This window comes from Xiphophorus couchianus, chromosome 12 (assembly GCF_001444195.1).
Source record: "Xiphophorus couchianus chromosome 12, X_couchianus-1.0, whole genome shotgun sequence".
In the NCBI taxonomy this organism is placed as follows: domain Eukaryota; kingdom Metazoa; phylum Chordata; class Actinopteri; order Cyprinodontiformes; family Poeciliidae; genus Xiphophorus; species Xiphophorus couchianus.
The window spans coordinates 17,868,978-18,010,484 of NC_040239.1; the positions used below are offsets into that span (position 1 = coordinate 17,868,978).

Below are 141,507 nucleotides of genomic sequence, written 5' to 3' on the forward strand. Positions count from 1 at the left end.
ACACAGAACTGAGAGTTATGAATTCAACATCACAGAGAACAAAACACACACCTTTCTAATGATCACACAGACATAAATCGAATATAACAAGACCTGAAGAACACAAATGAAAACTAAACCCCAAACACTAAATGATCATAACAGTTAAGCACTATACAGTGTGTTGGCCTATCACATAAAATCCTCTAAAGATACCCGTGACAAAATATGAAGGTGTTTAAATACTAGAGTAAATCATTTTCCCGACATACAAGCAAGGGCTGCATTTCAAGCATTTCAAGCTTCAAACAAAAATACCTTCGTATGAGCTAATGATCAATACTATATTTCTGCATGGCTCTGTCTGGTTTTAGATGATACAAATCACCACATAATGCACTATATTCTGCAGCATCTTTACAGTGTATGTTTCAGGGTGTGAATTCAGCTACAATGACAAAGCATTATCCCAAAAAGTGAGCTGCTGATGTGAAGAGCTCTCTGCTCTGAGAATAGAGCTCACCCAGAAGAGCATGTACAGCACCTATTGATTGACTGAGGGTGAACGAGTTTACACGGCACACCTCAACAGAGTCACGAGAACTGTGAATTCACTGATCTGATGAGATCTAAGATGAAGAGCAGACAAATCAGCACTTTGCTGTTTCCTTCTCTCTGCCGTTCGTCTGTCTGATGACATGTTTTTATAGCACTGACTCTCTAGACAGCATGGGATAAATCAGCATTTTATGCCTTCCACTAATATTCTTTAAATTTCCTGTGACGCTACTCTAATAATTACTCACACAGTCATTTCCTGTTTTCCCCACCATCACTCATGTTTGGGTGGCTGAAGGACAGACAAGACATGTGTCTCTCTCAGGGCTACATGGTTTATAAATAGAAAAGAATTGGCTGAAAGCGGATGTGATGTAAAACGATCTCATAATAGCATGTAGTTGTATTCAAACCACTTTAACGGCTAAATGTATTTACTCCACAAATCTGGAAACTACAAAAGAGGTGGCAAGAGGAAATAAATTTTTAAAAGATAGCATAAGATGTGCACATCATCCTGAACTTACCATCCTTACTGAAGTATGGTGGTGGCAGTGTCATGCTGTGGGGATGCCTGGCTTCAGCAGGGACAAGGAGAACGGCAAGAGGGATGAAGCTGGATACAAGAAATCCTGGATGAAAAGGAAGACGTTAAACTCCTGGGAAGGTTTACTTTCCAGCAGTTCTAACCAATGTAATTTTGCATGTTAGAATGAACCAAAGTCCAGACATAAATTTAAATGACAAGAACTGAAAACTGTATCTCTTAGATGCTTTTCATTTAATCTGGATGAATGTGAGCTGATTTGCAAAGAGGAATGGGCAGAAATGTCAATCAAAAGTACAAAGCTAGTAGATAAGTTATTTCTTTCAATTATATACAGCAATGTAGGCAAGGAGGATGTGCTGAGGATCATAGCTGTCAGGAGTGCCCCTCCATACATTTAGACTGTCCAGTTATTTGAGTCTATGAAGGAATGTGGGGGATGCTCAGGGTTGAAGAAACAGCAACAAATTGAGCCATTTGCGCTCATCCCTGTTGTCATCCCTGCGCTGATGCAGGGATGACAACAAACACACAAAATGATCTAAGACAGATGCATCTGGGCGAGAGGACAGAGGGTCACCTTGTGCAGGGACATTTAGAAAAATGGCTGTCCCAGCAGGCTCAAATATGACTCAGCCATAATGCAATTAAAATCTGGGTCTGTGTGCAACCAGATTTCTACATTTGATTAAAGTTTCATTTTGTGGGAATCCATCATTCTGAATAAAGCTACAAATTTAATGAAACTTGTAAATGGCGTTAATTTTTTGGAAGATTGCAAGCGAACAGCGGCTCTTAACAGTTTGAGGGCTGTTGCAGATAGACTGAAGTTTCTAGAAGAGTAGCTGGGTCTGGCTTCCTCACAGCACCACCTACTGGACAGTCAACAGAACCGCTTGTGTCATTCACAGATGTACCCACCTGGGGCAGCAGAACCGCGCAGCTACTAACAGATCTTACACCAAAACAAACCCATCAGCTGCTTTACGGGTGGAGGTGAGTGAACTGTCCATGGAACTGAAAAGATTACATTTCTGAGTTAATTTATAGAGTCATCCAACACAGACAGGGTTAAAATATGACATTGGAAAGAAATGGGAAATAAGAGGTACATAATTCAAACAAAGTTTGGAGAATTCAGGAGTTTGATAAGTTAAAGAATTGCAGAAGGGGTAATAACAAGCCTTTGGCTAAGACATGCTGGACTAAGTGCTAGACAGGATGGGCAAAACCTAAAGGAAGGTGTAGGTCTTTTAAACAAATAAAAAATAATTGAACTTGTAATGATTCAGTGTAGAAGGAAAAAGGAGAAAATGGGAAAATTAGGGAAAATTAAAAGAAAAGTTAACCTCTATTACATGGAGGTTAACTTGTAACCTCAATGGTTACAAGTTAATCGTGAAAAATAATCATATTATTCATCAGCTACTAAATGAAAAAATAGTACAATTATTTTTAAATTTGTGGCTGTGGTTTGATTTCTTGTTTCTTTTGACCCACACTCTTTACAGGCTGATAGCGGTAATGCAGTTACCTTATTTGCCAACTTGACCTGACAACCTGACATTACATGATTTTTCCTTTCTGTCTTGATTAGCAGCATGTGGTTCTGTGTCCCACACGCCAGGCTGGACGGTGGCGCTAGTGCACCTCTCGGGCTAGTGCCAGAAGAAGAAGTCTTCACGGTAGTGAGGTTTTGGACTTCCGGTTATGAACGAGGGAAAGTTAAACAACCACCAGTAACTTTATTTATTTTACCACAAACAGTGACGTAATTTCTGACCAAATGATTCAGTCAACAAGTTTATTGGAAAGCTGGACTCAGGAAAATAACCAGCTAGCTTCTAGCTGTAAGGTAAATCCCTGTTAAATATTTAATTTAACTGCTAAATGTTAGTAATATTGAGTTTTAGCTATAGTGTTCCTAATTTTTTTCTAAGTTGCGGTGGACTAAGAATGTAAAGTGGCATGTCTGCAGGTAGAAAGCTAAGATACATCCTTATAAAGTTTGTCGTTGATTGTTTCAGCAGCAGGATGGACAAGACGCACCGAACCGAGAGCACAACCTGTTCAGGCAGAGACGATGGTCTTCTGACTTTCACAAACTTCTCAGAAAAATACAAGGTGATTCACAATCCTCTATTTTTTTTTTTATCCCACCCCACCAATTACAATTTAAAATAAAAATCCTCTTTCGTTCAACTTAGTTCGTGTCAACGGAGTGTCTTTCTTACAGCGTTTTGACATCAGGATTTTGAAAACCAACAAACCCCCATACTCAATATCAGCATTTTTTAATACCACATTGATCATTATAAAATGCACTTTAAAGCTTTTTTGTATTTGTTAGATATAACTGTTAATCGGAATAAAATAAACGGCAAAAAAATAAATAAAAATACCTTAAGCAAATTAAATAAAGTGATCAAAGTTCACAATTTTGTTTGAATAATGCAATGATTGTTGCCAACTCCAGAGCTCATTTTGCAAGCACAAAAATAGCAGATTTTAAAATAGAGGCTAAGTTAGTTCTGATGCAAAAAAGAAAAACAGCAGGAAAAATGCAACATACCCCACTAGGAAAGATAAGACTTCAAATTTAAGTCGCTCAAGGTTATTGTTTTCCACTTGAGTGTACAGAATGTTACAAAAACCGCAGAAACAATTGAGAAATTTGACTCCAGGAAAGTATAGAATCTTGAAATGGAAAATCTTAAGGAAATCTGTATATTGCTCCTCAAAAGAAGTTTACATCTATAGCTTTAATCTCATGGGTTTCTTGTTTATCTCTCTCAGGCATTCCTCCTCATTTGGATCGTGCACAGCTGGAGCTTTCTGTCGCTTATAACACTTGTGTGTGCTTTACTGCTCAGTCTCAGTTTGATGAGGCTGAGCTGCTCCTCACACAGAGCGCCCAGAGATGTAAGTTTCTGTCTGAAAGCACGGGAACCTTTACTGTACTATAGATCACACCAGCTAGTGCCATAAAGGTAATCTTACTCAATCTTACGTTTGTTCCTGGTAGTGCTTCAGATAGCAGGAGATGATCCTGGTACTTCTGACCCTTCTGTGCTTTGGAGAGCAGCTCTTAAATCAGTGACTGGGACAGCTTTGCGTCGTTATGTCCTGAACCTCCTCTGTGTGCAGTGGGGAGTATGGCTGGCCAAGAGCCGCCTGAACGCCATGCAAGACTTTCAGGTAGGTTTTGAATATATTTTAATAAGTTATTTCCACCACTTTATATTGTTTAGAATAATTGAATCTAGTTTGTGATCTGCAGACAAATAAATTATATTTTTTGTAATGTGAGCATGTGCTATGAGCAATGTTAGATCTCACATGCTTTATTTCAACTTACTGTTTATATAAGGGAACAACAGAAAAAAATCCCTAAGGAGTTTAGGTGGCAGGTTATTTGGTGTTTTTTTCCCCTTCATTATTCCATCACATATGTCCAGCCTTTCAATATTAATGAATGAATAACTTGAAATGAGTAAACTTTCATTCAACAAATGTCTTTATCCAGACTTTGTTGACATGATCCATTTGTATCAAAAAAGCTAAACAATCCTAAGTCAACAGGACTGCTATTAGTTTTTTTTAATCTAACTACTAAAATTTCATTTTTGTTCTGTCTTTTTTGCATACAACATGATATAACATAAGTTTTATGCCTCACTCTTCATTCTGGTCTATCATTTGTTTTCTCAAACTCTGCAGTGTTTTATCTCTGTGAAGGTTTGGTTGTTATCAATAAAAAAAACTACAGAACACTCATTTTCTTTGCTGTAGGAGGAGATGTCTCTTTTGGAGGCACAAAGTGGAGCAGTTGGGAATGATTGTATGGCTGAAACAAAGGAAAAGATCCCAAATATTCCCATACTTGTTCTGGACCCAAGAAGGCTTGTTGATCTGTTGAAGATCTGCACTACAATTGTCCAAGGTCAGCAACATTTATACTGGTTGAGTTTTACAATGCTGATTCCAGTATTTGTGACTAAACAACATTTAGCATTTAATAATATTTTAGCTCTATGCTCTCTAACACATGCATTTAATTTTTCCATAATTGTATCACTTTTTTTGTCTGCAGTGCCAAAGCTATCAGATGGGTTTCTTGTAGAGAATTATTAACTATTTCCTTTTATAATGACCTCAAGTGAACTTTGTAACTGGGAATAACAGTTAGTGGTTAGTAGCAAAGTGAAACCAAATGAAAATAGTGCAGCATGTTGGAAGAGTCGAGCTGTAAAAAGACAAAAACTAGAACAGAAAGAAGGACATTTTTCTTGAAAATATAAGTCAGTAACTAAAGCTATTAGCCTCACACAAATAATCATATATTTCTGTAATCTAGGTTGTTGGGAAATTTAAAGCCCCAAATTTATGTTTCAGTGTACAGTAAAAGTTATGTTTTTCACATAACTTTAAGGAAAGAAATTATATTTACCCAGCTCCTTCCTTACAAGGAAAGAAATTGTGAATTTTGCATCTTTCCTTATAAGGAAAGAAATTGTGAAAAACATAACTTTTATTGTACACTGAAACATAAATCCTTTTCGATCAATGCTATTCCCCTCTCCTGTTAGCGACTGTTGATGAATAACAATCCAAGTGGTTTTGCTCTTTCTTTGTTTTAATAAGGTGCAGAAAGGCTGACTGAGGGTTGGAGTGTGCTTTCTGCTCTGCAGGCTGCTTCTGCCTCACCTGCTCCCAGAGCTCTCATCGCTTACACACACCTCCTCTCAGGTTCCTGCCTCGCCCATATGGTACACAAAGCCACTCATACAAGCCATTGATAATAGAAAACGTAAAGTACTAGATTGTTTCATTGCCGAGGGCATGTGTGTGTTTGCACTTGACTCTAGAACCGCCCTCAGATGGCACTGCAGTGTTACCGAAAGGCTCTGGAGGCGGACCCCCGCTGTGTTTGTGCTCTCTATCAGAGCGCACTCATTTACAGGCGGTTAGAAAACTTGCAGGCCGAGGTACAGGCTCTTCGCATACTGCACTCGGTGAGTAACCTAAATAAAAATAATAGGATGTTTTTTGTTGTGTCTTATGTTAATGGATACACATAAATTGTTTTTGTAATAAGTAGTGGGCGGCTTCCAAAAGTATTAATATCCTTAAATAGTTCCATGTTTTGTCACTTTATGACCAAAATATCTAAATGTCTTTTATTAGGATTTTGTTTAATAGCCCAACACAAAGTAGAAAGGACAATTAAATGTTCTCATTTTTAACCAATGTAAAGGTTTTATAAAATCACCCTTTTATAGCGACAGGGACTAAAATTTAGGTCTAGATCTTTGACTGGGTCAGTCCATGAATTCATGCATAAACTTTGATCTAAACCACAATCTGATTCTATGATTAGCATCATTTTCCTCCTGGTTTCTTATTTGTTGCAGCCTCTAACAGGTTTTCTTCCAAGATTGTTCTGAATTTATCTACAACTATTTTCACTGTCCCATCTGATGGAACACATCCCCACAGCATGATGCTGACTCCACCGTGTTTCTCTGTGGGGCTGGTATGTTCAGGATGATGTGCAGTGTAGGATTTTTTTGCATCATACATTGCTGCTCAGGCCAAAACGTTCAACTTTGGGTTACAGAAAAACAGTCTATAATGACATTAAATTACACACAGGTTGATTCTAGATCCTAATCAGGTGTTTATTTAAGGGTTTCAGTGTAAACGGGGCTGAACGCAAGCCTTCATCTTCCTTCTGAGATCTTTAAGTTGGAAAACAGTCCTGGATTTCCTTCCACCTATTAAATATCCACTACTATAAAACGCATTGAAGGTTGTGGAATGAATTGTAACAAAATTGGAAAATGCTTAAAGCATACAAATGCCTTTCCCCAAACACTGTATGTGTGTTTTGTAGTTGACTAGATGAGCAAATAAGTGAAAAACATACTTTTTATCACTGAAAAATATTAAGTGAGTTCCAAGTCTGGATACTGAAACAACAAACCTCTTTTCTTCCGTAGATTTTGCTATTACCCTCGAGTACAGAACCTGCCATGGCTGCAGGCCGTCTCCTCTCACCGTCCTTATTTCTCTGCAGCCAATCACTGAGCAGCCTGCTCTCTGTCCCGTCTGCCCTCAGTGTCCTTCACAGTCTGGCTCTCAAATGCGTGATCCACGGCAGGTGAGAGAAGCAGCATGGTGTCCATGTGAATTCCTTTCACCAGCACAGATCATGTATTTGAGAACATGTTAACTTTGTTGTTAAGAAATGAGAGTATTTCTGCTTTTTTAGGGTGTCAGAAGGCGTGGAGTGTTATCTGGACCTGCTTGCTGCTCTTCAATCAGAAGATCAGCATGGGGTAAGAGCAAGCATGTTGACAGATCATTTCCAAGAAGTCATGAATGAAGTAGTATTTCTGAAAAGTGTTATTTTGCATGTTTATGGCCTTAGGTTCATGCTGCGGTCTCCACCCTCCCCAAGTTACCTAGACTCTACCTCGAGGCTGGAGCTGCCTTAGTGATGGCCCAGCGGCCTGCAGATTGTATGGCGCTTTGTGATGAGGTCATCGGGTCGACTCTGGATCTGCTTCCAGAAAAAGTGTTGTTGGAGGATCCAGGGGATGGAAGAGTGGCTGGGAGCAGGGAGATGACAGAGGAGGCAGAAAATGGGTTGGTAAGGCTGCTCTGGACAGCAGCAGCCTACCTCCTTCAGGGCCACTGCTACTCTCAGCTGAAGGACTGGAAGCAAGCAGTAACCCACTACACAAGGTCTGTGGTTCTGGTTCTGGACTGGTTTTACTCAGACTGTTTCTGTGTGGAATTCTGAATAAACACACAACATGGTTTTCTGCACTGTAGGTGTATCAACCTGTTGGTGAAGGTTCACTATAAAGACACAGGTGGAGTATTTTTAATAAGTATTTTGAAATGGATCTCTAGTCAGTCTCTTCTTAATTACATATTTCATTACAGGTTTCTCTCTACAAACTCCTTGCACAGATAAAGATGCTGAGCAGGGTGTTGACTTGTGTGTCCTCCAAAGACTAAAGGGACTTTCATTAGCTGGTAGGGGAATCAGCTTCGCCCAGATAGACCGGCTGAAAGAGTCCCTCAGAGACCTTCACCTCAGCCAGCAGGCCCACCCAGGTATGCACACCACAGCTGTGAATAAATGAGTGCAGCTATGATTAAAGATTCATATCTCACAGTGTCCTCCGAGTTCTGATCCGTATATGATAGTATGTTAGCGCCCTAACCGCGCATTAAAACTGCTTATTTTTTCCTGTGCACCTTCAGTATGTGACAGAATAAATTAATTAAATGGATAAAATAAAATATTTGTTTTTACAAATGTGTGGGGAGATTTGTTTGCAAGTAAGTATAGCCATGTTTGAAACATAAATTAGTATCAGAAATGCCTTCACGTTTGTCATCAGATCAGGATCTCAAAACGAAGGTTTTAAATTTCTATGGTAAACTCTACTAGATCATCTCCAAGTAGTGTATTGTTTCTGTGACAACAGTTGTCGATGTTATAAATGAGTATGAGGTTAACAGGATTGTGGACACAAAAAGAAAATTATCCAAAATCATCCAAGCTGAACTTTGAGGTTAGCAGTGATTGATGCAAATAGTTCTGCGACAGAGAATCAAGTTAAGGGTGACATTTATTTTGTCGAGGCCATTTTCATTTGTTTACATATAAACTTCAACTGGCCCAGTAATCTAAAATAATGCTGTAAACAACAATGGATGTCATTTAACTTTTGCTAATTTTTAGCAATGTTTTTGTTTGTTGCAAAAAAACGCAATCATTAAGGCACTCAGGCCTGCTTCTGTTGTACAGAGGATGTGAGAATACAGATGCAAAAATAATCCGTGTCTATAAACAAGAAACCACAAAATACAGATCAAATGTCTGTGGAAATACTCAGCCCACCTGCAGGCTTTGTAAATGGAAAGTGGGCTGCTTTATAGTGGTGAACATGTCAGATTGTATATTATTGTGAGTTTATGACATCATTGTGTTGAAATAGAAGGAAATATGTTATTTAAAACCACTGTGTGTGTACTTGTATTACATTGTCCTGTTTTCAATCACATGATCGTCCAATCCTTTTGGTTTCAGAGGGTGTGAGTGCCAGGCGGTGGTATGGGGAGGTGCTGTGGAGGCTGGACAGGAAGCAGGAGGCGGCTGCTTGTTGGGAACAGACCTGGAGCCATCCCATTCCATCCGTATCAGAGTGAGATACTTTATACTCGGCTCTTACACAGGCTTTTCCTTTTTACTGAAATTCATATCAGCCAGTAACAATCTGTTAGATTGGAGTTTGGGACTTTAAAAGGAAGAAGTGAAAAAGAAATTAGAAATTGTATAATTTGAATTATTTAGGTCTGATTGAAAAACACAGATTTAAGAAACATCTAGATATAGGGAAAACCTAATTATGACCTGTTTACTCTGTTTTGTCTTATGGTGGGAACCTCAATTCTTTTGCAGGGCTCTTCCTGTGTATGCACAAGAACTTCAGTCTTTACCAGTGCTGGATTCTGCAAAGCTGCAACAAAAACTACAAGAACCTGGTCCTACCTAGTAGGGCCAGCTACTAGGTAAACTCAGTTTAGAGAATAAAAAAGTAAGCCTAATCACTTAATGAATGTTTGGGGTGGCCTGTGCAATAAAACTCAAAATACTAGCAAAAACAATATGTGGAGATAATGAAATAAAGAAACTATATTTATGAAAACTCATCATGTGATCTGTGTGTGCACATTTCTCTGTAGGTATGTTACTATCAGTTAGTCTGCAGCCTCAGAATTTGCTTTTCAGAGCAAGCACCCTGCGACTTTTAGATGCTTTCCTGCCCTGTCACGAAAGCATCGTGCCAGGGCAGGCACCAAATGAATGACTCATTACCAGGCCTCTGCAGGTTTGAATGCCAGACACCCGGCACTCTACAAGTGTCTGGTGGGAACATCACGAACAGGAGCCATGTACACTGGCAAAAAGTTTGACATTGTTCTGGATTTGGTTGATTCACAAAACTCATAAGGATCAACTGTGGCATAATGTTCTGTGTTGCTACATCCTTCAATACCTAATGTGACTGGATAAAACTGCTTATTCCTGGTATGATGTACACTAACCACTGAAAATCCAGAGTTGTAATCTCTTAAAGTTGTAAAATTATACAAACCATGGTGGAGGACAATGAACCTGGAATAAGTTCAGATGAGCTGTTGGACTACATCTCCTTAAAGTTGGAACTGGAAATGACATGTTTGTCTGTCAATCACTGTACTCAATGACTAGGTCAACTGTCTAATTTTAATTTCAGAAAGCCTTTTTTTTTCTTTCAATGTGTGTTTTGTGCCTTAGGGAAGAAATTGGTATCACAATTTGCTCAGTAGAAGTAAAGTAAATTGTATTGTTTTAAAACACAATTATTTTGAAACAAAAAGTCAGGCTTAATTTTTGAATATTTTCAGAAAAAAAAGTCAGTTCCTTACAGTTACAAATAATTTTAAAGCCCGGACTGAGGCAACACCACTGTTACTATGAGCAAAACACAAATTTACAGGATTTATATCAACGCGGTGAGCGTTAATTGGATGAATGGGGTTTGATAATAGGCCAATAGAAAATAAACTTAACGACCTCCTCTCTCTTCTTTGTAACTGGCTAAACTTCAGAAGTACCCTTGGTGACGATAGCCTCTAGACATCTGATTGGTGCCCGAATTTGACGGAGTGGTTCCAGCCAATCAGAAAGCAGATTGTGTGTAACTCATGGTATAACCGTAAAGAAGGCAAAGGAAACTGCTGCTCTTTCGTGTGAATTCACAGAGAACGTCTAGTAGCGAAACCGGTTAAGCTCCTTTAACATTTAGCTAGAATTTCTATATTTATTACCAGCAAACCAGGTGGACGACCATGGCTTCGGGAGGGGAGTAAGTATACAAAATCTTCAGATTTGCTCAAAGGCGTCTTTTTTGTTGCAATGGCAGCTAACTATTACCCTTTAAAGGTCTAACGTTCAGAATGCTAATACATGACGAATTTGCTAGCATGAGAGCTAATGGGGTCAGTTACTTCATCCTCCGCAGTATTTGCCGTAGGTTAAACACTTACTACCAGTTGTATGTTGGCTTCTTTATTTGTTATTAAACTGTTGTCACCACACACGGTTCTTCCTGGTCGGTTAACGGTATTCGCTAACTCAGTTGTATGACTTCACAAAGCGCAGTCATCGCTACTCGATTGCTAACTTTAGCTTAGCAACACTGTCAAGGCCAAAGCCATCCACGATCACATTGAAAATTGGCCTATTCATTGGTCCTGGTTACCCATTATTTAGAGTTTGTATTAAAAAGTAAAAACATTATATTTCATATGTCCAGCTTGTCAAAAGTTTACCCGAAAAGCTAATGATTCTACGGGACAAAACGGCTGATAATGTTGTGACGAACTGCTATGCTAAACGGTGAACCAACGCAGGCTAATTCAATTTAGGCGATCGGCAAGCCTTCATGGATCTACTCAGTTAGAATAAAACGCTTGAAATAAGCTATCTGATTACACCATACACGAGGTTAAGTTGGGATTTTACCAGACGCAATGTAATTTTAATGGGATTTCTTAAAAGGACGTAGCTTGCTAACAAAGTTTTTTTTCCTCAGATTCTTTTGCTGTGTCATCTGCGTTCCCCTGCTCGCCAGCCGGTTAGCTCCAGGCTAACGTTAGCATGCTGTCAACGTAAAAAGAAACTACCAAAACATTCCGCGAAGTTTCCAGAAAAGGGCGGCATTTTTAATTTAGCTTAATGCTTGGTGTGGTCTTATGACTGTAGAAAAGTATTATTGAATTTTCTGTGCGTAACGTGATTTGGTGATAGGATGTGCAAACGACCTGTTTGCTCATATCAATACAGCGTGAGCCACATAGCTTTAGTAGAATTGGCTATAGAAATGTAAACACTGCGCCACAGAGGCAAATTAACATCCCTCTTGTTGTATGTCTCTTTTATATATTTGAACAATAAGGTAAAACTGAAACCAGGCATTTGTTTAAAAAGAAAAACATCTCAATTATAAGACATTTCTTACCAGTTGGCACTGTATAATCAACAGGCTAAGATTGCTCTGCATGTAATTAGAATGGAGCATGATTGATTGGTGGTATTTTATGAGTTAAATTGCTCTGAGTGGAATTTGAACTGAATTGGATTGGGTAGAGCTGGACCTTTTTATAAAGTGGTTTGAGATTCCAGCTCAGATTTATTGTGGGTGATGCTAAATAAGTAAACTGCCCAAAATAAAACAAAATCTATACCACTTTAAAGAATTTAAATCAAAAACTACATTTAAAAGGCATTGTAGTTGGAGAAATCATGTGCTGGTCGTTTCACCATTTTGCTGTCTTGGTTTTGTACCAGGCTTTTGGGTACAAACGGAGGACTCCTGGTCAATTTTTCTTTTCTTATTGTACCTACCCACTGAAACAACTCCATGTGAATTTTATTGTTTAAATATTTTTATTAATAATAATTTGTATTGTCATAAAAATGCTTCAGTTACACAGACTAATTGTATTTTATTATAAACAGTTTTACATTATCTTCCCATTTTGTTTTATTCTAATTCCTTTTTGGAAGTTGACTTGCCTAAGATCTGGAAGATTATGACTAAATATCGAACAAAATAACACAATTCCCTCAATGTAGATTATAAAAAATAGATTTTAATTGTCAGAATGAGTATAAAACATCCCCTTGGCAGCCATACATGGTCGGTGGGAAACATTACACGATTTTCTGCCAGGTAAATGTTTGAATGCAAAATGGCCAGGACACAAAAGAAGTCGTGTACCATGAAGATTTTGGTACACACAATGTTTTAATTTGCATCTACTTTGGGGATGTTTCATACCAGTCATTGAGCCTAACTGTGATCAGAACTAGGGGTGCAGCATGTGGACTTATAGTGCTATCACAACAGTTTCACAAAATATAACAATAAAATGCTAAGAACTATTTACTTCTATTTTAGATAACTGTATGGCTGTGTCACAGCAATCATAGCCCCACAATGATGCTGCTCTTGAAAAACGTAACTATTTGTATCACTAAACTGCACACAGTACCCTGATTTAATCAATAATATTTTCACCTTTATATATGATACTATCTTAACAAATGGTAAAAATATTAATTAGAATTTATCATGACAGTTATGAATCAAAATTCTTACATCCCAAACAATACACAATAAAATAATTGCCCTGCCCAATCAGAACCGTAATCAATGATATTGTTTGAAGAAAATAAGGCAGTTAATTTTAAATTCAATATTAAATGGGATTTGAATATTTTGTCTGGATTGATGGTCAGTATTCATCAAAAATACCAGAGCACAACAATTAGCAAACCTTTGTACAATATTATTATTACTATTTTACTGGAACAAAATGGAATTAGGTTGGGACAAAAAGACCAAAAAATTATTTGACCTTGAGCCAACCAAATATGGCACTAGGCTTTGCAAATTACCATGTTTTCACACTGGAGGTATTCTGTATGAAGACGACATAAAAAAATGTCCACGTTGTTGCCATTGATTTTAAGTGCAAATTTTATTTTCTGTATAAACATCTGAGTATTTTGTTATTTAAAAAAAGGCACTTATGCTGCGGAGTAAGGTTATTTAGTTTGACCCCATCTTCTGTTTCTCCTCTGTAGATCCAAAAATGATGACCTACAAACTGCTATTCTGAAGCAAAAGAGCAGACCCAACAGACTGATTGTTGATGAATCCATCAATGAAGACAACAGCGTGGTCTCTCTTTCTCAGGTAATAATTGAGAAGCTTTCCACCCACTCCACAGCTGGAGAAACAAAGTCAGATTACGATTTGGTAATATTCAGAGTAATGCAAGTACTTTATCAACTCAATGTTTTGTATCTTAGGCCAAGATGGACGAACTGCAGCTCTTCCGTGGCGACACAGTTCTGATGAAGGGGAAGAAGAGGCGGGAGACTGTGTGCATCGTGCTCTCAGATGACACCTGCTCTGACGAGAAGGTCCGGATGAACAGGGTGGTCCGCAACAACCTGAGGGTCCGTCTTGGTGATGTCATCAGGTGAGGGAAAGCAGATTGTTGTCCAACTTTCACCTACATATATGTGTGAATGTTAAGCCATGCTAAGTATAATATCTTCCTCAGCATTCAGCCTTGTCCTGATGTGAAGTACGGAAAGAGGATTCATGTCCTCCCTATAGACGACACAGTGGAGGGCATTACTGGCAACCTGTTTGAAGTCTACCTGAAGCCATACTTTCTGGAGGCTTACAGACCGATCCGCAAAGGTGACTTCCACACCCCATTGTTGCTTTTAACTTGTACAGATATAAGTTGACATGTAGCTTTGATGTAACTTATTTTTTTTCCCCCCTTTGACTTGTAAAGGTGATATTTTCCTGGTTAGAGGCGGGATGAGAGCCGTGGAGTTCAAGGTAGTGGAGACCGATCCATCCCCCTACTGCATAGTTGCTCCTGACACAGTCATTCACTGTGAGGGTGAGCCAATCAGAAGAGAGGTATGAACACACTCGTTCATACGTTTTAAATTGTTATAAATGATGTGAAAACTAAAATGTTGAGTCTTCCACCTGCAGGATGAGGAGGAGTCCCTGAATGAAGTGGGCTATGACGACATTGGAGGAGTTAGGAAGCAGTTAGCTCAGATCAAAGAGATGGTAGAGCTGCCTCTCAGACATCCTGCACTGTTCAAGGCCATTGGAGTCAAGGTCAGGCACTTCACTTGATTTTTTCTTATTCAAATATGGAGCAAAACTTGACCTTTTTTATTATAACTGCGAACTGGAATTTGAACAGAATTCTAGTTCGCAGATTGATTACAGAGTTTATGATTGATTACAGAGTTTATTTGATCTTTCAAAAAAAAGCCTCTTAAATCTTTATATCACTAGGAGACTTGAGTTTAGTGAATTTTATTCTATTAATTTATTCTTGGAATGAAGTTAGATTTTGAGAAAGTTGTAGTCTTCAAATGTTTTTGTGCTTTCAGCCCCCACGTGGCATTCTTCTGTATGGACCACCCGGAACTGGAAAAACCTTGATTGCTAGGGCTGTGGCCAACGAAACAGGAGCTTTCTTTTTCCTAATTAACGGTGTGTACACTTGGCAACATTTCTGTTTTAAAAGCTGCTCGTATATAGTAGAATTGCTGTCTCTAAAATGGAGCCTTGATTTCATGCTTTCAGGCCCTGAGATCATGAGTAAGCTGGCTGGAGAGAGTGAGAGTAACCTGAGAAAGGCCTTTGAGGAAGCGGAGAAGAATGCTCCTGCCATCATCTTTATTGATGAACTTGATGCAATTGCTCCAAAGAGAGAGAAGGTGAGTGTAAAGTGGTACAAGGCATGCCTAATAGATTTCAAAACCTTTTTAGAGCTTGCAGTAGACTGAAAGTGCACAGTGATTAATCTGTAGAACATTCTTGTTCATTATGTATAGCTATCTTTCGCTGCTACTGTAAAATCTGTTTCTTCAACATTCCAGCATTGTGTGTTTTGTGTTTGTTTTTCCAGACTCATGGAGAGGTGGAGAGGCGCATAGTTTCCCAGCTGCTGACTCTTATGGACGGCCTGAAACAGAGAGCTCATGTGATCGTCATGGCAGCCACCAACAGACCCAACAGCATTGATCCAGCTCTCAGGAGATTTGGTAATTTTTATTTTTTTCCTCCCATGCAGATGTGTGTTAATTTGAGGCTTTTTTAAGCTGTGCTTCTGTTGGTTTACACTGATTAGAGCTGGTAACAAGTACTTATTTCCCCTTAAATCCTATGGCAAATGCTGTTGTGTATCCTGGTTGCTTATGTATATTTTCTCTATAATGAACATGAACTCAGTTTAAATAATTGCCACATCAAAATGGTCATCTTACTACCTGACAGTTTTAAGATGCACTGTGGGCCTTATTATACAGGTTATTGTCCCCTGGGACTAAGTTTCAGTTTCATTTTGTAAAAAAGATAGGGGTTTTCTTGCAAAACAAAATACTGCATAACAGCACAGGCATTTATTTTTGTTGGCTCTGGAGATCAGAGCACGCTCTGTCAGTCACGTCCATCTCTATCCCTCTAGTTCTGCATTTTTAACACATGATTTAATGTTTATGACAGGCTTTATGGAGGGCGGGATTTTGCTCAGTTTCAAATACACATCTTCTAGTACTTCGTCTGAGAAAAGGGTTTTAAATTATGTTGACATCCATCTCAAATGTTATATCATTTTCAAACCACTGAGCGCTTTGCACTGTCTTCCATTTCCAGGACGCTTTGACAGAGAAGTGGACATTGGCATTCCTGATGCGACCGGCAGGTTGGAGATTCTGCAGATTCACACCAAGAACATGAAACTAGCTGACGATGTTGATTTGGAACAGGTTTGTGCACATGACTCCCATCAGGTGATATGAGTAACAGAGAGGTGCTTTTTATGTTCATTTGTTGTTGTTTTTTCTTTTCCTTGATGACTACACCATAAGTACCACTCTGTCATTTATATCCTAACTTTTTGTTCAAATAAATTGACTTAAATAAACTCAATGCACATGGATAATTGGACTAAGCGTACTTTGGTATGTCATATTTAAATTTCCCTACATATTTTATTTGTTTTACAATTGAAATGCATCAGAAAAGGAATCAAGCTACATATTGCAGAAATGTTAGCTTTATTTTTCTTCTCACAAATCAAAACTGGCAAATATGCCATTTTCAATTCTTCTGCCAAAATCCCCACAGTGAAATGGCAAAACACATCCCAAGAAACCACATAATGTTTTTTGGGATGGCAAAATATTTCCAAGTAGACATATCCTGCTTTCTTTTTTTTGTTACCTATTTGAACACTCCAGAGTAAACTTCTAAACATGCTCGTTTTAAAATAAGCAAAACAACATTTTGCTTGTTTTAAATGAGAGAATATTTACATATGTGGCTCTAAAAGAACTCCTAAAATGAAATTTCCAGTTTTGAAAAATCTGTATTTTAGGAGCTAACAAACCGTTTACTTTTGATCTGAAAAATGAGGCCCATCAGTTCTTGTATTCAGTTTTATTAGATATGACTGCATATTCAAAAATTTCAGAAATATTTATTTTTGCTGAAATTGTCTTAACTGTGGCGACCTTTTGAACCACAAGCGCAGCGCCCTCATTGAGAATCTTGATGTTTTTATTTGCAGGTGGCCAATGAGACCCACGGCCACGTTGGTGCAGATCTGGCTGCTCTCTGCTCCGAGGCCGCCCTGCAGGCCATTAGGAAGAAGATGGACCTGATCGACCTTGAGGACGAGACTATTGATGCTGAAGTCATGAATTCTCTTGCCGTTACCATGGACGACTTCAAGGTAAACCTGTAATCTGATCGCTTCAAATGGATTTCAGGTGCCTCAGTTGGCCAGTAATGGCCGTCTTTGTCGATATTAACTCGGTCAACACTGTGTTGCAGTGGGCTCTGAGCCAGAGCAACCCATCAGCTCTGAGGGAGACGGTTGTTGAGGTTCCCAATATCACCTGGGACGATATTGGAGGTCTGGAAGATGTCAAGAGGGAGCTGCAGGAGCTGGTGCAGGTGTGAGAGAGATTATGCTAGAAAGGGGTTCTTTACTCTTTTCAAACTTGGGGTATTCTCTTACTGTAACACTGTTGTCTCTCTGTGCATAATTCAGTACCCTGTGGAGCATCCAGACAAGTTCCTGAAGTTTGGCATGACCCCATCCAAGGGTGTGCTTTTCTACGGTCCTCCTGGTTGTGGTAAGACTCTGCTGGCCAAAGCCATTGCCAATGAGTGCCAGGCAAACTTCATCTCCATCAAAGGACCTGAACTGCTCACCATGTGGTTTGGAGAATCTGAGGCTAATGTCAGAGAGATCTTCGACAAGGTATGTTTTTTTTAATTTATTTATTTTTATTTTTTCCAGGTCAGTCCATTTAAATCTAAGATATCAGAGGAACGGTCTTTAAAGTCAGTGTCCATGTCAAAATAAATGCATAAAAAATAAAACAGAGTATAAATAAAGGTTGCATTAGACTTTTTTTTTTCATATATAACAAATGTAGTGCTTCTCATGTTGACATATTTAATTCACATCTTTTTATTTGCCACATCTTAATTGGAATTTTTGTTACATGTATTAGTTTTGTTTATAGAAAATAGTTATTTAGGTAGAAAACAAATGGCTCTGAAACACAATGTGGATGTTTGCAGGGGAGCAGTTGTTCAGATGGATGAGAATCTGCAGATAAACATTAAATAACATTACATAGCTTTGATGGCATCTTGATCTTTAATCAATTTTTCAAGTGTTTTGTTACCAACTCATAGAGCTCTTTATTCATTAACCTTCACATGTTGATTAAGTGAATGAAATCCTTAGCTTTGCTCTGAATTTATTTTTAGTGTTGGATAATTTTGTTTAGATTTGACTAAATGAGGTGTCAACAATTTTCAGGAGAAGCAGACTTTGTCATAAAACATGTTCTGTTACCTTTCACCATCAGAAACCAGTGTTAGCATGGCGCTTTATGTATCGTACAACATGCAAACGACATACTCATGTTCTCAGTGTCCCTAAGTATATTAAATTTGAATATGAATACATACAGAATTTTCAAACATAAAATGTACCCTGTCAGCGACTTGCTGCTTAAAACCGTTGTCCTTGTGTCCTCAGGCTCGTCAGGCTGCTCCGTGTGTCCTCTTCTTCGACGAGTTGGACTCCATAGCTAAGGCTCGCGGCGGCAACGTTGGCGATGGCGGCGGAGCTGCCGACCGTGTGATCAACCAGATCCTGACCGAGATGGACGGCATGTCGAGCAAGAAGAACGTCTTCATCATCGGCGCCACCAACAGACCAGACATCATCGACCCGGCCATCCTGAGACCTGGCCGTCTGGATCAGCTCATCTACATCCCTCTGCCAGACGAGAAGAGCAGGATCAGCATCCTGAAGGCCAACCTGCGCAAGAGTCCCATCAGCAAGGTGACTGTGGTGTCTGCCATCATTTATGGTCTATTTACTGGCATGGTTGAGTTGAGTGTAATGATTCTGCATTGTATTCTAGTAAATACCTCTTAAATAACTTTCAGTCAAGTTTATTTGTATGGCACATTCCAATAACAAGGCAGTTCAAAGTGCTTTACATCATAAAAACATAAAATTATAAACATCACCAATAGAGAAGGCAGTAACAAACATTACATTTTGTGGGTGTCATCATCAGAATCAATACACATTAAATAATCAACACACAGCGAACTTTAACTTTTATGTGTTTAGAAGAGACTTTTAGGCTGACTGTGTGAAATCAAACCCAAAACAAGATATCAAACAATTTTTAAATTTCTTTTTTTCCCTGAAGGATGTGGACTTGGACTTCTTGGCTAAGATGACCAACGGCTTCTCCGGCGCTGATCTCACAGAGATCTGCCAGCGGGCCTGTAAGCTCGCCATCCGAGAGAGCATCGAGAACGAGATCCGCAGAGAGCGGGAGAGGCAGACGAACCCATCAGCCATGGTCAGTGCTCCGTGAGGCGGAGCGTCTGCTCTCTGCTGGTCCTCAATACTTCATGAACTCACCCAGAACTCATCCGTCTCTGTCCTTGTAGGAGGTAGAAGAGGATGACCCCGTGCCAGAGATCAGGAAGGACCACTTTGAAGAAGCAATGCGGTTTGCCCGTCGCTCTGTCAGCGACAACGACATCCGCAAATACGAGATGTTTGCTCAGACACTGCAGCAGAGCCGAGGCTTTGGCAGCTTCAGGTACACCTTCTGATAGGTTTTATCTATTTATGTCTCTCAGGAGATTTGTTCTTATTGTAGGGCATAAAGAGATTGATGACTAATTGGCACACTATTTGGAAACCATAGCTGTGATTACAAAAGATATCCTTTTCAACAAATTGCTACATTCTTAAATTCTGTTTTATTAGGATTACGATCCCAATCAGTTTACAATCTAACTCAAAGTTTATTTGAAATGATTTGATCCTGGAACTGAACATCTTTTTTCTTCTCCACCCTCCCAGGTTTCCCTCCAGCGCTGCAGGTGGCAGCGGTCCAAGTCACGGCTCTGGTGGAACTGGCAGTGGTCCAGTGTTCAACGAAGATAATGATGACGATCTCTATGGATAAATGCCTACTGCCCCATAGTGGTCGGTCATGGGATCACACCTGTACAAATTCTCACCAGATTCCACATTTTTAGGACTTTGTGCTTCTTTCATGTGTTCCCTTTTTTCTTTTTTTGTTTTCCTTTTATTTTGTATAATTTCTCTTGGAGACAGCATGTAGCCACTTGGTTTGCCCTGACTTTGATGTGGGTGGGGGACTGGGATGACGAAAATGGAAGGTGAGTGACTGCAAACAGGATCAGAGAAGGCGGGGTTGGCGTTTTTTTCATTTTTTTTTCAGTGGCTTCATTGTCAGTATATCTCAAAAAATACAGGAATGGCTATAGTGATGGGGATTTCTGCTAGACTCTGAATGAAAAACATTGCTGATGACGTTTTTTTTCTTTTTGTTTTTTTTAAATAAACAGTAGCATATAATGTATTACAAATTTGTCAAGGTTATGTTGTTGCAAATAAAATCTCACTAAATGGAGGCGTTACTAAGGTCTCTCTGCTGTTTGTTTAGATTAGTTTAAAGGTTTTTAAGGCTTGACTTAAGATTTTATTGCAATTTAAATCTATTAGGATGCCATGTCTTTTGTTTTCTTTGTTTTATCAAGTACAAAGTCGGCACAGTCATCCATCAGGAACTTTGGAGTTAAGCTTAAAAAAAGCTTAACTCTGCTTTAGAGACCCTGAGTTAATATTCCAACTTGGTTTCTCCTTACTTTCAATATGGTGTAGCAGAAAGCTGCTTGTGATGCAAGTTGAACCTTTCTAACACCTCAGCAGAACATCAGGCTAATCATCTCCATGCTACTTGCCACTGATGCAATAATTCACATAAAAGGAGAACCAACCAATACTGTGGAGGACATGGACATACTTTTATAGGTTTACATTTTGGTGCTAACATTCCTTGGTTTTAATGTGATATTCAAAGTTTTTTAGGGGAATTTAATTCACTAGAAGTCATAACCAAAAGGTACAGAAACTATCTAGAACTAGATGTATCACTGAGTAATGAACCCGAGTTGGATCGTGTAGGAATCTTTAAATAAATGGTGGCTGAGAGGCAGTTCTGTCTTTGGCCACATAGTGTCGCTCTCACCATAACCTTTTTTTTTATATATAAACGTCAAACTAAACATGTTTTCAATCAATTTTGCGAAACGTGTCACAGGGGAAGAAAGACGACACCAATTCTGATTGAGGTTCAGTTTCATTTATTTTTCCATGTCATCTATTTGAGAATCACCTTGAATGTGTTTCTTGAAGGCTCAGTAAGGATCATGGAAGGGAAAATGAGGATGTTCTCCATCCCTCCACACTTTCTTGCCGTTCTTCTGTAGAGAGAAAAATAAATATGTTCTCAGAGGTTTTTTCTCAATACATCTGCTACTTCAGTCCTGCATGGAGAGTCGTAAACATGTCATAAGGATCTATTTCTAGTAGTAATGTCTCACCTCCACTGTTGGGATAATAAAACGTGTGTTGCAGTTAAAGGAGTCAATCAGTTTCATGTAAGCCGGACACAAGGAAAAATCAAACACCCTTAAATTCTCCTGGATCCTGGAGGCCGTCACACTTTTGGGGATACACACCACCCCCCTCTGGATGTTCCACCTGCAGAGTCAGATGATAGTCACGTTGCCCACAGTAACATTAGAGGACAGTTAGCTGTGCAAAGTGACACTTTGAGGTGTCCTGCCTTACCTGAGTATCACCTGAGCAGGAGATTTCTGGTACCTCTCAGCGATGGCGCCAAGTTCCTGATCTGCCAGCAGACTAGGCTCATCAGGAGAAGCCCAGGGTCTGTCTCCGCTGCCCAGAGGACTGTAGGCTGTCACACAAACCGCTAAAGACCTGGAACGGAAGTGAGAGCATGATTTCAGCTGCTCTGAATGCCCCTTACCTAAAGTGTATTTCACTGACCGACAGTGTGACAGGAGGTCTGCTTGAGACAGATAAGGGTGGCACTCCACCTGCAGAAAAAACAGGAGATGTAGTTTATTCAAACTGACATGAAAATATTAAGTTGTGCAGAGCCAGTCTAAAATTTTATGGGGCCTCAAGCAGATTTTTGCTTTGGGAACCCATTTCCAAGTAAATCCAATATACACTAAAATAATAGCTCATTAAACTGATCAAGTGGTTGTGTTTTGAATTTGATGTGGTTTACCAGTAAGTCAACAGTAATACTATGTTACTGAAATGTTTTGCTTTGCTCTTACATTCTTCACGTCAGTGGCATTTAATGATGTGCACGAGCTGTGACCACAGCCCAGACACAAATAGTTTAACTAATGACCGAATTGTTGAATCGGAAATATTTCACATTAAGCATAAATAAGATTTTTTTTTAAATCTACTTTTTTAACTACCTTCAAAGTGATTTTAAATTTGAGTCATTCCTGACAAAAGTGATGACAGAACTTAAAGTTTTGAGATTTGTATTATAAGAAAAGTTGGGGTATCCGATTAGCTTGCTCTCTTTGGGTCAGCTCTGGATTTTTAGTTTGCAATATGATCTGTTTGAACAGCCGTACCTGGTTCACCACAGGTTTGTGCCTGGCAATGGTGATGATGTCATCTACCTGCCTTGCGTTGAAGTTGGACAGCCCGATAGCCTTGACCAGACCTTTATCTACAAGGTTCTCCATGGCCTTCCAAGTATCTCTGTAGTGAGTGTCAGACAGTGAGGTTCATAGCTGGTGAGGCACTGACGTCATCAGAATCAGATTTGCAAATAGATGCATAGATTGACAGCAGTTTACAGGTTATGTTTCACTTCTGCATCCTTACACATACAAACTGTAGCTCACAAAACACACATTTCCTTAAAAAACAAAACAAAATAAATGTTATTACTGTCTTACCTGCTTCGATTGAAAGTCCACTTGAGAAAACCTTTTTAGTGTTGTAATGTAGTCATCCATGTCGAAAGTCGGGATAAGCGAGAGGAAAAAAATCACTATCTCTATTATAATCTATCGCTGCACTTGACTTGCTTCCCGAATCGTTTAGCCTAGCTCGCTGTCACTTACTCGGCAGTTGAGGAGTGAACAAGACGAACGTCTGGGATCTTGAGCGCCCCCTGCCATGAGGCAAGAGAACTGCCTGCCTCACCTCGAACCTGTTCTCTGCCGTTTATAATCGCTCATTACACGAAACACGTTACACAAACACAGTTGGTGACAAAAAGCACTGTACATTATATACATAAGCTAAACTATTGGAAATAAGTTCACATATTAAATTTGTTTAAACCATTTTATTGACGCCGTACAGCAACATGCTCTCTCCGCTTAGCAGCCAGCGCAGAGCCAGGGGTTGCGCAATCCAAGGTGAGGCAGAGCTCGCTGCTGCCTCACCGGCATCGCTTCCAAGCATTTGAATGGGAAAATAAGAAAATTCAGCGATTTTGAACAAATAAAAATCGAAATTGGTGAAGCTACATGAAAAATAAATATTTTTTAGTGCAAACCACCGGATGAATATAACAATTTAAATTACTTTATGATTATATATTTTCTTTCTTTCCATGATGGCAGGTGAGGCAGTGCCTCACCTGCCTCCCCTGACCGCACGTCACTGGAACACATACTCCCATCGTCTCGTCGAGGCATTAGCTCCTTCCCTCTCCTGAAACATCCACATTTTGTTTCAGCATAGGAATTAATGGTTTTCACCTCAACACGCACTGGAGGAGGAAGCAATGTTTTGCAGAAAGAGCTGCTACTCCCTAAAAGGCCATGGGCCAGTGCATGAGGTAGAGATCCAGGTAGGAGAGACCCAGGTGGGTCAGACTGGACCTGCATGCCTCTTCAACATCCTCGGGATCATGTTTGGGGTTCCAGAGTTTGGAAGTCAGAAACACCTCGTCACGCGGCAGAGCCTGGGGTCAAGAGGGCAAATTAGACTTCTGGCGAAACAGGATTGGTTTTTTTAAGCTAAGCTAGTGGTTCCCAAACATTTCAGGACAAAAATTGTTTGAGTAATTACTAGCTTCAAAACATCAAAACTCTGATGAACATTGTTGCCAGTGATTGCATCAGCAATGCAACATAACTGGCATTACTCAAACTTTTAAATAACATGAAAACGTTCAACATTTTATGCCTCTCATTTCAGAAAGTGAGACTCGTATAACTTAGAATCATCACACAAAAGTAACTTGGACAATCCTAGCTGAACCAAAATGGGAAATCATGTTGAACAGTAGGAAGAAAATGGCCATGTTTGTTTTTAAGCTTTGTAAGAAAACTTCTGATTTTAATTGATACTGAATAATCTCAGTTATTTATTTTTGCTGTAAATTAAATCACAGTAGTTTGGTGCCAATTCATTATTTAATTTGAATGTAAAAACTACTCTTCTTTTTTTTCCAAACATTTTCAAAATGGTCCTGTCATCTATTATGTGTTAATTTTTAGAACCAAGGGCCAAGCTGAGTTTAGGCGACCTTGTAGACTGGGATGCAATGTCTAAAACCTGTTTCACACTGAGAAAAAGACTAACCCTCTTCCACTTAGACAAGTGATTCAGTGAGTCATGGTAGTTGAATAAACAGACATTAAACAGGGCCAATAAAATACTGATAAAGTACAAAAGGAAGAAGAAATCACAGCTCCTCACCTTCCCTGGACCCACCCGAAGAGCCAAAGCATCTCCAACCTCCTGTTCGTTGCCGTACACAGCCGCACAGTCAATATGTCTGTAGCCACAGTCTAAAGCTGCCAGCACTGCTTGCTTCACCTGGCAGTACATAGTAACACTTAAACAACATCCAAGAGCATCTTTTGGCTTAGTCTGTTAAACCTCTGTGAATATGTATTGCTCTACCTGACCTGGAGCACTCTTCCACGTGCCGAGGCCAACCAGAGGCATCCTCTGCCCTGATGAGAGAGTCACAAAAGTGCTCATGTTTCAGTGACGAGGACCAAACGGAGGACAAACGAGTGTGTGAGGGCTCCTCTTAACTCCTGTGGAAGTGGAATCAGTGATTATCCAGTCATGATGACTGTGTTAATGCTCTGTTACTGATTATCATCTGGATTCACTAACTCTGCCCTGCAGCGGTGTTGTATGATGTTTTAGTGGATTTCACATAATACAGAAACTTATAACAGAGCAGATGCCGTTTCACATGCAGGCAAACTAAATATTTACTGACCTACTTACTGTTTCGAGCTCGCTCTACCCTCAAAGTAGATCTTCTCAGAGGATTCATAAACCTTCTGTGAACCCAGCCTTACCACTAGAAATAGCTGACACAGCTATATGCCATTAGTCACAGCGCAGTGTAGCTGCAGCTGACCTCCAGGCTGAGTAATCATCAGCAACATCCTTACCTACCATGTGCTGCACACAATTTGTTCATTAACCACAACTCCAGTTTCACGTGATTTTTTGTCTTGCACAATTAAGTAGGCCTGGCTGCAGACCAGAGTGTAATTCAGTCAGTAATTAAAGTATTGACTTTTTCTGTTCCTACCTGAGATTGCTCCAAAAGATTCTCGAAGGGTCCAATGAGGCTCTTGTGTCTGAGTGAATTTTTCCAAGTTCAGGTCAAAGTGTGTGTTTACCTATCACTGATGGAAAATGTCCAAACTCCACTGTGCTCAGAGATACCAGAGACACACAGAGTGAATAAAAAAGCTGTCTTGGTTTTGTTTGTTGTATTGATAGCAGATCAACGTATCTGTATGTTTGTTTCTGGAACCAGTTTCTGCTAGAAATATTCAGTATAGAAATTTGCCTTCCTGTGAGGAGTGACAAAAAATGTCTTTTTTTTTTGTCACACGTCAAAATTTTAGATAATCAAACAAATTTTATGGATGCCATTTTTGTTCAGTTTCCTCCTTACTGTTGAATCATGAACTCTGACCTTTAGTGGGGAAAACAAGGTCTGCAGTGATTTTAGGTGTTGTTCTGAGTTTGTTGGATTTGTTGTTGATGTAAAGTTGGGGTAATTTTGGCAGCCTTGATCCTCCTTCATAAAGTTTTGATTCTGTGTTTTGTGCTTAGAAGAAAACATCCTACCCTGTTTATTGAGCCATTTCAAAACTTGCTAATATTACACTGTTATCCTTACATGACATAATCATCCAATTCAGTGTTAGCTTGAGCTAGAATAACACAATGACACAAGATTAATTTCACACATTTGGTTTATTTGTTACATTATTAAAAGTTAATAAATACCGTATTGTCAAATGCAGACAAGCAGTGATGGCGAGTTTTCAGCAGCGGTACATGTACACTCTGGTTGCAGCCACACCTCTGAGGGTTTAAGAGGCAGTACAAACAATCACACAATCAGACAGTCATGTCTCTCCCATCCTATAATTGTTTCCGCAATATTTTGAACAATATAAAAGTGCATTTTTAATGCATTTAAACATCCCAGGAAGAAAACATTTTAAATATATATATATGTAAGACCAACATGAACGTCCTGCATAACTCATGCTCATATAAACATCTCAGTGTGTTTTACATCACTGATGTAAAATACAAAATGAGGAGGAGCTCAACGGGTTTCAGCGCCCCCTGCTGTTGAGAAAAAGATCATCCGCTTCAAGGCCTGGTTCCTAAACAGGGTGTTCTACTAGCTGTACACATATAAAACACAGAAGCCTTATCAAATCACAAAGCAGTGTGGTTTATTGGTGGCACTGCTCACTTTAGCACCAAGACATGGCCTTCAAAAGCCACAAGAGAACAAAGATATAATACACAACAGAGCAGGGGGCTGTCAGAATAACTGTCATTTAGTCCCTCGGGGAAAATCCCACCTCTACTTGTTTGGCACTTTGCTTTAAATTACTTACAAAAATCCTCAGTCTCGTATCAAATTGCTCCCTAAAAACATTTTGGCTTACTTACAGTACTTTATAAACTTTACATTGCTTACTTACAGTTTTACCACCTCCAGATGGTAAAGTCTAACACAGCATAGGGCATCATCTGTTGTGCACTCATGGCTTTTTGTATATATTTCAGTGTGGCCTGTGTTATTGGTTTGACACTGGGCTAAGGCACCTGTATGTCCCTTAGAAAGTGAGCCAGCTAATCGGTGTTGAGCAGCTCAGCATGAAGGAAAGCACCCTTTGTTGCAAGCAGATTTTTATCAAAGCTCCCGCTGCAGTTGCAGGTTGTGATTGCCGTTTCAATTCAACCAAGATGGGCTAATGTGAACTAGACATGGGCCGGTGCGTAATCCTCATGGTATGACAAAATTTAGCTAAGTGGTAATTACAAAAAAGCTTAAGACCAAAATGCTTGATGTAATCTAATTGTTTTCATTTGAATCAGAATAAAAAGTACCGTTACTTCCAAAAAGCTATTACATAATGATTATTATAGGAAAAGTTATTTATTTAATTTATTTACTGGTAAATTGGTTGTCTTACATAAAATTAAACAAAATGTACAATAAAGATCTGACAAGTGTTGTAGTTTCTTTAAGTAACCTTGCTTATTTTGCAAAAAATCGCTTTCTGTTGTTCTGCTTCTTAATCAGTGGTTGATGGTTTATCTGTATGAGACGTTTTGGGATCATTTCTCTGAGCTGCAATTTTTTCACAAGCTGGTTTCATAGCCATGACAAAAACAGGTGACATGCAGGCTAAAGGTAACATCTTAGGTCAAACATATTTGTCCTAAAAGGACCAAGAACTATAGTTGCTCTCATGCTGATTCATATTGAAAAGTGCATTATGTGGATATAAACATGATGAAATGAAGGGTATTTGTGTAAAAATTGTATCCCATTCTGGGTATTGCGTGTGTTTTGGGATCAACAATGTGGAATCACAGTGATCTGAGTATGTTATTTTTCCCATAATATCACCATCTATTCTTATATTTAAGGATCGACAGACTATGTTGGAATAAAATGTGATGGTCAGAAAATATTTAACAGAATTACTCGGAAAGTAGGTCCTGTAATGAGTTTCACTTTCATTTTCAAGCATCCAGCATGCTGACATGAATGATGCATCAGTATAGCTTACAGTGTGACATAAAGTGATGTTGTTATGGCCGCTATCTGAGTCGCTGTTCTTGTCAATTCTGTAGCAAAACAGACTATGTTGGAATAAAAACAAGAAAAACATCCCGTTGGACCAAAAACATCCTCAGCAGCTCTGCTTATCTGGCAATCAAATTCCGAATGCCATAGTGTTAAATGCGAGAGTCGTCAAGAGCCAAGGTACTAAAACTTATAGACAAATCCCTGATTCAACACACCTGCATCAAATGAATGGCTCATTATTAGGCCTCTGGAAGTTGATGACATGCAGAGGAGGTCACTCAGTTATTCGATTCAGGTGTGTTGGAGAAGGGATCCATCTAGACTTTGGGACTCCTGCTCTAGATGCCATAATCATGATTATACTGCTGACTCTATGGGCAAGCAGTTGATTGCGACATGCTGAAGCTTGATACAGTTTTAAAACAGTCTAACAGCTTAATAACAATAATAAATGACACCCTTCTAGTTTTCATATAATGACATTCTGTGTTATACCAGATCTGTATCCAAATAGCTGAACTTCTCTTTCTTTTAAGCAATAAAAAACAGTAGTAGCATACTTTCAAGCAGCTGACCGGCAGTGCACAGCAACAAACGAGGGAACAGCAACTTCAAACAGCTAGAAAAAGTTGCTTTTAATGCCAGTATTTTCTCATATTCTTCTATAAAATGACATTAAACAATCAGTATGAAAGAAAGGTTTGGGGGTTTTGAAACCGTAACCTTTAAAAACCCTGGAATACCTTGAGACCAGAAACCGGCCCATGCCAAGTCTAAACTGCAGTGCAATGTGGAACTTTATGTGAAATTTGGCCTAGCAGATGTCTGTTTGGGGAAGGTCGACCACACTAACGAGTCTACAGACTTAAAATCTATGTTTCTTTAGCATGGAGTCAAAGTCAAGGTGGAGTTATGTTAAAACTAGACTATGTACTGAAAACACTCAAGCTGCTGGTACACTTGAGGTAAAAATAAGAAAACAAAAAAAATCCTAATTAAGCATTTCTTTTAAAAAAATATCTCAAACTTCATCCTTTTCACAAAAAGATAAGGATTGGAGAGGAGGAGAGCTTATAAAACCACTGATAAATTTGTAAAAAACTGTTCAGAAAAGAAGGTTGGGTAGAAACCACAGTTGTGCACAGCCCAGCCTCAGCACCGCTTCACTGTCTGGGGACTCATGTGTGTGTGTGTGGGCATGTGTGTGTGTGTGCTTGGACCAAAAGACAGCACATACAAAGCTAAATTAAATCCTGATCCTGCCAGTCTTTGTCTGTCCTTCTAAGATGTTGTGATCAACACAGGACAGTAAAACCGTAACTACCATATATGGGAGGAGTAGATGAGGTTGTATGATGGGTAGTTTTATTTGCCGGTGGAGGGCTCTGAGTGGTCCTCCTACGACTGGGGGAGGTGCTGTCTGATAATCTCTCGGGACTGCGGGGGGATCCTGTCAGGAAAACGGACAGAAAACTCCACGATGAGGTCACCGCGCTGCGACGGGTTCTTGGGGAAAGGCAGACCTTCTCCCCTGACCCGCTTCAACGTTCCTGGCTTGATGATCTCGTGGCAAGGGAGCGAGATGACGCGGTTTTCCAGCGTGGGAATACTAACAGTGCAGCCACACAGCGCCTGGAAAAGAGAGAGGAAACACAGAGGGTTAAAGTCTATAGAAAGAAATGAATTCCAGAGCCATGAATATCCTAATGACTTAATGTTTCCATGAGGTAAAACTGGAGTTTATTTCCCCTCACCCCCAAAACACAACATCATGCTGTTGTGTTTTCTGTGCTGTGTGTGTGGAAAACAGAGCGTGTTCCACTTTAAAGATCACTTAGCTTGGACTACAGCGCTGCCGGGTCTGGAGAACCGCCTCTGGAAAAGAACATTAGGAACTTGGCATCGGAAAAGTTTTCAGCTCTTTGTGTGTTGTGTGAGTGCACAAGTGTGTCAGCATTGCACTGGGGACTAATTTTAGCAGCACCCTCATACCTTGGACTAATGAAGTGAGGCAGGAATCGGCTGAGCTCGAGAATAGTTGGAGGGCTTGTCAGATCCACACAGTCACGCCTGGCGGCGCACACACACACACACGCACGCACGCACGCACGCACGCACGCACACCCCCACTCACACTCACACACATAAGCATAACCTCCTTATCACAATGTACCATGAATCCAGAGACATGTGGGTTTTAACGACTTCACAGGCTTTGTGGTGGGCATCTTTCGGGATATTAAGGCTGAACAGAAACAACTATTTTTAACTGTGTGACTGAATATCTGATTGAACAACAGACTTTATATAACACTTAGAAGCAACTGCTACAAAGAAAAGCAGTAAAATAAAAAAAGTCAGGTGTGAAGAGACACAGATGGAGATGAGCACACAGTTACAAATCCGAAAGGTTTGGGTCAGGAGAGTAAGAGTGAATAAACAAAATAGTAACTTTGAAATGTATATGTAAGTGAAACTTGTGTTTATATTCAAATATAGAATAATATATATCAAGTAGGTTACAGGTAATGACAACTCAGAGTTCAATTGATCAGAAAATTTGAATAAGACCAAAAACATCATAGTTAGCAAAGAAATGTTATGTTGTGACCTACACAATCATGGGGAAGGTTTAATAGTCGTTATAGTCAGCAGAAAGATATGAGCTATAAACGTTCGCTGATAAGGAATCAGGTGGTTCACAGATAGTCTACAAACTTTAAAATAAACAATTTCATAATGACTATAATCAATACAGAGTTGTTTTTGAGAGTGCATGTGTCCCGCAGAATCCTGAAGCAAATTCATAATGCCAAACATTAAAGAAAATAAACTAAGTTCCAAGTACCATTAACTTCCACTCCGCCAGCTTTTCATAATGTAATTGTGTCTTTGCACAGGCTTAACCTCACAGCACATCTATGTCTGTACTTGCTAAATGTTCTGTTAGGAGCGTTGCTGGGTTTTCTTGTTCTGTCTGATAGAAAGTAAATATGGACCATTGACTTTCGGGTCAAGCGGAGCAGCTGTCACAGACAGTGATTTTCCAGCCATGACATCAGCGTCCTGTCATTCAATACATACGTTGCCCTTTGACCTGGCCTTTTGGCTGCCTTAGAGACTCATCCTCCAGTTCTGAACACTTTCATTCACTAATGCAGATCTTACACACAGATACAGGTTGCCATAACACTGAGAGCACACTCCCATCTGATCAGTGATTGCATAAGGCTCTGCTCAGACAACAGCACCACAGAGACTGGCACATGCAAACAAACATTGACACTTTTTACGGAAAGCAAACTCTCAAGATATACTCAGAGAAAAAAATCCATCCTGCTTAAACCTAAAAATTCTGTTTTGTGTTTGCTTCAGGATGCAACAGATAAATATCCTCTTAATCGAAAGGGTCCTCTCAAAGATGTGGACTGACGTTGATGATGATTTGCACAGAAAATTGAAGAAGGAGGTGCAGCGCCACCTCTTTCAAATGTGTGCTGAGAACAGAACATGCCAAGTGTATCTGGTCAGAATAACTGCAGCGTAGTAAATGACAGCAAAATAGCATTCACTTAAACTGATACGGTAGTTTAATTTTATACAATGCTTTACTTTTACGGCAGGCATTCATCCTACTTTACACGTTTTGTTCTACTTGTTTTAAACAGTAAACACAGTATGTCACAAAATAGTATTAGTAAAGTAGCTCTCAGAAGCAGGAATGGATAATTGTCATATATAACTGGGTGAAGAAATATTACTTAGAACAATGATTTATTGCGATCATTTTTTTAAATTGTAGTTTGTTATCAAGACAGTAGGTTGAGATTCATACTTTAACTGTTTAAACTATGATTTTCCACTACAGGTTTAATGAAATCATTAATAAACATCAATATATTTGAAGAAGATTTAATTCATTCATTTATTTTTTGTCTAGCAATACATTACTGCTTAATGTAAATGAGGTAGTGAAGGAGCTTGTTTGATGAAAGCTGTCATTTTTCTATTTTTAGAGTAATATTTGTGTTTTCGTATCCCAGGCTTTGTGCAGTGACAGATTTATTAAAAGCACTTTTTATTACCACTTTTTCTTTCATTGCAGTAAGTAAAATATCATGGTAACAATTTAAATCCATAGCTGCAAACAACATCACTAAACCATACAGAGCTGCCCTGCAACATGACCTGAGTTCAAGCTTTCTGTGAACTGTGGGGGAAATGTCTGAAGCAGAAAGGAGCATTGAAACATCCTACAAAAGATCCCATTTTGTACATTTGACATGCGTTTTTTCGGGGAGGTAATTTCTTGGCTCAATAATATTACATGAGCAGAAAAGTGGCTCTACTGAATGACGACTACAAAAAGACTTTAAAAAGGTTTACCAAACTGAAAAGAAAAGAGAAGCCAGAGTTAAACTGAAAAGACTGTTTTTTTCTTTCACTTGCATAAAGATGGAATAAAAACTTTAATACATTATTTATGCTGTGTAATCGGTTTTTGTCCACACCTTGTAATTTGGGTCTGCATTGACGTGTGAGATTTTCTTGCAAGAGCACTTGAAATATTTTGACAATTTATCAAACCCAAGATATTTTTTTCCCCTTGACAAAAATAAGTTGTTTAATACAGATTAATTCAGAAATATCAATGACATACAGCATCATATTCATCATTTGTATGAATTGCTTTGACTATTTTGACACTAGAGTTGCTTAAAGATGGTAAAAGTTTACTTTGGTCTTGGTTCCTGTGGAACAAGCTGTTACCTTCAGCCATTGAGTCCAACTAATCTGGATTTACACTAATGGAAAAGCTATGAGAGATCTCTACTGCAGGTAGGAGTTTAACAAAATATCAATTCAAAAATACAGAACTGTCTATTCAAGCACAAAATCTACTAGAAAAGATTCATCATCCGCATCAGCGACTATTAAGTTGATGGAAGACAGGCGTCCCATTTTGACTGGAGCTGAGCCATTATCATTGCTACATTCTGGCCTCCTATGGGTGTGGAAAGAATTTGCTTCTAGAGAAATCAGAGTGTCAGATTTGAGCTACATCTCCTGTTGCTTGTGACTTTTGGAGATGCTGCAGGGATGAACATCTCCCATGAGTGTCACAGCATGGTAAAGCAGAATTGGCAGCACTAAACTAAGCTGCCTACTGAGGGATGCTTCTGGCAGAAAACAAAACTGAGCAACCTCATAGCTAGGGAAGAATCCAGCTGTCAAAATATGACATAATATTTAATACTCAAACCTCGAACATCAACACATCCAAACGGTTCTGTTTTGCTCCTTAGAAACAACAAGCTGGCTTTCATTTATGGCAGCGATTATTCCTGTGACAGAACTTGTTTTATGTGTTGCATGACATATTTTACACTTTGATAGATTGGAGTGTGTGCAGCCCGCATTTGAAACTGGGTTTTTCACTGCTGCATTCCTCGGCATTTTTGAAGAAAGCAGAGCAGAAGGAGGAGAGATATATGAGCTCATTTTTGCTTAGGAGACTAAATCATCTGACCCACTTCCCTAAAACTCCCAGGATGCAGCTCCCACCCCAGACACATTTCCCCTACTCTGCCTCATCTCATGTTTAACTCCACCAGACTTAAGTCTCTTATCTGGCTGTTGAAAGATGAGAAGGTTTTAGCTGTGGGAGTTGCAAAGTGCAAACTTAATCGCTTGCAGGTTTGATTAAACAACATCTCTAGCTTTAAATATGACTCAATAAACTCCAATGTGCTCTCGTCTGTGCAGAGTTGCTGTGTGAGGCCACTGCTCCATTACCTAGCTGGTTATTTGCAAAAGTTTGCAGAAAAACCATAAAAATTAGCTTAAGCTGAGTACAAAGAACAGCACTGACATCCCTGGTCATCTCAGCGAACCTACCATCAGGTTGACTGTCAGGACGTGGCAACCTTAATGGAAACACTAAAGCAACGGAGCACCCAGTGCCCTCCACACTGTAGGAGCGGCCAATTAAATATCCTGCCAGTTGCAATAATAGAAGCTGGGATTGTCACCACTGTAACACTACAATCCATCTTTATCTGAATGTGTTTGCAGGAGGTGGATACTTGTGTGCTGTCTTAGGTGTTTATGTATATGATTTCATGCTGATGCACATAACAAATGAGGATGGTGGTTCTATGCCTGTCACACCAGGACACCACATTCCTGCTTCCTCTCTCACACGTGGGTGGCAGAGACTCTGCTCCGACTGATCCTGTCCTCCAGCAATGACCACATGCAATGAACACATCTAGGACTGAGGAGCAGAATAAAGTGCATTGTAGGAATATTCACAAGCCTTCAGCGCTTTTACATTTTCTCACGTAGCAACCACAAATATAAAGGGTTTTATTAAAATCTTATGTGATAGACCAGGAGTTTGCAACCTAAGGAGCCATTTTGCTCTTGGATTAGCCAAATAAGACTTGTTTAGAGCATTAAATGTCACATGACTTTTTGAAAAAAGATGACTTTTTAGACAAATATGTACATATTGTTATTTTTAAAGAAGTGTTTCATTTCTATTTTTAGGATCTAAAATAAAGATAAACATAAAAGTGGATGAATTATTATTATTATTATTATTATTATTATTATTATTATTTTAAAGCACATAGGTTTCAACATATAGACAAGAAAAAGAGATCTAAAAACATATTACTTGTATTTTGTGGGAATCCAGTGCAAATATTGCAGGAAAAAATGCAATGGTTAAAAACCTGCATTTGTTATTATATCTGTATTAAAAAACAATAACTGTCTCCTTTTAATTTTCAGTCAAAGCTAGTAAGAGCCATTGTGGAAAGTCAAATGCGACTGCAGTCACAGGTTTCAGACTGCTGTGATAAACCGACATAAATTAGTGTAATTTTGAAAGGAAAGAAAGTCAAACTTGTTTTTCATACTTGCTCTCTCAAATAAATAAAATGTAAAAATTATTTTAGAAAGGTTAAAGGCTCACATTTGTATATAGAATACTCAACTCAGCAGTTAATAGAACCATCTTTCACTGCAATAACAGCTGCAGGTTTCTGGACATTGACTAGGCCATTCTAAACTACTTCTTGTAGGTGACTAATATTTTCACATCTAAGTTGTGGATCACAGCAGCTTCTTGGCTTCTTCTTTGATTAATGCTCTCCTTTCCTGGACAGTCAGTTTAGCTGGATGCTCATCTTTTGGCAGGTTTGTAGCTTTTATTGTGATTAAAATGTTTAAAGTTTGGGAATATTCTTTTTTTTTTAATCATAGATGGGAGAATCCAGTCCTTCATCTAAAACATGTCCGGCATGTTTTAGATTTTTGTTTTACTCTACATACCTGACTTAAATTAGCAAACAATTTTTCTTTGTAAAATAATATTTCTCCTTACTTCACATTTTTGCACTCCTTAATGTTGGTCTATCACATAAAATCCCAATAAGATATGCTAAATTGTGTGGTTGAAGATGATAAATGTAGAAAAGTTTTAGAAAGTTTGAGGCATTTCTGTCCCAAAGCTTCCCAGCTGTGTGACTGCAGTGAGTGTTTGAATGATTGGATCCACTGGGAATCAAAATCCCTCTAAAGAATTAGCAACTAATAGAAATGTTAGCAACTAATAGAATAGTTGTAGCTCTACAATCTCATGTTGTAGAGCTACAACATGAGATGTTGAACAGAGATAAAATAAGTTGGACGTACCTCTTTTAGGGTTATCTTGCAGTTATAAATGATATTGGAACCGTCTCTTTTGAAGTGGGCATGCCCCTTGTCTTTAAGCACAAACATTATGTCGGCAGGAATGTTCTCAGGGGTCTCGTCCCCCTCTTTTGGGAAAGTAATCTTGGTCCCCTCCTTCCAGCCCTTCTTGATGACGATGTTGAGGATCTTGTCCTCTGTTCTCATGCTCCTCCCGTCTGGATTCAGCCTGCGGCGAGTGATCTTCATGCGTTTGGTGCAGCCGTGGAAGATCTCCTCCAGTGAGACCCTCAGCTCGTGGACCACCGGCGCGTCCTGGTGCTTCCGGTGGGTCCCCAGGCGCTCTGACGGGGTTGGCCCCCTCCTCCTGCGACCCTCCCCTGGAAAGCCATTGTTCATTCCTCCAGGAAAGCCAAACTGTCTCCCAAACTGAGCAAAGGGGTCATCCTCATCCATTTCTGTGTCCTGCTCTGCGCCGTTGCTGTGGTCGTTGTGGAAGGGGAAACCGTTGGAGCGGCTGTGGCTGCGGCTGGAGCCAAAGAACATGTCAAAAGGGTTGGAGCCCCCGAAGAAAGAGGCAAAAGTGGCGTGAGGGTCTCCATGGAAAGTGTAGTGATGCGTCGAGCTGCCAGGAGCACCAGAAGAGCTGCTGCCTCCTGTCTTCAAACCTGTAACAGAACAGAGGGCTAAGAAATGACTGACCATACAAACACACGCTAAAAACCCCGTGCATCTGTGAACATCTTCTAACACACACATGGCTCTGACCCCAGCATCAAACACCCTGGAACAGTATCATATTTTTATTACCATTTCCCAGGTGTGGATAAGTATGAAAAAAATAAAGTCAAATTTAGAATGAACAAATGTTTGATTTTCTGACTTGTCTTGTCTTTAGTTTTTAAAGGCGTATTTCTTTTACATTCTTTATCTTTAATTTTACTCATCAAATGTTGATTTTATCATTTCACCCATCAGTATTTTGGTTTTTGACCTATAGACTGAATACAGATGCATTAAAAATTTTAGAAAAAGTCTTTTCATCACTTTTTGGGCTTTAGTTACCTTTAAATTCATGTTTACCTAACCTGAGCCTCTGAGCATTAACCCTTTTATGACCTGAATTACATGGAGGCCAGTTGGACTTATTTTGATTTCATGAATGAAAAAGGAATAGAAACATTCCCTCACTGCATATATTAAGTCAGTGTCAACTTTCACTATTACTGTATTGTTGACTATAAAATAAAAGTTTAGAAGTTAGTAGAAAAGCCAAAAACAGGAGTCAGTTTCAGCTTTGTGTTGTTTTGAAATTTGTGGTACCTACAGATAAGATAGGTAAATATTTTGTACCAAAATGTCCAAACTATATTAAAACTTCAGAGGAAATAAATGTAGAAAAATGACCTGAAAACATGTAAATTTTAAATAAAAAAAGTTTTGGAAGTCTGTATAAAATCAGATACCAGACAGAGGATCTCTCTCAAAAAGCAGAGAGAATAAACCATTGTGGGTGGAAAAAAATCCCACAGCATCACTGATCTTCCAGCAGTGCTGCCAGTGGAGCAACAGTGACTGAAATACGAGGTCACTGCAAGCAAAAAACTGAACACAAATACACACATGCATGCACAAAACGCCCACAAATGCAAACTACAGCAGTTGCCTCTATTCATATCGCAGCATCATCATGATCTCGAGCCATCTGTCTGTCAGGAAACTCACACACACATTCATACACAGATCACAACAGCAGCTGAGGAGGACTATGAGTTATTGGACCTGGTGAGGGTTGTTGACACTATAATAACCAACAATCACACAACGAGATAACATTATTACTTGAGTGACTAACGCATATCTGTGTGATATTAGACCTGTGCCTGAGTTATCTCAATAGAAATGCCTGCTGGCTTCTCAGACAAAATGAGCTCTGCAGGCTTCTTGCTCTCCAAACGTTTTCACAGCACCCATTTCCTCCTCACCTTCCTCTCCCAGCTGGTCGTAGATGACCCTTTTCTTCGGGTCACTGAGAACCTCATAGGCCTCTGCGATTTCCTTGAATTTCTCCTCCGCGTTTGGATCTGTGTTCTTGTCCGGATGGAAGCGCAGCGCCATCCGTCGGTAGGCCTTCTTGATCTCATCCTCGTTGGAACCTTTGGGGATCCCAAGGGTCTTGTAATAGTCCTTCCCCATACCTACGCCTCTCAGGACCCAGAAGCCCTCTCTTCAGCTCAGACTGTGCTGTATCACTGGTGAGACACTAGGACACAATAAGAGTCTCATGACAATCATCTGAGGCAGACGCTGCCAAAAATGACAAGCTAGAAGCATCTCAGTAGCTTAGAATTATGTTAAAAAGTTAGCTTATTCAATTTGAAAAGTTTAAGTCACATGAATCTATTACGCAGTTATACATTTTATACATTCGTTATGGTTTACAGCAAATGAAAACCCACGATTCAGTTTCTAGCATAATTATAACATAACATAGGACCAATAAACGTTCAATGATGGGATAAAGTGTGGTAGAAAAAGATGCAGAAATAGTAGGAATAGCCACACCTTTTAGACAATTACAAGGCAACGCATATTTAAGGGTTTGGAGGAGATTTACAATGTGAGGAATGCAGCTGGAGTTAGAATCTCAAGGGCCATCATGCCCTTTGTATGCAAGGATCGAGGATGTTGCACACAAGCTGTTACATTCCTTGTGTTAAAACTTCTAACTGGACGAAGCGAACTGTTGTTTCTTGGTTCAAATGTACTCTTGTCAGGTGAAAGTAAATTCTGTATTTGACCACATAAACACAAATGGAGAGCTTGTATCTAGATTCAGACTCTAGGTTGAATGTGTCAGGATCACAGAGTGCAGATACAGAGTGAAGAGACGAGGTTGCAATTAACTCAACCCGGACTTCCTTAACACCCACAGAACCACAAGCTGATCATCTCAAGCAAAATGAGCTCTGGTCATGAAATGACAGCAAAAAATTTAAGTAGCCCGCATTTCTGTACAAAAATACTTTTTTATTGGTTATTTGCAATTTTACAGTTTTCTAAGTAGCCAAATTTTTAATTAATAAGCTCTGAACCAATATCTATCAAAATGAGTCTGGTGTTGCAACAAGGTGGAGATGGCGAGTAGTTTTTAAATTTTAATAAAAAATGAAGAACAAAAAATACAAAAATCACAAGGAACGCAAGGAGCCAGAGCAAAACAAAACAAAAAATCACAGCAGGAACAAACAAGCCAGCCAGGTGAACGGGGACGAAATTAGATTTAACAGGAAGAACCACCAAGGAGTGACTGAGAATGAGATCTATATATACTGGGGATATTGATTAGTGAACAATGAATAGATGGATGATCAGAATGGGTTAACGGTGTGAGGGGAGAGAAAGAGAGAAAATGGCACACGGGTCAAAAATGGATAAACTTAGTAAAAATGAATCTAATACTAACAAATAACCAGACATTAGGAACATAGTTAAACTGGAGTAACTAAGAAAGGGCTGAAGCAAAGGAAAACAGAAACACGGCTGATCTAAACAAAAATTGAAACTAAGGAACACATAAATAATAAACACAAAAACAACTCAAACAACCCAAAACCCTGTCAATATCATCAAAACTGACAGAAATAAACACTTTAAATGCATGTATACATGTATCTATGCAGTGTTTCAGTTTCATTTTCTGAACTAAATTATTGAAATACAGACATTTGTCAATTATATTCAAAACTATTGAGAATCACCTTATGACCTGGCCAAACAGGCCTACTTTAAATCTGCTGATGGCCCCCTGCTGGCCTGGAGGACTTGCACCAACTCTTGAAATTACACATGGTAGATTTATGAAAAAATCTGTTGGAAAAATCCCAAGAGTTTTACATTTGTAGCAACACTTAAGTTTTAATTCCTGCAGTTACATACACAGATCAGAAGGCAAGTTGTAGTTAAGTGCCTCACCTAGCAGCACACCAACATGTGGCACAAGGAAGCTGGAATCAAACCCACAACTGTCACCACAGTCGCCACGTTACTTATTGAACTGCTGAGCAACAAGAACCAGCATTATTTGAGTGGTTGCTTATGGAACACTTTACATCATTACAAAAAGACACGTGTGGTTCTTCAGAATAAAAGCCTCACACGTTTGTTTTATGTAGTGCTGACTAATTTCTGACTTATTTCTTCTGTTATCTTTAAACTTAAATGCCTATTTCTATTTGCAAAATGGTGAATATTACACCCGGTTAAGATTCAAAATAACCCAGAGAAGTTTATTGCATTTTTATGTTAAAGTAAAAAAAAAAAAAACAGTTGGTGTTGATGTGTTAATTTAAGCATAACAATAAAATGTTATGGTTTCATACAACAGTGCAGTGATATCTGCTACCTACCTGGTATACATCTGATATAACACTTTTACTTTTAGTTACACTAAATTTGACTTGACTCATCAGACAAACCAAGAAAAAATCTGGCTTTGAAAATGTTGACCATTTTCAAAAAAACTAACTGAGCCAATAGTTTGTGGTGGAAGAGATGAAACAGCCACACTTGAAGTGTAAGTGTGCCTCTCAACGATAATGGGTTTTGCTGGAAGGGGCCCCCAAATTTAATTCTGCTCAGGACCTCAGACAACCTCAGGCCGGCCCTGGATCTGCCATGCACCCTCCAGATATCTCATTTGGAGACTTAGTGTGAGATCTATTAAGTGATATGTAGGGAACAGAGAGTACTGATTTCACCAACTGTTGCCATGGCGATATGGTGATGATGTAGTCTGAGATGGAGAGCAGAGGAATCCCCTTCATCTTACTGTAACCAAAAGGGCTTCTCCACATCAACTCTGCCTGGTAGCTCCAGAATAATTTCCCCTTAATCACCTCTTCTGGAATCACAGGAGATTTTGTGTAAAAACAGAAGGAAGAAGCCCACTGCAGACCACGGTGATACACTGCCTGAATCTATTGTGTTCAGCCTTATGGGCAGGAGAGACCCCCCTCACTGCAGTGCCTCTCAACAGGGCACAGGAGTCTCCAGAGAGCAAAAGGAGGATTTTTTTTGATTTTTTTTGCCTGTGCCCTCTGCTTAAAGAAACAGTTCCAATTTGCGATGTGATGCCAAAAATAAAGCTCAATATTTCCGCTTATTTTCCGACACATACATGCTCATATGCAGGCCCACAGACCACGTAAAAGGAGCGAAGACAAAGCCCTACCAGAATGCCCTGTCAGTGGAGAATCAGATCAGCATGGTCCGGCTTCCTTCAGCCTGTTTCTGCGCTCCTTTCTCCCCTTCAGCCCCGCTGTCTGCCCAGCCGCTCCCGTTCCGTTGCCTCCTTATAATAACCTGACGTCAGGACGCAGCACCGACCGGCGGGGATCACAGGCTCTGAAATAACCAGTGACCAAACGCTGAGGTCCGCCCGCCCACTCGCCCACCTGCCTGACGTCTCGGTGGAAAACCTCAGAGCCAAATCTGTACCAGTGCTGTGTTGATGGGGAAGCAGAGACAGACTGGTTCTAAGAATCAGGGAGAGAAATGTGTCTAAATCGATGTCTCCAACGGCGTGAATAACTTAACTCTGATGGTTGTTTGGAAAAGCAGCCCTCTTCTTAAACTTTATAATCCTTTAAAAGTAAAAACTGTATTTTAAAATCTCCTTACCGACCCTACTGCTGCGGTGTCCGTCCCTGGACTTGTGCCTGAAATATGGAGCCTGGACTGGAGACCAGACCAGACCCAGCCCCCTCAGCCGGCCTGCAGGAGTCGTTTTTTTTTTTTTTTTGCCTCCCTGGATTTCTTGAAGAACAACTAAAAAAAAATAAGTTTCCCAAAACTATCAAAAACAATGTATATGTTTCTTTCTTTTTGCTCTGATTAGACTGGACAGATGATTGCTGTAAATCAGCTGTCCACAAACGAGATAGAGTCCCGTTTGGATGTGGATCTAAAAAATGTGGGTGAGCTGTCCATGCGCAAGGTGCTACAGTCGTGCCTCGTGCCTGGTCTGAGTCATGAGATGACTCCACTCACACCCGCATCTTTACCTCCTATCTCTATAAAAACTGCAATCATCAAATCACAGCATGCAGGCTTTAAATTAACCAGGCATCTCTATCTCACTTTCCTTCTATGCATTTAATCTAAGGCTCCATTTCCCAGCACTAACTTCAAAATCAGAACAAGACACATTTTCTTACAGGACTTCGACTAAACTGTCCACAACACAGGGGCTGAAACATTTATAAAACACTGCATATGCATTTTGAGATGTAACCGACATCATTATTGCACATTTATGCCACCCCTTGATACAATGGTGCCCTGGGTGTTGAGCCATCCCACCCATATCATACACCACTGCTGTCACCAGCTGTTATAGTTACTAAGAAACACATTGGTAGTGTGAAAGTTGTGTTAAAGTCCTCATTTAGTTATTTAAGCAATTTCTGCTTTTTTTTTGTCAGACTAGAAAATATTTAATGCATTCTATATTTCTAAATATTACCAAACATCTTTACTCCTACTACTGTGTCTTTGACAAGTGACAGATTTTATCATCAAGGAACAAGTTGCCTTCTCAGTTTAGTCATTATTAGCCCACCAATTAACTGTAAAACATTGTGAGTTTAAAAGAAAATGTAAAAATGACCAAGCATGTGCAGCATATGAAGTAGATCTGTGGCACCACTGCTGTAGCTGCCGCTGGACGTTGCTGAGGGTGGACACCAAAAAAATTTCTGCTAACAACCGACCAGGAATGCTCTACACAGGCGCAACACTAAAACCTTACCCCCCACTTAAAATCTAAGTTTAGACAGCTCTGCTAAAATAACCAAGCCTTGACCCTTAGGATGGACGTTTAAAAAAAAAAGACGCTTGTGTGGGACTCTTTAATAAATATACAGTGAAAGTTACGTAAACCATTAAAAAGTGATTTTAAAAAAGCAGCTTAAGAGGGTCTGCAACAGATTGCAAAGTTTAAAAAGTTAGACTTCTTTCTTCAACAATTTGTATGTCTTCACTATATAAATGTCATGCTTTCTCTCTGACTCTTTCTCACAAAATAGTTTTCTACACAAAACATAACATAAAACAAATGATTACAAACACCCTATACACATCCTGGTAAAGATGAGCAAAGTTCCTCAAAACAAATTCACTTTGAGTGCATTTATTTAGTTAAACAGCATAGAAATGGTTTATCAGACTCAAAATCTGTTATTTTCCACGACAGTGGACTATCCAAGTCCCCACACGGAAATCCAGCAGAAAACCTCAGCGGTGAGTTGAAGAGAGGAAAACCAAGGAGAGGATCCAGAAGTCCAGATAATCCAGAGATATTGCAAAAAATAATGATCCAACATCCTTCTCTCTCAATGACTAAAGAGTAACATATCCACTATGTCAGCTGCAAGATACAAACTATGCATTTTATTAAGTGGGTTAATATTTGTGCTGTGATGATTTTATCAAAAACAAAAAACAATTTTAACATGGGAATTTCACCGATATTTCAGAACGGTTAGAAAAGATGCACTTTGTTTTATGGAGAAAATGAGCAGCACAATAATTTGTGGATGAAGATTTATATAACTCATGATAATTACAGGGTAACATCATGCAATGCATCACATAACACTAAATATCATCTTTGGATGAATCTGAACTATTTTTACTAGGTTTTTAAACATGTTTCTGTAAACTAACTACTGGAAAACAAAGCCTCAACTTGAACATGCTGCAAACCTGCTGACCTACAGAAACCAACCTGTTAGCCCGGCGGCCGTCCGAAGTGTTGGACTGCCATCAGTTCTTAGTCTGGGACTAATTTTAGCTAAATACGACACCTTACTTTTATACTGAGCTTCTGACTCATCAGCCCCATTATATAGAAATGAGTCGACACAGGGCTCAGAAAGCCCTGTTTAGGCTTTCTGAGCAAAATGTCTCCTCATCAGAGGATTTTCTTGCTTGTTTACAATCAAGAGGATTTACTGCTTGCAACAAAGTGAAACGATAAATATCTTGAGGGCGAAATATTAAAATATTTCCCTTTGGCTTCATCAGTGTTCTCAGTCCTGATATAAATAACAACCAGCCTGTCCCGTTCTCAGAGAAACATCACATTAGAGCAGCAGTCATTATTGATGACTTTTATCGTTAAGTGCCCATAAAGGTACGCTCAGCAGGACACTTCTGCTCTGAATGGTCGATGCCAGAGGAAGAGCTGGAGAGAGAAATAAAAACTAATTTAAGTTTGAGTCACCGGTGAGGCGAGGAGGTGTGAGAATGGTGGGCGTCTGAATGGAGGAGTCTGTCTGACACACGCAGATGTGCTGCGAACAAAACACACACACATTTAACATTTGAAACAATGTGAGCATGTAGAGAAGCTGCTATGCAGAGGGACATTCAGGGACATTCTTGTGGGTCCAGCTGAAGAGTCCATGTGTTTTGGCAGCAGGAAGGGACTTCTGGTCACTGCAGCTGTTATAGAGGAGCAGCTGTTTAGCAGCAGAGTTTGATTCATGCAGCCTCAGCTCAATCTGTGAGGCGGAAATGCAATGAGGGACTCATCATGAAATTTCAATTAGCCTGTATAAAGTGTCACGAACCGACTCCTGGGTCACGATGTAAAGCCACAGAGATGCAGGATTTGGTCAAAAGAGGAAGAATACTGAGACATTGCTCAGCTATGTATGCAACCAAATAGATGGTGTGTATGTGTGTGTTTGGAGCGGGGTGAGGGGTGTTAATATACAAACAAGAAGAAAAACAGATGGAGAGACTGTGTTGCAAACAAGAACCAAGGAAAGAGGGAACATACTGTAGACAGGCTCCTGGTCCTGATTGGGTCGTCCCTGTTAATCCTTCCTAAAATTACAGTCAGAAGTTTACATACAGTCACTTCATAGAAATTAGGACACCCTGATAGCGAGAACTCACCCTGACATATTTGGACATGTGGATACTTAACATAATTACAATATGGAAGGATTCAAGCAACATAAATAAATAAAACAACCTTTGTTCTGATTAGCACACACACACTAGCTAAGATCACATGCTAGGCTTGATTAGATTACTACTGCATTGTGAAGGAGCTTCACCCTGTTTAACCCTCAGGCATTTAATGTGTTGAGCTCCAGACTGTTGAAGTGAGAGCGTGCACCACAGTGAGACTCAAAAAGCTGTCTGAAAGACGACTGCAATGGCTTATGAGTCTGTTATGGATTTGAAATCAGTCATTTTTCTGTCTGGAAAACTGTCTACAATTTGAGGACATTCAAAACAACTTTCAGCTTGTCTTTATCTGGCCGTTCATGCAACTTCACCTTGAAAGCAGCCGGTAAGAAAGAAAGACTAAAAGAAAACCTAACAACAGAATCACAATAATTATATTCTCTTCATGTACACCTGCTGTGACACACCTGGGTGTTATTTTAACTGTTTTTCAGTGGGAATAAAAGTATAATTTTATTTGGACATGTCCACAGCTACAGCTCTAGAAAAAACAAAGAGACCACTTAAAATGATCAGTTTCTCGGAGTTAACTTTTTATAGGTTCATGCTTTTTTTTTAAAGGCTTTGTTGGCTCTAGTGGCCTTTATTTGAAAGTAGTTTGACAGGAAACAGGGTAATCAGAGAGGGGGAAGACATGCGGGAAACGTCGCCAGGCCGGGAATCGAACCTACGACCACCGCTACAAGGACTAAGGCCTCAACGTGGGTCATGCTTTGCCCCTGCGCCACCACAGCACCCCATAGGTTCATGTTTGAGTAAAATGGACACTGTTCTTTTATTCTATGAACTACTGACAACATGTCTCCGAAATCCCAAGCAAAAATCTAGCATTTATGCAGAAAATGAGAAATGGTCAAAATGACAAAAAGATGCAGTGCTTTCAGACCTCAAATAATGCAAAAGAAAACAAGTTCATATTGATTTAGAAACAACAATACTAATGTTTTATCAATATCTGATGGAATAACCAGGACGTTTTCAATAGGGTTCAGTGCAGTGGTCTCTTAATTTTTTTCCAGAGCTGACAAATAGTAAAGTAAATATTGAAGAAAGTTATAGATCCTTCTTTCAGTTTTAAGTAAGTTATAATACTCAAATTGTTAAAAAACATAATTGTTTCCATATGAGATCTTATCCAGCCAGTGTGTATAATTCTGACACTATGCGTGTGAAAGAAAATGTGCAATGACTTGACTCAACTTGTTTGATGTAAAATTGTTCTAAGCTGGAAATAGAGAAGCTTAAGTGCAATATTAAAACACAAAATTTATAATAACAATAATCTCTGAGTAGAAATGAAAGCAGCAGAACAAAGAAACCGAGACCCCTGGCTGTCACACCAGCCATAAGATCACCTTCTCTGACTCAATAATGGCAGATGTTTTTGCATAATTGATAAACTTTCAGAGAACGAAGTCACATTTCTCTGCTCTAATGACCAGCGACTGACGCGAGTTCATTCCCATGCGGCGCTGATGCTGAGTGTGCACTGAAACATCCTGGGAGCAGCTACTCCTGACCCAACTCCGGGTCTGCACACTGATGGAGGAACATGCCAGACATACATGTGTCTTCCAGGAATCGCAGCAATGTGTGCACACGTACACAGTGTGTGCGACACATTCTGTGAGGCTAATACTTCAGAGCAAGGTTTCTCTTGGACCTAAACTTCTTCAGAGTCCTTCACCAGCAGAGCTGTGAGACGGCAGAGCAGACGGCAGACTAAACGGCGAGAGACGCTCTGAAGCTATTTTTGAGACGCAAGAAGAGGCAGCAATGAGTGTCTGTAAGCATCTCCTCCTCTTCCTCTCCCCCGTCACTTCAGCCATTCTGTAACCATAGAGACCGCTGGTGGCTGAGCAGAGGTTTCTCTCTGGCAGACATGTTGGTGTCAAATGAGGTGGCTGGATGGAAGCATGCACACAAAAGCACAAAGCTCCATTTAGAGACCGCCCCCCTAATTTTTCTGCGTGAAAGCTCTCTTTTTAAAATTGCACTGTACCTCAGGAACATATGACAGCATGTGAAATCCAGTCACATTGATGCTTGTCAGCGAACGAAGCTGTAATGGCTTTATAAACACCAGAAAGGTTGGGAGCAGAAAATTAAGATTTTAGGACTTATTAAAACACCGGTGCACAAACTGTGAGCTGTGAAAAGAGCAACAAGGGTGAGGAGGAAGTAAAGAAAAAATGTTAGCATACAAGCAGCACCCTCCACATTTATTGGTGGCCCAGGCAGATATGGAAAACACCACAAGCAGAACTCTGCTCTGCATGTTTACATAATGTCTGGTAACAAAGAACACCCTCAGCTTGGCGAGGGACGAGGATCTCCAGTAGAATGCAGATAAAAAAAATCACAACAAAGTTTCAGTATCAGACTCAGAGATGAACAAGTCTTCCTCGGGTTATCTGAGCCACTTCTACCCAAAGAAACCCCCACATTTCCTGCTTTACAGGAAATCTTGAGATTTCCCAGACCTTGACAATAAAACTCTTGCTATAGGAAAATGTGTGTTTGGAGCCATTCTGTTGATTTAGTTAATATGTCTGGTAAGAAATTTAGGCTTTAAATTTTCAAACCACAAACGTTCATTTGATAGATCATGATTGAAGTTATCTTATGGCATTGATACAATATTAAGACTCATTTGTCCTTATCATTGAGGAACAGTGTTTTGATTAAACTTTTACAATATGAACTGATGTCCAGTTTTCTGTCAAATCAGGATCTGAATTAATGTTAAACTTTTGAATGTCTTTAGAAACGTTAAAATAAGATGCTTAGTCACTTCACTGTTGGTTATTCGTGTGTTTTATCATTTAAACTTTTTTTCTGAATCTTCATACCACAAATTTCATCACCAACTTATTTCTGCTAAATTAAAACATAATTTTGATGTTTGATCAGTGGAACCTTATAAAGTATCAAATCCCTGTTATTTTATGGGTTTAACCTTACTTACTCCCTCAGATGTTTTTCCATGTAAGTTTTACTAAAATGTTTAGTCAGTCTCAGAAGTTTCCTACCATAATAAGACAGGTATGATCTCGAAACAGTAGGTTGCACATCGAAACACAGCGGTGATACATTCAGTCAACTTTATTTACTTGTCTTGCCTCCTTTGGGCAGCTTGGCTCTGTAGCTCCCCCCACCCTGTGTAGCCTTCCAGCAGAGCATTTCTTGATCAGTGACTCATTACAAGGAAAAAAAAAAAAGAAGAGAGAAAAGCTTTCGACATTAACAGTCCCCATATAACACCGACATCGGCGATAAAACGAGCTCCAGGCTGCTGAAGTGCAGCTTGGCTGTTCTTGAGATGGCACAGAGCAGCAGGAGAAACGAGCGGAGGAGAGTGATTAAAAGTTAAAAACAATCTGAATGTTCGCTTCAATTTGAAAATCTTCAGGTCTGTAAATGCTAGATTGCATGAACGCTCAGACAGTTTCCCCCTCTCTCTCTTTCTCTCTCCATGAGAAATACCTGCAGCATTAGCCATCTGTATAACATTGCGAGTACACTACTTTATAAGGAAGCCAAGTGGTTGGGCACATTGGAGGTGGTGCTTGGTGTGCTTTCAGAACACAGATGGATGAAAACAGGACTTGGGCAAAATGAGCAAAGGAAAAACAATAACTACTCTTTGGCAAATGCAAATAGAGCACTTTTGGCTGAATAATACTGAAAAAAGAATGAAGCATTTGGATGCGTACAGTACAAAGAGTTGAGAAGTTTCAGACTGACTAAGAGCTAAAGATAAAAACTATCCAGCTTCCCTCAAAGGTTCCCCGACACATTTTAAGAACACATTACTAAACTACCAACCTATTAGATCAATGCTTCCAGTGATCTCTGGACCCTTCATCTTTTTCTCTGCTGAGATTTTACGTGTCAGTGTAAAACTCACACCTACACCGCAGCGCTGAAACTCTTATTCATCAATAAATATGCACCACATCCTCTCCAAGTCATAAAAACACATGTTGCTGAAAGCAAACTGCCGAGGCATGAACACAAGAGACACAGAAGTAAAGTGCTAAAAAAGCCAGAAATTGGCACAAAATTAAATATTTTGATTTCTGTCAAGAGTCATGATGCAGTTTCTATCATGCACAGCCCACACTGGCAGAACAACAGGATCAGCGTCACTTCTTGAAAACTTTGTGCTCCATCATCTTCTCATTTCCACAGATGTTTACTCTCCCGCTTTCAACTGCAGGAGGCTGAAGTCTTTCACATTTCGGCTGCTTGCCAGAGTAAAAAAAAAAGAAAAAACCAAGGCTAACGGATGACGTGCAGATATCTGAGGTCCGAGTACAGAAGGTTAACCAGCAGGGCCAGGAGGCGGGGTCCATCTTTGACACAATGCCCTGGGTATCGGATGAACTGGATTGCCTTATTTAAAGCCTCCTGTAGCTCAGCGTACTGCTTATTGCTGGACATGATCTCCAACATCCCTAACATCTGCATCCACCCAGGGGACAAAACAGGAAGTCCAAATTATGTTTAAGAAACTATTGCAGAGTGGCATAAAAAAGCATTTATTGTGCATACCTGTTGTGCTTTTGGAGAAAGCTGTAAATCTGTGGTGGGTTGGAGTCTCAGCTCGGTCTCTGACAGCACCTGGATGGACAGGAACGCTGCCAGGCTGCGGACCACCACCCTGAATCTAAACAGAGATTAATCACTTATCGACGGTGTCACATCAGGATTTCTGCATCTTTCTGGAAGCAAAATTTAAGGCTCTTTAAGACTACTACCCACAAGAATGAAGTAAAAATGGCTTAAATTGAGTTATTTAAGCTATTTAAAAATAAATTTATGCCAAGAAAACTCACATTTTGAGATTAATCTCAGAAATGTTAGAGAAAAAAAGTGGCAATTTTTCAGTTTGAAATGTCAAAAATTTTCAAGCAAATATTTCACTTTTCAAAATTTTTTGGCAGAGATTTACTTTTCTTTCTATCTACAATGGCCCTGATGTGCCATCATATTTAAGATTGAAACTCACTCGATTATCAAAGCCAGTTAAATATGACTTTGTGAATTTACTTTGGTTTATCTGTATTATGTATCTATACATCTAATTTGCTTAAAAATAAATATACAAATTTAAGGTTTCTCTAATTATAATTGAAGATCTAGTATTCAATAACCCCTTTAAAGGCCTAAGATGACTACATTTACTACTATTTATAGACTTTATAGAAACCCTTCTAACCAGTACAGACTCTAAGGGGATTTTATCCATTAATAAATAGATGGAAGCTCACTTATTAGAAACTGGAGACTTCTTCCCAAGGCCTATGGCTCCCAGCAGCCCAGAGTTCAGCCTTTCCTCTCCCAGCTGAAGCAGCCTGGTCTGCAGCCGCACCAGCCCCATGATGACCCCTGACCCCTCAGTGTTTCCTGCCTGCGGCTGCAGCTGCTCCACTGACAGGTTCAGGGCTTTGTGCCACCAAAGGAACAGCTTAGCTTCATCGCCCGGACCGCTGGAGACAGACAAGGACCTCCAGATGAATGTCTCTAACAGGCTGCAGGATGCAGAGAACTTAACAGGGTCAAACTTAGGGTCAAACCTGGGGAAGACCTGCGTGGTCCATGTGCTAATGAGAGCCAGGATCCTCCTCTGATTGGCTGCTGTGTATTCGCTATTGAGGCGTTGCAAGATGAAGGCGTAGAGCGTCAGGAAGCTGCCTCCTGATTGGCTCTCGGAGAGGAAGTCGTCCATTGTGAGCTCAGGCACCTGCAGTGATGCCAGCACAGGGCCCCAGCCAACAGACTCTTCCTCAGCTTCAACCAACACGAAAAACAGAAAGTTCAGAAATTAGGATGACTTGAAAGAAAATAAGGTTTATTTGACGTGTTTTAACCACCAGCAAAAGGAATTTTAACACCAATATCCACATAATTCTGAACTGGAAGGTGGATTATTTTTTAATGATTTCTTTCCAAATGAAAATCTGGAAATGTGGCATTTTTATTGTCTTTTATGTAGATATTTACCAGATTTCATAAGTGAAATTTCAGGTTTTTGCCCATTCTTATAAAATAAACTAAAAATAAAAATTTAACAAAGTTTTTGTGAACGGGTGATGTTCAAGTGTTGGCGCAAATCCTCAGTTGGATAAAAGTCTGGACTTTGACTGGGCCATTACGACACATGACTATGCTTTAAGCCAAACCATCCCAATGTAGCTCTGGCTGCAGGGCTTTTCCCTGACTGGTACGTGAAGCTTTGTCCCAGTTTCACATGTTGCAGCTCTGAACATGTTTTCTCCCATAATTATTCCGTATATAACCTTTCTATCTGTTTGAAACAAATCCTTCAATTCAACGTGGGGACGATGTGTTCAGGGCCAGGGTGCAGGGTTAGCATTTTCCATGTAGACACTTTGTTCTCATCTGACCAGAGAACCTTCTCCAACAAGTTTTTTCCTATTTCCTCAATTTCACAATTATGGCTCTGTTCGTGTCGCAAACACAGAAAATAATAACAAAAAAAATCTTAATTGAACTTTGTGCTTACAACCTGCAAAAATGTGCAAAAGTTAAAGCAGAACTGAATAAATGAACAATAGGTAAACCAACTCTTGCTCACAATTGTTGAAGTATGCTGTGATGCAGGCCTCCATGATGCGCGTCATGTGTCGCACTGATGCCAGACACCGGGAGCAGGCTGTGAGTAAAGGCAGAATGGGACAGCCCCTCCCCTTCCTGTCCAGCCAGGTAATGACGTGAGCAGCCAGTGCCTCGCCTGTCGAGACCCCGACTCCGTTGAGCAAAGTCAAGGCGTCGCTGAAAAGACCACAGAACGCCATGTGCCTCTGCTCCAAGCCCACGTCTACAGAGGGAAGAACGAGAGAAAAGATGAACCCAAGACAATGAGAATCATAGAGGTGATAGATGATGTCACTAAGAGACTGTTGAGGACAGGTGGACAGGACACCTGGTGGGTTGAACGTTACAACGCTTTCCAGAAGCGTCTCTAGCTGAGCCTCCAAGCTGCCGAGGTTGATCCCACCTCCTTGCTCCAGGGTCACCAGTGACTTCACAGACCAGGAGAAGTAGCCTCCGGCCTTCAGGGTTTCCTCCTGACAGTACAAACAGAAGGTCAGATTTTCTCTGGTTTCAGCTGAAATTATTCACAGTGACAAAATATGTTTTCACAGAAACAGATTTATTTATTTATGTCTCTTTCTTTTTTATTAAAAGGTGAAATAAGATGCAAAACATAAAACATTTTCTACATTCACAGTAAGTTAGTTGTTTTATGAATGCATTTCTTTAAAGATTTTTTTCTCTTTTTTTGCTGATTCTACCTGTTATTAGCAGCATGCTACAAGACAAAGAATCGGAGCGTTGCATCAGCTGGTTTCCAAAAATAGTTAGGAACAAGGATTTGCTGCTGCAGCTATAAGATGTGTTTCTTTCATGTATGTAAATCAGGGCTGGAAAATAAATCTGGATTGTTAAAGTCTAAATTTAGTGTGGGTGATGCAAGTTGAAACAGAAGATGTGCCAGTCTGGGTCAAGAGCCATGCAATAATAAAATATTAATGACTTTTTATACTCGTAGCGCTAAAGCTTTTTCCTTTTCCTGGTTTTGTTGAGTCCTTATATTTCTTCCCTCCTCGAGAATGGATAATATATCTGTAAATATCCTAATTTCCTCAAAATATAACATAAAAATAATATTATTTTAATGTGTAAATCATTCATGAATGACAGTGATGCTTGTTAGCTTGTTCAAGATGAAAAAAAAAATCTGTCACAGCTGAATGCATTTCTGTTACAGATTATCTCTGAGTATCAAGATAGTGACACTGAACTTTGGTGCAATACACCCACCAACCTTTGCACGATTATCAAACTTCTATCAACACACTATGTTTGTTTGTTGAAGGATTAAGACCAAAATGAATCAGATTAACAGGGCTTTCTTGAACAGCACTGTGTAATCAGATTATTACCCCATTTCTTTGAAAAATTAAATTAAGAAGATTTTTATGTATTTGAACACAGAAAGGGAATTATTTTTAATGACTGCTTTAATCTTTTCTATACTTTTCCAAAATTGGAAAATGAAATTTTTTTTTTTAATTCTTATTTTGTTTATTAGGAAATAAAAAGCCTTATTTTGTCAGACCTGGTGTGGAGCTTCACTGGGATGTGGATGGAGCCCCGCAGCACCACGAAGTAACTTCAGGAGCAGCTGGGGGGCAGAATCACCACTGAGCAGCAAAGATGGAGGATAGTGGGTGCCTACATATCCCAGAATGCCCTGGTATGAAGACAGGTCCAGTTGGTACCAAGGCAGAGATGTGGACTGAACCAGCAGGCTGAGCAGAGGGGAGTCCTGGAGGGAAACATGAACTCAGTAAACAGTGACACCATCTTGATGTTTTCGACATCTGGACTCACCTGTTTAGTGAGGAGCTGCTCCTCTTTGGCCAGAAACACCAACATGTATAACAGATAGACCAACATGGTGTGCGAATCTTTCTGCGTAGCCACGGATGACAGAGCCGGATATGATGTAGAGCTGGGAGGCGCTTCTAAGTGGTCGCTTAAAACACTGACCCAGTTCACTTCACACATCAGCTCACCCATGAACAGGAAGCAGCTCTTGGGACTTCCTCTCTCCACCTGAAGGCATAAAGTTCAATGAAAGTCTGTCTGCTCTGTCAAAACACATCGAGAAACATGCAAGAAGTGGAGTTTAGTTTTAGGTATTTACACAGAGACACTGACAAATTGTTACAATAATGAGTAAAACATCTGCAAAAAGGGGGGAAATCCAAAGTTGTTTCTTTTAACAAAATCACTTTAAAATAAGCTTAGTGGTTTTACTTTAGCAGTCTATAATAATAAAGAGTGAGATCTTGGGATCGAGTCTCCAAATCATTAACTATATGTCATCTATTTGCAGTTTTGAGTTAATAATGACAGGAAAGAAAAACGTTTCTGTCCTACTGTCACAAACAGAAAGATGCAGCTTGCTAATCTCTGATGCCACATTACCTGGAAATGTGAGCTTTGGTCTGAAGAGACTAAAACTGGTGTAAAGTTTAGAATAACGTATTTTGAATAAATTTAAAGTTAGATTAGATGTTGAATATAAAGGCATTTACATTAAGTATTTACATATCTTTTTAAGAACCTCCACCTCAATATATTTTTGTGTCTTCTTGGTTTATTTTAAAGGGAAGAGAAAACACTAAATACAATAATGATTTGAGAAACGTCAGGTAAGAAAGAACATGAACAATCTATTTGAGCTATTGTAAAAATGCCTTAAGTTAAATATTTATAAAGTAAATACTTTATATAACTATTGAAACTGGCAGATAATGTGATTTATTTTCCAATTATTAAACTGCTACAGTTGTGTCTGGATTATAGAAACCTGTGTATTTTACTAGATAATTGCCTTTCTTTTGTTTAGCAGCAAAGCAGAATTGGTCCATTTTAGGATCTCCTGCTGATATTAGAAGCTGGCTCCAAGTGTCAGATTAACAATCAGGGGTCAGACTGTGTCTCACATTGAATAAATGCTCCATGAGCTGAGTGTCAGGATGCAGGTGCCTCCAGGGCAGGCTGCGGAGGTGTGTGTGGTACAGGTACAGCAGGTACTCAGGCGTGCGGGGGGAGGTGCAGCTCTCACAGTACTGCATCAAACACAGCCACAGAGCCCCTCTCTGTCCAGGCAGCAGGCGATCTGAAAAATTAACGAGCAAAAAAAAAACACATGGGGTCAGATTAGGGAGAAGAAAGACGTTTGGGATTTGTTCTCCCAGTAGTGAAAAACTTACCTCTGAATTTGTGATGAAGTGTGTCGGTGAGCTGGACATACAGACCGACCAGACATCCTGCTGCGACTGCGTCCGTCTCCAGCCAGGGGTAGCACTTCCCATTACTGGAACACAATCATGTTTATCTCGGGATTTTCTCATTATAGCCTTTAAATCGACTTTTCAGCTTTAATTTTGTACATTTTGGTCATTTGTGGTATCGTGTGTAGTTCATTGTGTTTGTCCAGGTTCTATTTCTTTATAGGTTCTTGAATCCGTTTAGGAGGAATCAGTAAATCTTGCTGCAAATTTCTGTTTGCTGAAAAGAGGTTTCCTTCCTCGCATGTTTTATTGCATTCTCAGAAACTTTTGAAATAAACACTTTTTTTCTTTGAGACCTGAAGAGAGCGGCCTCAAATAAAAAGAGGGAAAAGAGATATTTTAATATGTGATGATATGTAAAAGCTTAGAACCAGGAGATCTACTTACCTCATACACCCACTGAATATTTTATATATAAAATATTTCTAAAACAACAGATTCCTAACTAGATAAAACAGTAAAGAAGCAAGAATAGGGTGGTAAAATGTTAATGTTTTGCCATTTCTAGAGTCTGTTCTGGTTCACACAAAACTCTGATCTTCAACCAATAACTAATAAAGTTACCTATAAAGGTACAGAAATTAGAAAATGCTTTGAAAAATACTACCAAAAATTGTATGCCCTAAAAGAACAAGAAGGAACGGACGAAGCTAACGTACTACTGAACGAATTGTTGCTGCCTACTGTATCAAATGAACAAAATGAAGCTCTGACCAAAAATATAACACCCCAAGAAATTGAAAAAGCAATAAATAAATTAAAACTTATAAAATTACCAAGACCAGATGGATTCCGTGCTGAATGGTATAAGATCTATTTAAAAGAATTGTCTCCTGTTCTTTTGAGAACATTTAATTGGGTTTTAAATGGGGGACAAATTCCTCCCTCCTGGGGGGAAACAATGATTACAGTTATCCCAAAAGAAGGTAAAGACAAACTAAACTGTTCAAATTACCGCCCAATTAGTCTACTTAATCAAGACTATAAGATCTTCACAGCCATATTAGCTAAAAGACTAGAACATATCCCCCCAGATATAATAAACTTAGACCAGACAGGGTTCATAAAGAAGATACGAACCAGAGACAATATTAAAAGAACCCTAAACGTGATCAACCATATTAAGAAGACTGACAAGCAAGCAATAATAATGGGTCTAGATGCACAAAAAGCATTTGATACTGTAGACTGGTCATTCTTATTCAGAGTCTTGTCCCAATTCAACTTTTCCAGTAAATTTATAAAGATAATTCAAGAATTGTACAACAAGCCTACAGGTAAGATCCGGATTAACGGGGGGCTATCAGAAGAAATAAAAATTGAGCAAGGGTGCAGACAAGGATGTTCCATGTCCCCATTACTATTCGCCATATTTATTGAACCTTTAGCACAATGGATTAGACAAAGCACCAAAATACACGGCATAAAGTTAAATCATAATGAACAAAAATTGGCGCTTTTTGCGGACGATATTTTAATCTACCTGGCAAGACCCCAAGAATCCCTCCCAGAATTACATTAAATCTTGTTGGACTATGGGAAATTTTCAGGTTATAAACTGAATTCCCACAAATCTCAGGTCTTGACATTCAAATATTCACCCGATAATATTGACAAAGAAAACTTCAAAATAAATTGGGACATGGATTCAATTGTATACCTGGGAGCGACCATTCCTAAAGACCCAAGGAATATCGTCTCAGCAAATTATGACCCATTAATGACTAAAATAAAAAATGACATATCCAGATGGAGCCTGTTGCCCTATCTGGGTCTCATGCAGAGAATAGAAGCTATCAAAATGATGATGCTGCCAAAGCTACTATACTTTTTTCAGACACTACCAGCAGAACCAGCCAAATCTATGTTCCAAGAAATTGACAAACTGATTTCAAGATTTATTTGGCAAGGGAAACAGCCAAGGACTAGATTTAAAACTCTACAGTTAAATAAAAGTAAAGGAGGCCTTTCTCTCCCAAATATGAGTAACTACTACAAAGCAGCACAAATAAATCCAATAGTGGAGATGTGTGACTCCTCATACACAGCAAAATGGAAGGAGATTGAATGTATAAGCAATGGTGTCCCCTTACAAGCAGCAATTGGAAATATAGACCTAATAAAAGACCTTAAAGAACTCAATCCATGTTCAGAAACAGCACTCAAGACCGGGTCAAAATTAGTAAAAGAAAACAAAGAATCCTGTGTACCAATCAGATGGATAGCATATGATCAAGATTTTACCCCAAATAAAACAGATACTATTTTTTAAAAATGGATTGAAAAGGGCTTGGTAAAATACAATGATTTATGTCATAAAGGCTGTCTGAGGACCTTTCAAGACATTAAGCAAAAATATGGTCTTGATAACAGAGATTTTTTCCGTTATCTACAAATCCGGCTTTATTTAGAAAAAACAAATAAAGATGAACGAGACAGAACATTTGTTGGCATATTGAATATTTTTCTAAAATCGTATCAATCAGCCTATGTTAATAAATTAACATCCAAAATGTATAATGAACTACAAAACCTGGAAGGAGGGGATACATTATACTGTATATAAAAGAGAGATGGGACAAGGAAGGGAACTGCCAAATTCACATTGAAGACTGGTCAGATATTTTGAATAATTGATGGAAATGTACATCATCACTAGCATATAAGGAATTTGCTTGGAAGACTGTTACACGTTTCTTCAAAACACCAGCTCAGAGGGGCAGAAATGCAGACAGAACATGCTGGAGGTTATGTGGGTCGAAACAAGCTGGCCACTTTCACATTTTATGGAGCTGTCCTAAGCTACTTTCCTACGGGGGGATAATTAAACAAAGTGTGGAGAATGTTATTGGGGTCAATTTTGCTCTAAACTTTGAGACTATGTTCTTGGGCAAACGACCAAACTGTGTAAAGGGATTCTATAGAACATACATATTCAATATAATGCTAATTGCCAGTAAAAAACCAATCACTTGGAAATGGATGACTGACAAAACGCCCACACAACAAGACTGGATAAACATCATCCAAGATATTTGCATGATGGAGGAACTGACATTTGCACTGAAACTGGAGCAAGACAAATTTGAAAAATGTTGGACCCCATGGCGAACTTTCATGAACACTAGATCTGAAACTAATGAAAATGAGGTGACACCCACTGTTCTTTAGCTACTCTGTTCGGTGTAGACCATTTGTTTTACAGTTCGGAAAAGTTATCACGATATGGTATCGGTTTGTTCATTCTTTTTCCTCCCCATTCTTCTGAGAGGGATTGGGGTGGAAGAGGAGGAAAAAAGGAAAAAATGGAACACTAAATACCTAAATACCTGTGGGATAATCACAGGAAGGGGTATGTTGTATGGCTTAATGTAACAAACTGAATGGATGATAGTATAAGATTGTACCACCTTTTGTGAATAGAGGAGATACACATCCTCCATGTTGTTCCTTAATAAAAATTTGAATGGAAAAAAAAACTCTGATCTTCGTACAGTCAGAGAAGATCAGATGCTGTAACACACTTACCCTGCATCATTAGTGTCCAGAGGAAAGATCCACGGCATAAACAAGTTCACCAGCTTACTGTGCAAATCCTGCAGAGCTGTGGGAGGAATGACACATTTTCTTTCATAATGACAGCAAACAAAAGGATCTGCACGGAACTAAAAGGTCAATCACTCCCAGCTTTCTCCTCTCTGACATGCAGTCGTTTGTATTTTTACCTTTCGTTACTTTGTTGCTGCCTACTGGCTCTCTGGTGCAGCTGCTGACCTGTGTGTTGATAAGGCAACCAGTCAGATGTTCCCAGAAGGTAACGACATCACTGATGTAGGGAACCCAGGCGGAGTACAGGCCAAAGCTGCGGAGGTCGGCCTTACTGAGGCGACTTCGCAGGAAGTAGTCACTCAGCCAGTTCACAGTCTCCTCCACCTGATGACAATCAGATAAATAAAATTGTGGATTATTCCAAATGCATTCAGTCATCTACAAAATAGTTTTCAACAATAAAAAAAAGGTTAAGTTAAAATACAAAACCACCAACAGGGATTACCTGCTGAGGAGAGAGACTTATGGGGGATCGGTAAGGGGAAGCTGTGGCGCCAACCGTGGAGCTGAACGACGGTTCAGGTCTGTTCTTAGAGCTGCGGGTTGGAGGCAAGCAGCCCAGCACTCGCAGGGTCACTTTCCAGCACTCTGGACTCAGCAGCTGGTCTGCAGAACCTGATGAGATCATAAAATGATTTAAATAAAGAAACGACACATCAAACATCAATACGCAGGATACATTCTATTCATCTTCATGATTTTCTCCAAATTATTGAAGATTAGAGTCTGACTCCTTAGAATGATTCAGCCTCCATCTTGTTTATTTATCAGTATAATCTTCTGCTGGTAAAAATATGAGTAGGAGGCACAATTTCAGGGGGATAAATGTGGTTTTCTGTCTGGGTTGCAGGAAGAGTAATGGCTTGGTAATGTCAAACATTACAAACAAGAAATGGATACAGGTAGTCTGACATAAGCTGACATTTTCATGCATTTTCAGGCTCGCTTTTATTCTAATGTACATACAGAGACATGCACTTTAAAAGGTTTTTAAAAAAAGACTTTGCATTCATTTGCTTCCACTTATTACAAATTAATCAAAACGGTGTACCTGTTTATAATAAACTCCAATAAAATACATTAAAGTTTGCGGCTTTAAGTCTAAAAACTAAAAGAAATATTTGTGCTTTTGCAAAGCCCTGGAAAAACGAACAAATTACCTACTGGAAACATTAACTATGTCTTTATGTGAACAACTGCACTATGCTTTATACATGTAGCAAAGATTTAATCTACAGGGGGACAAATATGAAAAAATAGCAACATATAACTAAACTAAACCAAGCATTTATCAGTGTTTAATCTAAACTTACTGGTCATTAGCAGACGTAGGCAGTCGCTGTAATGGTCGGGAAAATGGTGGCGTAAAAGCAAGGTCCAGTGTTTGGCGAAGAGGTGAAAAGGCATGAGGAGTTCTGACTCGGGGTCTCGGCCGCAGACACACATAGCTCCGTGGACCAGCTCCAGCAAACGGGTTCTCTCCGAAAACACGGGATGAGCCTCATTCAGCCACTGGGAGAGATCGAACTGCAGGAGAAAACAGACAAGGTGCAGGGTTATATGTATGTCTGTAGTGGATTTGTCATGTTTTATTTTTCAAGGGAGAGCAAACCTTAGTGAGCAGCATGAAAATGATGTCAGCAGTGTCGAGGTGAAGGGATGTCACCACATCTTGGTAGAGGAAGACAAAGTGATCCGGAGCTGCGTTCGGAGTGAAGAAAGGGGAAAGGAGGGGACAAAGGAGCCGGTGCTCCAGGATGGTCTTCAGGACACGACCGCACTCTTTTGGATTGCCCTGGATGAAAACCTGGACAGCAGAACCACAACTATCAATTTAAACTCATGAGAAACTACTGAAAGAAAAAAAGTGAACAGAATAATTCTCAGTTCAGTCCTTGTATTCTCCAAATAGCATGCTAACAATCGAAACCTTAACAAATAACCCACTTAGGTTAACAAACTCTCAGTGTAAGGATGACCTGTACTTGAATAGACTTGCTGGTTTGGGTGAAGGCGTGTGTGTGAGTGTCCAGTTCCCACCTGTCCGAGTATCTCCACACACGAGGAGAGATACTGGCGTGTCGGTGGGTGTCGCAGGGTGTCCTCACACACAAAGGAGACCACCTGGTAAAAGGCGGACACACCGACTTGCTGCACCGCCGGAGATTTCTGAGCTTTATAAATATTCACCAGAGCTCTGAGTGAAGAAGTTGGAACACGCGTTTTAAACTATTGAAGCTCTTCCTTTGCATTCAACTGCCCTTATAGTATTGTTGATATTGTGTGAAGTAGGAGGGTGTATTTCTACTGACGTGATGAAGTTCTCGGTGTGAACTGCAGCTTGGGCGAGGCTCTGAGGTGGAGGAGCCATAGCATCAGTCTGCAGCTTCTTGACGTCTCTACGCAGAGATGTTATCTGGTTGTGGACCGCCTCCTGTCTCTGGACTCGCTCACACTACGCAGATACACACACTTCAGAGGGTCGTTTTACAAAACGATCCTCTAACGTGATTTTTCTCACGCAGCAACGGGTCGTACCGTGACGGTAATGTTTGCTGCGCCCTGACACGGCTGGCCGCCCTTCCCTTTGCACTCCAGGGCCATGCTAACTTGCTCTGGTTGGTTCTTGAAGAGCAAAGGGAGATTCTCCAAAAGTTCCTGCTCCATTGCCACCTGCTGTGCTTCACGTGCAACCGCAATCCTAAAAGCAATTTGAAATATTTTTAAAACAAAAAGAAATTTTTGGGGGATTTTTTTAAAAACAAATTGCAAGTAAATGCAACAATATGCTTGACTGTTTTTGACATGTACCTGGCCTGGTCCTGTAGAACGCCGAGGTCCTGCTGTAAAAGTCTGGCAGCAGCTTTCGAGTCAGTGAGGCAGGAGGGGGAAACCTCGGCCACGGGAGCCTGGAGCTGCTGGAGATCAGGAGCTGGAAGTGGAACTGGGTGCTTCTCCAGGTTGGACATGATGCGCTCTCGGGCTGAATCCACAGATACACAGAAATACTCTAAGAATGTTTTATTACATGCTTATTCACATGTTCATAGTTTACATCTGACAAATGGATGAATGAATGGATAGATGGGGAAAAAAAGGATTATTTGGATTAATTTACGAACGGATCATACATGGATACAACACAACATGGATATTTCCAGCGCAAATATCTTAGTTTTGTCTTATTTCAAATATACTAACTTACAAGTAACTTTTCAGAAAATAATCTGAGCTTGTTTTAAGTCAATAATTCATTAATACAGATGAAAAAGTTCCGCTGGCAGATTATTTCACTTATAGCTAGTGCTTTTTCATTAACGTAAAATAATTATTGACTTAAAACAACCTCAATTTTCTAGCTGAAAAGTTATTCTTATTCCAAGTTTACCAAGATATTTGCACTAGAAAATAGACCAGAAACACTTGGTAAGATTTTGTGTTTTGCAGTATGTTTTAAAATTCTAAGACATAAATATTTGTCCACCATACTGTTATCACTACATGCCTACTGATGCAGATCGTTTATAATTTTGATGGGCTCAGATTGATACCATTGCTCAGGCCAGTGTAGTCAGCGAAGCCCGGGTTCTGGGTCTGCAGGAAGGTTGGCTCACTCTGCACCTTCTCCCACAGAGACAAAACCTCCTGCTCATCGTACTGCAGACGCTCCAGGTCCACGTACTCCAGCCACAGCTCCTACAGAAAAAACACCCAGTTCAGCTGAAAAATAATGACCCATTACAGGTTAATAAGAAAGTCACTGACCTGCTGCCGCTGCATGACCTGAGCCAGTCTGTGAGGCTCGTACTCTGGTGACAGACAGGGAAGGTAAACCTCCTGCTTCTGCAGTGTCTCGTCATCCAGCCACAGAGCGAAGACGCCAAACAACCTGCAGGAAAACCATCAGCAGATTCACCAGACAACAGCAGCTTTAAAACGACAGCAGCTAAATTCGCTGTCAGGAACTTACCGGACCAGTTCTGAGTGGAGCTGGGGAGAGGTGAGGTAGAGCGGCTGGGGATTCAGGGGGCTTTCGTCCTCCTGGCTCTCTGATGAGGGGGTGTGTTGTGGGGGCACCCTGAGCGCCTGGCTGGCTGTGTGGTGGAAATCTGACACCTCTTGTAACCTCTGCCTCAGATCTTTTAGCAAAGCAGCCTGAGAAGAAGTCTGGAAGAACCTCCTACCGATGCATCCCCCGGCAGCCAGCCTTGTGGGAAACCAGGAAACAGAAGCGTTTGTTTTTCTCATTTTTTTTCTTATTGCACATCTTTTTTAAATTAGAAAATTCATCTTACCCGTACTCTGGTCCAGGCTGTCTGAGATAGAGCTGCAGGAACTTCTGCCAGATGAGGGGAAGGAGGGGGTGGTCCGGTGGCGTGGCCAAGGCCTGGGAGGCCCAACGGTACAATTGAAGCCGCTGCAGAGACGGGGCTACAGGCAACTTCAGCTTCTGCTGCGCCTTCTGGCTCAGACACAGAAACGGTCTGGTCACGTACCACAGCTTTATAAAGCTAAATTACTAGCACAGTATTTATTTACAATAAGTTAATATTTTGTTTCTGAGGAGACAAACTTTCACAATACTCCTGGTACTTTAATAAAAATTAATTGGGCGCACAAATGAATTGAGCCCATAACTAGTCATAGATATGGGCTCAAATACATACATGCAGTTCAACTAATACTTGGCTGAATCTCAATTAGCAAGCTGTTGAGAAACTAAAAATCTGACTGTTCATCATTAGCATTATTCAGACTGGATATTTGACCAGGTTCACCTTTAAAAAATGGCACAGTTCATTTAAAATGATTGGGTTTTTCTGGTATGGACCAACATTTTAGACATATCTGAGTCATATTCTCTGCAGCTAATGTCTACATCAACACAGAAAGTAAATTTTTAAACCAGAACATTTCAGTGTGCATCTATCTACCTTTAAGGCCTGATCCGGTGAGATGCTGGGCTCGGACAGCAGCTCATTCTCAATGCAGCGTCTTAGCTGAGATTCTTCCTCAAACATGGCCTCCGTGTTCAGGACCAGCCAAGCAAACCAAACCTGTGGCGAACAGCAGCGCGGTCAGAACCGGGACAAACACCACTTACAGCACCTGTGTGGATTGTAGCTTTGGGAATCCGTACCTCTCCGCTCAGGGACTGGCCCTCGATGAAGGACGGCGTGGCATTTCCAGCAATCCAGCCAACCAGAGAGGAGAGCAGACCCCGATCTCCATGGTAACCTAAAGCATTCTACGCAAACAAAGAATATTCAGAGATCTACAGTGCAGTTATTTAGGATCCCTCACCACCACCGCAGCGAAGGCAGTTTACAGAGCTGCATTCATCTCCAACTATTGGCCTCACAAGATTCCCTCCATTATGTAAACACTGCAGATACCTTATGCTGCTGGTACAGGAGCTTCTGCACACATTCCTCCTGGTGGTGAATAAAGGCAGCACAGCAGATCTGATCCATGAGGAACAGAACCGTTTTGTCACGATACCACAGATTCTGCTGGGTCAGGATTCCCACCCAAAACTCCAAAACGGCAGCGGCACCGACACGACCGGGCCGGGAGCTCTCCGTCACATGACTCTGACAGAAAAAACAAATGTTTTCAGATTTTAGAGATAAAAGATCTTCTGGTTTTCTTCTGAAATATCCAACACCCTCATTACAGGTTTTCAAAAAAGCCTGTGGGGAAAATAAGACCATGAAACCTAAAATCCTTTTCAATCTCAGCGTTCTTTCATTTAGTGCTGGCATAAGACATTGCTACCATCTATCCATAAACAGTGCCAATAATTCACTCTGTTTATACTCAGTTCTCAGTTTGAAAAAAAAAAAGTTCAAATGTATCAATAAAACCTGAAATGTATGTACATTTCTGCTCAGAACTAAAAATTTCACTTTAAATAGTTTGAATTTACCCTTTAGATCTCACTTTTTCATTTCCTGACAACTTCGGATCTGTTGTGTTCTCATTATAAAAGCCATAATGATGTACCTGAATGACGCTGTTCAGCAGACGGACGTTGTCCCCGTAGTTGGTTCCTGTGAGCAGCGGCGCCACACGGTGTGTGACCTGCTGCGTCACACCTTGAGGACACACGCTGTCGTACTGCAAGAAAAGCTGGATGCAGCTGACAAAGCTGGCAGAAGACGACAGTTCCAGGAAAACATGTTAGTTTGAGGGTAGATGCAGCTGTAGTCTCCACATGGTGCGTCAAAGATCTTCCTGACTTACTGAGAGTTGTTCAGGAGGTAAAAGCTCAGAGGGTAGGTGGGGGGCAGGATGTTATCCAACAGATGCACAGCAGCTCTCAGGTAGCGGGACTGAATCAGATTTTTTAGCAATTCAACTCCATCGGTGCAGAAGTTTTCCAAACTGGAGCAATAAAATACACAAATGACATCTAATTCAACTCCTAAAAGTAAATCTCACACCTTCTACGAGTGGGAACAAACCTGTGTCCCACTGTCGTCATAGCGAGGGACAAGTAGCAACCAATAGGGAGGCCAGCTTTTACAGCCCTGAGAACAGAGTGCATGCTGGGAGCATGGGTAAGCTCTGGAGGTGGGTTGGAAGCCAAGGCCGGTACCGTCCAGCCCCCTTTAGGGTTCTGGGCGTTACCATGGAGCTTCAGCCTCAACAACAGCTGCCACGCCCACTGACTAAAGGACGCTTCTGGAGACACACCCAGGCGAAGAACGCTGGCTAGATAAGACACCTACAGGTGGAAAAAAGGATACGTTTTTGAAAGTAATAAATGAATTCAGTGCTAAAGCTGTTTGCAAAAAAACCCCAAAAAACATCAGCACGTCACCTGTTTGATTCCCTCGGATATGAGGCCACTGTATGGTTTGTCTGTGAGATATTTTTGATAGGCTTCTGCCACCAGCAGAGCCACCTCACTGTGGAGGACGGACGCCAGCGCCAAAGAGCCGTCCTGTAAAATAAATTTAAAATAAAACATTGTAGACATTTATAAACTTCCAACAAGTTTAGAAACAATTCAGTGCACATGTGACCACCTGAGTGTAACCCCAGTTCAGACCCTCCAGGATGACACAAGCCAGTCTGTTCTCCACTGCAGACAGCGGGTTCTGGAGCAGCCAGGCTCCAATCACAGATATCTCTTCTCTCTGCGGCTTCCACAGACTCAGGGGAAGCTCTTTGCACAAGTACAAAGCCATCTGAAACGCACAAAACAGAACCTAGTGTATGTAACATCTGAGAATGTATTATGTTTTTATTCATTTAAAACAATTCTGTCATAATTATTTAACGGACTAACCATTCCCACAGACTGGATGGTGTCTCTCAGCCTCTCAAGGAGCACAGAGATGATATAAGGATGGGCTGTTGCTATGGCAGCCAGCAGCTCCCTCCCCACCTTAGAGTAAATTTCTCTGGTCGACAAACTAACATAAGACACCTGAGGAATACCAAGAAAAGGTAAGTTAAAGGAGATTCTTATTTTTCGGTGTTAAATGAGAAGAGATAATCATTAATACTTTTTCCTGGTCTATCATTCTCATAAAATACACTGACCTGTGATAGTAAATTGACAAATGGGGATACGTTTAAAGAGTATAAATACTTTTGAAAAGCACTGCACGTATTTACATCTGTACATGAAAAATCTAACATTTTTTCCCTTCTGAATGGATTTTTAGTTGCTTAACTAACTTAGGTTTTTCATTTAATTATGAATTTCCTTCCCATACCTGGTAAATCAGCAGAGTTATGGTTGTGATGAACATGGGGTCAAAGTGCTGAGTGGGCGTCGCCATGTGTGCCAGTGCAGTGAGGAGGGAAATGCCGTCAGAACTGTTCACTTCACACAACCACCCTTCAAATCTCTCCTGGTGCTTCAAGTCTGGAGCACACACAAAAACATTACCTTGATAACTCAGATTGACCTAGATAACATCCTTTTTTTAAGTCCTACAGCCAAAGAAATGCAAAATGCATCAAAGTGTGGCTGTGCTGAAAAATTAATCAGTACAAAGTGTCTGTTATTTAAAGGTATTGGGGTGTGGAGAGGTCACATATCGAACGAACTGTGTGCATAAAAATACCTCTGAGAGCCTGAATGCAGGATTGTGTGTCTCCAACAGTGCTGAGAGTTTCTAGTCCTGCTGTCTCTGCACACTGCATGACATAAAGGACCTTCCAAAGCATAGAGCTGGACAACGTCCCGTAGGGCATCTCAGACATAAACAACCAAATGCCCAACCTGAGGAGAGAGGAGAAAGACAATAAATGAAAACTAAATAATTGTTTCCAAGATGGGACGGAAACCTAAGAATGGCTTTTCTCACCTTTTATTTCTGAGAACATGCAAAACAGCTCTGAGGAAGAGGTGATCATATTCCAGCTGCAGTTTTTCCAGAGTTAAGGAGTGAACATGAGAGCTGGACCCACTGGCATCAGTCACACTCACATACTGGGCCCAGTGGTCACTGACGTAGCACACTGTCATTCTGAGGGACACAAGGGATGTCAAACTTTTCAGTTGTTGTCTTTTCTGAGACCATCAAGCAGACAAGCAAAATTTGCTACTCCGGCACTGACCGGATGATGTGCCCTATTCGTTTGACCAGCTGCCTGTAGCGAGCTCTGTTGTAGGTCTGGAGGCCACGGGCGAGAATTTCAACGAGCGAGGAAGCAAAGGCAAAGACACGCATCATCTTCTGACTGGAGCAGGCCTGAGGCTCATAGACACCTGGAGGCAGAGCGAGGTGTCGCTTAATCACTTTCAGGTGAGAACATTAAATAGGCTCATTGTCAGAGCTGAAACCAGCAGTTTACATAGACTGAATAAAGAGACACATACACCTTTTTTCTCACTCTCTTGAGTTAAATCAGACCAAGATTTCTCTTGTTTTAGATTAGTTGAAATTATCAGAATTAATTAGCTTTGTTAAATGCCAGAAAACATTGTGAGAAATTTCTTTAGATATTTACTTGTAACTTTTTTAAATTGAGGTGTTTACATACATTTGGTCAGTAACAAGGGTAATTGTCTTTTAAACTGTATGACAATCATCTGGGCTTTCCCTCATTGTTTTAAAGGGACAGTAATCATTCTGTATGCAAACTTCTGGCTTTAAAGACATTAATAGATAAACTTCTGACATTTTCTTTCTCTCAATATTGTGCCTTTTACCAAATAGAAATAATAATTCAGGTAATTACAATTGAACTACAACAAGGAAAGCTTAGTCTGATTTGCTTCACAAAATAAGACAAAAAGGTATATGTATCTTTTTATCCAGTGTATGTAAACTTTGAGTTTTAACTGTATATACCCACACCTCTCTCTTATTTGGATAAATGCCTTAAAAAGTTGTACTTTGGCCAAAAGCATTTTGTAGCCAAACACAAGCTGCTTTACCACTCCTCCTCTTTTCAAAACAGTTTGAGCCAATTAAAAATGGGTTATTTTATTGGCAAAGACGCAACATCCTTCACACATGTTTGAGGTTGAGGCTTTGCTAAACCAGAAGCTTAAGATTAGTTTAATTCATAAAAATGAAATCAGTTAGAGGAGTGTTTGGATCATTTTCCTATTGGAAAAAGCAACTCTGTCAAGATTCAACCATCTAGATATTGTCTTAAGATTAGGCCACTCTAACTTCAGGAATACAGATGGTCGAGATATTTACAGCATGTGCAGCTAAATTTCATATTTTAAACCTTGAAGCAGAATGCTGTATAAACATTTCATCCTGGACAGGGTTAAAATAGCACCACAATACATTAAAGATCTGCTGTTGTTGTATCAACCTTCCAGACCACTCAGGTCTTCCAGTTCTGGTCTGCTCTGCATCCCCAGAACCAGAACCAAACGAGGAGAAGCAGCTTTCAGCATCTATGCACCACAAATTTGGAACAAACTTCCAGAAAACTGTAAAACAGCTGAAACACTGACTTCTTTTAAATCTCAACTAAAAACCCACCTGTTTGGGATTGTATTTGAAACGTAATCAATTACAAATTTATTGATGGAACTTGACTTAATGCTTTGTTTTGATTATTGATTCTATGTTGTATTGTGTTTCTGTGTTTGTAATGATGTAAAGCACTTTGAAATGCCTTGCTGCTGAAATGTGCTATACAAATAAAATTTGATTGATTGATTGAAAATTAACATGGCATTTGTACCCATGATACATGGACGTGAAAATGTGATTATATATTTGTGTTGTAAAAACTCGAGACGGACAGGCGTGTTGAATGTCCTACCCTGTTTGCTCATCCCCAGCATGTGTGAGTAGAGCTGCTGGAAGGGGAACTGGCTCAGCAGGGAGATCAGATCTTCCTCACAGAGCAGGAGCCAGCTGCTCTCTGGGTCTTCATCCTAAACAGACAACATTTCTAATTTATTTTTGAAATGTCTGGAGGAGCTTCATCCAACACTTGTTTATTTTTTCATAGAAACAAGAACGGTACAAGATCCTTACTTTTCTTTAGCACGCTAATAGGTATGTAAATATACAATAAAACCCACATAACTAAACATCTTACAATGACATTTGCTCCCTGGCAGAGTTTAGTGTTGCAGAAATCATGGTTTAAATTAAAATGGCAGATAGTTAACGAGTCTTTAAATGTGACTCAGTTTGTCAGAATAAATATACAAAAAAAAAAAAAAATCACAAACTACATTTCTAAATCCCTCTGATGCAACTATTCTTCAAGTATAGCCAACCTGTAGATTTAACTATATCATAACATGTTAAAAATTAAATCAGTGTAAAGAATATCGTTCCCATATAATGATAATGCTTATGCATATTAAGACAGCTATTTTTTTTGGATTTTTTTCAAGTACAAGGTAGATATTTTTCTTTATTAAAAGTTTATATTTTAAGAGAAGATTAAACGTTACCTCTTCTCCACCTTCATCAACGAGGGTCCAGTTGCCAGACTCGGGTCCGGAAGCTGCTGAGCTCTGACTCTCACAAGGCTTCATGTGACCCAGAAACTCTGCACGGTGCCTGCAAAAAATACAGAGAACCAAACGGTAAGTGAGTAAAATGAGTGTTTTCACAGAAATCAGAAGACACAATCATCACTGTCCACACGCATGTTAAAAAGCCTTAAATCAGTTCTCATTTTATTGAAGTAAAATAACTTTATACAGAATCGTATTATTAACTGATTTTACCAAAATTATTGCCACACTTATTGGCACCGATAGCTATTCTTTAAAAATACATTTATCTGAAGCTTTTCGTATTTTCAGAATTTTCTAGGTTGATTAAAAGTTTCTAGGAACTCCATAACTTCCAATTTCCTTGTGGTAATAAATAAGTCATGACATAGAGATCTTTCTGTTTCAGCCAGTAATCTCTTTTTCAGCCATATTTCCAGTCTTCATTACATGATTGAGTTTTTCTCACTTCCTCATCCACTATAATTATTCAATTCATTAATCTTTTTTACCATCTCCTTCTTTGTGTTTATGTCAATCTCTAACCTCTGTAAAGCACTTTGTATTCCACCAATCTGTTGAAATATGATCAGCAAATAAATTTGACTAATTGAAGGTTTGGTCTATCAGCTGTTCAGCATGGTGGAGGAGCTGTAATGCTGTGGGCTTGTATTGTTTGCAAAGGACCTGGGAGCCATGTTAGATGACATGGTGTCATGAATTCTGACAATTTAAATAAAAATCTGGTCAATTGGCAACTGAAAGCTGAAAATGGGCTGTCAATAAGTGTTTCAGCAGGACAAGAATGCAAAACAAATTAGCAAACCTAAACAAAAATGGTTCATTAGACAAAAAGAAACTATCCTACTTCTATGTACATTTGCATTTTAATCTGAATCCTATAGAAAACCTGTTTAGTGAGTCTAGAGAGAAGAGAATATCTGAGAGAACCCAAGACTTTAGAGAAATTACAAAGGCCCCTTTATGTTTAAACTAACCTCAAGAAATCTTACAGGAGAATTGCAAGAAGATGGTTGTGCAAAATATAATTGTCAGGGTGTCAATAACTGTGACCTCAAGGATTTTGTTAAAAAACAAGTATTTCTGAGCCTGAAAACCATTTATTTATGACAAAGGTTGAATTTGCCTGGAGTTTTAATGCTAGATTTTCCTACTAAATGTGGATGGCACGGTACATGTAGGTATATTTACCTGGCAGGCGACATTAAGATGGCTAATGCTTGCATAAAATGTTGCACTCCAGAGTTCCCCAAAACCTGAATCTGGTGCAAATAAAAATAATTCATGAACACAATTCATGAAAACACTGGTAGGTTAAAAACTGAAAAGCGTGTTTTCGATTTACTTGAAGGAACGGAGCTGCCCACTTTCCCACTCCAGCAGGACAGCAGAGAAGATGACACAGCAGGTAAAGGTGCTCCCCCGATCCTCCAATACGCAGCAGGACAACAACCTGGCAGACAGGTCATCAGACATAACCATGAAGAATATCAAAAACAAATTAATTCAGCTTAAGAAAGTGGTGCAAAAATATGATTACCAGCCTTTCCAGCCACTGATGGATGTCTGTCTGGAACTGTGTGTCATCAAGGACTCTCCGTGTGAAGCTAAACAGGACACTGATGGCCTCTTTCAGAGGCTGGAGAGAGCAAGGCTGGGTTTGGCTTCCAGAGCATTCTAAAATACAATAAAAATAGGAAAACTACTTTGTCTCCTGTTCACATTAGCGGAATATCTGAAGTTATGTCTGGAAGCATCATGCTGGAGTTACTCTGTGGCGAGAAAGCTTTTAAAAGTCTCACCTTTTAGTAGGCGATACAAATAGGATTCAATTTGCAGGCGTGACAGCAGAGCGGTGTAGGCATGCAGCACCACCTTCTGGTGGAGGAGCTCACTGCAGGCCTCAAAGAGTAGCCGCAGCTCCGCCAGAACAGTCTGACTAAACTCTGCCTGCTGGAAACGATGGTATCCACAAACCTTAGCCTGGTCTGCACACACACCCTGTAGGAATCAATGCATAAAATACATTAAAACAAACACATTGTAGGCTTCCTTCACTGGCCCAAAGGCCTAACACTAATGAAACACCTGAAGTGTGAGCTGTTCATCTTTGAAGCTCCAGAGACGATTCTGTGTGCTCTTGCAGTCAGATGACTGAGTGTGCAGCTGCGTGTGTGACTGGTTCAGCTGTCGGCGGCAGCGCCAGTAGTTCTGCAGCAGTTCTGTCAGTTCATGGTTCTCCTGATGGGCCAGAGCACAGAACTGGGCGGCACAAACCTCAACACCTTCCAGCCAAGTCCGCAGCCCTTCGCCTGGCTCCCACACGCTCAGCTGCTCCAGTGAAAAGGCCTGTCGAAGAAATGACACAAGGTAGCGACATGGAAAAAAATGTAAGACCATGAAAAAATAAGAGGAAGAAAAAGAAATTAGACTATAAGCTATTCCTCTGACTTAAGATATTGGGAACATTTAGGTGATAAGCAATTTACTGTAGCCATTCCCTCAGAAACTTGCCTCCCTTGAATGACATGTTCTCTCATCTTTCCCAGTTTACGTCAAAAAGAATTAGGCCTCTGTGCCACATTGTAGATTAGCTAGAGGTGCTACTAATCATTTCATCAGTTTTTTTGTTTAAAACATGCCAAAAGTGAATCAAATTAATTGCTTGTCACCAGGCCTCTCCTGAGACAGAGTTAGAGTTACAGGAGAGTATCTCTAACATACTGGAGTTGGAAAACTCTGATATAAATGCACTGATACAGGTACTTCTGGTTGATACAAGGTAAAATTGTTAGAAGCATTTAAATTAGAATTTAATGTTATGACCAAATATAGGTTGTTAAGCTGAAAGAAGTATAAATATCACCTTATGGTCTGTGAAATTACCTGCATCTCTGGGGCTGTTTTGGGTAATTCTGGGTACAGTTTGCTCCTGGAAAGCTCAGCTACAGCCTTCAGAGGCTGCAAACTCAAGGGAGAGGATTCCTGCTCCGGCAGTGCCAACACTGCAGGTTCCCTCGCGCAGTTTTTCACAGCTTTCTCATAGATCTGCATCACAGCATCCTCCTCCAGTGCTGCAAGAGACGGGTATAGAGCAGGAGCACTTGAGATGCCAAACTGAGTCGTCACAAAAGGTTGATTCCACAACTGCACGTCTTTTTCAGACTTGTTGGTTTGTGGTGCAGTTTTGAGCTCAGGAACCTGAGCTTCCACCCCCTCATCTTCGCGGTTTGACTCTTTCTGTTGCTCTGTCACTTGTGGCGTCTCTGCTGACAGATTCAGACCTGACAGTAGAGTTTCAGTCGACTCTGATGTATTTTGAGTCTGTGCTGAGGAAGGCTCTTGTTTCTCAGAAGGCTCTGCTGCTGTGTTGGCGGTCTGGACAGGATCCTTCTGATCCTCTTTGGTCTCTTCTGGACAGGGAGGCAAACTGAGTGGGATCTCGGAGAAGCCATCGCAGTCAGCGGATGGAGCTGGGCAGTTTTTGTCCTCGTCTGCTTGCTTCTGCTTCTTGCCCAACTGAGAACATAAAAAAAAATGTTTTTCCTTGTTAAAAACTCTTCCTGTCCAATAGCTGTGTGCATATTTGTCACATAATACAAACTACTACTAATTTGACAGACAAGTTCAAAATTGATCAGTGAGTATAATGTACAGTGTGTTTGGCAACACTTTGACAGGTGTGCATAAGACTGACATAATACCTGTCATGAAGATGAAGGAGTCTTATGAACGGTTACGACTGTTGTCATGAGGCGTCATTTGATAAATAATGACACTTTTAATGCAGAGTTGCAGTAAAATTTGCATTAAAAGTCCATTAAAATTGTTAACTTTGCATCAAAAGTGTCATTATGTACCAAATGACACTTTATGAAAACAGTCATAAACATTCATGAAGACTCCTTCATCTTCATGACAGTGTCATGTCAGTCTTATGCACACCCTGTCAAATAAAGTGTTGCCCTGTAGTTTTATCTATTAGACATATTATTCTTTGCATTTAAATTAAATTAATTGAAAGAATCAAGAACCACAGAGGTATAAGGTGGGAACACAGTCGTCTCTGTATGCAGTTAAGTCAGCTTAATATAATTATTGACTGTGAGGAAGCTGAACAAGATAAAACCTCTGTTCTAAAATCCATACATTTAAGCTCGATTTACATTTACTACACAGAAAGAGCAATGGTTTCCTGGAAATATTTGTATGGTGAGAGGTGATAAAGATTGAACTACTTGACATTAAATATGATGGGAGGAGTCATGGTGAACCTTTCTTTAAATTCACCTCAAATCAACAGGTAGATTTCTGAATGTGGACACATTTGCGTACCAACAAGAAAATGATCTCAAACACACATCCAACCTGGAGTTGGAGTGGATAAACAGGCTTCCTTTATGTTTATGGAAAGTCCTGACTTCAACTATACATGAAAATTGTAAAATGTGCTTAAAAGTCCAACCACTTCAAATGATTTCAAAAAAATGAAAAATGTAACAAATAAGTTATTAGTAGCTAGAAATTTCTTGCAATATATGCTAAACTTGTTGGGGAATATTTAACCAAAACATAAATGTGTATGTTCCGTTATAAATAAAACTTGAGTGTTTTCCAAAACTACTTTTTTTTAATGTGCAAAAATAACCATTCTTTTCCTGAATGTGGATAAACAATAATACTTATCTAACACTGGCAACTTAATCTAAGCTGCATGACTAATAATAATTGATTTTAAAGATGTTTGTGAAATGACCAAGGCTATTCAGTTCATTCTCTGATTATAGTTTGGCTTCTAAGTTAACAAAAATAGCATTTTACTGTGTTCATCGGATGACGGATGCAAACACGTGTCATTCGTAGTCAGTTTAAGGAACTGGCCCACTAATGGTCACAGAAAAGGCTTTAGAGGTGACAGTGCTGGGTTTGGGGTAATCACCTGAGATTTTCCGCTGGTTTTCGGTTTGCTCTTCTTAGGTCTCACAGCCTCCATTTTTAGCGGCCTGATCCCATCAGCTCAAACCACAGACACACGCAGTCCTCTGGTTGGCGTCCCGGTGGAGGCAACGATCACCAGAGAACAACAGGTCATCATCTGTTTTCAGAAAAACAGCAAGAAGCAGCAGCAACAGCCAGTCAAGTCCCGTCTGTGCTGCCAACATAAAAACTGTCCTTTAAAAATATAAAAAAGCGACGTATGTAGTCCCTGTTGGAAAGATTCTTCAGTCAGACACCCACCTGAATGCCTTATAGGATAAACATTGTATCCACACAATTGTTAGGAAAGCGAAACCAGTGTTTGTTGATGAAACTCCTCTTAGCTAAGCTAGGCTAATCCTCATATCCTCGTTCGTAAAGATGGATTTATCCTCATTTATGTTTCTCCCGCTCCACTATGTGTCATCCCGATGGTTTTTTCACATTTTTAAAATGCCATTTGTGCTAGTCAAATAAAGTGTCATGCGACGGGAACCCCAGTCTCCTGGTCAGCTGTCATTTGTTTGGTTGTCTGTTCCAGGAACTACAAGATCGCAATCTGTAAACACGTGACTACTCCTCCTCTCTACGGCAACCGAGAGCTGCCTAGCGTTACCAAACGCAAATGTGAACTGTGTGACATTATATACGTACATGACGAATAGTTAAAATGTAATTATACATGCATAATATCTATGGGGTACCATGCCTCTCGCTCAATGACCGCTAAATATAGGCACGCACCTGAAATGACTTATTTTGACCCACTTATAAAGATTATGAGACATCATCTGAGACAGCTTTTACAACTAACTTTTTCTACATCTGCTGACAACCTCAATTGACTCTGGTAAGCAGTGATACCACTGAATTGTATGGTATGTAAAACATTAAAAAATAAAAACAATGACATGTCAACAATTTATTTAAGTTTCAGGCAACATTTTGTGCTATAAAAGACAAATGGAAACGTAGTAGCAGCGGCAAAGCTAAACTGAAATGCAACATGGTGTGGGAACGGCAATGTGAACAATTTAGTGATGTGTCGGTCGCTAACGATCCGGCTCTAAGAGCCGGCTCTTTGAAGTGAACAATTGGAACCGGCTCCACAATGGGAGCCGTTTTAGGAACCTATTTGGGAGCCGGGTTTTTTTCTACAGTATATCGCTGTCTCTCCGCCTCCCTGTCGTTGTGCTTGTGCTCTGCAAGTGCCAGAGCCGATAGTTTTTCCCCACATCGTTTATTTTGGTCCTGCGGTGCCTCGCTGTCTCTCCTCCCCCTTCTCCCTCTCCTTGCGCGTTTTGCTCTTCTGCTAGAGCGGAGAGTTTTTTTTCCCTCGGTCAGTCCACTGCCCTCATGTCAAGCGTGTGCTCCACACATCTGACCAATCACACATAGTTTCAATTAATAATGTGGCGGGAAAACACTGAAAAAAAAGTTTATCTCCACGTTTTTTGTGGAAACGGCAGGCAATTGGCCAAGATGTATAGCGTTCGTCGGCAGGTGTTTATGTACAGACACTCAGTCAGAGGTCAAGAAGCACAGAAAGAAGGGGAGTCAGTGTGAGAACTGAATAGGTGAAAATAAATGAGTGACAGAAAACGGAGCAAGATTTGGACTCATTTTAATGCTACATCAAGCTCCAGGGCAGAGTGCAGACTGTGCAAAGTCAGCATTTCCTATCGTGCAGGCTCGATAAACAACCTGCGGACATCACACGCATCAGTATTGCTATAGCATTGTTATGCGGCATTTTTACTCATCATAAGTGCTTAACAATGTCAATAATGAAACAAAATATTATAAAATTAGGTTTAAGCTATTAATTAATAATGTCAAAAATATATATGGGGAGCCGAAAGAGCCGGCTCTCCACAGTAAGAAGAGCCATTAGAGCCGCATCTCGAAAAGGAGCCGAAAATCCCATCACTGGAACAATTGCTTTTTAGGGTTAAAGCTGCGCATGCTTTGAATTTAGGATATAACATTTTATTTTCAACAATTACTTGTTTCAAAGTGCTAATGATTCATTTTAAAATGTTGCGTTACTTTATTTCTGTTAAAATCTATAACGAAAAAAACTCATAAAACATCATGGCCATTGACATGTGTCATGATTTCTGATGCCTCTAACACTGCACCAGTCACAAAGATGTCATGTACAATGCATATTATTTTATTTCCTATTCATTGTATTTAGGGTTATATAAAGGCATAAACATGCACTGTGAAAATAGTAAGGGGCTGTTAGCGGGTGTGTCTGTGGAAGTTTGCATGGCGTTATTAAACACAGTGTGCTGAGACATCTGGTCATCTGTATCCTGGCTGTATAACACGTGTAAAGACAGCTGTTCATGCTGGTCTGTGTGACTTGGAGTTGGGCTGAAAACTCCAGGTGGGTGGTGAATATATGCTTGACTGAGGGCCAGGCTGAGGATCTCTGTTTTTTCTTTGTAGAAGCGCAGCTCTATGCCTCGACGTCGCGCCAACACCAACTCTCTCTGCGCCATTTGCAGCTCCACTGCCAGGAGTCCAGGTGACTTCTGCTCCCGCCCAAGCCAGTCCAGAGCCATGCTGCTCCGCATGCTCTCATCCAGCCCTCGCTCGGAGTAGTAGGTAATCACACTCTGGGACAAAGGAGAGAAAATATGCCGTTATGACTGTGGATTAGCAGATAAAGCATCAAGAGTCCTAACAACATAACATTTATAAAACAATCGTTTTATGATTTGCTGCTTGGTAGGATTTTTACCTGTCGAGAGCACTGCTTCTCCCTCAGAGCCTTCAAGGTCCCGTTCCAGTGCAACAACTGGAACACTGTCATCATCTCCTGAAAAAAGATGAGAAAGAGTATGGGAAATCCTTTTTTAACAAAGTAAACTTCCAAATTAATGCTTTTAAAGCTCTATTGTAAAGGCATTCCTACCTCTTAAACTTTTTTCACATTTTGGAAGTTTAAAATCACAGACTTAAAGGCAGTTCATTGATATTTGAAGTGATAAACCAGATAAAAGTGTGGTGTAGCAAAATGATTTTAAATAGTTTTACACATAAAAAATCTAAAAAGATCATGTCAAGTCAGCAGTATTGTGATACTTCTAAATAAAAGCCAGTGCAACCAATTACCTTCAGAAGCCATTTGGTCACTCAATAGAGTCCACCTGTTTGTTAGTTAATCACAGTATAAAAGCAACTGTTGAGCAAACCTCAAAGTTTTTTTGTTTTTTTTTAGAGAACATTAGTGAACAAACAGCATCATGAAGAACAAGGAACACAACAAACAGGCCAGGAAAAAAGGTTGTGGAGAAGTTTAAAGCAGGATTATTTCATAAAACATTATTCCAAGCTTCGAACATCTCACAGAGAGAGAGAGTGAGGAACGGCAGCGGTCCAGAGCTCAGGAAATCTGGCCTTTATTAAACTTTGGCAAGAAGGAAAAATTTTTTACCTTGCATCGTCACAAGACATGCAATGGACACAGCAAACATGTGGAAGACAGACCAAAATGTATCTCTTTGACCTCAGTGCAAAGTGTTATTTGTCGAGGGAGCAGCGCACATCATCCTGAAAACTTTACCTTGGCAATGTTGATACAGCACCGGTTTGACCTTGACATGTAAAACAGCGCCTGGCCGAACAGCTGCCCTACATTAACAGCATTAACATTCATGTTAAACCTCGAGTCTGTAGATTGACAGACAGATTTAATGAGACACACATGGGAGACATTAGATTTAACTTGCATGAGACTGAAGTCTTTGTTTTTTTACGGCAGTACACCAAATATGCGACTCATCTTGCACTAACCGGCTTCTACTTGACATTGTCAGTGTGACTACATATCAGCATGCAGTCATGTGGATGTAATGATGACAATAATGAACCCATTTCCTCTGCCTATTATCGACCCTGTCTTCAGATGTGTTTATTTACTCAGAGGTAGAAATATGAGGTGTTTCATGCCTCAGTTCTGCTGCCAGGGTCAGTGAGGGTAGACTGATATTCCTACTAAAAACAAACTCTGGTTCTAGAAGGTGTAAATAACACCACCAGTTGAGCTACAAAGTTAAAATTAGGCCAAAAATATAACACTAAATAGATACAATGTCTTTGGAAAGTATTCAGAATTTATAATACGGTCACTGGTTGAGTCACTAGAGCGCTGTTACAGCGACTGATCATAGACCAACAACAAGGTGCAGACATTTTTGTGCCATAGTTTTCATATTTTTACATCAATCACATGACACTTCATAATTTAGAAGCACAGCTTAAAAAATACAATTTTGCAAAATGATTTGTAGTTGTACCTGGAACTCCAGCATGGTCCGTCCCATGTAGGACTGAAGCAGCAAACTGTAGGTTCCTATGCTGGTGCCTGAGTCGCACGAATTCTCCACAGGAACCTTTACTCAGAGACATCAGGGCTGGTCAATGTTTAGCAGGTGAAGTTAAACCGAAGGGATCTGGTAGCAGCAAATACTCACAGCGCTTTCTGTGGCGGCTTGATTGAGACTGTGAGTGATGAACTCAGCGGTGATGCGTCGACACGGAAACTCGTTCACCAGTGAGTTCATTAGAGCCACACGGGCTGCATCCCTGCGAGCCTCTGCTTGGGTGTCACACACCTGAGGAGGTAAGAAAAGGCCTGAGATGTAAAAGAAACAAGTGCAATTTATGATGTTAAGGAGATAAGAAAACAAGTCACTTCATTGAAAGAGATCTTATCTTACACTTTGACATTGCGGGATCAGTTCTTAAATCACTGTTAAGATTATTAGAACATTACAGGCACTCAAGCATAACCATTAAGAAGACCTCCCCATAGGTGGAGGCTGCTGGCTGGATCACAATACGGCCACTGCAAAGCAGAGCAAGAGCTGATCAGCAATACAATCCAGTAAATGATCCATCTGTACAGTAACGTATCACTCCTTATTTTTCCTTGCTTTTTAGGGAACCACATTTGCTTGTAAAAAAAGACAGTCACTTGGAGATTTTGTAATGGATTTTCAGTTTTTTTTTAGTTCTGTCTGCTTTTTCGCTCAATTTCTGTTTGCTTATGATAAGATATTTGAGCAGTGTGTGCTTAAAAACACAAGCGATGAAGTGGATGACAAAATAAAAGGTGCAAAGCTAAGGAAGCTGCCTATAGCAGATAAATCATATCTGAAAGTTACATCTTTGATAAATACAATAACAATCCTGAAACATGATTAATTATTCCTCAGTTGATTGCTCACTTTGTTGGTGTTAAAATACTTTTTTCTGTACTGAACTGACTTGTTCATGGCTCTTTTGTTGGTCTATGGTTTAGTCAATAAAGCAACAAGAAGAGTCAATCAAATTTCTATTAAAAATATATAGCCAAAAAGGAATAACATAATGAAATAAGAACAAAAAATTATTACAAAAATAGCTTTGAAATATCTTATGTAGGCTTTCAGGCCATTTAGTGTTATTCTCTGCACACTAATTTATTACATTTTAATAATAATTTTCAGCCTATTTTTGATGAGAAAAACCCAAGCCAACAAATGTATTTCTAGAAAAGGTCAGGATTGTCGCAATAGAATGTGAATAAAGTATTTTAAAACATGTGACAAATCTCATTGCTAACAGTTTTAACTTTGATAACAATTGCTATTACAATTCACACTTTTTCCAGTTTAATCTAAATAATCAAAACATGAACATCCCTTAAAGCGATAACTATCCAGACGTAGTATTTGGCCGGTATGGGTCTTTTTGCAATGAAAGTATTTAAAAGTAGAGATATTTTTGCTTAAGAGAGCAGCAGGAATGACATCACCTTATAGTTGCCAAAGCAGCTTCCTCCCGGCAGAGTGACGTAGCAGACGTAGGGAGGACCAGGCGGAGGCGCTGACTCGTACAACAGCAGGCTGTCTGTGTGGCTGCCAGGCTTCCCACAAAACCTGTCCGACTCAGAGGAGGAGTCGTTACACTGAGCTGTCTGCTTCTGCTCCCAGAAGTTATGCAGGATGCCCACCACATTAACTGTACACAGATGGGTGACAACATGTTAAAACATTCACGAAGCAACTCAGGAAATTAGTCCGGAGTCTTAGATTTAACGAAATTACATCTTTTAAAATCCTTTAACGATGCGCAGGATACTTAATCTAAATATGTAAAGAACTCTGTATATAATGTGGCAGCATTCCTGTGCATGTTTATGTAAGCAGAAACCTACACCCTGACATTTCGCTCAGATCAGCTTATTCTGACCCATTAAAGGGTTTTAGTCTTCCAGCATCCTTTCTTTTGTGCAGTGGACGTCACTGCTGCTCAGTTATTTTTGGTTAAATTGTAGTTTTTGATTTTTCCCTTCAGTAAAAGCCTAATTAACCATCATTTTAGGCACAAGAATTGAATTGGTCAATTAATATCTATAATGCTTAGATTGGTTAAAAACCAAACTGGATTATTCTACACAGCCCAGTGATTCTTTGAAGCCCAGCTTGAAATTTGTGGAACTTTTTTCCAGCATTTGTGAAAACACAAACATTTTTGATGTTTTTGGTGACAGGGCCGCCTTTGGTTGTTGGGCCACAGAATTAGGGGTTCACCCAAAGTGCCTTTAAATTCAAAACAAGTCAAGTAATTCGGCAGTATACACAATTAGAACTTGAACATATATTATTTGAATTAGACTATACAAGTTTTATTAAAATGGCCGACACAAATCTGCACTGTTCCCTAACAAAAAATGCTTCCATGTGTTTTATTGTTGCAAAGTTGTCTTGAAGTTCATACAGTTCAGACAATTCAAATAGTCTGCTGTTCAATAAAATACAGGTAAACACCTAAAAAGGAGAAACTTTATTAAAAACTTTTCAAGAAAGAGAAGAAAACAAATAAAATAGAAATTATGAACTCAAAGGACTCTGATCGGTTACTTTATCCCTCATGTAATGTCACCATAGCCATTCAAGCGTGGCTTTCGTAAAATAGATTTAACTTGACTAAATAACAATTTGCAACAGAATTACAAAACCCAATGACGGTCTGTTTCATTAGTGAAAAACAATCATTAAAGTGAGATTAATTTTACAAAAATAATCTGAAGTGGAAGCTTTAAAAACTAACTTCCCTTCGATTAAACGTTACTCACAGTCTTTGGGGCAGTCATCAGTTTCACTCTGTGAGAGGTAAGAGATGATGCTTTCCTCCAGTTGCATGTAGCTCATCTTCATCCAAAGTTTAGTTCTGCCACTGCCTCAAGAACATTCAGTCATGTTTTAACTGGTCCATCAAAAGTAAAAACTAGCACCAGTCGTTTACATCTCAGCGCATAAGTGACAATACATGGAGAAGCTAGAATTTAAAGGAGTTTTCACTACTCAAACTTCATCCTCTTCTCCAGTGTGAACATCTCACCAGGATTCCTCTTTTGAAGCAGACCACCTTTTGTCACTCTCTGCACCAATTAGCTCAGAGGGCCCCTCAGCATATTGACCCAGAGGTGCAGGGCAGGAATGCTGAGCCCCTCCCCTTTGGGCTGTGCAGCTGGCTAATCCCTGAACAGAGCTGCACAGCTTTGCCAAGGAATCAGACTGAACTATTCTCAGAGGGGAAAAAAAAACTTAGCTCAAGAAGAAAAAACATTACAGATCCAGTAGATTTACTTATTTTGGTCGAGGAATAAGCTGGCATCAAAGGGACAAGTGTCCATTCATCAGTATCTAAGACTAGAGGGGGCTGGGACATTTTTGACTTCACACTCAAATCTGAACCCGCTGAGTTCAGAGGCTGAGCTCCATTCATCCCTTTCAATATGAATGGCTTTTGTTCAACTGTGAATTCACCTCCTTTATAAGAGCTGCTTACACATAAATTTGCCAAATTCTGACAAAAAGCAGTTTCTTAGCTACCAAGTGTTACTTCTTAAATCAGAATAACTCAACAGGTTTCATGTATAGCAGGTGTAGTAACTGCATCTTGTTTCTATTGGAGGATCAGTCCTCAGTCCTACAACACAACACCCAAACAAAAGTCAGCTATTTTATCAATAAATAACTCCACAACTATTCAATCTTTTGCAGCCATTTTGAAGACCTACCTAGGGATGTAACACAACTGTTTGAAAGTTTCGATTTTATAAAACTAACAATATGTACACATCACTCCATGATTTAGCTACATTAGCTCTGTTTAAAAAAAAAGATATTTACAGTTGAATTAACTTAAAGTAAAAAGCAGCATAAGCAGAAAAAGGACCAGTTCTGAGATATATTTTTATTATGTGATTACGCTTTGAATACTATTGATTGTATAAAACAGTTTAAATCGCTGTGCAGAGACACTTCTGGTTTCCTTTTTTCCATCATTGATGATGATAAATGTTCAGTTCTTCAGCTGAAGGAGCGGAAGATCCGAAAATATAGCTGGAAAAAAAACAAACTATGTAGACATAAATTACATTTGCTGGTTAATCCAGTCCTGCAATTGCATGCTATCCCCAGAAGGAGGCACTCTCCATGCTGGACTTGATGTTATTTTGGTTATCTCTTCTAGATTTGGTGACCAGGTTAGCCTCGCCCTTCTGCAGACGTCTCCTCTGTGCTGCCTTCTGCTGCTGGGTGAGTTGCCGCCGCACTTTCTGACGCACAACCTCCTGCAGCACAAACAACATCAGCAGGTTATTGTATTAATGGAGTCACACTGTGCATCAACAAGCAATATATTTAAAAAAACAAAGTTTTTTGTGCTACTAGCAGAAAGAGTATTTGTATCTATATTGATAGCGCTCTGAAACTTGCAGGGTCTTTACTTACTGGAGGAATAGTAGAGCAGCTCCCTATGCTGCCCATGGTGGCTTCACTGTCGGTTCTCCTTCTTCTGTGTTCTGCAATTTGTTGAAGACTGTCCGAGTCTCTGAAAACAAAAAAAAAAATGGTTTACAGGGAATGCATGGACTGCTTGCAATTCCAATTGTTTTCTTTGCACTCAGGATTTCCTCACGTGGTTCTCAGGCACCAGATTAGGGCCTTAATGAAGGCTTTTTAAATGGTCAGTATTGGAGATCCTGACGCTGCTGATTTGGTCAGCATATGCCTGAGCTTACCTGAACGGTTTGAACTCTTTGTTGGAGGCAGAGAGTTCAGCCAGCTCTGGACATTCATCTTCAGCTTCCTTCAGCTCTTCCTCAAACTCTCCTCCTGTTTCCTCGTGGCCTCCAGGTGTGGGCACCACCTCTGGAACGTCTTTTGATTCCTCACTGCTTTCCTCTTTCTGATCTTGTGTCACTGCAGGCGTTTCGCTGACTTTCAGTCCCTCCAGTTCCAGCATTGCATGTTTATATTCATCGATGTCAAAGCCCTCTTCCACCTTTTCTGCCTCCTCATCCGATGCCTCTTCATCATCCTCCACCTCTTCATCGTCGGGTCCAGCAGGATGTAGTAATTCAGCATTAGTCTCCAAATCTTTGGTAAAGCCGCTGGCTGACACTTCAATATCGAGAGAACAGGACCGCCTGAGGGAACAAGCAAAGTTCTTGTAAGAATGACTTTCTACCCATGACTCAGCTCAGGCTGGGAATTCTTCTGAATACAGTTCCTTTCAGAAAACTCACATGAACTCATGTTAGCAAGTCCTATTTAGTTTTAGCTTCTTTTTGGTGTGTAAATCATTATAAAAAATACAACTGCAATGAATTTTTAAAAGAATTGGGTGCAAAAGTTTATGTTTATTGTGGATTTTTTTCTAATTAACGCAGATCAAATCAAATTCATATACAAACTCAAACTAACATTAAATTTTGTATTATTTCCAGGTATTTGAGATGTGTAATGTTAGTTTGCGTTATGCATTTCAAAACCAGTTTTGATATGTGTTCAGAATCATTGTGCCTGAATGAAATCACCTGACCCAAACTGTCTCCCTCAGTTGAAGGGAAACTGGTTAAAATGCAAAAACAAACTAAATACATTGTGCAACTGGGAGGTCCTGACATGGTATGGAGCATTAAAATCGACCACCAATAATACACTTCAGAAGGAACCCGTAAACTTGTAACTACTTTGAACTTTAAGAGATACTTTAAGAGGTGTCTGGACTGTAAAACATGTTGATCAACAGAACCTGGGGAAGATAACAGGTTGAGGAAAAGCAACAACTTTTCCTTCAAGTAAAGAACTGAATACATTTGGACAGATACATAAATTGACAATATATTGTGGAGCCCTTCTTATTTTGACATGAAGTGTGCATATTCTGTGAATCCTTCATATGAAGAATGTTAAACATTTTAGCTCATGAAATATTAGAAGCTACCTGATATCTTTGAAAGTTGGGAAGAGCTCACTTTCATAATTATATCTCTTTGCAAAGAAATCTCTGATGCATTTAACGTCACGGTCGAAGTACCTGAAAAAAAATAATAAATTTGGAGATGTGAGCAAAGTTTTTTTTGATAATTTTTTTTAGTCTTCAGGAACAGATACGCACCATTCAGCATTGGGGTGAGACGTAGACACCATCTGAGGGAAGTCAATCATTGTTATGTGGTCCTGGTCGTCCAGCATGAGGTTGAACTCATTGAAGTCTCCGTGAATCAGGCCGTGATTGGCCAGTTTCACAATAAGCTCCATGAACTCACTGTACAGCGCTGATGGGTCTTGCAGCTCATGCACCTGACACCTGCAAAAGTGGGAAATACACTTAAATTATGAGAGGAGAACACATTTGAAGCGTATCACTATTATTGCTGTATGCAGACAAATGTGGAGGCTGGCCAGCTTACGCACAGAGGATATCCATTAATGAGCTCCATCACTACGGCATGTCTGTTGTAATCCACAGGTTTGGGAACAGGAAAACCTCGGTCATACAGAGCCTGGAAATGGAGGGGAGAATAATTTAAACTACAACTTTATTACATTTTCATTTTGTCTGCTCCACCTGATCTAAATCCACTGATACAGTTCATTACCTTCATGTAGGCGAACTCCTTCATGGCAGAGAGGCGTGAGAGGTAAAGCCAGGACATATTCTTCCTGTGTTTGTGGTAATCCCTTTTGTTTTTTAGGTTTCTGAAGGAGGTGCGACCCAGCCTGTGCAGTTTTAGAGCGTACTGCTCCTCATTTGGACTCGCAACAATGTAAATATCTACACACAGTAGAAAAAAACGAGAAAAGAAAATTCTCAATTCTTTGGAACAAACGTTTTTTTACATCATTTTGAATTTGTAGATAATACATTACAAAACACTTCTCGCAAAAACACAGATTCTGTGAGATTTTTATTTCCAGCATAAAAAAAAATGTTAGAATTTGAGTTTTGAGATTTTAAACATAGTAATATTTTAAACATTACTACAAAAAAGTACGAGTTGTGTAACTGAATTCCACAAAATCACTTCAGCTAAACCTAATTTATGGTAATTTATGGCAAAAGGCAATTTTCTCTCACCTGACTCTTTGCCCACACCCATCTGGTTACCAACCGACAGAATCACTTCTCTGGAGCACAAAGTTTTTAAAGCCAAGTAGTCATATCCTCCATAGTTCAACCTGTAGCCCTGCACAGCTACAACCGATGCAGAATGGACATCAGAATGAATGACTCACAGGTAAACATTAGCACCACTATAAGTGAGACAGAAACCCAAGCTCTTACTTTTGGAGCGTTCATACACCACAAGTTTGTGTTTTACGAGTTCTCTGAGGATCTTGTTGCAGCCGCCATGTTTAAGGCTGGCAATAGATGACAGAAGACTCACTGGAACAATTTCATGGTTCTTCATCCCCATCTCAACCTGTGAAGGAAACACAAGGTTACACTTTTGAGTGGGAAAGCCTTTCTACCTTTGTTTTCATATTTATCCAGGCTACATATGACAATTTAATTCTCATCAATACCTTCTTTCTTTAGCTGAATAAGATGTTTACAGTAGTTATAAAGTCTTGATTATTTTTAGAATCATGAAAACAATATGTATAATACAGATTATTTGTGTAATTTATGTTCACAATATTTAATTTTGAGCAATAACTTATTTAAAAAACAGGAGATTGCAAAAAAAAAAATTCACAAGGATTTTTCAAAGCAAATAACTGACTTGAAGCTAAGATGTACTTTTTGTAGATGCGACACATAACATTAACTTTATTTAACTATCTGAGATTCTGGTGACTTATCAGTCTTTATCAATCTGTTTCCCTCTTTATTTCAAAGTACAATTCTTTGAAATAATGTACTTTCAGGGAGGAGAAACTTTAGAGAAGGGTAATGTCTCTAAAGATAATCTCTCCTCTTATTCTTTTTTCCAAGAGCGTAAAATTAGAAAATAAATCAATTTGACTTTAACCGAGTCATTTGCCGTGGCGACATCAGTAACAGTGTCGTTAATGTAACATTAACTCACTATAGGATAGTTATCCTAACAAACGAAGCTAAGCTAACTCATGCTAACCCTATTAAAACCAAACGCTAATATTGTTACTTACAGCGGTGAGGACTCTGAAGTCATCTCGAGATAAATACCTCAGCACTATAACATTGAGCTTCCCCATATTACAGTTAGTGAAGTAAACAGAATGATATTATAAACAAGTTTTCTACTACCAGTACAGAGCACAGTTTTAGTAAACACATGTGCAAGGCGGACGCTCTTATTCTTCTGTAGCGTCAACCAGCTCATGAATACATTACGCCACCTACTGTACTGGAGTATTTTAATGGTCCACTTCGAGTAACGCAACGAAATAATTTGTTTGGTTTTAGAAAAATGTAGCAGATGTGCAATTTTTAACTAATTAAGTTACCATTGCCACTAAATCATTTGTTTTTTCATAGTTATGGCATATAGGTTAGACATAGTAATGATTTTTTTTTCTTTCCTCACAATTGCGAAAATGGGCTTTCATCGTTTCATACTTTGAGCCAGGTACTACGAGAGTGTCACAATTTCCGAAAGCACATGAAAGCAGCTCACTGGAGCCGACGTTGTGGCCGCTTCTTGTTGCTAGGTAACCGTTTGTTTGGCGCATTCCGAGTGCCAATTTGACGGTGGCTTTATCCTCTGCTGCTTTAAATATTGAAAATATAAATTAGTGAGGCATTTGTTTCCACCCTTCCTGGACTCACATATTTGACATGGATGCCAAGGATGATGAAGCACGAAGCATTCCTAAGCTGAAGTTGGAGGCTGTTATCGGTTTTAACGGTAAGTTCTCTGGGGAGCTCAAGGTGAGGACGGGGTCTGCTTTTGTCTGTGGAGGAATTAAGGAAACGTTTGAAATTGAAATGGCATAATTTTTTTTTTGTCCATTAACAAATGTACACTTGCAGCAGAACATCAATTAAGTTGGGTTTCCACTGCCCGACTTACCGGAATTTTAGGTTTTTACTCTAAAAAGAATGTGCTCATTCTGTTTTGTTGGTAGTTGGGTTGATGACATCACAACAGGTAAAAGAGCCGGAGATGGTTACTTGTTGTTTTCAGATGAATTTTCCCCACCCGCCTAAATGTGGGGTTTACTTTATCACCAGAAATTGTTTTGGATTGAATGTATTTCACGGAAAGTTTCAAAAGTTTTCTTTGTATTTGTTTGCTTAATAATAATTTTATAACATTTTATATTGTACTATGTAAATTACTGTGAATAGAATAGGAGAATCAAGAATTGTAAATCTATTGAATAGGATATTAAATTTCCACCAAAAAATCTTCTTTAATATTGCGTTTTTCTTTACTTGTATGTAATATTCATAATATCCTAAGATATTTAAAAGAAAACAAAAACAAACTTGTGCAAATTCCAGTTCCAATTATTTCTCTTTCACACCATTTGTCCTCATGTCATGTATCAGGCCGTGTTCCCTTTGGCTTGAAGCTTCATCCAGACAAGAAGTATTTGATATATCCTCTGGGAAGTCTTGTTATCCTGAAAAGAACCGACGATGGGAAGCAGGAGTTTCTGCATGGACATTCAAACAATGTATCCTGCATTTCTTTGTCCAAAAGTGGAGTCTACATTGCCTCTGGGCAGGTCAACGTTATGGCCGTTAAGGTAGCCACACTCACAAAAACCTTTTGATTGTACATTTCTTGACACTCTTAAATTACAGTAATACTTGTCTGCAGGCACCAGTGATTATCTGGAACTATGCAGCGAGAGCAATCCACGGCCAGCTACTGCTCCACAAGGCGAAGGTTGAGGCTGTTTCCTTCTCTCCCAACGAAAAGTACCTGGTGTCTCTTGGGGGCCAAGATGATGGCAGGTAAACAGCTAAACCTTTAAAGATTCAGAGCCCGGTAAACTCTGACCTCCATGCACATCTGGACATCTGATGAACAGGACCTATGCAGGTGTTTGCTGTGTGTTTCTTAGCATCGTTGTTTGGAACATAGATACCAAACAGGCCATCTGTAAGAGCTCAGCTTCGACTTACGGTTACTGCCTCACAGTGGAGTTCTTCCACACCAGTGATAACATCTTCGCTTCAGCTGGCAGGTGGGTGAACGACATCTCCTCTCATTCTGTGACGTGTCGGAAATGATTTCGACAAAGGGTCTCGTCATAGCAAGGAGGATTTCTGTAAATACCAAGTACAACAACACTTGGAACTTTTAATTTAATAAATAAGTGTTACTATGTCATTTGTCTTATTGGTACTGCTGTGGTTTGCCAGTGGAACACTGCGAATCTGGGAGTTGGATCTTACCAACAGAAGGATCTGGCCCACTGACTGCAGGACAGGCAAGCTGAAGAGGACTGTGAAATGTTTGGAAGTATGAAGCCATATTGACATTAGGGATCTCTATTACCCCTGAAACTTAAAAAAAAAAAAAACTTAGTTGGAAATAAAAAAAATTGTGAAATCATAAGAAATACTGTAATTAGAAAAAAGTGAAGTGGGTGCGATGTTTAGAAATTTGTTTTTTTGTGCAGATTTCAGAGTGTGATCAGTATATGTTCTGTGGCACTACAAGTGGGGACATAATGAAAATCAACACGAGGTTGAAACTTTTGAATAACTGTGGTCCAGCTAGAGCAAAGTTCAGCGGGGTAAGTCATCACAGCTGCAAGCCTTTTTTGTCTAAGACTGCACAATTGCTGACACATAATGTTATCCTGATGAAATGCTCATTCAGGAGATAGCCACTATACTTTCTCCATGTTTGAGGGATAAGTTGAGCTACAGTATTTTCTCCCTGACCCATTTGCCGTGCTCCTTGGTGTTCATAATGCTGCTTGTTTACTAGTGTTCTCTGAGAAGTCTCTGATTTGACAAGTCTTTCTGTTTTCTGTTCAGGGTATCAATGTCCTGAAGGTGTTGAACTCTGGAGACATGCTTATTGGCACTGGATCGGGTACCTTGGCTCTGTGCTCCAAGAACAACTTCCAAACTGTCAGGCGAGTCTCACACTCATATCTTTTGGGTCAACCTCAGATTGCTAAATTCACAGTGTTTATTATGCAGATGATTTTTACTTCTCTCCTTCATCTTCCCTGATAGGGAAATCGAGCTGGAGAACGGAGTGACCTCCGTTGCCTTCAGTGACGAGGGAGGGCAGCTCTTAGTCGGCACAGAGGGAGCCCAGATGTATCGTGTCAGTTTTGAGGATTTCAAAGCTGATCTGCTATGCACAGGCCACAGAAGCACTATCCACGACATAGCCATTCCTATGTAAGTTTTATCTGTCATGTCTACGACCACTTTTCTGTCTGAGTGAGCTCCCAATGGGAAGAAAAATGACCAGCACAAGTTTTAAGTTATTGAAACTGTCAGAATTTCTGCATCCTGGCTGTCTTTCATTTTTTAGAGAGTGTTTTGGGGGAAGGTTGTGTTGTATCAGACAGTTTATTTCTTGTGTTTGCCTATCTCACATTAACATTTAGACAGAAGCAGACTTGGTTCTCAATTTCTTTCACAACAGATTTTTTTTACATTCATGTAACATGACCTAATAGGACATGTTTCCCTGTAAGGAGTTATAAACCTGCACAGGCTGAATTTTTTAGAACAGAGATGTCAAAATTGTGCTAGGTTAATTATTTTTGACGCACAAAAATAATTCCAAAATATCTATATCTACTACAGATGGCCGGCTACTGGACAGCACATGCACCGCTAATGTTACAAATTCCTGAATGTTATGGTGATTGGTGATGCATTGGCACATACTGTATGTCAGAAGGATCTACAAGCCACCTGACCTCTGTTTGCAATTAATAGTGACCTAATGCTACTAATGGCCACATTGGTAGGAGAAGAGATTACTGGTATCTGGCTCAAACTGAGGGCATCATTGGATGCCCTCAGTTTTCATCAGGGTACAAAACTGCACTGTGATGAATGTTTTCCACATGCCCCTTTCCTTGCAGAAGCTGCATGTATACAGAAGGAGAACTCCATTGTGGTGGCTGAAAAAATTCAGAAGTTATGAGGACTAAGTGCAATAAAAGTCTCTAAGACTTTTTGATTTTGTCTTACCAACTTTTTCCAACCACTGAGTGGTTGGACTTTCATTTAAATAAATGATTCTTGTTATAGTGAGAATTGTGAGATTAGTGTGTTTAAAAAGAGTTACCAATGAAATTGAACTCAGAAGGCTACAAATGAAGAAAATAACCTTAAAGGTTTTTAACATTTCTACTGTGCTTTATTTTACATTTGATTTAAAACTGCCCAATTTCTCCGGTATATATCAAGTTTTTAATTTTGACCAACTGTGTATTTGAGTGTGACATCCCTTGATTTAAAAAAATCTGTTTCTCTAGTTTGCTCACTAGCGGATGACACATTAATGCAACATCTGTTATGAAGTTGGGCAAACTTGTTGGGCAGGTCAGTACTTCTTTGTTTCTTTTAATGTGGGCTAGGTCCATGTCCCAGGTGTTTGCAACCTGTTCTGAGGAAGACATCAGACTGTGGCGCATAAACAAGCCCAAAGAGCTAATGCGTCTCTCTGTGCCCAACGTGACCTGCAACACCCTGTGCTTCATGAGTGATGGGCACGGCATCATCAGTGGTGAGATTCAGGCAACACATCTAAAATGTCTTGTAAACATATTTGTATTTCTTTAACAATTTTATATTTTGTCACATTACAACTACAAACTTCCATGTATTTTATTGCGATCCTATCTGATAGACCAACAGAAAGTTGTGCATATTGGGAAGTGGCAGGAAACTGATACATGGTTTGATTTTGAGCAAGTCTCTGTCAGTTTTTGGGCAACATTCTTTGCAATTTCCCATTATTTCCCTGTGGGGATAATGTGTTTATGGTAATGTGCATAATCAGTTTTGAGTTTTTGTTTCATCTGACCTGAACACCTGCTTCCTCATGTTTAGCTTTTTGTCCTATATGGATTGAGGCAAACTGCACTTTTCATGGTTTTCTTGTAACAATAAACCAAAAGTATTCATTTGTATTCCTCCACACACAGAAGAATCCCATTCTAAATCTATGGGATTTAATATGATGTTGGGCCACCGTTTTAATGACTTGATCTCACCTGGGAAGGCTTTTCACAATGTTTGGGAGAGTTTATGGAAGTGTTTGTCCATTCTTCCAGAAGCACTGTAATTCCTCCAAAAGGTCAGAGTTCACGTCACAACTCTGTGCAGAGCAGTCAGCTTTTCCACACAGAACTTGGTCCTTTATGCTTTTGTGAACATCGCTTTATGTACTAAAGCACATATTCAAACTATTCCTACAAAATTATGAGCATAAAACTGTCCAAAATATCTTGTAAAGCTAAATCATTAAGTTCCGTTCAATGGAACTTAAGGGAACAGGTCCAACTCATGAAAACAAACACACACCATGATTCCCTCTCCATCAAACTGAGATAATGCAAGTTCCTGTCTCCTGGCAGATGCCAATTAAAGAAATGCCCATTAGGCAAGAGACTGTGTGGTATCTAGTTTAGTTTAGTTAGAAAACTGGACTTATTGCACTGATGGTATTTTATCATGCTGTCACAAGGCTATGAAAGTGATTTAGACACCTTCATTCAGCATTTTGGATGGGTGACCCAATACTTATGACAATATAGCTCTGACAGTATAGAATAAATATAAACTCATGCCACACTATTCCAATTTTTTCCCTTTTAACTTATCTTTTCTCTTCACATCACAAATGTGCATAGTGTGGTATTTGTCTATTATGTGAAATCACAATAAAATACACTGAAGTATGGGATTGTAATGTGACAGTAGTCTGAATACTTTGTGAAGTGTCCATCTGAGAGCAACATAGAGCAGCAATTCATCTGTTTCTGCGTCAGCTGTGCTGAAGTTACCAGCTACAAAATATCGCTCATCTTCACAACAGTGGAAATGCAGATTTTTCTTTGGGTTTTAGGATGGAGCGATGGTAAGATCCGCATGTTTGACCCGAAAAATGGGAAGCCGCTGCTCATTATAAACAACTCGCACAATATGGGTGTGACAACCATCGCTAACACCAGAGACTCCAAGAAGATTGTCAGTGGAGGAAGAGAGGGACAGGTCAGTATGTTCTAATATTCGCTCTACAGATACAATGTTCAACTCAAGAGATTAAAACAAGTATCTTCTCAGTTTGAACAATATGAGATGTTATTTCTTTATAAAATGCTACAATAAAAATGACAATTTAAAAGGCTGTACTGGTATAACAAAATAAGGAGAAGGAATGGTGAAGAATGAGTTTATTTCCATTTGCAGGTGCGTGTTTGGGAGCTACAGCCTCAAGGCCACCGTTTGCTGGATACGCTGGCGGAGCACAAAGAGACTGTGACTTGTATCAAAATCAAGAGCGATGACACAGAGTGCGTCTCAGCCAGCACTGATGGGACCTGCATCATCTGGGACTTAGTGTGAGTAGTACTTCTGGAGAGTACATCACACACTACAGCAGTGGAAAGAATGCACACACACAAACAAACTTTATGCGTACTCTCTTCGCCTTTAGATTTGTATTGTAGCCCTAGCAAAATGTTGTGGAGATCAGATAAATGGCTGGAAATTTAAAAGTCAAGCTAAAATAAATTTGTGGAAAAGATCAATCGAAGCACATTACTACATAATTTCATCATGGCATTCATCTTAGCAATTCTTAGTGACAGATAGAGAGCAGCAGCAGAGCATGGGCTTCCTATGCTGTCAGGAAATGTATAGAACTGAAGTGTTTTTCAGATCAGGATAGGTGGGGACAGTCTATCCATGCATATTTAAACTGTGATTGCTATAGCACTATATGAAGCACTTTTGTGCTTCTGCTTTAAAAAATGGAATGAAAACACTACCAATTATTGTCTAGAAAAAGAAGAGATGAGAAATACGAAGAGTGCTGTTAAATGGCTGTCTTTAAAAATTGATGCTATTTCTGGTTTGTAGAGAATTAAAGTACATTTACCGTGCTTACCATCTTTAAATAAAACGCTTCTTTCTGTAAAGAGAATCTTCATTATATCAAGCTGTGGTCACAGTTTTTCGTTGTCGGTGAACTGTCTTCATCCATCCCAACATACTGTAAATTTTCTGTCTACTTAACTTACAACAACAATTTTTGTGACTCTTGTCCAACTCCACACTAAAGCTACCTTTTGCATGTCATCCTTGAAATGTAATCATCAACAGAAAGCTGACTTAGAGTAAAAAACAACATTAGCAAGCTTCTTCTCATGTCTTTATTGAACTGTTCCTCTGTTTCTCTGTGTTTCCTTGTTCAGACGATGTGTAAGCCTTCAAAGGGTGATTGCGAACACTCTTTTCCGGGCTGTGTGCTACAATCTAGATGAACACCAGATCATCACAAGTGGAACTGACAGAAAGGTGCATTCAGACCCTATGGGTCCCTTGCAGCGTGACATCACGCTCGTAAGATCCCAGCCCCAGTCTCAATACAGGAGGCCCAAAAACTACTGGCTGACAATGACATTGGTTTGAGCTGTTAAGATGTCAATATAACGCGCTAAGTCTTAAATGTATGTCTGACATATAAAATAAAAAGAGACGCATTGCTTTGCTATGACAACTAGATAACAAGGTCAAGAAAAAGTTTGAATTAAGAAAAAAATAGCGAGGGAGAGGGAAGTAGTTCTTGCTTGAATTTGACAACCGTAACATCTAGGTGTGATGTGGAATTTGGTGTGTTTCAGTTCAGTTAAAAAGTAAGAAAAGGTGACAAAAACACCAACTCTGACATATCATCGTGTTTAAATTGAATAATTAACCACTGCGGTAATAGCAGCAGTATCTAATCTACCACAGTGAACACTTATTAATAATCGCAAAATAAATGTTAAGCCTAAAATCATAAAACTGCAAAGGACTAAATGTTCTGTTCTTTGTGTGGGAAATGGAAAATATACTTGGGAAATTTTTGGTATTGAATCCTGAAACACATAGTGGCATTGTTGTGTAGAGTAGCCAACACAGAGAGCACAAAAAAAGTGTTTTTGAGTTGTTTATCAATGGTTTTTCTGTGTTATTTGTCCCTTTTTGGTGGCGCACTGCACTAAACGAATCATACCTACAGCTCCAGGTTTAATTTAGCGATGGATGGCATGTAAAACGACAGTATTTTTACCCTTCAGCATTGTGCGCATGTTCAAAATTTCCGGACGTGAACAAGTGTATAAAAATCTGATAGGTTAAAGAAAACTTCAAAGGTTTTTATTTATGTGGCTTTTTTTATCAGCTTAACATTAATGTGCATGTGCAAAAATAACATTTTAGTAAAACAAGTAAAATCTGTACATCATTGTAGATCTACGATATGAGAAAGGTTTTGTTTTTCTTCAACATTTATTATATTTCTCTAAATCAATAAAGTAAATGCAGTTTTTTTTTGCAACCAGGCTAGCTTTTGAGTGAAAATTGCTGGATAATTGTGGTCTTATTTACGATTAAATTAAAAACTTTCAAGTATGAGAATAACTACGTGAGGTTAAAACATAATAGCTGTAACCTCGGTTTGTCTGTGCTCATCTGATTGTCAGATCACCTACTGGTATGTGTTGGACGGCTCTTCCATCAGAGAACTGGAGGCCTCCCAGTCAGGGGCCATCAACACCATGCACATCACAAATGACGGCAACCACTTTGTGACAGGTCTGTTGCTGTCTGTGTTGAACCTTCATTGTGTCACCAGTGTTACTGATCTGAGTCAAGCTTAGAGAGTTTGATTAGAGCCTGGACATCAAAACTGGTTTTAGACTGGATAAAGCAGGCTGACGTTAGGATTCTGTGATGCCCTCCCCAAAGCCACAAAAGGAAATGTCTATTTCAGAGAAAATTATTAAAGCCCCTGATGAAAATGACAAACATGCCCAAGATAGTAACTTCTGAAAAGCAAAATGTAAATAGCTATTACAATCATACATTTGCTTCTGCTTCCTTCCACCAGATTGTGCTCTGTCTGATCAATCACAGAGCATTTGAGTAAAAGCAAAAATGGTAGTCATAACCTTCTTATGACCATTTTAATATGGCATGTTTTTACCACTTTAGCTTGAGCATGTTTTACTCTCTCCTGCTGACACTGTAAGTCAGTTTTACAGTTTTCTTTAATGTTATTAAAATATTTTTTTCTGTTTTGTACGGTCAGGTGGAGAGGACAAGCAGCTGAAGGTGTGGGACTATACACTCGGAGACGTAACCCATGTAGGGATGCCTCTTGGTGCAAGTATTACCTCCACCAAGATCTGCTCCAACAACAGCATCCTGGTCTGTGCCACTGCTGACGGAGGCGTTTGGCAATGGAGGTTTCCTCACCCTCCCTCCTCCTAATAAACTCTTAAAGTAGCATTTTCTCTTTATATTTATTTGCAAATTTTACATATAAGATTGCAGAATGGATTTAAACTGAGAAACAGAGAATAGCACTAGATTCAAGCAGTACTACTAATTATACATGTCAATGTGTTGAAGTGTTTTTTTTAATTTATTTAAATTAGTATAATTAACCACCTGACAGGTAATCTCCTCTGACTCACAAAAGAAAGTGTCTCTTAGAAAAAATATTTTCAGATCATAAGTACAGTTAATTGACTTTATCTCTGCAATAACATTGTGTCAAGCAGATATGGGAAAACAATGTAACAAAATCCCCTTTTGATACTTCAAGTATTCCCCTTATTGGAAAATGTGTGCCACTATCAAGTCTCGCAGTATCAAACTGGATTAGCTGCAGACTGGTCATGAAAGCAACTTCTAAGATCATCTGAAAAAAAATTTAATCCTCTGCAAAACTTTCATGTCACAGAGAGTATTTTTATGTAAAATCCACTTGGAGAAATAAGTTCAAACTTCTGTCTGTCTGATGTATCAGAACAATCTGAATGTTCTGCCATGAACAGCAGGTAATGTGAAGCTCTTCATTTTGAAGCTAGATGGCGCTGTAGCACAACAGGAGTCATAAGAATAGTTGTTTTTTGTCTCCTGCGCGATTGCTTATTTAGGCATGTCTTTAGAAATCAAGACAGTCTTTCCTGGAAACACCAGATTATTTCCTCATGTAGTTCAAATGATTTCATGTTTGATGTTTAGTGTTGATTTATAAAGTAAGTATTATAAAGTAAAGTATTATTAAGTAAGTATTATAAAGTACTGATTATTTGACTTTTTGCACGGGAGTTGCAATAGAAATTTCGTTGAATCCTGTTCAATGACAATAAATGCTATCTATCTATAAAGTAAGAAAGCAATGGAGAACAGGGTCTGTAATTGTGGTCCCTGAATTTTGGAATACCTAATGGATTTAAACATAATTTTGGGGGTGGAGGAGCTAATGACTGTGTTGGGGAAGTAAGCAATTTGAAAAACAGAATTTTGCAATAATTGTGGACACAAATGTTTAGGATGAAAACTGTGTAACGGTGGCTGTTGTCCTCTGGTTTAATTCTCATTTGTGGTAATTCTGTAGAGTAACCAAAGCCAGGATCACAAAACTCAGCCAGAGCTACTTTGTTAGTAAGAAGCTAAAAAGTGAGAACTACACCTGTAAGCTCATATTCGATTAATATCAGGGCTGTTTCTCTCCTTTTACATTCTCTTAAAAATAAACTTGTCAATGAGCTTCTCTTTGTTCTGTTGTTTCAAACATTTAGAAATATGTTTTCCTGTGAGTTGACAAGGAGTTTCAAATATTTTTCTCTTTCATATCATGGTGAGAGGAAGCTGGATCACATGATAATCCTCTAACTTGGTTGGCTGAAAGTAACAAGAGGCCACGTCTAATTCAGATTGAATCATCATACCATCCCCTAACTCAATTTCTCATCGGTCCTCTCTCTCACTGTTCTGTTAAGAAAAACGCCCACATTCAAGGCAGAAATTTGATCGATTCATTTATGTGACTGAAGGCTCCAACTCTCAGCAGCTGCAGAGATAAAGTTTGGAGGTGAAAACATATGATGCTGCCTCTGACACTGGAACACACTAAGGCATGGCTTGTTTGTCCGTCAGTCTGGATAGATAAACCAGCGGTGTGCTGGTGGAGTTGAACTGGGAGCACACAGCAACAACCTGGCTGGCCCCGCCTGTGTGTGGGATTATCTGGAACATGGCGTAACAGCCATTCCTGCATATGTGCACACAGACTCATGCACACTTAAACAGTGAGTGTCTTCTTTCCAGATGTGCTGAAAAAAAGAAAAGAAAAAAAAACCCGCTTCTTGGCATGCTTCAGCTCTGAGCAGCTTTGTTTCTAGTCTTCATCTCCAGGTTGCATGGATTGAAACGTGGCCAATGGGAGTGGATGGACAGGATTCGGCTTTATTTTGTGTTTATGGCAGTTCTCCCCATTCCTTGCTCGTATAAAACGCAATGACCCCATCCGTTTTCTGTGCATAAATGCTTGAATATTGTCCACAGACCTGCAGTGAATCAGTCTCCTTTGATAAGAAATTAATGAGCCCCTCGTTGGTGTGAGATGAAAGTGAGAGCAGGGCAGGTCAAAGTGATGAAAGGATCTCTGCTGCACTGACTGGGGGGATCGCTACATCAGATACACACACAGTATATCAAAGCAGTCAGCCCTCCTATTACTACATTGACTTAAAAAAACCTTTTATGTTTTAATAATAAAGCAAAAAACCTTTTAAAGTAGTAAAATATCTACTGTCTCATTCTGTACTGACATCCAGGACTTACGACCTTGCAAAAAGTGTTTATACTCAATGAACTTTGTTGTAATTTTATATAATAGACTAACCTTTGTACATAGTGGTAAAGTGGATAGAAAATGAAAAACTATTCTCTTGGCTGAAGGCCTCGGGGTTTGTCAGAGAACAATAGTGAAGAAACAACAGAAAAAGTGGCGGAGAACTTTAAACCAACGTTTGAGTAATAAACAATATTACAGATTTCAACATCACATGGAGATTTGGTCAATTCATCAGTTGAAAACTGAAACTGTACAGCAACACTGACGTAAACTGACAGGCTGAACAAGGAGAGCATCTATCTGTGAAGCAGCTGAGAGGTTAACTCTGGAGGAGCTGCAGAGATCCACAGCCCAGAAGGATGAATCTGTTTACAGGATGGCTACAAAATTGCTTTTCGTGGAAGAGATGCAAAAAGGAAGTCGTTGTTTGGAAAGCAACGGCTGGGAGAAAACCCATTTAAAGTTCGCAGCAGGCACAAGCACAAGCTTAGAACTGGCTCTGACCTCGTTCCTGTCTAACTTATAAACAATATAAGTACTGTACATTACAATTATTACTTGATCACAGTTTGTGAATACTTTACCCAGCTCTGGTAATACTTAAATAAATGTCAGTGAACATGCCTACTAAGATATCACGGGTCACTTCCGGTTCAGACTTGTGGAAACTATCTATAGCCCTGAAGCTGATCGATAATCTGTGACATGTCGCTATTTTCAGGTTTTGATTAATGGAAAAAAAAAGAAGAAAATAATTAAAAAAAAATGTCTCCACTTTATGTGTTGTGTTGGTAAAATCTTAACATGCTGATGAAATAGATTTTGTGGCTGTAATGAAACAAAATGTATCAAAAATGTTTAAGTGGTTTGAATATTTTTGGGAAACAGTGGATTTAAGAATGACAGAAAAAAGAATATTATAAAAATATGAAGATTTCACAGCTGTTTGTAAACAGATGGAGTATTTATAGAGAGGTTGCAGGCATTTCAGCTTCGATTTGTGTCTCTTCCTTATAAAGTGGTAACATGGAGGAAATGCCCCCATAACCTCACGGCCTGCTCCACAAACACACACGCGCACACACCCACCCACCCACACACACGCGCACACACACACAGAGCAGAGCACACACATGCAGTGTCACCCGGTTAAATTGCTTTCATGTTGTTTTCCAGCTCTTAGCCTTGGGGAGAGAATGCTAAATTGAGGCAGGAATTGGAGAAGCTTAGGTAAGTCTGCAGCAACAAGCGTGGGCTTTGTTCCTGGGTTATCATCGCAGTGCCTTCAGCCAGCCACTGTGTGTTTGGAAACATCAAATTTGATTAGATTAGAAGAGAAGAGAAGGGATCCACTTTCTGTGCCTGCTCTGCTGCCAGTCTCCTAAACAATAATCTGCTCTCAGGTGCCGCTACAAGAGGCTTGTAAATGAGGGGCCCGAGGATAATTTGAGCAGGGGGAACATAACCTTCTGCAAGACACAGATGTACAAAGTCACGTATGGCATCTGTGAGACACGACACTTACCATCTCTGCATTTCTCGCTAAAGCCTGAGCTCCATAAACATTCAAAAGCTTGTATGTATGGATAAGCCAGATAGATTTCACAAATCACCACTATTACCTGTAAAATTTGAAGGTTCTTATTTAGATTTTTTTTTTTCAAAGAATTATCAATATGCATAGTAACCTATTATATGTACAGGAATACCTATAGTGTATTTAACATAATGCGAGCATGTATGCGTCAGTGTGTTTGCAGATGGATCTACGTTTACAGTTATGAACTGAACAGACCTGCTAAGCAATGCTTGACTCCCTTCCAGGCAAGTTGGCAATCGGTTCAACAAATCTGGGCGTCACCAAGAAATCGTCCTTGTCATGTTTTACGGTGAGAGGTGGTGAGGGAGACGCAGTGGACCCGGGTTGTTGAGAATGAAATGATGATGTCAGAAATACAAAAAGTCCAGGCAGCACAGATGAGTAAAAACCCTAAGAGCTCAAATACTGGTAGCAACTGGTACAAACAAACTGACGACAGACTTGATAGCAGACAAGACAAGGACCCGACACAGAACAAGGAACACAGGTGGGTTTAAATACACAGGGAGACAATCAGGGGAAACAAGGAACAGGTGTAACTAATCAAGCAATAGATGGGACAACACAGAGACTCCACAGAACACAGAAACCTAAATAAACATTCAGAAACCCGAATCCCTACAGTCCTACATTGTTATTTTGCTTACAACCTTAAAGTGTCACATTTATTTTTCTTTTAATACTAAGTAATTACTTAAATACCTTAAAAAAGGGCAATTCATTTTATTATATAATCTCAGCCAGATGTGAAGCTGAGCAGTTACATTTGATCAGGAAATATAAAAACAAAGCAAATCAGCTGGAATAAAACTGCATGCAACTAAATAACCGGATACTTGGCTGAGGTGTGCTGGAAGCTGAGATCGTGTTGATGGCATCTTTCAGCTGATCTGCGTCTTTGGGTCTGTTGTCTCTCATCTTCCTCTTGACAATACGCCATAGATTTTCTGTGGGGTTAAAGGTCAGGGGAGTTTGCTAGCCAATCAAGAACAGTAGTTACTGAAGCAGGTTTTGGTATCTTTGACAGGATGGGCAGGTGCCAAGTCCTGCTCGAAAAATTAAATCAGGATCTCCATCAAGCTTGCCTGCAGAAGACAAGCTTCTACTAAACAGCATAAAGTCCGTCCAAAATGTCCAAGTAGAGAGCTGCATTGACTGTGGACTTTAGAAAGCACAGTGGACCAATGCCAGCAGATGAGATTCATGAAATCTTTATGAGAAAACACAAAAAGTTGATGTTCAATGTTGTTCTTTTTGGCTCTAGATCCACTTTAACCAAGCAACAAAAAAAGGAATAAATTGACTATTAAACCTTGACTGGAATATGTTATGCTGAATACAGATTCTTTTTTAAACAAATTAATAATTTATAAAAATAAAGAAAAATAAATATTTTTGAGTTTTGCCAGCATTGCTGGAATTTGGCGTCATCTTGTTTTCTTCAGCAGGATGACTATACCAGCTATTTGCTATTTATTTTATGCCTTTTTGTAAAATTACTTATTTATGATCCTACGAACCATTTTTTTCCCCAAATCAGTGTCATGCATCCCCTTTTATAAGATCTGCAGCTTTTCCAGAGCTGGAGGTTGCTGGTTGCTGATGAAGGATGAAAAACACAAAAAACCCCATTGCAGATATATGTTTCTGTGACCATGTGCTGTTTATTTGGGTGCTCACACACCCACCCCAATGTGTATGTGTAAGTATGAGTGATGTAACGTAGACCCCAGCCAGATAATAACATGCCACAGTGATAGAGAGCGCTGCTAAATAACTGCAGTCCTGAGATGATCTTCTCCATCAAACACGCACACATTTATAAGCCTTGCTTCTCAGGCTCTTGTAATGGGATCACTGGAGACTGGTCAAACATCTGTCACACCGAAAGGTACAAATATGTACTCACACATATAGGCACAGAGGCAGAACATGACTGTGTGTGACATGAAAGCTGCCGTTTATAACAGAAGTGGTTCGGGCCGTCTGATGGTACCCTCATCTTGCTGCTGTACATTTGCACATATATCAGAAGGGGTGGGCATATGAGTAAATCTGTATGTCTACTTTAATGGCATTAACCATTGCAAGTGTGAAATGAGACGACCTTCACTATCTGTCTTTGAGAGCCAACAGAACAGTAGCTGAAATTAAATAATGGATCATACAGACAGAGGTGGATAGTAACTAGTTACATTTACTGCATTTGCATTAGTCATTTTCTTCATGTACGTCTAAGAGTAGTTTTACAGCATCATGCATTTTACTTCTACTAAAATAATATTTAAATAACATATTAGTATAATATACAATTTTTAATGTTATTTGAGTACCAGAATGTGCAAATAATTTAACATTTTGTTTGCATAATTACATCAAATTAAATCACATTAAGTAGCATTTTTACTAAATACACCAACTCTTAGTTTAGTAACTTTTGCATAGCTACTTTGTACTTTTACTTCAGTAATATATGTTGTAGTAGTGTTATACTTGAGTACAACTTTAGCGGTTATACTGTTTTTGTTAGTCTTAGTGTAAGTATGTAGAAATGTATATATAAACGTATTAAAGCTGATAAGTGAGAATCTTTAACTACTTGTTTACTTATTGAAAGTTAGGTAATCCTTTGCATGTTAACATAATTTAATCAATTTTTTTCTACTAGCTTGCATGAATCAGTGGGTATCATAGTTTACATGGACTTAGAAAAAGTACAAAGGAGCTTTTTATAGTCTAGTAAAATTTTCTGAGTTTTCCAACAACAGTTCAGACTCACAATCAATGATAATAAACCTAGAATATGTTGTTTAACCCTGCCTTGCATAACAGCTTGCACAAACTGGGACACAATTTGAAAACTGATTTCGGAAGAAGCCTCAGAGCAAACACATTTTCTGCTTTAGCTTTATATCTCCCTTCTCCAAATTCCTCTTGAAGATCACCATAAACTGCAGCTCAAAGTGTAATAATGTACCCACACACACTTCATACACAGGCGGTGACTCTACATCTCAGTAATCTCGGCGCAGAGGATGCTGGGTAATTTGGTTAAAGATGTCAGGAGAGTAAATCACTTATAATAAGAACAGCTCTCATTGGTCAATTTGCCCTCTTTCTGCACGTCTCAATTGGTCACTTGTCCATACCAGTGAAACTCACCACAGAAAGAGACTTAGAAACGGCTTTATACTGTATATGTCTATGAAACTCACTGCTTAGCTGTTATGCAACAGGATAAAAAATGAGACGACTTTCCTCCAAGACTCCATGAAAACATCAATAAAAGAAATAATTCTCAATTAAGCAAGAGGTTTTTGCATATCAAAGCAAGCAGTAAAAAGGTCTGCTTGTGTCATATTTCTGGCTAACGCTTTGGAACTGGCTGGCTTTTCTTATTTGTATGAAGTATATGACGGAACGCTACCTTATCCAATGTAAAATTCCACAACTGTCTTTTTAAAGTGATTTCTAATGACCTTGTAGGACTACAGATTTAGTCAAAGCAAACTCTTATAAATGGCATCTCAGTAGTTCAAAGTATCTGCAGTTTATCTTGCAGTTAAGAGTCTGCTCTGATGTTTCCTGTAAAGAGTATCAGTCCAGTGTATTTTGAAGGTGAACTCCCAGATTCTGCTAAGAGTTTCTCAACGTCCACTACTTATTTAGATTCTGTTCCTCCTCATATTAGCAGATTGATACTCAGTAGTGGCAGCGCTGCCTTACCTCTTCAGAATGACCCAAGCTGATCCTATAGCTGTTTGTGCTGAGATTCAGCCCTCATCACCCCCCCCCACACACACACACAGAGACTAAGGTTAGGTCCATGAGAGTCAAAACAGCACTGATCATAAAGGCAGCTCTGAGAATTGAGAATATCTCCCTTTACCCAACATTTCCCTCTTAGGTCAAACTTTGACAATGTTACTTATTATTAGGCCATAAAATTCTTACCTTTCGACCTCCGAGAAACAAATATGTTCCTGGTAATTCATAGACTTATAAAATCAGTTCCAATTATATTTTAAAGAAGTACTTTTCTCGTTATTTCCCAGTAAGTTTGTACTGGTTACCAAATGTTCCAATGTAAATAAGCAGCAAGTGTTGGAAGAGTTTTATCTTTTCATCTGTGGCCTGTGTGGATGTCTCCACTCTGCAGCGTTTGGAGAAATGACCATGCCAAAATGAGTGCATGTGTTAACAGCCAATATGGCCCCACACTTTGTCCTTGGTACAAGGGAGAGCAAGCAACTCAAAAACCCAAACGGCAAAGCGATCAGGCGCAAGGTATTTTATTACCAAAAAATGATAAAAGTCACGAATAGTGGCACAATAAAACCGCCCTCTTGTCCTCAATAAAATCCAGGGCTCAGTAATTGTCTAAAAGTCACCAATCCGAGGCCACAGGCTGGGCTCCGCTTCTTAGGTTGCTTCTGGTGGAGCTAATCCGTCTGCAGCGCACTCCGTTGCCAATCCCCAGCTGACGGGACGATGCTCCAGCACCGCTCCACTCTTCGGCGTGCAATGCCCCTCTTCCGCCCGATCCAGCTAAAAGAAAGAGCAAGAAAGCGCCAGCATCCCCGCACCAAAACTCTGCCGGAAGACGTACTTCCCGCTAATGGCTACTCTCTGATCAAAATAGAGCGCTACTTACAGGCGCGGGCAGAGGTTCTCCTCTGCCCTAATCCTCTGTACTGGGCCGTTTATCTAGCTCCCGGTCTTCTGCGCCTGACGTGCAGATTCCGTCTTCCCCTCGCTCCGCAGTGTGTCGGTTTCTGTAGCCTACGGAAACAGGTTGTTTGTTCCTCTCCCCCTCCTTCCATCCAGGCTCCTTTTATTTTGGCTTTAATCAGCCTCTGCTGACACCTGTATCGGCAGCCAATTAGTGCGCTCCGCCTCCCTAGACAAGCACCTTCAGTCTAGTGCGTTTGGATTGTTAACGGAAAAAAAAGAAAACAAACCCCAAGCATGCAAAGCACAACAAAAGTAAAACAAAAACACCATCATATTTTCCCCTGTACAACATCCCCCCATACTTTTACAATGACAGTCCCTGTCACTAATCTGCTGCTCTATAGCGAGCAGGTGGTTGTCCTAGGTTTGCTCTCGCAGAGCGCCGAGGTCCTAAAACCTCTTCCTGAAAAGGAGCTGACGGGGTAAACATGACACCAAAAAATGGGGGACTTATGCAAGTCTCTACCACACTCTCCTTACTAGCCACCAGCTGGGGTTCCTCCTTTAAAGGAGCAATACAAAGTTTCAACGCATTGCGGTGCAGGGTCATTTCACGGCCTCCCTTCTCTGGCTGCACTTTGTACACCACCCCTGTTTCACCTACTTGCTCCAGAATAACATGTGGTTCATCATTCCATCCTGGATGCAGTTTACCTTGTCCTTTCCTATTTCTATCTCTCACCCACACCCTCTCACCAGGTGCCAAAGGCAGGGCCTGCGCTTTCCTGTCATATTGCTTCTTGCCATAAAAAGCAGCTTTTGTCATGTGCTTTTTAGCAAGTTCATAAGCAAGGGACAGCTTTGCATGATGGTCTTTAACCCATCCTCCCATGTACTTCTCCCACACTTCCCTGCGCTTGCTTGTGGGGCATACAACTTGGAAAAAAGTTGCATTAGTTTTACAGTCTGTTACTTTTCGACAAACAACACCATCCCGGAGTACGAGTTTCCCCCACTGTTTCAGAATTTTGCGCAGACGGGCTGGCAAGTCCTTTCTAGTTTGTGCTTCCGGTAAAGTCCCCTGCCTCACATACCTTTGCACAGCTTTCAAGTCCACATCTAACTCTTGAGCAGTCTTCCAATCCTGTGTCTGTAGTCCAGGCTCCGAAGGATTTGGAGAAACTGCTACATTGGTTACATAGGCGAATTGGTCCTCTGATGACAGGCCTACAGGAAATCGGGACAAGGCATCAGCATTAACGTTTTCCTTCCCTGCCCGATATTTCACGATAAAATCGAAGGAGGCTAACTGCGCTACCCAACGTTGTTCTGTTGCCCCCAAGTGGGCAGTTTGAAGGTGTGCCACTGGATTGTTATCTGTAAAGACTGTAAATTTGGCTCCTGTCAGATAATCCTTAAACTTTTCAGTGATTGCCCACTTTAAGGCCAACAGTTCCAGCTTTAAAGAACTGTAATTCGCATCGTTCCTTTCAGCAGGATGCAAACTCCGACTTTCATAGGCAATCACATGTTCTCTCCCATTTTGCACCTGGGCTAGGATAGCACCCAACCCATGTTTACTTGCGTCAGTATAAAGGACAAATGGTAGAGAGAAGTCAGCATAGGCGAGAACAGGGGCTTGTGTAAGTGCAGTTTTTAACTGTTCAAATGCTCCCTGACAATCGGCTGTCCAAGTAACCTTCATTTCTGACCTCTTATTAGCGGGTATCCCGGTCAACAGAGAGTTCAAAGGGCGAGCCATTTTGGCAAAACCAGGAACAAACCTCCTATAGTACCCAGCCAGGCCCAGAAAAGCTCTGACCTGGCGAATGGTATTTGGAACAGGGTAACTCTTGACGGCACTAATTTTTTCAGGATCAGGTCTCACCCCATTCTTGTCAACAAGGTGGCCAAGGAACTTCACCTGAGTTTGAAACAACTTGCATTTGTCCAATCTAAGTTTCAGGCCATGCTGACAAAGTCTCTGGAAAACATTTTCAAGGTGTTGCAAATGAGAGGAAAAATCTGGTGAATATATAATAATATCATCCAAATAGACCAAGGCAGAGTCTGTAAGTTCGCCACTTAAGCATTGCTGCATTAAACGCTGAAATGTGGCAGGGGCATTACAGAGCCCAAACGGCATGCGTTCGAACTCAAAGAGTCCGAGTGGTGTAGTAAAGGCAGTCTTCTCTTGGTCCTTAGGGTCCATCTCCACCTGCCAGTAGCCGCTGGCCAGATCCAGTGTTGAAAACCATTCAGCCTTTGTTAAAGATGTCAAGGTCTCCTCGATCCTAGGAAGGGGAAAAGCATCCTTATGAGTGACCGCATTAAGCTTCCTGTAGTCTACACAAAATCGCAAGCTCCCATCTTTCTTCCTCACCAGAACGATAGGTGCAGCCCATGGGCTCTTGCTCTCACAGATAATTCCTTTATTCAGCATATCTGCCAGAAGTGTCTTCATCTCTTTGTACATTAAAGGAGGCAAAGGTCGATGCCTCTCTTTAATAGGTGCTGCGTTACCTGTGTGTATGCTATGCTGGACCAAGTCTGTTCTGCCAACATCTTCTTCATCCACAGAAAACACCTTTTTCCACCTCTGCAGAAAGGCCTGGAGCTCCCCCTTCTGCTGTGGGGGTAAATCCACAGAAGTTAAGAGTTTGTTCACCTCTTCACAGCTGTTTGTTTCTTCCATCCCTACAACTTCTGTTACACCAACTTCAACCACCCCATCAGATCCCACAGTTAGACTAAGGTCGCCAGTACCCTGAATTTCAGTCTCCTCCACTTGATGCAGTCGACCTAACTTCTCGTAGGGCCCTATTTTTATTGGATATGGGTGAGGGTTGCAGACTCTGACAGGAAGCCGACCCCGATCAACCACTGACAAAGTTCTTGCCACCCCCCATTGTTCTGATCCAGGTAGTGCCTCAATAAACACCAACCCATTCCTGGACCTCATCTTCTGAGGAGCACGGCCCCAAATCATTGTTTCACAATTAGGGGGTACCTGTATTCCTTGGCGACAGGCAGGTCGGACGTACCCCAGGGAATCCCCTTCCATCTTAGTAGCAGAAATCCTCTGGCAGATGGTAAATGCCTCTTCCCAGACCTGGTAGGACTTCCACTTCTGAGGGGAGAAAGCTGACGTGCCACTTTTAAAAACAGTGTCCCAACAAGCACCAATAACATTCATGCCCACAATAAGTGAGTGGGTGGAGCAGTCATCTTTTACAATCACAACACCTTTTTCAGGTATTTTAAACCCTTCGACCTCAAAGTCCATAATAGCATACCCAGAATATGGGATGGTGAGGCCATTTGCAGCTTTTAACGTGAACACCAAAGATCTGTCACTTTTCATTTGAGGAAAATAAGAGTCCATTACTTGTTGTTGGACCAGTGTGACTTGAGAACCAGTATCCAACAAAGCTGTCATTCTCACTCCACCCATAGATAACTCTATGGTAGGACATTTACCAATGAATGGTGCTGTGGCCCCTTGGCCATTTGTTATACAACCCGTCCCCACTGCCTGGGCCTCGGCAGTAGGGTTACCTAGTTTAAAGCTGGCTGTTCCCCATCAGGTGCTTGGCAAAACCTGGCAATATGGCCCGCCCGCTTACACTGCCTACAGATAGGTTGTCCATCTCTGGTCCAGCCCCGGGAGTATCCAGGCCGTCTTTGTGGCAGTCTTGACACCCCTGAAGCAGCAACATCCCCCTGACTTTGTTGTAAAAGAGGCCTGATCTCATTAATTACTTCTTTTGCCAAGTCTTTCATTTGTTCTTTAACGTCATGCATTATTTCTTTTTTAAAATCTTCTTTCCAGTTAGAGTGGGACAACAATCGGTTATGTGTTGGCTCACTTACTACAAAACACATACTCTGTAGTCTTTGTGAGCCATTATGCTCCTCTTCAAGCTGCAATGCCTCTCGATGAACAGCGACAAAATCCTCTCCAGGATTGTGTCGCACATAGGCTCTGAGTGTGTGGGACAGGGGACCTTCACGCAGGCCAAGTAGCATCTGGTCCAATAAGTTTGCGTCAGTAGGTGCATCATCAGGGCTGCGCTGCCTCAACCTGCAGCACAGTTCTCTCAACCTTAAAGTAAAGGACTTTACAGATTCATCAGGTTTCTGAATGCAACCAAAAAATTGTGACCTTAACACAGCAACCGGAGTATTATCACCATACAATGAGTCCAAATAATTAAAAATCTTACGGACCCGATCTCGCTCACCCTCATCTAAAACATTAACCCGTTGCTTCGCTTCCCCAGCTAAGGCCCCTATTAAAATGTCCACTTTTCTTGCCTCTACTAATTCTTGAGCATTTAAAAGTCCGTGCACTTGTTCTTTCCAGTCCTCATATTTTAGTTCACTTTCAATCCCTTTGTACTTGGGCACCCAAGGTGCACCAGGGAAGACTGGCATCATCATGTTGTGCTCTTACTTTTGGGAAGAGTGTTGCTCCCTGCTTGTACCCTGCTCGCAGCGCCAAAATAATGTTAACAGCCAATATGGCCCCACACTTTGTCCTTGGTACAAGGGAGAGCAAGCAACTCAAAAACCCAAACGGCAAAGCGATCAGGCGCAAGGTATTTTATTACCAAAAAATGATAAAAGTCACGAATAGTGGCACAATAAAACCGCCCTCTTGTCCTCAATAAAATCCAGGGCTCAGTAATTGTCTAAAAGTCACCAATCCGAGGCCACAGGCTGGGCTCCGCTTCTTAAGTTGCTTCTGGTGGAGCTAATCCGTCTGCAGCGCACTCCGTTGCCAATCCCCAGCTGACGGGACGATGCTCCAGCACCGCTCCACTCTTCGGCGTGCAATGCCCCTCTTCCGCCCGATCCAGCTAAAAGAAAGAGCAAGAAAGCGCCAGCATCCCCGCACCAAAACTCTGCCGGAAGACGTACTTCCCGCTAATGGCTACTCTCTGATCAAAATAGAGCGCTACTTACAGGCGCGGGCAGAGGTTCTCCTCTGCCCTAATCCTCTGTACTGGGCCGTTTATCTAGCTCCCGGTCTTCTGCGCCTGACGTGCAGATTCCGTCTTCCCCTCGCTCCGCAGTGTGTCGGTTTCTGTAGCCTACGGAAACAGGTTGTTTGTTCCTCTCCCCCTCCTTCCATCCAGGCTCCTTTTATTTTGGCTTTAATCAGCCTCTGCTGACACCTGTATCGGCAGCCAATTAGTGCGCTCCGCCTCCCTAGACAAGCACCTTCAGTCTAGTGCGTTTGGATTGTTAACGGGAAAAAAAAGAAAACAAACCCCAAGCATGCAAAGCACAACAAAAGTAAAACAAAAACACCATCATATTTTCCCCTGTACAACACATGCATACAAGCTTTAAATGTTCATTGCTTTGATCTTCTTGCTTTTGCTTCACATCACAGACAACTGGAGATCTTCAAGCCATATCTCAATAACACAATAACATCCTCCCTGGAAACATATTGCTAATGGTTTCTGGTTAAGCTCAATAAATACGGACACACACGCACTCAGGAAAAATTACACACTCAAAAGCAGGAGCCTGGACTTGGTAATTCTGCAAACGGCGCACATCTCTGAGCTTCCACTGTTTGGTCTCTCTACCCTCAGGCAAAGACCTTCATCACACATCATCATCGACTGGGATGATACACAGCATTAATAAGTGAAGTGCGGTGCACACGCACACAGGTAGAAAAATGTCTGACATTCCTGTGCCAGTTGAAAAGGATGATGAGAACATCAAGCTGTGACAGTGTGTGTTTACTTTTCTGAACCAGGGGCAGGAGAGCTGACCCACAGTGAAAGGGGCATACAAATGAGCAGCCACCCACAGGGTGAAACTCTTCCCACCTTGAATGTTTACTGCACAGGGACCGCGCTGTGTGAGACTGCGGTTCTCCGTAAATATTCCAGGTATGTGCGTATGTGGTATTGCATGCTCCTGGGAGGCACTACATGAAATGCAGCAGAAGAAAAGAAGCTGTATGCATGCGTATATGTGTGTGTGTGTGTGTGTGTCCTGTCCAGGTGGATGTGTTCTGGGTCAGGCTGTTTGTCAGAGCTGAGACCAGATCGATGGAGCTCTAATCTAAAGCTGTGTGATGTGATTGATCACCCCATATTCTGAGAACCTGCACATAGACCTACCAACTGAGATGGACGCTAACACACATGTACACGCCCGCATACCTTGGTCAGTTCATCCAAGCACGAATTGATTGCTATGAAATACAATAAGAGCAGATTGCTTCTGCAGGCCACGAGGTCGGACAGTCCATCCAAATGGGTCAGAAAGGATGATGGGAGCAGAACGTGTTCATTGATACCATCTTTCATGTGCGAGACGTCGACTCGCGTGTTTTCTCTGAAATTGGTTTTCCTTAGAAGAACCAGTCGAGCCATTCTTTTTTTGTCTATCTCAGCCCCCTGATGTGCAGCACGCCGATGTAAATGTGAAAGCATGCGATGCTGACAGGATGTTTGTTTTTGCGGAACATTGACAGATGAGAAAACAGTTCCGTCTCAGTGGCCGAACGACCAAGTAAAACGAGCAGAGCTGCTTGCTATCGCAGCACGCGGAGTGTTTGCATAATTCTCCATGTTTGAAATGTTAATGACACCTGCAGGCTATGTCATGGTGAATCTGCTCATAAGTGAATGAAATGAGACAGAGAGGCGTGAATATATTTGTTGGCATTAGAGTTAGTAGAGTTTCGGGGTGACACTCCCCATGTTGTTTTCCTCTGATTGGTTGTGCTTGGAGAGCGGATGCCTGTGTGTGTGTTTTTACCCACTTGGGCTTCACCTTCTACTCATTGACATGCATAGTGCCAAGAACCTCATTTGTACCACCGGTAACGGGCTCTGCTCTGTTTGCTTGCCTACCGGGCTGTGCCGCTCCGTCTCCTCTGAGACTAACGCATTGTTTACTCCTCTTCTCGTTTCTGACTGTGGACTGAACTAATCATGTTTTATAAACTAGTGCCAATTAAAACATGCCTTTGTGGCAATTTGTCTTGTGACATTCAGCTTATTAGTAAGATTTTGCAGCAAAATCTTAAACAAAATTAACATGTTTTGTAGAGTAATTTTATTAACTGTCCCACTTGGACTCTCAAAAGTCTCAATTTTTCAAGTCAGAAAACCTTCTGAAATGTCTCCTGAAGACATAGTTCTGTCTTTGAAAGTATATGATTTTTCAAGCTATATGTCATTTAGCAGTATTGACTCCTGTTTGTGTCTGACACAAAGCGTTGCTTTAGAAATCTGTTTATTTGTACGTGTGGCATTTTGTGACTCATTGAATTAGTCACAAACATATGAATGTACATCAGTTTTGTTTTATGTTTGAAAGCATAAGATACTGCAGTATATGCTTTTTTGCCTTTTAATGCAAAAAGAGATTAAATTCTAAAATTACTGCACTGCCGGTTCAGAGGACATCCTTATTAACATATTATGAGGATAAGTCTGGGTTTTATTGCCAGCTCTGTAAACCAAAAGATTAGCATGCTCCATTTTTATCTATGCAAAACAGTTCTTGTTTACTAAAGATTTTTTTCTGACAACTCAACAGCACTGACAATTTTATTTTAAGGTTAAAGAATTTAAGTGTTAAATTATGTTGTTTTTCTCAATTTCCCCATTGGAAGATTCTTTGTGTTTTTTCTGCCTTTTCTTAGCAAGAGGCATTTTCTAGAGTTTTTATGAAGATCATTGATAATAATTTTACCAGGATCTTCAACAATCCAATCTGTGTCTCCTCCAAGATAAGCCATCTGGACCACATGGACCAGCAACAGTAACAATGTCCTCTTCTCCCACAGTGGTAGTCTTAAGCTCAGTATAATCAGATACAACTACAAACATTACCGTTACTATTACCGTATTTTCCAGACTATAGAGCGCACCTCACTATAACAGCACCCACAAAGTTTTTTTGTTTTTTTTTTAAATGGAAATGTACCGGGCTATAAGCCGCTGGCATCCGCTGCTCTCGGTTTTCCACAAGGACGTCATCACCTGAATACACCTGCTATTAAGGAAGCAGCCCTGTGTCTCCAATGCCAAACCATGGATTCGTTCACCCCGAGCTTATGTGCAGCGGCTATTGATAGCCTTCAACTTAAAAGCTGCATCATATGAACTTCTTCGTGTTGTTATCTTGATGAGGGGGTAAGAGTTTGAAAACATTTCTCCGTAGTGCCTGCTGCTAGCATGTGCTTGTTCTAAATGAAAGTTAGTGCTTTCTTCTTTGATTTCCAATTTTGACTTCCAATGATTCACTTCCTGCTAAAGAGCCCCCTGGTGGTCGAAGAAAAATCCACAGAAAAGCCGAGCCGGGCTAAAAGCCGCATGGTTCAAAACGTGGGGGAAAAGTAGCGGCTTATAGTCCGAAAATTACAGTAATTGTAAAATTGTCACTAGGTCACACCTGTTCCAAGATGACTCCCTCGAATAGAGTCAGAGATATTGCAATTCCAGTTTTTGTTCTTGCTTTGTAAATTGTTTTTGTCCGATGCTTTCTCAAGACTGGATAGTGTAAAATATAAATCTTTTTTCTTTCAACCTTAAAACAACTTTTGTTCCGATTTACAACTCATCATCCGAAAGGAACCAAATGCAGACCAGCTTCACAGTTTCAGTCGCCATGGTGGACGGAAGAGTCTCTCAGACCAGCAGCTAGACAGATTTTCTCTGTCTGCCTCGCTGAAAAACTCTTACCTCTGGCAAACACACATATCAGCACAGACATAGCCGTGTGGAGGATTCATTGTTGGCAGTTTCTCTCTCCAAATGTGTGGCCACACCCTGTCTGTCCTTTGTCACTCTCCATCTCTATCTCCTCTTTTTCCCTGTCAGACCTGCCTCCATGCTTCCTCATTGTTCTTTTATCTGACTCTCCGCGTCCCATCAGTCACTCTAACCCACATGGAAGGAGGAGGATGTCCCTTCATGTTGTGCCCATTTTTGCCTCCCTGAGGTAGCAATGTGTGTGTGTCTGTGTGTGTGTGTTTGAGTCACTGGCCATAGAAGAGACAAAGTGTGTAACAAAACATCATTACTGAGCAGGTGTCCTTCCATCTGCTCTGATCACAGTTAACTTCTTCCTCTTCTCCTTTTTGCAAGAAACATTGTGTTTTCACATGTTAACACAGAAACACCTGGCTGCATGGCGTTCTCCACAGAAAACTGAGAAATGTGAAAATCATGTAAAAGAAAAGGGAAGTGAAATGAGCTACAGGAGGAGGGATGCTGTGGTAAAGGAAACATGGGGACAGAATGGCAGATAAGGAACAGAAGAGAAAACATGAGCAAAAAGAAGAGAAAAGTAACCTGCATTTATGGGAAGCACAAGATTTGATATGGGAAAAAGCACGTTTTTGAATAAAAAATACGGGCGATAAGAGACAACAGGAGAATAAAAATGAGATAGAGGAATTGGTTAGGTGACTAGGGCTGATATATATGCAATCCAGTACCGCTGTGTGTATGTGTATGTGTGTGCGTGTATCTCACGAGAACCAGAGGAGCCAAAAGTTCAGACTCACCATTAAAACATGTCTGAAGGCTACAGGAGGCAGCCGGGCCGCTCCCAGAAGACGAGAGCTCACTGTCTGGATGAATGGACTGATGCTGGAAATCTTTGAGATGCATCCCTCAAACATTATGGGAATCAAAAGCGCTTTATAACTCTTCACAATACATCTGAAAATAAGAGACTGCAACGAAAACTGTTTTTGGTCACAAATATTTCATATTTCAGCTTGGTTCAGATTTCATTCATACTAATGGTCAGTCAGAAGCATTGCTCTATGGAGTGAAAATGGTCTCAAAATATCTTGAGACCATTTTCACTCCATATAGCCGTGACTTTAATGAATGTGAGAGTGGATCTAGTTGACAGAGGTCGCTGTTTTAGATCATTTTTCTTAGTTGTATTGGCTGTATATCTTATATAAAGATAAATATATCTGCTGGTTTCAGATCTACTGAAATAAATGGTTACTAAATCTTTGAATTAAGGCACTTATCATTAAATTAATCTACACAATGCAGATATTCAGTTTTACATGATGAAGTAACCAATAAAAAATACCTAGTATCAAAAGAGACTAGTAATATTTTTTCTGTTTTGTAATATTTATTTTATATTTCATATTAGGTCCGTTCTATTGCTTTGAGCTTTATGGTGCATATTTACTGTTCTGTTCTCTTTAGTGTCTCTTTCATAGACCTAAAGTTATATTCAGCTGTTCATTTACTTCTTGTTTCCTTGTTACCTTTGTTTCCAATTTTTTTTGCCACCTTTTAAACCAATTTCTTGAATCTTTTTCTTGTCGCGTTTTGTTCTGTTCAGGATTTCCCCCCTTTATCTTTGCACCTCTTTGTTAGACTCCTTACTCACACATTCTTTAGGCTTTACTGATCCAGTGAGCATTTCCAAAAAATGAATCACCCATGTCCTGTTCTTGTTGCTGAGAATAAATAAAAAAGTTATAGATTCCAAGAAATGACAAATCATTTAAGACTTGGACCTACAATGATTTACAGATCCTCTGCACAAAAATGAAACTATTGTATTTGTTAAAATATTCCATCATTGTTAGGCTAAAGAATATACATTTATGCTACCAATTACTTTGACCAAAGGTTTGAACATCACTGCTGAAGGGTTTATTTTATATTATTTTTTTGTGATTTCATTAAATTGATTCTTCACCATGAGACTACTTCTGTCCTGCTTGCATTTGGGTCCTTTCACCTCAAACAACAACTAAATAAAAGATATTTTGAGATGAATGCCTTTCCTACACAGCTACAGTCATTTTGGAGAGTAAAGTACTTCAGTGCATCTCTACTGGTCTTACAGCAGCATTGTTATTCTGTTTGCTTTCACAACTGTGAAGGTGTGTATACAAGGCATGCATGTTTAAAGTTTTTTTTTTCTTCCTTTAAACCCACTATTTAGAGAAGCTTGTGTGTTCTGACTTCATTTATGATAGAGTCTGATCTTAGCAGCAAGTTATGGAGTTTAATTTTCCTGTTTACCTCTAGTAACAATTGAGATAAAAAACGGACCAGGAAAATATGCGGTGTTGACACAGTTCTTAAATTTGAGCAACTGAAAAAGAAAACTATGCACAGTGACACTGTTAATGGAGGCCAGGTCTCTTATCATTCCCTTCTCCTCCTTCTTCTTCTCTTTCCTTTGGGTCTGTTTCACATATCTCAATAACCATCAATAATAATAATATGCATTACAAACTACACTTTTAAGAAAAAAGGAGCATTTTGTCATTACAATCACAAACTTGAATGTGTTTTATTTGGCTTTTATGTGACTAGCAATCTAAAAAAAATCTAAATGACGTGTTTGCATTTTTATTCAGCCCCCATGAATGCAGAAGCACCTCTTGCTGCTGTTACAGGTTTGAGGTATGTTTTCACCATAACTACAGGAAATTATTTTGATCTTTTTCCAGCTACACCACAAGAGACATTTTAAGGAATAGAAACAAATAAAATGAATAAATATCACAATTTTAATGAGTTTGACCAAAGATGAAAGATCATGTGAAAACAAATTTTTTACTTCCATTTTGGTGCAAAACTCAAAAATTACAGTAAAGGGACAAAACCTGCTTTCCAAACTCAGAGAAATATAAGGACTTGTATTGTTCTATTTCATGACGATAATAAAAAAAAAACAAGGCTTTCGTTTGATTGACTGCAGAAACATTGAATTTCACAACAGCAAAATCAGGTCCCCTGATTAAATCTTTAGAGACTTCATTTAGCATCTTGCAGTTTGGTATCAGGGTCAACATGTTAAGTTGCATTTACTGTCCTTCACTTACAGTGTTTTCCACTGATTAAAAATTATTTTTAAACCTCTTTATAACCCCTGTCAGGCTCATGAGGTGCTAAAATTATCCGTCTGAAGGCTTCCGACGGCTCTGTAAATCCCACCATGTCAGACCTTTGGGTATAAATAGGGCAAACCTCCTTCAAAATGCTGAGTGATCCTATTTTTAAGTATTCTTGATGTGACACAGCTGTGCCATTTTAGCCATTTGAAATTGGAAAGAATATGGCAAAGTCCAAATTTATTCCTCACCATGAAGAATTTGCAGAAAGTTTAAAAACATAATCTCTCCCATTTCTGTTGTGTGGTTATGTTATTTAAAATTGTATGTGTTGTTACAATTGAGATGATGTATCCAAATGCATAGATATCTCAATAAAACAAACAAGCTTTTGCAATTTTTCACTAGATAGTTGTTTTCTTACTGACTGACTGAGAAGACAAAGAGCAGGAAACTTCTTTTTTTTTTTTTTACCTGAATGCACAGCAAGATTTTCACATTTTCACTGTTGAAAGACTCACAAAGCCACACTTTCAGCCACCAACCACATACAAGTTCTTGACCCACTTCCTGGCATGTAAGTGAAGCCATCAACATGAGCCCAAATGACGTTCCACCAACCTCGGAGTCATGCTCCACGTACCGCTCTCCATGAAGTTATCTGGAGACTCACATCAGCTCCAGGTCACTCAGAGGCCGGCCAATCACAGGGCTCGTAGCCTCGTCCTCACCAGAACCCCCTGGCAGCAGCGTGCAGCCTAACAGTGTATCATCGTAATCAGACAGACATCTGCACCGTGAATCTGCAGCTCCTGCGTTTATCTGTCTGACCTCTGGGGTTTTATGACTTCTGCTGATATCTGTTACAGAAACCCAAATGCAACACCCTTCTTTAATATGCAACGCCAAACAATGAAGGAAACCTCTGTTAAAGATGGCTGTAAGAAACGAGTAGCGCTGTGGCCTGTAGTAAGACGTCTGAATGCGTCCTCTCAGCCGTGTCTGTGCGTATGACTGAATGCATAATTGTGAGCGAAGCAGTACAGCAGGCACCTGCTGGGGCACTTTTTACGAGCCTGACCTCACAGACACACTCTCGCTGTGCCCCAGGTTTAATGCATTCATTTGGTGGTAGTGAAATGGAAAAATATCCTATGCTGCCTCAAGCAAAGCATTTTGGGTTATTTGTGCAAACAAGTTCTCTTATTCACTCTTCCACGTACTGAAAGCTCTGCTGCCTTTATGCATTTTCATTACATTAAGACTCACATGAGAATAAATGGGAACATCTGTTTTCCTCTGTTTTAGATGAACGTTGTTGTTTCAAGACCCAGTGTTTATTTTATTATGTTTAAAATGATGTAGTAGTAAAATTAGTAGCTCTTCATTGAGGTAACACAGTATAAATAAAACTCAGTGCAACAATTAAAGGGCTTTGGTTGAAAAATTTGCAACATTTGTTAAAGATTAACACATAGTTCAAAATGTTTGAGTGTCTGAACAATCTCAGTTTATGGAAGCAGAATTAGCTCTAATACAGAATTGAAAACTCTAAGATAGAGAAAAAAAAGCACAGTATGAACAATGTTTTACACATTTTGTTACATGTCTGAAATCATCATTTACATAGAAATCTGTTGTTATTTACTGTGAAGGCTCTATTAGATCATTTTGAGGAATGTGCATTAATTTACAAAACATTACATATAACCTCGTAAAGCAAATATCTGAAAGAAAATGTAATGTGATGCAAAAACTAAGAGTCACAACTGCTGTTAAACCATGCCAAGTTTAACAAAGTCCTGATAAGGCAGGTGAGACACAAAGGCTATTAAAATAACCTGGCTTGGAAAACACACACAAAAATTTGCTTTTCTTTCAGTGCAAAGACATTAAAGAGCATGCAGTCTTACAAATGGTATTTCCTAATTTAAAAGCAGGCATAGTGTGCTTTCCTGTGACTCCATCAAATGGGAAATTGGCCAAAGTGGAGTTTTAGGAGGGATAAACAGAGAGCGTCTGAAAGAGAGAGAGAAAAAGTAGGCATGCAATGTTTTAAAGATAGTAGATGCTTTTATTCTTCCTCTGTATCCGTAAGCTGCCATTGCAAATAATTATTTCGCACAACAGAACCATGTTTTATGTTTCAGTATCAGAAATAAGACAAAACTAACTTACAAGTAACTTTTCAGCAAGATATAGAAGCTTGTTTTAAGTAAAAATACCTTAATATTAATTTTAAAAATGCTGTAGTATAACAAGACATTTTCCCATGTGAATGAATTAATGAATTGAAAATGAATTAGACAAACTCTTGGAGCGGACAGCAGAAACGTCTGCCAGTAATGTCATAGGTTGCTTTCATAGTTACAATTTCTCATAAACACAAAGTGAAAACCAAAATGTTAGTTTGGGGACTAAATGAGTCGTTTAGTCTTGGTTATATTTCGGTAAAGACATGTCGTCTCTCATTTTCTCTCATAAGGAAAGAAAAGCCAGAGATGAGGAAAACTACATTATGCCTTTATAAATTCCATGAGGCATTTAGAGTTATTTTTCACTTATGGATCCTTCAGATTAGCTCAAGAATGGTGTGTAGAGAGTTTCCTGGAATTGTTTTTCATTGCTGAGTAACTACATACAAGCCTTACATCACCAAGTCCAATGCAAAGTCATTGGATTTGGAAACATGCTCTCTGGATGATGGATTTCCCCTCTTGGTCTGGAAGTTTGGGTTTGCCAGGAAAACATCACTTCATAAGCTGTAAGGTTTGGAGGGAGGATTATAGTGTGGATTATTCTCAAGTTGGACTCATAGTTCTAGATATTAACATTAATATTTTGAGCAAAGTCAAGTTTCCAACTTTGTGGGAACAGTTTGAGTATGATACATTCTCTTCCGTGTATAAAGTAGCCTCCATAGAGACACGGAGAAGCTACTTTGGTGAGGAAGAATTTGTTTGGTTTAGCAAGCCAGGTCTTCTCATCCAACAACAGCGTCTGACCTCACAAGTATTCTTTTGGAAGAATGATCATAAATTTCAATAAAAACGGGGATGTTAATTGGAAAGGATGAATTCACATTATATTAAACCCTCTGGATTAAACATGTGATGTCACTTAAGTTCGTTAATACTTTTTTAATTTAATGTAAATCTAAAGTTTCCTGCAGATTTTCAAAGTTATAAGCGTATAAATGTCATAACTATTAACCTTAAAGAGTAAAATAAAAATACATTTCTCCTCAGTGAAAATTACATTAGAAAATTACATCTTTTGGTCTTATCAGTGTTTGGAAGTGATTGTGCCTTTGGTCTCTTCAGTGAGTGTTTTCTAGTGTGGAAAACACGTTAATAAGAACATTTATCACAAGCATATGCCCTGAAGCAATCACTTGGGACCAATTAATGCAATTAAAAATTCCATTATGGGGATGAAGAAAATCAGTTGCTGCAAATTTAATGAGATTTTAATTAATTGCCCATTTTCATTAAAGGAACCCAGAAAGGCCACCAGATAAACTTTGAAATAAGGTGCAGTTTAAGAAAATGGCGTCATTGCTCAATGCTCCATGAGAAATTATTTGATGTCACAGCCACTGCCCGCAGACGAAAAATGAGTCTGTGGTTAAATGTTGGACCAGCTTTGTTTGCAACTACTGTCTCTTACCCTGGCATGTTAATAAGATGTGACATTACAGTATATCTCCATTTCTTCTTTCCTTTTTCCTGACCCATCTTGTTCTTTCCTATTCATTACTTTCCTTTTCTTTTTCTTTTATATTATTTTCCTTTCACTTGTTGGCTTGTGTTATGTTTCCTATTGCTTTCTGATTTCATTCTTTCCCATATCCTTTATTTTTCTTTCTTGGTATTTTCCATCTTTTATTTCTGTTCCCTGTCCCATTTTCCTTTCCTTTCTTTTTCTTTCTTTTTGTGTCCTTCCCTACGCTCCCTCAATTCCTCTCCTCTCCTCTCCTCTCCTCTCCTCTCCTCTCCTCTCTCTCCTCTCCTCTCCTCTCCTCTCCTCTCCTCTCCTCTCCTCTCCTCTCCTCTCCTCTCCTCTCCTCTCCTCTCCTCTCCTCTCCTCTCCTCTCCTCTCCTCTCCTCTCCTTGCTTCTTTTTTCTTTTCTTGCCATCTTCTCCTACTGTTCCCTTTCTTTCAATTTCATTCTTTTAATTCCATATCTTTTCTTTTCCTTTACTTCCCTGCTCTATCTTATTTTGACTTATACTTTTTTCTTTCCTTTTTGTTCCCCTACGTAAGTTTTCCTGAGTGCATCACACTGTCAGGATCTGTGTTTTTCTATGTATTTATTTTGAGTTTCCGTGTCTTCTGAGTTTCCATGTTGTCCTCTCTTCCCCTTAATTGTTCTCAGGTGTATCTCGTTCCCTTATTACCTCCTGTGTATTTAATGTCACTTGTGTTCTGACACTACAGAAAGACAGACTGACACTACAGTCTGTCTTTCTGTCCCTTCGGTTATCCTGTCACTACCGACGTTGAGCCCAGGTTTCTGCTCAGTTGTACTGTCAGGTTTTGTGGACTTTGTTTTACTAAAACCATCATTTTCACCTCAACCTGGGTCCACCGCGTCTGCCTCATCCACCGCTATTCATGACACACACTTTCTGCTTCTGCTCTTCTCTTCTGTACCCAGGCTCTTCCAGGCCCTTATGTTGGTTTCATCTGTTTGAAAGCTTCAGAATGAAAACAGAAGACAGAGAGGAAGATGGAGGGAGGTAAAACAGCAAAAAAACCCCAAAACAAGTGTAGTCTTATTTTCTGTCTTACTGTCTTTCTGGTCCTCCTGTACATCACTGGCCTCTCTTTTTCCTTAATGTTTAATAAGGCTTTTATTCCACAAAATATCTCTCCTCCAATGAATAAAACATGAGCATCTATGTCAAAAGTCTTCTATGCACCCTATCCTGTCCTCTCTTATTGCTAAAACACAAACACACACACACACACTTCCAATCACAGATGGCCTGGGCCGGGTCATTTCCTCTGTGGATGGAGGGTAACTGGATTTACCAGACTGTCATGTTCTGTTCTTCTGTCAGATCTGTTTATGGAGAGAAACAGGAAAAAAAAAAGCATGAGCAGACTGTAAACTGCAGTGCAGGGCACGACTCTGTCGGTGTATGTGCTTGGAAACCCATGAGGAATGTTACATCTGCAGGAGCAGAGCTCCTGTGGATGATCACTCTGCTCCTGTAGCCCAGTAATAGTACCAGTTGTTAATAGTGCATCAACCACCTTGTGACAGTGTAATGTTTAGTTAATGTGTTTAGCAGATTATTCCATTATGGCACTCTGTGTTCTGCTGAGAAGGCATAATGGTGTTGTTTCTCATTTTTGTCACAGCGTGTGGTTACTAGTTCTGGGCTGCACACACTACATTACTCTGCTACTGAAGAAGCTATTTCCCCCATCAAGTTTGATAGACTTTGCAGAGATACTGCTGGAACGGTTTAAATCCTAGACGTGTTACTTTGGAGAAAACATTTCGGGTCGACGTGACTTTATAGCCGAGTGAAAAAAGCTCCCTTGAAAAGAGTTTATGGTGCCAGAGGAGACTAGTTTGTCTATTGTACCTGTTTTTTTGTTTGTTTGTTTTTTTTAGCTAAATTTCAATGGAGTTGCTTCTCATAAATATTGCACAGGCACTTCATTAGAGCAGGATGTCATCCAAATGTTATTTCTGAGATGTACACTATTACGCAGAGAGTGAAGTGTTTTGGTTCTGAGGAGGAGTTCAGGCAGCACATATTGGTTTAAGCTCATATGCTTAACTGGTTCTGCTGTATTTGGGTTTCCTCTTGGTAAAACTTCATAGATCTTCTGATGGTTTAGGTCAGACCAGTTTTCTCACCAATCAAACACAATGAAACAATGGTCATTAAAGTAGGTTTTACTGGAAAATTAAATCAGTATCTTCACAAAGCTCATCAGCAGCAGGAAACATAAAATGCTCTAAAATCTCTTGGTAGACAACTCCATTGCTTTTGGGCTTGGTAAAGCCCAGTGAACCAACACCAGCAGAGTGGATTCATCCCCAAATCAACACTGAGTGTGTTAGCTCCATGAACCTCCAGCAGCTGGGATTCTGTACTCCCCATTCTTCTTCCAGACTGGACTCTGATTATCAAATCGGATGCAGAATTTGTTTTTATCTGAAAAAGATGACACAGGACTCTACCAAGTAAGACATTTTTATGTTCGGTCTGATATAGGTGAGGCTCAGCACAAACAATGTGACATTATCGCCAATCCAGACCACCATCTCCAATCCTTCTCCCAACCCAAACTCTTTTTGATTCTCCTGTCTTTCTTTAATTTCTGTTCATGGCTTTAGTGTTTATTGCATTTGTCATGTATGATTTTTGTGTATTCATTTTGTGTTTATTTTTGTTCTCACTCACAGTAACGTCCTGCGCAACCCCAAAGTTTTCTTTATTTAGTTTCTGCCCAACATCTGCGTTCCTGGTAGCAGATCGCATCCTGACTCTGCTAATAAGTGTTGCACGCAAATAACCAAGTTGGCACATTAACTGTGTCTGAATTCATCCTCCCACACAGCCCTGTTTCAATATTAATGCCCCTTATGCCTCAAAATAAACACACAGAGACAGATGCACACACAACCATGCCTCCAAACTAAACAAATCATTAAAGTTAACCAACCTTCCCCAATGTGTCGTCTGCCAGGAGCTGCTGAAACCTAACATATTTTATATTTTTTGACTTGAGTTGTCAGTCAGCTGACAGCTTTTCCTGTAAGCTTCGTTGCTCCACCTGGAGATCACAGATCATCTGCCGAGCACATAGGTCTGCGCTGCTGGGGATTCACTTTTTCTGTAATTCACACAGGGCTGCAGGCATGCTGCGAGAAGCAAATTCAGACATCACAATGACACTGCTTAATCTCCTTCTAGTGTGTAATTACAAGGATGGACAGGCCACTATCACAGCCCTTTTTTGTATGAAATGGCTCAACAACCACAAAAAAGCATTTCTGATGGTCGATATGTTGCGTGGCAGGTGGAGAGAGGACGGGTCAAATCCAGAGTGATTGTTTTTTGTATCTGAGCAGCTGCTTCAGAGCAGGAGATGAAGCGCTGAGTGAATTCCCAGTCCTATGTGTGAGCTACATTATAAATGCATACGTGGTGTTCAGGGGTCCACAGCGCTCCTTTCATATGGAGATGTATCTGACGACTAAAGGCTTCAACCTGCGATTGCCTATCTCTTACAACGTTAAACCCACAGCTGCCCCTCGTGTCGGTAATACATTTCTCTTATCATTCCCCTTCTCCTCCTCCTCCTTCTCTTTCCTCTGGGTCTGTTTCACATATCTCAATAACCATCAATAGTAATATGCACTACAAACTACACTTTTCAGAAAAAAAGGAGCATTTTGTCATTGCAACCACAAACTTGAATGTGTTTTATTTGGCTTTTATGTGACTAGCAATCTAAAAAAATCTAAACAACGTATTTGCATTTTTATTCAGCCCCCATGAATGCAGAAGCACTTCTTGCTGCTGTTACAGGTTTGAGGTATGTTTTCACCTAACGTTTTCTTTCTTTTTTTTTTTTTTTTAATAGTTCAGTCAGGTTGATCCACAGATTTGGCTGTCTGCATGTTTACTGATGTCCTGCTGGAAGGCGAACCTCTACCAAAGCCTCTACCAGGCTGTGAAAATCTGGTAGAGATTGCTGCTGCCATTGTGTTTCACTGAGAAAGATTGTGTTAGGGTGATGTGCAGTGTTACTTTTTTCAGCACACATTGTTGCATGTAGACCAAAACAAAAACAACTAGTCTAACCTGACGAGAGCACCTTCTTCCACATGTTTGCCGTGGAGGACTGACAAACTACAAGCCAGACTTTCACATGAGTTTCTTTCAGCTTAGGCTTTCTTCATGCTCTTCCAGGTTTTTATGTTGAACAGCTAGTTCTGCTAACAGATTCTCCCATCTGATGTGTTGATCTGTGCGGCTCCTTCAAAGTTACCATGAGGCTCTTGGCTCCTTCTGTGAACTCCTTGAACAGCTTGTCAGTCTAAATACACTTTAAACCTTTACTCAACTTCTTAGTCTTCATGATGCGATTTGTTGACTAACGTTCTCCAGGAAAACCTCTGAAGTCTTTACCCAACAGCTGAATATATATACTGAGATTAAATCAAATGTAGGTGGACTCTAACCAGAGTAACTTCTCTAGATGGTTGTTTGCATTGGATTTTATTTAGGGGCATTAGAGTAAAATATGAATATGAACGCCTCATACACTTCCCCTCCCCGAAGCTGTTTGTCTGCCTCTATGTTTTACAATTACCCTTGATGATATGCATTGCAAACTGCAGTAACTATAATTAGTAAAAACATGAACACTGCCCCAGATTCTTCTTCATTGATGAAAAAGACAGCAAATAAATTCTAGACTACAGAGCTGTTCTTAAAAAAATATTGATAAAAACTTAAATGAATAGAAATTTTAAAAAATGACCCCTGATAACAAGAGGAGTGTGTTTCTGCTCGCAGATAAATATGACTGAGAAGTCATAAAGGTTTCGTTGTCTGGCTGCCAAGGGAGATGTCCCTATTATGCATCTCTGTCTGTGTGTTTCTGTGTGTCTGCATGCCAATTATGTGCAAGCTCCAAGTCCTGCTCCGATTGTAAGTCTGGCATGTGCTCACCTTTGTCTGAGGAAGAGGGAAGAGGAGGAGCACAGAAGGAGAGCAGCAAGAGCACAAGAGAGGGAGAGAGATGAAGATTCAGAGGAAGTTGAACAAAGAGCAGGAGGCTCTGATCGAGTCTTTGTCGAGAGATTTGTGAGCCTGTCTGTGTGTCGGAGCGAGAGCGGGAGACAGGAGGCGGGAGATGAGGGTTTGCAGCGACAGAATGTATCCGCTGCTTACCAGGTGCAGCCTGACCTGCCTTACTCTCTCCTTTCCTCTCTTCTGCATCTCTGTTTTCTCCTCTATATCTTCACTGCCAAGCAGGAAAAAGGACGTTTGTTCCCACTGAAGTCAGGCTAAACAAAGACACAGGATGAAACGTTCAGCTTTGGGAATGTAGCCTTTGAGGATTACTTGGTTCCATTTTTACTTTGCTGTCAGAACTGCTACTTTTATTTCCACCTTCATTTGGAGCGTTTTTGTTCAGGACACTACCTCAAGTTCCGAAAGCACATGCGAAACAATTTTAAACACAAGCCTGTATAGTATTTGTTCCGTCAACTTTCACTCATCTCCTCTGAGTGAAAAACACACACAACCTGGCCTGAAGATCAGTCATTGATCTTCTCTCCCCCCCGACCCTCCTGCCTGGGCAATTATCTGCCTAATTATTCACAATCCATCTCCAGCTCTGTGTAGTGGGGGAGGTGAAGGGGGTCAGGCCGCTCTGTGGATGTGTGTCTGTGTGTGGATATGTCTCTGAATCAGACAGAAATTGTGATCCTAATTGTTGCAAAAAAGACAGGGAGCCATCATTGGAGCCTATTTTCCAGCACCCTGCAAACAACATGAGTAAATCAGGTGCTGCTGTATACGCAGGTTTCTCTGCTCAACACCTAGACACACACACCCCCCCACACACACACACCTCAGGATGAGACAACCATATGACGGCGCGTCAAGCTTGTCAAATTTAGAGGGTCGTTATGGAAGAGTCAGCACCCTGGCACTTATTAACGATGTCACTGTGGACGGTATGTTGTATTAATGATGTCACAGCGAGGAGCTGGACACAGCGACGGGCATTCATCAACCTGTGTGGGTGTGTGTTGTTGTGTGTGGAGTGGACAGGAGTGGGGTGGAACAGTGCTTCATTGGAAACATGTTCCGACCTTGATGTCTGAGGATGAACAATGGGGGGAGGGCGAGAGAGGTGTAACATCTCTTCTTTGTCATCACTCCTCTCTGGTGGTTTTTCACAAGGCCCCACACTGAAAGGGCTTACACCAACACAGCCTCCATTTTTTTGTGTGTGTGATTACATCCCAGCCGCTGTCCTCTGCTTTTTGAAGCCAGATCTGTGTGTACAGACTCAGACACCAGAACACTATTGGAGCATTCCTCTTGTCTGAGTGGGATTTAAACATGAAGTCATGCAGAACGAGGCCAGAACAGAATAAATCGCAATAAAGGACATAGAATGTGTCTACAATAGCTTTGTCTACAATAGTTTTTTAATATATTTGTTAAACTTGTCATATTGTTGTGACAGTATAATACGAAACAGATAATCTGTGAAAAAAAACCTAGCTACTCTTTTCCGTCTTGTTTTTCTGTCATCTGAACAAATACAGTCAGAATACTCAGTCAGAAACAACCAATCAGAGTCAGAATGAGCATCTCAGCGCTGTTAATCATCTTTGTCTACGCATCACTCACATCTTCCCTCTTTCTCTCTGCTGGTTCACCAGCAGAGTTTGCTGGTTTATCTTTCCAGTTTTCCTGGAAAGTAAGTTGTTTCTCAATCATTATCTTCCTGAGAGTACCTTAGGATGATTGACAGCAGTAAGACAATCTCCTAGCTCTGACTGATTGTTTTTGGACAGGAGCGGTTCATTTCTTCAGCAATAGTAGCTCAGGTGGAGGAGCTAGATCTTTTCACAGATTATCTGTCTAATGTTGCAGTGTCACGACATGGTAAAGCTGTCACCAACAAAATCCGACCAAGTATTTTTCTCTGGTTTCTAGTGCAAATATTTTAGTAAAGTTGAAATAAAACAAAACTAACTTGCAAATAACTTTTCCGGAAGTTATAGGAACTTTACATCTTCTGATATAGGAACTTAATAATATACGTTCCTATATCTTATTTTTATATTTTTATAAAATAAGATATAGGAAAACATTTTTTTATAAAAGTTACATTGCTTAGGAGGAGTTATTTACCATCTAAACTTAAGCGCATTTGTGCCTTATGACTCAATGTCAGTCCATTGCTCTGGTACCAGTGTATGACCCAAACCTGGCAAATGACAAACTGTCCGGATCCCAACTCTGACCTTTAGATTGCTGCTCTCGCACCAACACAGAACCTTCCTGCTGCAGTGCAATGGAATGATCTCAATCCTAATTCTAATCTCAATTGAATGCAGCGTTTTGGAGATACATCAAGTTTACAAACTTGGAGTTGCAACCCGTCTACCAGAACCTGTAGATTTCACTACTCAGACCCTCTCAATATTTTCCAGATTTCCTCTGTTGTCCTTCCCTGCTCACCAGCAGCACCCCCTCTATCCACCTGCTCTTTCAGCCTACAAGAGTCTGCAAAGGAGTTAGCATTTTAGTTGATATATTTGAAAAAGCTGTTTTTCACATCCTTCTCTGAATTCCAGAGTCTGATGAGGAGTGGAGAGACACAGCTGGGATTGTACAACCATTTGTTTCAATAAACTTCGCTTAGTCAACTGCATCTGCCTGTTGTCGAAATCTGGTCCTTTCAAGTTCTGAGAGTTTTTAAAGAAACACGTGGACGGACAGACAGACAAACAGAGAAATGACAGAAACACATGACATGTTTAAACAAAATGGATTCACATTTTTGTTTGTCCGTGTTTGTGTTTAATAGAGGCTGTGCACACACAGCTGCTGACTTCACAGTTTCAGGCCACATCAAGGTTAGAATAGGTTGAACAAACACAATTTACAGTGATTTATGCCTTGATCCATAAGAACAGGGTCACAGACATTGTCCTATTTTGTGGCTTTGTAATAGACGTCTGCACAAATTCTCTTACTCCCCCTTCGTCCCTCCGTAGCTGGTCACCTTGACTTTTCTTTTTCTGCATTGCTAATCAAAATAGATCAGTTTTTAGGTTGAAATATTCCAGTGGGTTTGTGTCTGCCAGAAAGAACGAATGCCGTCTCAGAGTCCTACTGAAGCTAAGAACCTAAGTCTATCATTATTTTAGGTATTTGGGCCACTACTTATTTTTTTCTGGGTAGTGTAATAGTTGCATTTTGGCTTCAGTTGAAGCTTTTGCAAAAATCCTTATAAAAAGGATTTTAGTTGATATATCCGGGTAGAATGAATGAGTGTGTTTTATGTTACAGTCCTTACCCTTTCATATGCTTATTAGGTCGCTCAAATCCCAGCTTTGAAGGCCCGTGTGGCTCTTCTAAGTCACAGACATCTGCAGCATTTTTTTAGACCTCACTCTTCGTGGGTTTGCACACAATACGCCCTTATTTCATGGACTGCTCTTAGCCTGAGTGCATAACGTACGTTTTTACGCTTGGCAGCTGCGTCCCTGTTGAGGACTCTTCATTGAAATGCACCGAAATTATTTTCAGCTTCTGAAGCATCGTGTTAAAAAGCCCTCAACCCTTCGTGAGTCTCTTCTGTTTCAGAATGAATGTTTTCATGACAAAGTGCGCGCATATGAGTATTAATGCACTAAAATTGTTCTGGGATATAATCTCCATAAGTGATAACTTGAGGCTACAGATGGATTTTCAGGTAATTATGTCTATTGTTCAATATCACACACAAAGACCTACAAAGTGAATGGGGAAATAAGTGCTTTAATTTACAGGGTGTCATGCTCATTCAAACCAGAGGTAAGAAACATTACAACAATAAATAATTAGAAATGGTCTTAACCAGGAAACAGCCAGAAACACAACATGTGTTACTTGTAATTCTACATAAATATCCAGGGGTTTGAGTTTCTAAAAGGAAGTTAAACACTTGATGGCACTCACTTCAGTTGAGGCACAGGCACAACAAAATGTTATTTCTCACCTCCCATCATCGTTAAGCCTTACCTTTAACCAAGCAAAGCAATAATTCTGGGTCAACAAACCTCAAATAGATTTGAGGATGGGGCTTCTTTTGCTGTTTCGAATTTACTTTCTTCTACTGAAACTGAACACAAGGCGGATCTGCTTCAGAAACAGCTTCAAGAGCATCTGTCTTCTCTGCTTGCTTACAGTCAAATAAGGCAACGCGGATCCATTCAGGGAGCAGCATCACATCCAAATACAGTCTGCTGAAAGCTTGTGCTGCAACAAACAGGGAATGAATGTCACAGAATATCTCATATTTGTGGCTGAATAAAGGACAATTGTAACCTGGTGCAAAAATTTTTACAAGTTGTTCCCATCTGCTGGACTTGATGGATGTTTGTGTCTGCATGTATTTATTGCAATCTATTTTGGGAGTCCAGTATGCAAAATAATCAAATAGCACAAGCAAAACAGTTGCAAAAAATGGAGCAATTTGTAGAGTTTTGTAAAATCCCTTCTCTGAGTGATGGACAGTGAATGTTTGGATTGAAGAGCGAGACAGAAGCACTTGTAAATATGAACTTCATAAAGGTTCATTCACAAGACAGGAAGCAGACATGTTGTTGGTCTTCAGTCAATAAAGTTGAACATGTATTTAATTTTATTTGCCTGTATTTTATTTGCTCCATTTTCTCCATTAAAGCTGCCACACCTCCTGCTTGGATGTTTATGTAGCCAGAAGTTCATTCTGATTTAAACTCCTAGAATTTTTTTAAACTAATTTCTCAGCACTTTATGTCATTATAAATGGCAGATGTTTTCACATACTAACTCAGACCATTCTTAGCACTGCTTGTGCCCCCAAATTTTCACCAATGACCAGATTGTGATACAGATAAATCCTGGAAGGCCTCTGTGGGATTGGTTTGGCAGGTAACTGGATTAACCATCTGTTCATCCATCAATCCATCTGTGTTTATGTTTCCCAAGTAATAATCAACCAAACAGAAAAATACTCTACTTATCTCTACTCATAGCAAAACAGGATATATAAAACAGAGAGCGGATCTCGCAAATGACAGGAAGACAGTTGTATAAATCAGAGGAGGGATGATTAGTGAATGGAAACAGAACGGCTGATTAATGACCTGGAACAAATGCTGAATGAAAAGTCTAGAATAAGGGCAAGTGAAGACATCAAGATGCTTCAACAAGAATGGTCTTCCTTAATGATTTAGGCCCCATTTACCTGAACCTGGTCTCAGTGAAACTGTAACATTTTGGGTTAGGGTTGCAACCCAGCCGTTTGTTCACACGTCTCCAGAAATTTGAGTCTCTCACACTGGCACTTTTTGAAACCAGGTGTTTGAGTGAAACCTTTCAGCAACACCTGTGTGGACAGATGCCACTTAACCTGTTCAGTCTAACAGGGCTCTCAAACTCCAGTCCTCGAGGGCCGCTGTCCTGAAATTTTAGATGTGCCACAGGTACAAAACACTGGAATGAAATGGCTGAATTACCTCCTCCTTGTGTAGAAAAGTTCTCCAGAGCCTTGCTAATGACCTAATTATTCTGTTCAGGTGTGGTGCAGCAGAGGCACATCTAAAAGTTGCAGGACTGCGGCCCTCGAGGACTGGAGTTTGAGACCCCTGGAACATATCTTCTTATGTGGAGTTCATACGTGTTATGTGACAACTTTGATCTTAGTAGACAGAGATTCACTTTGCGCTTAATGCCGATAATGATTTGTGAAGCCAAGAATAGTTGTGACAAAGTGATAAAATCACAGTGTCATATATTGCCCTGGCAGCAGAACAACTACAGCAAATTATAAACAGTGATGTATCAATCACCATCTGACAATACCGTCAGTTTCTAAAGCCTTTGAGAAAAGTATATTTATGTGCTAGACCAGGGGTTCCCAAACTTTACCATGCCAAGGCCCGCTACACCAGTACATTTTCAGCTGAGGCCCCCCCCCCTCATATGAAACATGCATAAACACTCATGTGTAAGCTACAGCGACAGAATTAAGAAATGAGTGAACAAACCATCTAAATAAAAACACATTTATTTTGTAAAGATGAAGTCACAATTATATTTTATTAACCTTTAATCCATTAATTTAATGAATAACATATAACAATAACATAGGCCCACCACTTTAATTTTAATGACCTTTTTTTAAACGATGAACCTCTTTATACCTTGCAAAAACAGAAAGATTAGTGAACAAGTTTTAAGCACTCGTTTGAAAGAATTTCGAGGCATGGCACACATTTAGGGCACTCCTGTCCATGTTTGTGTGTGACCGTAAATCCATAGTTAATATAGTCCTTTTCGTACTTCCTCCACTTTTTAGGCCAGTTGCAGCTCCTCTGTGTTTGATCAGATGTTTGTGGATTGGTGGGGTCTTCGCCGGGTCCTTTTCTTTTCAAAAACTTGTCCATGTTAACATGTTTGCCTGCTATCTGTTTAGCACTATTATTTTCACGAAGCTAATGTCTGCGCAAGACTAGTCAGGTTTGTTTACGAGTGCGTCATGGTCATGGCTATGCCAACCAATTAGAAAGAGATGCGTTATTTAAAATATTATTTGTAAGCTTTATGTGAATGCTTTTCATAATGCAGTTTACCCAGACAGAAATATTTTAATTATTTTTATTCAATAAAATTATTTCAAGTATAACTTTTTTTTTTCTTTTCTCCATCTTCCTGTGGCCCCCCTGGCGCCCCCTTGCGGCCCCCACTTTGAAAACCACTGTGCTAGATTGTCCAAGACAAAGTCTAGACCTAAATCCAAAGGACAAGTTTTCCACTGATTATTAAGCAAATTTTCATTGACAAAAATTGATAATTTTCTGCCTGCAGATGTTGCTTGCTTGTCATTTTTTCTTTTGCAAGTACACCAAGCATTGTGTTGCCAAGTTTTGCTTAGTATCAAAATAATAATAATAAAAACACTATGTGTCACATCTCCTGATGCCAAAGCAGCACTGCTCCACTTCCTGTGTGGATTCTGATGTTACATCTGTCTGAGTGTTCACGGGTGTAAAGGATCTATCCGATATCCATGGACAAATTGTTATTTTTTTCATATTTGTGCCATTTTAATTTTTTTTATTGTGATACAGACAATTAAGGTAAACAAACATGCCCATTGTCAAGACTTTAAAGAATAAAGGGGTGAGTTAACATGGAGTTTCATTAGCAGAGCAAAGCATTTTTGCATTCCTAACTACCCTGGATATCGGCTATGCTGTGAAGTAAATTTGTTTACAATGACTTCATTCGGCAATTATAATAAATGCAGAAAGACTATAAAAATTCTCAGTTCATTCCTGTTGCAGTTTAGAAGTATGCTGTGAATACCGTTACTAATCGAGAAAACCCCATGCTGTTTATTTACATTAGCATTCATCAAATAAGACAGTTATGCTGTCCCAAAAAATAAAGAAAACGCAGAAAATGAATTTCTCTGCTAAACACCTGCAAAACACTGATCTCATATCTTAAGTGAGTAAATACAAAGCTGGATTGCCACAGATGTCAGTCGCTCAGTGAGTTCAATAAGCTCAATCTTGTCTTTGTTGCGTCTCAAACATGTAGTGCTGCACTCTCTCGTGTGTAAAGACGACAGTAACATTTACTTGATCGCTTCCTTTTCTGTCTCCAAAACAATTGTAATTCTCCTCATAATCTTTATCAGAGAAAGCCATTAGGTTGCCATGTTTACAGCTGCCACCATCTTCAATTTCCTGAGGGAGTCTTCCCAAGGGATCAATAAAGTACAAGTCTAAGTCTAAGTCTAAGTCTATACACCACACTGGCAACCTCAGGCCAGCATTTTTCTACTTTTGCATCTTTGTCCGATTTGTGTTCATGTTTTTACTTCAAAATTACTAGGGAAACTATTTAACCACAATTAAAATATTTCCTTAGGCCAAAAATAAACATGACATTGAACAGAGGTACATGGTGGCTAAATGAGGCCTTTAAGAATCTAACTGCATCTTGCCATCTGGGACCGAAGATAACGGCAAGTAGTGTGTAACCATATGAAAGCTTTATCTTCAATTCCTGCTTTTTCTTTCTTTTATCAGAGGACAAAATGTGTTGCTGAGCCCTGGACTCCAACATCTGGTCTGAAATGTGTGTGTGTGGGGAGGGGGGGTGCGTGTGCATTCAGCAATGGCTATGGGAAAGGATTAGGATAGCTTCAAACAGGCTTTGTTTAATATGCAACACAGCGGCTGCTCCCGATGGGAAACTACCTTCCTCCAAAAACACACGTGTAAAAACCAATCAAAACACCACGGCCGCACAGAGGTGATACCAATAGGCCAAAACAACTTTGTCCTTTGGTGTTGTTATGGTGAGGAGAGAGTTTGCACGTTGGCGCGTGTGTTTGTGTGTGTGCACGTTTGTGCCGGTGTGTTTGGATAGTGTTCCAGGGATCGGGGTTCCTGGCTGTGGTAATTGGGACCGATGGAGCTGAAAGCAAAGGATGAACCAGGGGATAAAGAACGGATAAAGAAAGGATGGTACTGTGCACATTGCCAAAGGAGCTCAGCGATTGGTGTAGGGTTATTGCATGTGTGTGTAATGGTGCGGGCGTGGGCGGGCGTGTGTGTGTGTGTGTTGTATCTCAGCAGATGTGAAAGGCTTGGCCATTTTCTCAGCAGACCAATTAGATGAAGGGAGTTTTGTCCCCAGGTGTGAAAGTCTCCTCCTGCTAATGGGAGGCTGATTAGTCGGTGTATTAACTGTATTTTACCCATCGTGTGTGTATGTGTGTTTGCCAGCAATGTTTTCTATTAACATAAGAAGATTAAATTTGCCTCTCAGCGATTTGTGCTTGTGTGGCTATTTGTGTAAAATTCTGAGTCCAGTCAGTGAAGTGATGCTAATTAAACTACCGGAGCTTCAAAGAGAAACGAGCTGAAACTCAAACTTCAACTTAATATATGCAGTTGGAGTCCTCTGCTTTGCATTCAGTTTGGGAAAATAAGACACACAGCCACAAATAGATGCACCACAATATGGCATATTTTGAGGAAGGCATTAGGGTCACAAACATTTTGCTAGTATCAACACCAGAAGCAGAGGGAATGATGGCGATGGTGTGAAGGAGGTGAATAGGAAATGGGAACGAGACTGAAAGAGCTAAAAGATAGAGGTGAGGCCTCCTTCTGAGCTCCACTCCTGGGAGCCTGAATGCTTCTTCATCTGTAAGCAGTGAATAATTCATATTGTTACCATAGAGAGGACACTCAGACACATTTGCATGCACATACACACACATGCAGCAAAAATCATATTCATGTCACAGACAAGCCATTCTTACAGCAGAAAGACAGCCCAGTCCAATGTGGAGCTTTTATTATTCACTAGCTTATGAACTCCACAGGACCCTTCACTCTTTGACTGTCTGCATGTGTGTGTCAGGTTGTGTGTACAGTCGGTGCTGCTGTCTATTTGTGGCACAGTAATTCTAAGTTTCATTTTTCAGCATCATCATGAGGGTGAAATAGAGGACAGAGAAGAGAAACACGCAACATTCCCCCAATCTGTAACCCCAGGGCACACAAAGATATTTACATTAACCTTAATGCTGCAGAAGGTAACTTTCATTAAAAAATAATGCTTTTTACATTTTATTTTTACAAAACTGTCACTTTGTCGTTACAGTATAATATGAAACAAATAATCTGTGAAAAAAATCGAACTCCACTGCCTTCTCACAGTGCTAATTACAGAAATACACCACATTGTTAGAAACAATCAGAGCCAAGAGGAGGGTGGTAGCACTGCCAATCAGGCTGGTGTACATGGTGCTCATAACCTCCGCCTTTTTCTCCGCTACAGCTGTAGCATGGCCACCGATGATAGCAGATAAACAGTTCTCCTGTAAAGGCGAGTTGTTTCTCCATCTTTACCACATTTAGCAGCACATACACGAGGTTGATTGACAGCACCAGGATGCTCCTCCTGGCTCTGATAGCTTTTTTTTGACTGGGAGTGGTGCATTTCTTCAAATCACAATAGCAGCACTGGAAGGAGGTGGGGGAATTGATTTCTTTACAGATTTTCTTTCTCATAAATTCAAAACATGGTGACACTTTTCACAAATACTTAAATAAAAGCATATTTTTATAAAAGTTATAAAACTTCTTTAAAGTTACCGTAAGTTATACCCATATCATACCACTGTGCATCTGTGATGTCAGTCTTCATTACCATTGCTTTGCATGGTAATGAAATACATATTCATAGTTGTCACATGTAAAACCCGAACATCTACATAGAATTTTTATGTGAGCAGCAAAATGAAAGAACAATATTTTATTTCATCTTCACTGACTGTGGTCACTGAGTTATTACTATGCTAATGTTGTCTGGAAGCACACTGAGACAGCTGCCTCTCCTTTTTATGAGTCGAAGAGAAAACACAGTGAGAGACAATAAGCTTCAGAATAATCAGCAGTAAACTGTTTATAAAAGTAGCTTGCGTCGCCTTTTATTCCCATTGTTTGATCACTGTGGTGTTTCGCATGTAAAAGCAGACCGAATATTGAGCACAGAGCGGTTATATTGTAATGAGGTACTGCAGGAGGAAATTGTTTTTTCTGGGTAATTTCAGCTCCACCTCTGTGTGCATATGTGTGTGTATGTAGGTGTGTTTGTGTTGTGTGGGATAAGCTGAGTATAACCTTTGTCCCAGACTGCTATGGACACCTGTCTTCCCACTCAGGATCCTCTGGGACTCTCCTGTTCAATGCAGGCCTGATTTACTTGACCCCAAGGGCTTCCCCTCTCTTTCTTTTTCCTTTTGCTTTATCCTCTCCTTCTTTCTCTCTGTCACTCTCTGACACGCACCCCTCCACACATCTCCTCCTGAAGGGCCACAGAGAGAGAAAGAGAGAAATGGCTCCTGTCATTTTCCCCTCTTTTAAGTGGGACTCTGCAGCGCTCTCTGTCACAGAGCCCCTGAGGGGAGGACATCCAGCAAAGGAAGAACCTTTCACACTTTATTGTATTTTGCTACAGAGAGCTCATATCTCTTTCCACACGCTCTCAATCTATCTTTCTACTTCTTTCTTTTTTTTACACTTCTCTCATATCCCCTCAATTCATCTTTTCGTCCTCCTCTGTTGCCTCCCCTACATCTATTTCTGGTTCTATATTTTATGAAGTTTGAAGGCTTGACAGTGCCCTTTGAGCATGCTAGCTTGTCAAAAACACAGCTAGGCCAAAGGGAAGAAAGAGACTCAGCAGAGCAGCAGAGAGGAGATGGACGGCTGTCTGAAACCCGAGCAGGAGTCTGTCAGATCCCACAGATGTTTGAGGAGCTCAGGTGGAACCTGCACCTGGACAGAGAAAGAAATAAATCTCACATGTAGAAAACATTCCTGCTGATTTTCTATCTAAGGTTATTGCATGTGTTTGTCATGGTTAGATTGCTTTTCAGACATTGGTTTGAGAATACCCATGACCTGAATGTGGCCTGTATGAAATTAAGCTTGACTTTTCCTTTGATTTTTGTTATATTGTCTCCTTTTTATAATTTTTTTTGTGACTCTTTTTCCAAATCTGGTTTCAGTTTGTTGTTTTTTCCAAACCTGATGCTCATTTTGGTTTCTTCTTACCTCTTACCGAACTGGATGTTTTTTTACTGTCTTGCTCTACATTTAGTTTTTTACCCATTTCTTTTTTCTTATTCTCATGTCGTTGGCATGAAGCCTCACATTTTATCTTGTTTCCTTTTCCAGTTTGATTACCAGTCTTTTGTCTTTTTTCTTTTGTTCCTGTTTACAGTGTCTTTTCATTCACCATCTGTACAAATCCTGTCTTTGACTGCATTCGAATCCATAAAACTACTCAACACAGTTTTAGAATTACATATGACTATTAAGTAATAATTTAGAACTGTATCTTTATTCCAGTTTATGTTTTGTCGCCTATAACTTTCCACATTTACACCATGTAGCAAAGGAAAATATAAAAGATCTGTCAATCCCAGATCAGGATATTTCTAAATGAATGTGTCAGATTACAATGTGGAATCGCAATGAATAATTGAAATAACACTAAATAACTTTTATTACAACCAAAAATTCAGGATATATAAAGAAAAATAATGTTGGGGTGCCCATTTTTATACCCAGTGTTTTCATTTACTTATAACTTGTTTTTCACCCCTTTAGTTAGTATTTATGTTCAAAATTTGGTGTTATTTGTCTTTGCCTCATTGCGAACTGGATGTTTTTTTACAGTCTTGCTACACATTTTTCTTTGTTTTAAATAAAAATATTAAATTTCCTTTATTTTCTGCTTATACTTTTGCTTTAATCTCAGCTTTAGCATGTTAACATGTTAAGATTTTATATAAGAAGAGCAAATCTAACAGGCTGACGATCACAAAACACAACAAAGCTGTCCAACCAACAGCATGAAGTTGATTGCAGATTGAGCTCTCAAATGCTTAGAAACAAAAGCAAAGTTGGAGAAAGAAAAATTCAAAAACTCAACTACGTCTTACTGTATTTGTTGCACAAAAGCTTCTATGGCACATACACATTTTACACAGAACAAAGGGCAGAGGTTAAAAAGAGCTCTGAGTGACCTTCCTCAGAGGCATCCCTGTGGACTTCCTGCCCTTTTGCAGCCCGCAGAATTTCTCTGAAAGACGAAGCTTGCGGCATCATTATTTTCATCTTCCTCTCAGGAGGCGGATGCTTCAGGAACCAAACGGCTCGACACAGCTGGTATCTTCTGGTCTGAGTTGGGGGTTGGCTGATCAATACAGCAGAGGGAGATCAATCCCGCTGCGTGTGTCTCCTGGAGGTTTTCAAGTTGAGTGTGCGTATATGTCATTCCCCATGTGGCCGTGGTGTTTCAGCTTTTATAGCACCTAATGGGAGACCACCTGACGACAGACATTGGGAGCTATAAAGCAGAAACTCAGAGGTTAACTCAAAGTCTGGCCAGTTGAGGTAGCATAGCATTTGTATGAAGGTATATGTTGGTTCTTTTTTATTTGCAGGGGAAATGTCTGTATCTATGTGTCTTTGCATGTGTGAGCTGTATCCAGGTGCATCGCCTGGAGGTCGGCGGGGTGAGAGGGGAGTGTGTGAGCGAAGAGATGACAGGGTGTGTCAGGAGGATTCTTCTCCCAAAATCCCAGAACAAGAAATGAGGTCAAATTCCAAATATTGAGTCAGAAGAAGAAGAAAAAAGAAAGAGCTCATGTGCATTTCATTAAATTGAGAAGCACCATTAAACTGGAGCAGAAGACCTGAGGGCAGAAATTTTAACCAAAATCAGCTACTAGAGATTCCTGTGTGCAGGCATCCTGTCCAATTTTCACCATTTTTTTTAATCTATTAGATACACCTGTTCAAGTGCTCCTTAACACAAATAATAAATAAAATTACCAGGCAATAAATGTACTTATTTTTCTTTGTTACTTCCTAAAACGTTTTATAAATTAATAAGATTTTTCTCCTTAAGTTTCATTGTTTTATTTTTTTAACATATACCCTTTTGATTCATATTTTTGTTTATCATATTGTTCTTTTCAGCAAAAATGCTCAAACAGGGCTAAAATCTGGAAAATACCTGACAATAGGTCCTTTGTATAGGACAATGGTAATCTCATATACATTGTATGCATACATAAAAAATTACTCTAAATAAAGGATTTGTTTTGTCCTTGCTTTCTCATAATATGAAATATTTCACTTTATCAAAAGCAAGGTCTGAGTTAAATATGGAAAAAGCACCAAGAGATCTCAATAACATAAGTCTTCTCAGATTGAATTTATTGACATTTTAATGAACTTTTATTGCAAGTTTTAATAAAAATTTGCGTTAAAACTGTCATTAATTACCAAATAATGAAAAGTTGACACTTTCAAACAACATTTAATGCATTAGAAATGTAATAATTTACTAAATGACACTTTATGACAACAGACATAAACATAAAGACTCCTTCATGACTCCATGTGTATGTCTTATGCACATCCTCTTCAAATAAAGTGTTACTGTGTTTATATATATATATATAAACACATATATATAAACACATATATAAACAACATATATATATAAATATATATATATATATATATATATATATATATATATATAAACACATATATAAACAACATATATATATAAATATATATATATATATATATATATATATATATAAACACATATATATAAACACATATATAAACAACATATATATATAAATATATATATATGTATATATATATATATATATATATATATATATATATATATATATATATATATATATATATATATATAAACATATGCTCTTTATTGAGCTTATTTTGAGACATACCAAGCAAATTACAGTAACTGCAACTATGTGAAAAATATATTTAAAAAATGTTAATTGGAGCTATGTACGCAAAATTTACACTGGAATATATAAAACTAAACAAAATATTGATGCCATTTCATGACAGAGTTCATCTGAGTTTGGATTTCCATGTTGTTCCAGTGTTTCTCTGCTTGAAAGCGATACATGTACATAAATAGTTACACATGTGATGTTCCATAAAGACTTCTAAAGGAATAAGAGAAATAACTTAAGAAATGGTGGAACAAAAACAAAATCTATTCTGTAAGGGTCTTTCCCTAACCTGCCACATTATTCAGTTCAGTCCTCTGGTGATTGGGTGTGTGCATGTGTGTATTCTTGTGTGTGTGTTTTAGCATTTCTTACCTTGTAAGGCCAATTTTTACAACAAATACTTACTTTGAGAGGACCCAATGTTTCTTATAGGAAGAAGTCGTGTTGTTTCGGGTTAGGGGTTGTGATTAGAGCCAAGGTATGAACTGAGTTTAGGTTTAGTTTAGCATAAGCGTCAGGGTTAGGCTGTAGAAATGAATGAAAAATGAATAGAAGTCGATGTAAAGTCCTTGTGAAAGAAGACATACTGGTGTGTGCGGGGGTGTGTGTGCATGTGTGAGCTTTGTCGTGAAGTATTGGGAGGACACACTGGAACACACGCACATGCACACCCACGCAGCTCCATACCCACACACACACACAACGATTAATGCATGCAGACACAATGGTGTCTGAGTATTTCCAGACACCAGAGAAATGAGGAAAGCAGGATGAATCATGTGTGCAAACATTCAGTTCTATGTGAATCAGCCATCAGCAGCATCTGTGAGTGACGTCTGTTCAGGTATATCTCTGGCTTTCTTGGCGTTTTTCTTATTTCATACAAATATAAAACTCTGGATTTAAGAGCAAAGTTTTGCTCATAAAACTTTGCTCATTGAATCACCTCCATATTCCTGATGTTAGCTTACAATATTAATGCACTTGTATTATTTAATGATGTCAAATAGAAGAGAAACAAACATCAAAGAAACAAAGTGTGATTTCCTATTAGATCAGCTATCAGATTTGCATATGCTCTACTTTCTATAACCTTGGTTAAAAAACAATCAGTCTTCATGAAGTAAACATACCTCATATAATCTTTTGATGCATAATGCTGATAAATGCTCAGAGACTGTTGCTGTTACTGCTGTTTGGTTTTAAATGGAGAAAAATGTGATCATATGTGAGGATTACCTCTGATGGATGATGTCTTTTGAATTTTGATCAGGATCCATGTGCCTCTTTTATTTAACTGGCCCTCCCAGTTAAATAAAAGCCTTAAACACCAAACAAACCAATTTGAGCTTTAATTAGTTGATGTTTCCTGCTGTAGCTGCTTCTGGACTCTTTTTTTTTTTTTTTTTAACAATTCAACAACATCAAACACATTTGGAGTATTGCCAATACAGACAAAGCTCTGGTCTGAATGCAGATGTATCAGGATCTTACTGCCTCCAGTAGTAACTGTGTTATTAGTCGATTCTCCCCCAGCCTGGGTGGGCCTGTCGGCGGGGTGCCGATGGTGGTG

At 39.8% G+C, this 141,507-nt stretch overlaps 8 protein-coding genes and 1 long non-coding RNA gene across 21 annotated transcripts; 4 read left to right on the forward strand and 5 right to left on the reverse strand.

Moving 5' to 3' along the window:
• The first annotated feature begins 2,750 nt into the window (after nt 1-2,750).
• On the forward strand, nt 2,751-9,817 carry fancg (FA complementation group G). Of its 2 annotated transcripts, none has more exons than XM_028032782.1 (14): nt 2,751-2,939; nt 3,115-3,208; nt 3,881-4,006; nt 4,110-4,282; nt 4,877-5,027; nt 5,729-5,853; nt 5,953-6,099; nt 7,087-7,247; nt 7,359-7,425; nt 7,518-7,834; nt 7,925-7,965; nt 8,039-8,212; nt 9,195-9,309; nt 9,567-9,817. In XM_028032782.1, the coding sequence occupies exons 1-14, from the start codon at nt 2,871-2,873 to the stop codon at nt 9,658-9,660; spliced, it is 1,854 nt and encodes a 617-aa protein (XP_027888583.1). In that variant the 5' UTR covers nt 2,751-2,870; the 3' UTR covers nt 9,661-9,817. The 2 variants fall into 2 exon arrangements, with proteins under 2 accessions (XP_027888583.1, XP_027888582.1); XM_028032781.1 differs by having other exon boundaries at nt 2,752-2,939; nt 3,112-3,208.
• Nucleotides 9,818-10,861: 1,044 nt separating this feature from the next.
• On the forward strand, nt 10,862-20,766 carry vcp (valosin containing protein). The gene is made up of 17 exons (XM_028033856.1): nt 10,862-11,016; nt 13,803-13,914; nt 14,031-14,203; nt 14,288-14,430; nt 14,531-14,661; nt 14,740-14,871; nt 15,153-15,255; nt 15,349-15,482; nt 15,674-15,809; nt 16,420-16,532; nt 17,336-17,500; nt 17,602-17,724; nt 17,822-18,034; nt 18,827-19,135; nt 19,515-19,670; nt 19,762-19,916; nt 20,183-20,766. The coding sequence occupies exons 1-17, from the start codon at nt 11,000-11,002 to the stop codon at nt 20,286-20,288; spliced, it is 2,421 nt and encodes an 806-aa protein (XP_027889657.1). The 5' UTR covers nt 10,862-10,999; the 3' UTR covers nt 20,289-20,766.
• On the reverse strand, nt 20,556-25,896 carry akr1a1a (aldo-keto reductase family 1, member A1a (aldehyde reductase)). 4 transcript variants are annotated; one of them, XM_028033859.1, is made up of 10 exons: nt 25,764-25,896; nt 25,112-25,251; nt 24,905-25,024; nt 24,015-24,164; nt 23,863-23,913; nt 22,816-22,962; nt 22,202-22,251; nt 21,983-22,132; nt 21,733-21,892; nt 20,556-21,612 (listed from the first exon to the last, which is right to left on the reverse strand). In XM_028033859.1, the coding sequence occupies exons 2-10, from the start codon at nt 25,190-25,192 to the stop codon at nt 21,547-21,549; spliced, it is 975 nt and encodes a 324-aa protein (XP_027889660.1). In that variant the 5' UTR covers nt 25,193-25,251; nt 25,764-25,896; the 3' UTR covers nt 20,556-21,546. The 4 variants fall into 4 exon arrangements, with proteins under 4 accessions (XP_027889660.1, XP_027889662.1, XP_027889659.1 ...); XM_028033861.1 differs by having other exon boundaries at nt 25,112-25,164; nt 25,764-25,857; XM_028033858.1 differs by lacking the exon at nt 25,764-25,896 and adding an exon at nt 25,451-25,657 and having other exon boundaries at nt 25,112-25,164.
• A 525-nt stretch (nt 25,897-26,421) lies between these two features.
• dnajb5 (DnaJ heat shock protein family (Hsp40) member B5) lies at nt 26,422-41,790 on the reverse strand. Of its 6 annotated transcripts, XM_028034332.1 has the most exons (6): nt 41,242-41,683; nt 39,984-40,911; nt 39,770-39,878; nt 37,994-38,271; nt 36,012-36,676; nt 26,422-29,939 (listed from the first exon to the last, which is right to left on the reverse strand). In XM_028034332.1, the coding sequence occupies exons 4-6, from the start codon at nt 38,202-38,204 to the stop codon at nt 29,706-29,708; spliced, it is 1,110 nt and encodes a 369-aa protein (XP_027890133.1). In that variant the 5' UTR covers nt 38,205-38,271; nt 39,770-39,878; nt 39,984-40,911; nt 41,242-41,683; the 3' UTR covers nt 26,422-29,705. The 6 variants fall into 6 exon arrangements, with proteins under 6 accessions (XP_027890133.1, XP_027890132.1, XP_027890134.1 ...); XM_028034331.1 differs by lacking the exons at nt 39,770-39,878; nt 39,984-40,911 and adding an exon at nt 41,691-41,790 and having other exon boundaries at nt 41,242-41,512; XM_028034333.1 differs by having other exon boundaries at nt 39,770-40,911.
• Nucleotides 41,791-45,553: 3,763 nt separating this feature from the next.
• On the forward strand, nt 45,554-48,290 carry LOC114154519 (uncharacterized). The gene is made up of 2 exons (XR_003597577.1): nt 45,554-45,593; nt 45,797-48,290. It is a non-coding gene; the product is annotated as an uncharacterized LOC114154519 (long non-coding RNA).
• On the reverse strand, nt 48,141-75,080 carry epg5 (ectopic P-granules autophagy protein 5 homolog (C. elegans)). Of its 4 annotated transcripts, none has more exons than XM_028033652.1 (46): nt 74,766-75,079; nt 74,467-74,622; nt 72,414-73,046; nt 71,616-71,876; nt 71,330-71,528; nt 71,068-71,204; nt 70,873-70,980; nt 70,719-70,789; nt 69,462-69,570; nt 68,816-68,930; nt 67,142-67,292; nt 66,889-67,050; nt 66,646-66,803; nt 66,292-66,443; nt 65,859-65,999; nt 65,596-65,757; nt 65,388-65,510; nt 65,029-65,291; nt 64,808-64,948; nt 64,568-64,712; nt 63,958-64,155; nt 63,702-63,809; nt 63,496-63,618; nt 62,857-63,023; nt 62,532-62,768; nt 62,327-62,450; nt 62,113-62,257; nt 61,373-61,544; nt 61,100-61,262; nt 60,874-61,016; nt 60,602-60,758; nt 60,174-60,368; nt 59,875-60,088; nt 59,007-59,176; nt 58,678-58,885; nt 58,481-58,556; nt 54,872-54,975; nt 54,602-54,777; nt 53,481-53,705; nt 53,206-53,415; nt 52,006-52,150; nt 51,658-51,900; nt 50,636-50,849; nt 50,330-50,548; nt 49,611-49,725; nt 49,338-49,520 (listed from the first exon to the last, which is right to left on the reverse strand). In XM_028033652.1, exons 2-46 carry the CDS (start codon nt 74,518-74,520, stop codon nt 49,338-49,340), a joined length of 7,719 nt encoding a protein of 2,572 aa, XP_027889453.1. In that variant the 5' UTR covers nt 74,521-74,622; nt 74,766-75,079. The 4 variants fall into 4 exon arrangements, with proteins under 4 accessions (XP_027889455.1, XP_027889453.1, XP_027889454.1 ...); XM_028033653.1 differs by having other exon boundaries at nt 74,467-74,674; XM_028033654.1 differs by lacking the exon at nt 74,766-75,079 and having other exon boundaries at nt 48,141-49,520; nt 74,467-74,520.
• A 1,280-nt stretch (nt 75,081-76,360) lies between these two features.
• On the reverse strand, nt 76,361-81,954 carry LOC114154059 (protein limb expression 1-like). The gene is made up of 6 exons (XM_028032821.1): nt 81,640-81,954; nt 80,317-80,522; nt 78,992-79,132; nt 78,815-78,910; nt 77,257-77,334; nt 76,361-77,131 (listed from the first exon to the last, which is right to left on the reverse strand). The coding sequence occupies exons 1-6, from the start codon at nt 81,719-81,721 to the stop codon at nt 76,688-76,690; spliced, it is 1,047 nt and encodes a 348-aa protein (XP_027888622.1). The 5' UTR covers nt 81,722-81,954; the 3' UTR covers nt 76,361-76,687.
• A 790-nt stretch (nt 81,955-82,744) lies between these two features.
• riok2 (RIO kinase 2 (yeast)) lies at nt 82,745-87,154 on the reverse strand. The gene is made up of 10 exons (XM_028035051.1): nt 86,975-87,154; nt 86,145-86,283; nt 85,938-86,054; nt 85,459-85,634; nt 85,274-85,362; nt 84,975-85,166; nt 84,801-84,893; nt 83,593-84,000; nt 83,303-83,402; nt 82,745-83,142 (listed from the first exon to the last, which is right to left on the reverse strand). Exons 1-10 carry the CDS (start codon nt 87,038-87,040, stop codon nt 82,981-82,983), a joined length of 1,542 nt encoding a protein of 513 aa, XP_027890852.1. The 5' UTR covers nt 87,041-87,154; the 3' UTR covers nt 82,745-82,980.
• Nucleotides 87,155-87,483: 329 nt separating this feature from the next.
• LOC114154069 (cilia- and flagella-associated protein 52-like) lies at nt 87,484-96,281 on the forward strand. The gene is made up of 14 exons (XM_028032830.1): nt 87,484-87,693; nt 88,341-88,540; nt 88,615-88,751; nt 88,862-88,984; nt 89,163-89,262; nt 89,423-89,539; nt 89,787-89,887; nt 89,991-90,161; nt 91,358-91,506; nt 92,851-92,996; nt 93,195-93,346; nt 94,202-94,304; nt 95,474-95,585; nt 96,082-96,281. The coding sequence occupies exons 1-14, from the start codon at nt 87,624-87,626 to the stop codon at nt 96,261-96,263; spliced, it is 1,863 nt and encodes a 620-aa protein (XP_027888631.1). The 5' UTR covers nt 87,484-87,623; the 3' UTR covers nt 96,264-96,281.
• The last annotated feature ends 45,226 nt before the right edge of the window (nt 96,282-141,507 follow it).

What these genes read in the sequence shown, in the direction of transcription:
- epg5 (XM_028033654.1), bottom strand. Translation starts at nt 74,520, where the DNA reads ATGGAGGCTGTGAGACCTAAGAAGAGCAAACCGAAAACCAGCGGAAAA. An exon ending in CTACACTGGCCTGAGCAATG is followed by an intron (nt 61,545 to 62,112) that starts GTATCAATCTGA and finishes CTGTGGATTCAG; the next exon opens with CCCGAGAGCGCATCATGTCC. An exon ending in ACCACGCAGGTCTTCCCCAG is followed by an intron (nt 50,549 to 50,635) that starts GTTTGACCCTAA and finishes GTCTGTCTCCAG; the next exon opens with CGGTCCGGGCGATGAAGCTA.
- LOC114154059 (XM_028032821.1), bottom strand. Translation starts at nt 81,721, where the DNA reads ATGAAGATGAGCTACATGCAACTGGAGGAAAGCATCATCTCTTACCTC. An exon ending in GGACCATGCTGGAGTTCCAG is followed by an intron (nt 77,335 to 78,814) that starts GTACAACTACAA and finishes ATCTTTTTTCAG; the next exon opens with GAGATGATGACAGTGTTCCA. An exon ending in AGAAGCAGTGCTCTCGACAG is followed by an intron (nt 77,132 to 77,256) that starts GTAAAAATCCTA and finishes CCTTTGTCCCAG; the next exon opens with AGTGTGATTACCTACTACTC.
- vcp (XM_028033856.1), top strand. An exon ending in TTACAGACCGATCCGCAAAG is followed by an intron (nt 14,431 to 14,530) that starts GTGACTTCCACA and finishes TGACTTGTAAAG; the next exon opens with GTGATATTTTCCTGGTTAGA. An exon ending in TCAAGGCCATTGGAGTCAAG is followed by an intron (nt 14,872 to 15,152) that starts GTCAGGCACTTC and finishes TTGTGCTTTCAG; the next exon opens with CCCCCACGTGGCATTCTTCT.
- fancg (XM_028032781.1), top strand. Translation starts at nt 2,871, where the DNA reads ATGATTCAGTCAACAAGTTTATTGGAAAGCTGGACTCAGGAAAATAAC. An exon ending in ACGCCATGCAAGACTTTCAG is followed by an intron (nt 4,283 to 4,876) that starts GTAGGTTTTGAA and finishes TCTTTGCTGTAG; the next exon opens with GAGGAGATGTCTCTTTTGGA. An exon ending in CTGCACTACAATTGTCCAAG is followed by an intron (nt 5,028 to 5,728) that starts GTCAGCAACATT and finishes TGTTTTAATAAG; the next exon opens with GTGCAGAAAGGCTGACTGAG.
- riok2 (XM_028035051.1), bottom strand. Translation starts at nt 87,040, where the DNA reads ATGGGGAAGCTCAATGTTATAGTGCTGAGGTATTTATCTCGAGATGAC. An exon ending in GGGTGTGGGCAAAGAGTCAG is followed by an intron (nt 85,635 to 85,937) that starts GTGAGAGAAAAT and finishes TACTGTGTGTAG; the next exon opens with ATATTTACATTGTTGCGAGT. An exon ending in GCTGCTCTACTATTCCTCCA is followed by an intron (nt 83,143 to 83,302) that starts GTAAGTAAAGAC and finishes TTTGTGCTGCAG; the next exon opens with GAGGTTGTGCGTCAGAAAGT.
- LOC114154069 (XM_028032830.1), top strand. Translation starts at nt 87,624, where the DNA reads ATGGATGCCAAGGATGATGAAGCACGAAGCATTCCTAAGCTGAAGTTG. An exon ending in TCAACGTTATGGCCGTTAAG is followed by an intron (nt 88,541 to 88,614) that starts GTAGCCACACTC and finishes ACTTGTCTGCAG; the next exon opens with GCACCAGTGATTATCTGGAA. An exon ending in TGGGCACGGCATCATCAGTG is followed by an intron (nt 91,507 to 92,850) that starts GTGAGATTCAGG and finishes TTTGGGTTTTAG; the next exon opens with GATGGAGCGATGGTAAGATC.
- dnajb5 (XM_028034331.1), bottom strand. Translation starts at nt 38,204, where the DNA reads ATGGGGAAGGACTATTACAAGACCCTTGGGATCCCCAAAGGTTCCAAC. An exon ending in CGACCAGCTGGGAGAGGAAG is followed by an intron (nt 36,677 to 37,993) that starts GTGAGGAGGAAA and finishes GTTCTGTTACAG; the next exon opens with GTTTGAAGACAGGAGGCAGC. An exon ending in GCAAGATAACCCTAAAAGAG is followed by an intron (nt 29,940 to 36,011) that starts GTACGTCCAACT and finishes TCTCTTTTCCAG; the next exon opens with GCGCTGTGTGGCTGCACTGT.
- akr1a1a (XM_028033858.1), bottom strand. Translation starts at nt 25,499, where the DNA reads ATGAATCCTCTGAGAAGATCTACTTTGAGGGTAGAGCGAGCTCGAAAC. An exon ending in GGTAGAGCGAGCTCGAAACA is followed by an intron (nt 25,165 to 25,450) that starts GTAAGTAGGTCA and finishes CTCTCTCATCAG; the next exon opens with GGCAGAGGATGCCTCTGGTT. An exon ending in ACGATGGGAGTATGTGTTCC is followed by an intron (nt 22,963 to 23,862) that starts AGTGACGTGCGG and finishes TGAACCTCACTG; the next exon opens with TCTGACACTCACTACAGAGA.